This window comes from Canis aureus, chromosome 16, assembly GCF_053574225.1.
Source record: "Canis aureus isolate CA01 chromosome 16, VMU_Caureus_v.1.0, whole genome shotgun sequence".
NCBI lineage: Eukaryota > Metazoa > Chordata > Mammalia > Carnivora > Canidae > Canis > Canis aureus.
This window is the reverse complement of record NC_135626.1, coordinates 35,987,975-36,128,329: the sequence shown is the minus strand read 5'-3', so window position 1 is coordinate 36,128,329 and position 140,355 is coordinate 35,987,975. Positions and strand designations below refer to the sequence as shown.

General features: G+C 45.1%; 5 protein-coding genes, 2 long non-coding RNA genes and 2 other non-coding genes across 16 annotated transcripts in view; 4 read left to right on the top strand and 5 right to left on the bottom strand.

Annotated features, from left to right (window-relative positions):
- Positions 1 to 20,884, top strand: part of CALCOCO2 (calcium binding and coiled-coil domain 2) — a 27,532-nt gene extending 6,648 nt beyond the window's left edge. The window contains exons 2-13 of one of the 4 annotated variants that reach the window (XM_077852889.1): positions 575 to 764; positions 6,557 to 6,659; positions 6,810 to 6,943; positions 7,760 to 7,885; positions 11,256 to 11,344; positions 11,743 to 11,812; positions 12,444 to 12,566; positions 12,819 to 12,905; positions 15,348 to 15,443; positions 17,840 to 17,975; positions 19,257 to 19,285; positions 19,810 to 20,884. In XM_077852889.1, coding sequence (XP_077709015.1) covers positions 585 to 764; positions 6,557 to 6,659; positions 6,810 to 6,943; positions 7,760 to 7,885; positions 11,256 to 11,344; positions 11,743 to 11,812; positions 12,444 to 12,566; positions 12,819 to 12,905; positions 15,348 to 15,443; positions 17,840 to 17,975; positions 19,257 to 19,285; positions 19,810 to 19,986 — 1,350 coding nt within the window. In that variant the 5' untranslated portion in view covers positions 575 to 584 and the 3' untranslated portion in view covers positions 19,987 to 20,884. Of the gene's footprint in view, positions 1 to 574; positions 765 to 6,556; positions 6,660 to 6,809; positions 6,944 to 7,759; positions 7,886 to 11,255; positions 11,345 to 11,742; positions 11,813 to 12,443; positions 12,567 to 12,818; positions 12,906 to 14,123; positions 14,283 to 14,554; positions 14,740 to 15,347; positions 15,444 to 17,839; positions 17,976 to 18,057; positions 18,131 to 19,256; positions 19,286 to 19,809 lie in introns of those variants that run through there. The other 3 variants (XM_077852892.1, XM_077852890.1, XM_077852891.1) reach the window with 3 other exon arrangements.
- A 3,315-nt stretch (positions 20,885 to 24,199) lies between these two features.
- Positions 24,200 to 37,173, bottom strand: LOC144286434 (uncharacterized). The gene is made up of 2 exons (XR_013354495.1): positions 37,042 to 37,173; positions 24,200 to 24,521 (listed from the first exon to the last, which is right to left on the bottom strand). It is a non-coding gene; the product is annotated as an uncharacterized LOC144286434 (long non-coding RNA).
- Positions 37,174 to 65,364: 28,191 nt separating this feature from the next.
- On the top strand, positions 65,365 to 65,561 carry LOC144287359 (U2 spliceosomal RNA). Its single transcript, XR_013355198.1, has one exon. It is a non-coding gene; the product is annotated as a U2 spliceosomal RNA (small nuclear RNA).
- A 1,027-nt stretch (positions 65,562 to 66,588) lies between these two features.
- ATP5MC1 (ATP synthase membrane subunit c locus 1) lies at positions 66,589 to 69,342 on the top strand. 2 transcript variants are annotated; one of them, XM_077852887.1, is made up of 5 exons: positions 66,589 to 66,693; positions 67,257 to 67,304; positions 68,050 to 68,127; positions 68,606 to 68,784; positions 69,125 to 69,342. In XM_077852887.1, the coding sequence occupies exons 2-5, from the start codon at positions 67,266 to 67,268 to the stop codon at positions 69,237 to 69,239; spliced, it is 411 nt and encodes a 136-aa protein (XP_077709013.1). In that variant the 5' UTR covers positions 66,589 to 66,693; positions 67,257 to 67,265; the 3' UTR covers positions 69,240 to 69,342. The 2 variants fall into 2 exon arrangements, with proteins under 2 accessions (XP_077709013.1, XP_077709012.1); XM_077852886.1 differs by having other exon boundaries at positions 66,655 to 66,763.
- A 3,561-nt stretch (positions 69,343 to 72,903) lies between these two features.
- On the bottom strand, positions 72,904 to 77,367 carry LOC144286431 (uncharacterized). Of its 3 annotated transcripts, XR_013354492.1 has the most exons (4): positions 77,194 to 77,367; positions 76,303 to 76,700; positions 75,391 to 75,524; positions 72,904 to 73,697 (listed from the first exon to the last, which is right to left on the bottom strand). It is a non-coding gene; the product is annotated as an uncharacterized LOC144286431 (long non-coding RNA). The 3 variants fall into 3 exon arrangements; XR_013354491.1 differs by lacking the exon at positions 77,194 to 77,367 and having other exon boundaries at positions 72,913 to 73,697; positions 75,385 to 75,524; positions 76,303 to 77,175; XR_013354490.1 differs by lacking the exon at positions 77,194 to 77,367 and having other exon boundaries at positions 72,914 to 73,697; positions 76,303 to 77,175.
- A 109-nt stretch (positions 77,368 to 77,476) lies between these two features.
- UBE2Z (ubiquitin conjugating enzyme E2 Z) lies at positions 77,477 to 93,884 on the top strand. The gene is made up of 7 exons (XM_077852883.1): positions 77,477 to 77,903; positions 79,876 to 79,948; positions 82,528 to 82,715; positions 85,094 to 85,205; positions 87,656 to 87,768; positions 89,052 to 89,142; positions 91,839 to 93,884. The coding sequence occupies exons 1-7, from the start codon at positions 77,587 to 77,589 to the stop codon at positions 92,007 to 92,009; spliced, it is 1,065 nt and encodes a 354-aa protein (XP_077709009.1). The 5' UTR covers positions 77,477 to 77,586; the 3' UTR covers positions 92,010 to 93,884.
- Positions 93,885 to 95,192: 1,308 nt separating this feature from the next.
- On the bottom strand, positions 95,193 to 105,422 carry SNF8 (SNF8 subunit of ESCRT-II). 2 transcript variants are annotated; one of them, XM_077852884.1, is made up of 8 exons: positions 105,266 to 105,422; positions 104,870 to 104,920; positions 101,120 to 101,258; positions 99,380 to 99,484; positions 98,685 to 98,757; positions 97,593 to 97,734; positions 96,410 to 96,484; positions 95,193 to 95,412 (listed from the first exon to the last, which is right to left on the bottom strand). In XM_077852884.1, exons 1-8 carry the CDS (start codon positions 105,317 to 105,319, stop codon positions 95,275 to 95,277), a joined length of 777 nt encoding a protein of 258 aa, XP_077709010.1. In that variant the 5' UTR covers positions 105,320 to 105,422; the 3' UTR covers positions 95,193 to 95,274. The 2 variants fall into 2 exon arrangements, with proteins under 2 accessions (XP_077709010.1, XP_077709011.1); XM_077852885.1 differs by lacking the exon at positions 95,193 to 95,412 and adding an exon at positions 95,510 to 96,044.
- A 6,007-nt stretch (positions 105,423 to 111,429) lies between these two features.
- GIP (gastric inhibitory polypeptide) lies at positions 111,430 to 116,495 on the bottom strand. The gene is made up of 5 exons (XM_077850443.1): positions 116,396 to 116,495; positions 114,132 to 114,278; positions 113,469 to 113,558; positions 112,661 to 112,762; positions 111,430 to 111,548 (listed from the first exon to the last, which is right to left on the bottom strand). Exons 1-5 carry the CDS (start codon positions 116,479 to 116,481, stop codon positions 111,539 to 111,541), a joined length of 435 nt encoding a protein of 144 aa, XP_077706569.1. The 5' UTR covers positions 116,482 to 116,495; the 3' UTR covers positions 111,430 to 111,538.
- Positions 116,496 to 129,615: 13,120 nt separating this feature from the next.
- LOC144287269 (U6 spliceosomal RNA) lies at positions 129,616 to 129,722 on the bottom strand. Its single transcript, XR_013355113.1, has one exon. It is a non-coding gene; the product is annotated as a U6 spliceosomal RNA (small nuclear RNA).
- Positions 129,723 to 140,355: the final 10,633 nt, after the last annotated feature.

Here is a 140,355-nt window from a genome sequence, read left to right as displayed (position 1 = left end):
GTTCGGGTTTCAGAACCCATGCTTGTCATCGGTGCCTGTCAAATAATCTGCTCTCAACCCTACCTTTCTTCTGCACTCACACCCAGCTCCTAGCAGAATGCCTTAATACATACATGCAAAGACTTGATAATTATAAATGTAACTGAATGAAGAAACTGAAATCTAGAGAAATTGATGTTCCAAAAGTCACAGGACTTGTGGGATGAAAAATCTAGACTCTAGGTCATACCATTCCCAGCTCAGGTTATTTTCTTTTAGCCTGCCTTACTTATTTAAGGCATTTAGAAAAAGTGGAACAAACAAGCTATAAACAGAGAATAAAGGTACATGAGGGCGGTGGTGCCTGTGGTGGAGATCAAAGACATTCTTAGAAAGTTCTTAGAGCATAGGAAGCTATGAATACAAAATGGCTCAAAGTGAAACAGAAAGCAAGTGGTATGATCTCAGTCCTTGTCAGGCCTTTGCTTTTCCTGACTTGCCTCCAATGGAATGTTCCCTGGGTGAGAGCCCAGAAATCTCCCAACATTTCAGACAACACTGTCTGAGCTTTATTTTATCCTGTATCTCATAACAGGACGCCCACCATGGATGAGACAGTAGAAGATCCCCCCACGTCAGCTGTCTTGCTGGATCATTGTCATTTCTCTCAGGTCATCTTTAACAGTGTGGAGAAGTTCTATGTCCCTGGAGGGGATGTCACATGCTATTACACGCTCACCCAGCATTTCATTCCCCGTCGAAAGGATTGGATTGGCATCTTTAGAGTAAGTGGTTATTTTAGTACCAAGTGACTAGAAACTAGAGGTTATCTGAGTGTGTGACTGTGTAATATAAGCATTTTGTGTCTTATATCTGGCCTTTTAAATTTTTTTTAAGATTTTACCTATTGAGAGAGAGAGAGTAGGATGTGGCATGCGGGGGGAGGATAGAGGGATAAGCAGACTCCCTGTTGAGTGAGGAGTCCAGTGCAGGGCTCAGTCCCAGGACTGTGAGATTATGACCTGAGCTGAAGTCAGACACTTAACCAACTGAGCCACCCAGGTGCCCTCCTCTCCCCCCCCCACCCCCTTTTTTGGCCAAATTTTTAAAAAAAATTTTTTTTAAGATTTTTACTTATTTGTTTGACAGAGAGCATGAGCAGGGGGAGCAGTGGACAGAGAGGGAGAAATAGGCTCTCTGCTGCACAGGGAGCCTGATACAGGGCTCGATCCCAGGACCTTGGGATCATGACCTTAGCTGAAGGCAGACACTTAACCAACTGAGCCACCCAGGTGCCCCTTGCCAATTTTAAAATCCTAAACTAAACTCCCGTTCACACACCAGCATGTGCTATGGGACTCAAGTTTTTTTTATTTTTATTTATTTATTTTTTATTTATGATAGTCACACAGGGAGAGAGAGGGAGGCAGAGACACAGGCAGAGGGAGAAGCAGGCTCCATGCACCGGGAGCCCGACGTGGGATTTGATCCCGGGTCTCCAGGATCACGCCCTGGGCCAAAGGCAGGCGCCAAACCTCTGCGCCACCCAGGGATCCCAGGGACTCAAGTTTTAATTTCAGTTGCAAGCCAATATGGCAAATCCTATAGCCCTCCAAGTTTTATTATGCTTTCAAAGACCAAATGTAAATATTTTAAATTTATCTTATTTTGAAATATTCATCTGTGAGTTGGTGAGTGGCTCCTTAGGTAATTTCTGTGACCTTAAACGTTACTTTCTTACTTAGAAGAGTGTTCAATTTGTTCAATATGAGTATTACATACCTAAAAGGGATGTTGAGAAGTTACCTGGTTTGACACCGTGCGTCCAAGAGGTTTGTTCCTGAATAAGTATGATTTGCTTCTTTGTAAAGATTTCCAGGCATAGAAATTTTCTGAGGTCCCTAATACCCTTCCAGTTAAAGTACAGAAATAGTACTTTTTTTTTTATTATAATCAACTTATTCTCTACCTTCCATTCTCCCCCCATCTGTGTGTCTCTCTCTCCCATCACACACACACACACACACACACACACACACACACACACACACCATAATGACAGATATTCCTATTATATCCAGAGACAGGAAATAAAGGTCAAATATAAGTAATTTACACTGCTGAATTCCAACGTAAGTGACCTTTGTTTTGACACTTCAGTATGTCATATGCTTATTTGCCAATGTTGTTTATCCTGAAATCAGACATCATTCTTGACTGCACTGTGAAGGAGCTGATGCTTATTCACAATCCTCATAGAGTTACTTTTCCTTAATTGTTTGGAATTCCAAGCTAAATGATGGGGCCATGGAAGCTGGCATTTAGAGGCAGGGTAGTAGACAACCAGAGAGACACTGGCAAGTATCAGGATACCTCCTGAGACTGCAGATACTGAATCATTAGACTAAAGAATGTCCTGACACAGAAAACTGACATACCGAGTGTTTCCTATTTTGGAAAAGAGAATTCCTCCCCATGTGTAGCAAAGCTGTCCAGTAGAACTTTCTACTATGGAGCTGTACCTTCACTGTCCAGTACAGTGGCCTCTAGCCACATGTAGTTATTGAGCACTTAAAACGTAGCTAATGAATTAACTAAAATTAACTTAAATTTAAATGTTCTCATGTGGCTCATGGCTGTCATTCTGGACAGTGCAGATATGGATTATTTTAAAAGAGGACAATTAGAAAATTGTTTATTTGCCTTTGAAATGGAATCTGTAACTTTTTTTTTTTTTTTTTTTTTTTTTTTGCAACACAGTTATAGTTCTGTTTAGCCTAGACTGTTTGTATTCTCCAAGGATGCAGCAACTTCCAGTGAGGACTTGACATAAACCAAATGAAAATATTATGATTTTTACTAACAAATGTTTAAAAACATTTTTGAAAACTGCATCTATATTTGGAATGCTTCATGCATCTCAGAGGTATGACCATGACTCCATAAAGAAAACCATTAATACAAAAAATGGCCTCTCATGTTCATTGTCCATAAAGCTATTATTGATTTGAACAGCTACCCAGCCTGAAAGAAAGTTTTAAGAATAATGAAGAGAATACAAACTTTTTGAGAACATATGATGTGGAAGGTTTTTGATTAGGTTTTATGCATGCTTGCATACATGAGTATGTGTGTTTTCTAACTGAGCCTCACAGCATAGCAGCACCCTCAGGGAGTGTTATCTCTTGTGCACAGATGAATAAAATGAATTACTCAAGATGGTGACTTTCCCAAGGTCTCCCAGTGAGTAAATGGTGAACATTTGTTTGATTCCTTTTTTTTTTTAATTTTTTATTTATTTATGATAGTCACAGAGAGAGAGAGGCAGAGACAAAGGCAGAGGGAGAAGCAGGCTCCATGCACCGGGAGCCCGACGTGGGATTCGATCCTGGCTCTCCAGGATCACGCCCTGGGCCAAAGGCAGGCGCTAAACCACTGCACCACCCAGAGATCCCTATTTGATTCCTAAACCTCTTCTTTTTTTCCTACTCTGCTGAATTCATATGAACAACAGATGGTAAATTAGAGAATTAAGAGTTGATTATAAAATGTTGTCTTTCGTATCTCCCTTGGAAAGCTCACCTGGTATTCTTATAGAATAGTCTCTCTCTTTCTCTTTTTTAAAAGATTTTATTGGGGATCCCTGGGTGGCACAGTGGTTTGGCGCCTGCCTTTGGCCCAGGGCGCGGTCCTGGAGACCCGGGATCGAATCCCACGTCAGGCTCCCAGTGCATGGAGCCTGCTTCTCCCTCTGCCTGTGTCTCTGCCTCTCTCTCTCTCTCTGTGTGACTATCATAAATAAATAAAAATTAAAAAAAAATAAAAGATTTTATTTATTTTAGAGAGAGAGCATGCATGAGGAGGGGCAGAGGGAGAGAGAGAATCTCAAGCAGACCACATGCGGAGCACAGAGCCCAATGCAGGGCCTGATCCCACAACCCTGCAGTCATGACTGCAGGGTTATCAAGAGTTGGATGATATACTGAGCCACCCAGGCACCCTTCTATTTAATTTTAAGTAAACTCCACATCATACATGGGGCTCATACTCATAACCCTGAGATCAAGAGTTGTATGTTCAGGGTGCCTGACTGGCTTAGTCAGTGGAGCTGAGCAACCCTTAATCTTGGGGTTGTGAGTTGAAGCCCCACATTGAGTGTAGAGATCACTTTAAAAATTTTTTCTGGAGCGCCTGGGTGGCTCAGTTGGTTAACTGTCTGCCTTCGGCTCAGGTAATGATCCCAGGGTCTTGAGATCAAGCCCTGCATCTGGCTCCCTCCTCAGAGGGGAGCTTGTTTCTCCCTCTGCTCCCGCTCCCCCTGCTTGTTCTCACACACTCACTCTGTCAAATAAATAACTCTTTAATTTTTTTTCTCTTTTTTTTTAAAATAAAAGTCTCGGGTAGCCCCCGTGGCACAGCCGTTTAGCGCCGCCTGCAGCCCAGGATGTGATCCTGGAGACCCCAGATCGAGTCCCACGTCAGGCTCCCTCCATGGAGCCTGCTTCTCCCTCTGCCTGTGTCTCTGCCTCTCTCTCTCTGTCTCTCATGAATAAATAAATAAAATCTTTTTTAAAAAATTAATTAATTAAAAGTCTCATGCTTCACCAGCTGAGCCATTTGCAGTGCAATCTCAACCATATTTCTCAGCTCCTCACCAGTCCTGATACTGATCCTTCCTGACACCAAGCAGGCACTTATGAACTGTTTTTGAATGTGCTATATGCTTCATCTTCTCAATATAGCAAAAGCTACGAGCAATGATAGAGCCTAAAGTAAGTGGGACTTGGCTTTCCTGCCTTTAGTGCTTAGTCCTATGCTCTATGTTCTCCCTTACCTGGGTATTTAAATATTTCCAAGGACTCAGAGGACCGTCATGCCATGAGAGGCACACTGGGACTAGGACTACTCAGGTGGAGGAGCCAAGCCAGAAATTGCAGGTGGTTAGAAGTTTCCTTGTTCCAAGACTGCAGTAATTCTTAGGCCTTCTCAAATGATATTTTGGTCACAATGCATTAAGAAACTCCAGGATGTGAATGAAGACTCCATAAAATTCCTGCTTCCTGTACCACCGCAGGCCATGGTGGCTCTGAGATGCTTACAGCAATGGGGTGTGTATTAATGAGACACTAAAACATGCCCTGGTATGTTCTGATGAGCTTTCAGTGTAGCCTTTTCAACCCTGCACTGATTCCTTCATATATAAAAGTGGAATTTATTTTTAGTTCTTTTTCTTCCCACTGGGCTCAGGCAGGGTCAAAATATGGCAATAAATGTAATTTCACTTCTCATTTGCTGAGTGTTCTCCCCTTGAAGACACAGTGGCTCCCTTTCTATTCTCTGGTGTGCCCTTATCTTCCAGATATGACTTGAGCCATCTTTTACCCCTCTTCACATTTACTGAGAATATTTTCCACTTAGCCAGCTTTCTGCTCTGAGGCATATTTTACGGTGTACTTATATCATGACTTATTGCATTCAATACCTAGAAGAGGCCTCTATGACTACCAGATTGTTGTCAGTATCTTTGTCACCAAAAAGCCTTTATTAAGCATGAATTAAGAAAAACACTGAAGAGGGACGCCTGGGTGGCTCAGCGGTTGAGCATCTGCCGAGCATGATCGGCCAGGATCTGGGATCGAGTTCCACATCCGGCTCCTTGCACAGAGCCTGCTTCTCCCTCTACCTGTGTCTCTACCTCTACCTCTATCTCTCTCTCTCTCTCTGTGTGTCTCCTGAATAAATAAATAAAATATAAATAAATAAAAATAAATAAAATCTTAAAAAAAAAAACACTGAAGAAAATTCTAACTGGACTCTGTTATCTGGGACCTACCTCATAATCTAAGAACGCTTTTGCCCCTCCACTCCCATATGCACATGATTCAAAAACTGTATTTTGGGGGCCACCTTGGTGGCTCAGTCAGTTAAGCATCTGCCTTCAGTGCAAGTCATAATCCCACAGTCTGGGATTGAGCCCCATGTTGGGCTCTCTGCTCAGCAGGGAGCCTGCTTCTCCCTCTGCCTGCCACTCCCCCTGCTTGTGCTTGGTATCTCTCTCTCTCTCTCTCTCTCTCTCTCTCGTCAAATAAACAAAATCTTAAGAACCGCATTTTTTAAATGTACTAGTATAACTAGGTTGGTGGGTGACAAGACTGGCCTGGACACGGGAGAAGACTGATCAATGGAGACGGCAAGTCAGAAGGACTTTGTGATTAAGAAGTTCTAAAAACACTGTTGGGAGAAGGTAGCAGGATCAAGATTCACACCCCCAGAACTGTCTTAACTATTTTCCCCAGTCACTCACCATTCTCTGTCCGATGTAATGATAGAATTTTTAGAACTCTTGTCTCAGGTGTCGAGTCCGTTTTCATTTCCTTCTAAGACAGGTATTCTGCACTGTATGTGTGTGTGCCAATATCTAGTTGTATCAGGCCTCCTAGCACATATCATAATGGACTCATTCTGTGGTATTTTCAACACAAATAAAAAGTGAGTGCATTTTAAGAAGACCTTGCACAAATAAGGAGTTTCCTCTGAGCACTTTAAGATGCTGAATGAGAGTCTTCTGTCATTGCAGGTGGGATGGAAGACAACCCGTGAGTATTACACCTTCATGTGGGTCACTTTGCCTGTTGATCTAAACAGCAACTCAGCCAAACAGCAGGAAGTCCAGTTCAAAGGTGAGAAAAATACTGGATCAAAGGTGTTGAAGACAGCAACCAAGACTAATTCCCTTGAGTTTAAGCTTTCTGAGGCAAATAAAAGACTTCCAGATTTTTAGTTTTCTTAACAGACCTTATTTTGGATTAAAAATCATGTTGTGTTTTCAGCTTATTACCTCCCCAAGGATGATGAGTATTACCAGTTCTGCTATGTGGATCAGGATGGTGTAGTTCGGGGAGCAAGTATCCCTTTCCAGTTCCGTCCAGAAAATGAGGAGGATATCCTGGTTGTTACCACTCAGGTCTGTAAACATCTCCCCTCAATCCTTTCCTGCCATTAAGAGGAGTAATTTCAGGATAGGGTGGAATTTCTGTCAATAGGCCTTTATCAGATGTCTTAACAGATACTACTGGGAGAAATGCATACAGTACCCACTCAAACCTACTCAGAAATGGCTTAGGAACATTGAAAGGAATCACAACAATAAGTGATTTATCCTTTCTCTAAAGCTGCTGTAACTCAGTTGGCATTCAGTTATTCCCCTAACTTTTCCTTTTACTTAATTTTGGTCATCTGCACATCTTACCACAATTTACAAGCTCCTTTGAGGAGGGATGCACCAAATATGCTTTGTAGCTCTCAGTTCTGACCCAGAGCCTGGCATACATGAATATTAGTTTCCTTTAATTACTCAGTTACTTCACAGGACACCTTTCCATTTAGCCCTGTGGTAGGCAGTGAAGAATACATTAAATCACTTACTGTCTTTGGCCTCTAGGAGCTGAGTCCATTAGGAGAGACAAACAGTACTAAGTGTTTGCAAGAAAAATCTACATTCTTCTGTCATTCCCCCTTTTAATTCTTTGTGGCCTTAATTTTGTCTTTCTTTCTTGGTAATGACAGGCTCAGTGTTGCAATCATACAGATATACCTACATTATCCCCTCCCCTTCGTACTGAAGAGGTGCTCCCATTCTGGGTACATGGATGTCACCATATGGGTGGGAATCCACCAGACCCTCAGCATCCTGGCCTATGGGAATGTTCTGCTAGAGGGACTTGATTATCTATCGAGCTATAAAGGGTCAAATATGAATTTATGGGATGCTCTTTCATAGGGTGAGGTGGAAGAAATTGAACAGCACAATAAGGAGCTTTGCAAAGAAAACCAGGAGCTGAAGGACAGCTGTGTCAGCCTCCAGAAGCAGAATTCAGACATGCAGGCTGAGCTCCACAAGAAGGAGGTATGACTGCTAGTTAAATGTGAACCTGAAAACACACACACAAACCAAAAAAATGAACCTGGAGTACTGAGGTCAGATCTGGATGGTGTCTCTTTTGCTTGTGATCTTACTCCCTTATACTGATATCTTTGAATAGGCACAGTGTTAATAGTTTTTATATAGATTACCTTATTTAAACTTTAGAGTAGGTACTATTATTACCCTGGTTTTATAGATGAGTAACCGGGAGGCCTAAAAGAGTACATAATCTCTTCAGCTAATCCGTCATGGAGCCAGGATTCAAACCCAGGCAGTCTGAACACTTCTTCCTCGTTCCTATGTAGACTGTAAATTATTCTCTTTGATTAGCTGGAATGTGGACATCAAGAGAGTAAAGAGTATTACAGCAAGGTTGCAGATTATCCAAACTCTCTGCTACTTCTCTTTTGAAACATCTTTCCAATCAGCAGGTGGTAAATTAGAGTTGATAAGGAGCTAAAGAGGAGAGTCTTCTCTAAAGACTATAAAATGATTACACTGAGGTCATACCTTAGAAGTTCCAGAACACACAGACCTCAGCAGTCACCATCTTTAGAGCTCTTAATCTACAGGTGAGCACACTGGGGCCCAGAGGAAAGAGGAAGGCATCAGTTTAGTGATCACACTGGGTTAAGACTCACTTCTCTTGACTCCCAGACAGACCATTCTTTATACTTTGCTGTCACACAAATGCCTGTGATGTCCTCAGCCCTGGGCTGGTAAAGAAGTGTGGGTGACAGGTCCAGGCTGCAGATCTGTCTTATTCCAGGCAGTGAGATAACAAACAGAGATGGCAGAGGTATAACTCACAATCTGTCAGAAACCAGTGTCTGCCTAGGAGCCCTACAGCTCACCTGCCAGGTGCTAGCCAAAGAATCAGAGGGTCTGGCTTCTTGGATTAGCTCTCCTGCCGACTTGCTTCCAGTTGTAAGGATAACACAAGCCAGTATTTGTTCAACATCTACTATGTGCACTGTAAATTAGGCACTATAATTAAGCAGATCACTTCCCTTAATCCTTACAACCACCCAGCAGCTCAAGAGATATTAAGGTGATTTGCTCCATGTCACAATCAGTTCATGACTTTGAAAGGAGCTTAGATTTGAGCTCATATTTTTTTTATGTTAAAACTCATGTTTTTTAGGAATTAAAATATAAAACTTAATAAAAATGAGAGGAAAAACTCGTACTTTACAGCCAGGACCTTATAATGGTTAAAAACCCCATATTTGGAGTTACACAGACTGGTTCTCCCACTTATTATTTGATGAGGCAGGAGAAATTTCTTAACATTTCTGAGTTTCAGTTTCCCTGTCGGGATTGATAATACTTGTATTCTGAAAGAGAAACTAATAACAGCCATGTTCATAACAGCAGCTTTCACAACAGCCAAAGGGTGGAGGCAGCCCAGGTGTCCAGTGACAGATACATGGATAGACATGGTTTAGCCTGTAGATAACAATGGAGTATTAATTCAGCTTTAAAAAGGAAAGAAATTCTGACACATGCTACAACATGGATAAACATCAAGGACATTAAGCTGAATAAAATGTGTCAGACACAGAGAAACATCATGTGATTCCACTTGTATAAGGTCCTTGGAGTAGTCAACATCATAGAGACAGAGTAGAATGGTGGTGGCGGGGAGCAGAAGGGCAGGTGGGGGGAACAGGGAGTGTTTTCATGGTATAGAGCTTCAGTTATGCACCATGAAAATAGTTCTGGTTTTATAACAGTGTGAATGTACTTAATGCCAGTGAACTCTAGGCTTAAAAATGATTAAGATGGAAAATTTTATGTGCCTTTTCCTACAATTTTTAAAAATTATTTTTAAAAAGATTATGAGGGGCACCTGGGTGGCTCAATGATTGAGCATCTGCCTTTGGCTCAGGTCATGATCCTGGGATCGAGTCCCACATTGGGCTTCCCACAGGGAGCCTGCTTCTCCCTCTGCCTATGTCTCTGCCTCTCTCTGTGTCCCTCTCATGAATAAATAAGATCTTTTTTTTTTTTTTTTAAACAGTGGGTTTATTTATTTTTTAAATTTTTATTTATTTATGATAGTCACACAGAGAGAGAGAGAGGCAGAGACACAGGCAGAGGGAGAAGCAGGCTCCATGCACCGGGAGCCCGATGTGGGACTCGATCCCGGGTCTCCAGGATCGCGCCCTGGGCCAAAGGCAGGCACCAAACCGCTGCGCCACCCAGGGATCCCTGAATAAGATCTTAAAAATAAAAAGATTATGAATTTATAAACCTTGAAGCTAAAAAAGAGGGAGTTGTTATTGATGCACAAGGTTAGCTGCAGAACAAAGTTGGGAAAGAAAAATGTGTAGGCTCAGTATGGGGCCGCTAGCCACATATGGCTTTTGAGCACTTGAAACATGGCATCTTGTGATATGCTGTAAGCATAAAGGATGTATCGGATTTTGAAGACTTAATAAAAAAATTAAAATATTCCCCTTATTTATACTTTGAAACAATATTTCAGATATATTGGGTTAAATGTACTATTAGTAAAATGAAGTGTATCTGTTTCTTTTTACTTTTTTATTTTCATTTTTTATTATTTATTTATTTATTTTTAGAATATTTTATTTATATATTCATGAGAGACACAGAGAGAGGCACAGGCACAGGCAGAGCTAAAGAGAGTCTCGCAGGGAGCCTGATGTGGGACTCCATCCCAGGTCTCTAGGATTAGGCCCTGGGCTGAAGGTGGTGCTAAACTGCTGAGCTACCCAGGCTGTCCTCTTTTTACTTTTTAAATGTGGCTCCTAAACTTGAATTGTGTATGTGGCATTCATGAATCTATTGGACAGCACTTTTCAAAGAGAATAGTCGCTTTATTTCATTCTCTGCTGTGTCTGCAGTACAGGGCACTCCTTAAGTATTTGTTTAATGACACATTTTTTTTTAAAGATTTTTTTTTTAATTCATTCATGAAAGAGAGATTGAGAGAAGAGAGGCAGGCAGAGACACAGGCAGAGGGAGAAGCAGCCTCCATGCCAGGAGCCTGACGTGGGACTGGATCTCGGGTCTCCAGGATCATGCCCTGAGCCAAAGGCAGGCACTAAACCACTGAGCCACCCCGGGATCCCCTAATGACAAATTTTTTAATGGATGAATATAAGCTCCGGTGGAAGAGAAATTAAGATGAGTACATTTTGTGGAAAGAACAAATTAAGAACATTTCAATATGGAAACCCCTTTACTTGGATATTTCATTCACTGTTGTGACATGTAATAAGTACCTGACAGGTAGTAAGTGCCCAGTAAATATTTATTGGCTGCCTGAGATACTAACGGTTGTCTCAGAAATGGTCTATTCCTTTGACGTCTTGATCTGCAGGAGGACCTAGAAACTTTAAAGAGCACCAATAAGAAATTGGAACAGCAAGTGAAGGCACAGAAGGACTGCTGGGAGACAGAGCTGCTTCAGTGAGTATGATTCTTGGAAGGGAGGATCTACTATGTTACAGACCCACTTGGGCAGGGTCAAATTAGATCTCCAGAATTCTTTAGCAAAGAGTCTTCCTATTATGGCAGTGATAGGTGTGATTCTAGGTTGGAGAATTAGTATCTGAATGGTAAAGCAAAGTAACCTGAGTTTAAGTATTAATGTGAAGTGTTGCATACGTGCAGTTTGAGGTCAGGAAGCCAAAATAGTATTGAAGAAGAGTGGATTCTGAACTCATTCCGTACCCATAGGGTCAAGGCCAAATGGATTCTGAACTAATTCCAAGCCGTAGGGCCAAGGCAGCCTTCAGTCGTTGAAGGCCTGGGGGATCTGATCTGGAATGCGTGTATTTTTCACATAGTTTTCTTTACCTCCACAGACTGAAAGAACAAAATCAGAAGATGGCCACAGAAAATGAGAAGCTGGGAGTCCGAGTGGAGCAGCTCCAGGTAGGTAATGCCAGACCTTTCCCAAAGTGTACTATCTTCCCCTGGCTGTCACCCTGTGGTGGCCCAGGGAGAGAAAGATCCATTTCACTGTGGTGAGTACCTAACTGTGCCTTTCAAAGTGGCAAACTAAAGTTGCAGGGGGTTTTCTACTCTTGACCACCCCCCTACCCCGTTGACCACCCCCCCACAAGGAACTGAATACTTTCTTCAATTCATATATTCCATGAGTTCTTAAGATGGAGGACTGTCAGCTCTACCAGTGCTTTTCAAACTTTTTTTTTTTTTTTTTTTTTTTATAGCTACAACATCTTTTCAAGCACTCTTTCTCAAAAGCCTAGAATGGAAAAAAAAAAAAAAAAACTCTAGAATGTAAAGCAGGTAACAGCTGAATCACTCTTGGTTTTCGGAAGCTGTGCCTTAAAGAGTGGTTTCTTGGATTTTCCTTAGTTGAGTTCTTAGACCCTCAGGGTGTGAGGGAGAGCTGAGAAGTGAAGATGTTCCAGGGATGTCCAACACTTGGGAGTTGCCGAGGAGTACACATTTCTCTGTGTTAGTGTACGTTAAGCAGTATTGTTCCTGTTCAATTTTCTTTTTTTTTATATCTTGGTTACATTCACTATTTTTGGTTTAGGCCCAGCTTTCAACTCAAGAGAAAGAAATAGAGAAGCTTGTTCAGGGCAGTCAAGATAAGACAGAGCAATTGGAGCATCTGAAAAAGGAAAAGAGCCAACTCCTTCTCACTTTAACTCAACAGGTAGAGTCACAGGTGGAACCAACATTTTTTAGACATTTGCAAGAAAACATACATTGTTCTTTCTTTACTCTGTCATATACCTGGCTGTCACTGGCTGTGGGAAAGGTCTCAGAGGAGGTCATCTGAGATGAGGGATCTCATGGCTCTTCTCAGAAACAAGAGAAGACTTGCTTCTCTCTCTCTGCCTCCTGCTTGCTCACTAGCTCAGCCTTTGTTTGCCCAGCAGTGGTACTGACATCTGTTTTTGTGCAGAGGGAGCACCAGAAGAAGCTGGAGCAGACGGTAGAGGAAATGAAGCAGGAAGAAACAACTGCCATGAAGAAACAACAAGAGTTAACGGCACGTCTGTCTTTGGATGGCTTTATGGGAGGGAATCTATAGGAAGGAAGGGACAGGGACTATTTTCAGGTGACAGGATAAAAAAAGACAGGAGAATAGTGTTTACCTCTGGACATCTTGTTCTTGACCAGAAGGATAGAGAATTTGTCATTTACGAAACGTTTAGGAGAGGTGGCCGTTTCCACGTGTGATCAGTGGTAAGGGGATATCGAAAGTACTTTATAACAGGTTGTCATCAGTAGGGCCTTGGGCCAGGAGTCACCCAGAGTCACCCCTACCCCCTTCTTATCATGGCAGACAAATGAACAATTATAAAGTCAAGTTCTACAGTTAGAAAATACTGCAGTAGTCAAAATTTTTGTTATAATTAATATTAGCATTTATCATCCTAAATTATTCTGAGCTATAGTAATATAGTAATGAAAGCCTAATTGATAATTTTCTATAATAGATTGTTGGAAAAGAGGCCTCATGGTGGTAATAGGTACCAGGAAGCTTCATTTTCTGAATTGATAGAAGGGTATGAGAAACCGTGGTGTCAGGAAGATATCTAGCTGTTGGGATTATAAATCCCATCGTGTATGCAGTATTATTCATTCACTCAGCCATTATTCAATCAACTAGGGAGTACCTACCATACATAAGATACTAGATATTTTAGCATGATAAACAGGAGAACAAAGTTAAGAAATCGGCCGCTCACAGGTTAAGTTTAGCCCAAAGAAATGTTTTATTTGGCCTAGGTGGTGTTTTTTCAAAAATTGAATCCATTACCAACAACTACAAATAGGAACATTCCCCATTTTTTTTTTTAAATGTGTATTTCTAGCTTCTTGAAAACGTAGAGCCTCTGGCAGCATGGAGCCCGTGTTCCTGCACAGCAGCGATGCCTGGGCTGGGTGGCTGCTGCATCCTTTAGATAGGCCGCATGCTCTTACTCACCTATAGCCTTCACTGTTCTGTTGCCTTCAACTCCTTCATTCAGCCACATTACTGGCACAGCCCCAGCCGCCACAGTGGAGTTTGTGACCTCTGATGTAGCAAAGGCATCACTATTTTAAGTAATCTGTCACCATTCGAAGGTTTGAACCTCCTTGTGGCAGGTATGGGTTTCCTTGGTTATTGTGGAATATATTTCAAGACCCGGGGGCTCAATTCTTTATTCCTCACATCCCCAAAGGGCCCCTACCTATGAGGACTATGTGTCTTATACCTTAGGGGCCTAGGAACAAGAAAACAGCAGTGGAGGAGCAGTTAGTACAAGAGGTGGAGCGCCTAAAAGCAAAGGTAGAGGCCGGGAAAGCCTGTTTCTTAGAGAAGTACAAAGAGTGTCAACGACTCCACAGACAGATCAGGCAACTCAGGGCTGCTGCACTGGTAGGTGACAGAGTCCAGGGGCCCAGGAAGCGTGGGGTGTGAAGGCCTGTGGTTCTTAGACCAAGCCCGGAGGACTGTCCACAGTTTTTAAGGAGAAACATTTCTCTTTCTGCTAAAAAGAGGAGGGATGGAGTGTGTGGCCAGAAACCAATCTGGGGATTCCCAGAAATAGAGGCCCCCATCCAGCCAGGGGTCTCAGGGAAGGTTTTTGTAACCATTGGGCAGGTTTCTGTGCAGACTCAGATAGTCCTTTCTTATTTCTGCCTTTTGAGGAAGTGAAGCAGGACCAGAAGAGCCAGCAAGAGCCAATGGGGATGGGGAGCCAGGAGCCTGCAGTCACTGTCATCGGGTAGCCTCTCTGGCGTTACTACCTCAGGGTCGGCTAGAAGCGCACAGCAGTTTGGGCACCAGCGTTCAAATAAAAAAATCTTGGAAAAAACCACAACTAGTAGGATTAGCTTAAGTGTTTTTGTGAGGTATGTGCATATGTACGTCTGTAGGTAGGAGATGGGAAGCACGGAAGCATGCCTACCAGTTTGGGGTTTATGAAATTAGATCAGCCCGGGTTCCTTGTCTCAGATAAATGCCTTCCAGGGTTCCTTCTTCCTCAGTGTCACTGGAGTCCAGATGCCTGTCCTTCCCGGGAGGGAGTCACACAGACCTATGTACCTCACACCACATCAAGTGAGACATTACTCAAGACAAAAATGCTTGTTTCCATGGTTGGGTGCAGTTAAACAGAGTTCCATTTACTCCTAATTGAGAAGTCAGTCTTAGGGCTTTTCCCAAGCTTATTACTTTTCCACTCTTTGGTCACTTATACTACCAGCTAAACCAGAAGAAATAGGCATCTCGATGCCAGGCCTTCAGGCATTTTATTAAATCACTTCTTTGTAAGCCAGCATCGTCTCCACTGTGCCTTCTCTGCACCCCAGCTCCCTTCTCCCCTACTTCAGTCCCACCACTTTGGGAAACCAGATCCTCTACAATCCCCTTGTTTTACCCCACCTTGGACCCAGATTATAGTATGTGATCCTAATCCTAATTGTTTTTTGTTATTGACAGGATGAGAACTCTGGCCTGTCTAAAACACTGAGTGAGAACAAGATTATGTGTAGCACTCTGCAAAGAGAAAAAGAGAGATTGGAAAAAGAAAATGATGTAAGTGTGTACAAGAGGGTAGAAACCCCAAGGTGTTTTGTTTTGTTAAAGATTTATTTATTTGAAAGAGAGCACATGGTAGGTGCAGAGGGGAGAAGGAGAGAGAGAATCTCAAGCAGACTCCCTGCTGAGCATAGAGGCTGACTTGGGGCCCAATCTCATGACCCTAAAATCATGAGCTGAAATCAAGAGTTGGCCACTGGGGTGCCTGGGTGGCTCAGTCAGTTGAGTGTCTGCCCTTGGCTCGGGTCATGGTCCCAGGGTCCTGGGATTGAGCTCCACATTGGGTTCCCGGCTTGGCTGGGAACCTGCTTCTCCGTCTCCCTCTGCCTGCCACTCCCTTCTTGTGCTCTCTCTCTTCCTTTGTTAAAAAAAATGGATAAAATTTTTAAAGAAAAAAAAGAGTTGGCCACTTAACTGACTGAGCCACCTGGGGGCCCCTAGAAACCTCAAGGTTTTAAGGAGAAGAATCAGGGTGACCCAGAGATGTGATAAAAACTTCACACCTATTGTAGCTATTGTCTTTGGAGAAAAATATCCTACATCATTTTTAGGCTGAGGGGACCCCTTTCCTTCAGCACAACTCTTTCCTTTTCTTCTACCAAACCAGGGCAGTAGTGACGGTCTGTGCCAGTGTTGGACCCATGGCAGGCCCCTAATAAAATGCTCTGCATTCATTTACTCATTCATTCATTCATTCATTCATCCAATCAATATTTATTTTCTGCTGTAGATTAAACACAAGCTATTATTGGTTGATCAAGGATGATGGCAGCTGGGAGATCCCTGGGTGGCGCAGCAGTTTGGCGCCTGCCTTTGGCCCAGGGCGCGATCCTGGAGGCCCGGGATCGAGTCCCACATCGGGCTCCCGGTGCATGGAGCCTGCTTCTCCCTCTGCCTGTGTCTGTGCCTCTCTCTCTCTCTCTCTCTCTCTCTCTGTGACTATCATAAATAAATAAAAATTAAAAAAAAAAAAAAAAAAGGATGATGGCAGCAAATAAGCTGCACTTGGGGGCACCTGGCTGACTCAGTCGGAGGAGCATGTGACTCTTGATCCTCAGGGTTGTGGGTTCAAGCCCCATACTGGATATAGAGATTATTAAAAACAATAAATAAAAACTTAAAAAAAAAAGCTGTAGTTAAAGGTACTTTCGTGCTCTTGCATCAGAGTTAGATATCCATGCCCTCTGGCTTCTGCTCCTAGATCTACACCCCTCCATGGTTCTCCATCTTTCCCCTCTCTATAACCGTGCTGGGCCAGGCTTCTAAATGATCATCACTAGGTTTGTCATTTATGCCAGTGCCTTTCAGCATCATAGGAATCTTAGTCTATTTGCGGTCCTGTCATCCTCACCCTCTTGATTTAGATATATATATAGGTTGACTTTGAAATCTCTGTTTCCTGGTATAGTTTGATGGGGCAGTGGGAGGGAAGGAGGGGAAGGATACACATAATTTGCAACAGGAAGGAAAAGATCTGATATTTGAAAGTTTTAAGAGCTATATAATAAAGCCCTCTTAAGATGTTAAGGGGCGGTTTACTCATTTTTTTCTCTAAGAACTTTTTTTTTTCTAAGAATAAATGCTGTATGTCCTCCTTGCTTGTTTTCTTTCAAATCTCTCATTCCTTCCCTGTCTTCCTCTTTCTCTCTCCTTCCTTCCTTCCTTCCTTCCTTCCTTCCCTCCCTCCCTCCCTCCCTCCCTCTCTGTTGGTATATGTATTTGAAAGGATAAAACATGAAGAAGGGAAAATTAGATGAATATTCATATTGTGTAAGAAAATTGTTCTAGGAAGGGAACTAAAAGAAGCGTTTTGCTCTCACCCAGGGGTGCCTGGGTGACTCCATTGGTTAAGCGTCTGCCTTCCACTCAGGTCATGATCCTGGGGTCCTGGGATTGAGCCCCACATCAGGCTCCTTGCTCATCGGGGAGTCTGCTTCTTCTCCCTCTGCCTCTCCCCCTGCTTGTGCACATGTGCGCGCGCTCTCTCTCTCTCTCAAATATATGAATCTTAAAAAAAAAAACAAAAAAACAAAAAACCTTTTTGCTCTCAATAATGTATAACAGCTTCAACTTTAATATAGCTCCTGCCACCCTCTTATATGCACACAACTTTTGTACCCACCTTCAGTTGATTTGTATTTAGAGACTTAGAAGTCTTTTTTACATTAGTCTAAACAATTCAGTATGCATTTAAATTCAGGCATTGGGAACTGAGATCTTCAGAGTATTGAGGCTGCTGTTTTTTCCCCTTTAGAAGAATAACAATTTATCACTTCCTGGGATTCTCCAGTGCGACATTGTTCATTGAGAACTACCTGTAATGGGCATCCCCTGGCTTGTGTGGCCATTCTTTGTTGTCTTTTAACATGTCTCTATAAATGTTCTCTTCCTAGCTTTTGAAGAGGGAGAACAGCAGATTGCTGAGTTACATGGGTCTGGATTTTGACTCTTTGCCGTATCAAGCACCTACTTCAGATCAAGCTGGTGCAGGACAAAACCCAGGACTTGTCTATGGAAACCCATATTCTGGTAAGACAACTGCCATTTGAGCTAGAAGGCCCTTGCCTGCAGCCATCTCCCTGACTAAATTTTTTTTTTTTTTTGGTCCGAGATGTTAATTAAGACCAGTCTCATTGTTAAGACTTGCTGGGCAGAAGCTGAAGACCCAATAGAAAGATTGCCAGGCTAGAAGTGTTAATTGAGAAATAAATCTGAATCTAGAAGACGCAAATCAGATCATTCGCCTAGAGGCAGCAGACACAAATTGAGTCCCGTGGCTATATTCCAAATATATAAATCAGAGAAATGTCTCTATGCAGAAGATATACACATACAAAGCTAAGGAAGCTAATTAAGGTTTGGAAATGGAAGCATAAGAGATGGGTATGCCACCCAGGAATGGGCAGTTGTGGCAGCCATTCTGATGGCCTGACCAAGGGTAGCAGCAGCATGCCCCACAGAGACCCCGGGGTGGTTTGGAGGTCAGGAACAGGGATGAAAACCAGTCTTGTTACTTAAAGGCAGGGTGTCAGATTGTCCTTGCCAGGGACAAGGGAATAGGGAACTTTTTTCTTTTCTCCAAAAGTGATAGAAGACCTCGTTTCCTTTTCTTGACAGTTAAAGCAGTTGTGTTCTCTTAAAAGTCACAATCAAAAAAAAAAAGTCCCAATCAAATCTTTACAACAGGCAGGGTTACACATTTTCTCTTTCTTTTTTTTTTTTTTTTTTTTAATTTATTTTTTATTTTTTTATGATAGTCACACAGAGAGAGAGAGAGAGAGAGAGAGAGAGGTAGAGACACAAGTAGAGGGAGAAGCAGGCCCCATGCACCGGGAGCCTGACGTGGGATTCGATCCCCGGTCTCCAGGATCACGCCCTGGGCCAAAGGCAGGCGCTAAACCTCTGTGCCACCCAGGGATCCCCCATTTTCTCTTTCAAAATATTTTTAAGATACCTATTTGCATGGCTTTAGTCTTAAAATCTATTCTCAAATTGCTTTCTTATTAAATCATGACATTTTATTAAAATCTGATATTCCTTATGCTGAAAAGAGGAGGTATTTTTTTCCTAATTATATAGCATAAACGTGTGTATCAAAAATGCCACTTCATTATTTTTTCCTCTTTTCCCTTTATCACTGACCTAGATCCCCTCTATCAGCAGTTAATGGTACATAGGAGAAAGAATGAGTCAGATGCAGTGGGGAGAAAGGGAATGAAGGGAGTTACAGAAACCAGCTGCTAGATGACAGCTGGAGAATCCAGGGATGGTATTTCTTTCACTGAAGGGAATCTTTTTTATGATCCTCAGGTATCCAGGAAAGTTCAGCCCCAAGCCTGGTAAGTATGTGAATCATGAGATTGCCCACAACAAATCCTTGAGAAATGCCCCTTCCTGCTCCAGTTCATGAGAGAACCATAGGGAAACTGGTTCATTTTGAGAACTCCAGAAGTCACCTGGATCAGTTGGGTCAAAACCCCCAGCTGAGTGAGCCTGTTGTGGTGGGGAGGAGAAAGCACGGTTCACCCATCAAGTTTCCGCTGCAGATTTCCACCTGTGAGCGGAGTTTGGTACCAGAACAAGGGAGGAGATGTGAAGTAGGCAGCCAGCCCGAGACGATATGTCCAGCGCCCCTCTGGGCTGGACGTTCTCGGAGTGCTTTAACATAGTAGGTCCTTTTAATCCTGAGGTAGGAAAGCCTCAGTCAGTATCTCCAAATATGAATTTGCTCATTCATCCTCTGATTCTTGGGCACCTGCTGTGTACCAAGCATCCTGCTCCGTGCTGAGGATATACTAGGACCGAGACCTGGCCCCTGCCGCTTAGGGCTTACACCGGTGCTGACTGCTGCTCTTCTCCCCAGCGCACCATGAAGAGATGCCCCACCTGCAAATCAGACTTGGCTGACGACATTTTTGGTCCCACCTTGGAGCAGCAGCACATGGAGGCTCTTTGTTTGAATTGTCCAATTTGTGACAAGACCTTCCCAGCAAGAGAGAAGCAGATCTTTGAAGACCATGTGTTTTGCCACACTCTCTGAGTGTCCCAGCCTCGGGTCTATACCGTACTCGGGTTTTCATAGAGTAGAACCTATAGCTTCTACTTAGGAGTTATTACCCATGATCCTGCCTAACATGAAATTATTAGGGATTTAACTCAGTCCTGCTGCCGTAAGGATGGAGTCCCGTCAATTATCTGAAGAATAGTGGTGAGCGTTTACTTCCATCCTTGTGAGTTACTACCTTTTAGATCACACAACTAGCTGGGTCATCCTCATCTCTGGTGCCCAGTCTTCTGAGGGCCTCCGGTGTAAGGGCCCTGGGCTGGAACTGAGCGGGCCCTTCATTCACAACAGGCTTGACTTGAGTACGAAGTGATTCCTTTTTTGAGTTGGCCCAGTGCCCATCAAGGTCAGCCCTTGAGTATATTTGCAGTCAGCTCTCAGTCCTAACCTTGTGGCTGGTGATTGAGCAGAGATTGAGAATTTCTTCCTCCACCTCCTCCTCCTCCACCTCCGTGTCCTCAGGTCTCTTTCTCCCACTGATTGAATTAAAGTAGCCAAAAAGGGCACCACAGACAACTCCAACATCCAATTGCAATACCAAAGGTTTCTCATCTTGATTTCTCAGCTCCCAACAGAAACATCTTATTCCTGAACCATGGACACAAAATATTATTTCAGTCACAGAAAGCCTTCTTTGTCTCTGGATACCTCTGGCATTTTCTACTCTTTGATCTTTCCTATTCACATAATCTTTATTGTAACTCCTTTCCTAATTATTAGTAGGACTTGTTAGAAACTGTCTGGGTCTGCCTCTTTCTGAGCAGGTGAGTTTGAATATGGATAAGTCAGAATAATGAGAACTATTGTTAACCTCTTTAATACTAAAAATAAACTTGTCCTCTATTTCGGGGACTTTGGTCATTTAAGTTGGTAATTTGACTTTCTGGTCTTTTGTTTTAAGCTTCTGTGTAAAGGGTACCAACAGGCTTGTGGAAATCGGAGAGCCTACCAATCGGTTTCACTTGTCTTAGCTAGTCAACAAGAGTGTCCTGGAACTTACCTTGAGATGGAGAGGAAGGCGACAGAGCATTAGTTTGAGCAATCTGGACCCTTGGCTTCTTGCTCTAACTTTCCTTATGCTTTTGAAAGGGGGCAGAGTGGATTGTGGCACCCTTCATGAACTAGGTTTGGTTCTTCCATCCAGATAAGAAAGCAATTCCATTTTCTTCCCTCTCACCCTCCCACACCCACCTCCTGCTCCCAAGGAACTGAACAAATGGAAATGACTCTCAAGCAGTCAACCAGCTGGTCACCATAGAGACTTTTACAAACACCTCTGTGGGGCAGCCCGGTGGCTCAGCGGTTTAGCACCACCTTAGGTCCAGGGCGTGATCCTGGACCTGGGATCGAGTCCCATGTTGGGCTCCCTGCGTGGAGCCTGCTTCTCCCTCTGCCTGTGTCTCTGCCTCTCTCTCTCTCTCTCTCTCTCATAAATAAAATCTTTAAAAAAACAAAAACCCACAAAAACTTCTGAATGATGTAAAACATGATGTCATGAATAAGGTTGAGTCAAACTTCCTTCTGAGGTTCTCCCTGATGTGATGAGAGTTAGTTATGCCCTAGACTAACTGTATTGTCCTGGTCACTGCTCCTTGTCTTTATTTCAGTCCTTTGATAAAATGAAACTATACGCCGCCTCCTCCTGTATCACCATTTCAAGGAGATGTCTCTTGGACCCCAGTTTTTTTTTGCCCCTTAAGAATCAAATGTGATGGGACGCCTGGGTGGCTCAGCAGTTGTCTGCCTTTGGCTCAGGGTGTGATCCTGGAGTCTCAAGATCAAATCCCATATCAGGGTCCCTGCAGGAAGCCTACTTCTCCTGCCTATGTCTCTGCTATCTCTGTGTCTCTCATGAATAAATAAAATCTAAAAAATAATAATAATAAAGGGATGCCTGGATGGCTCAGTGGTTGAGCATCTACCTTCAGCTCAGGGTGTGATCCCGGGATCTGGGATCAAGTCCCACATCGGGCTCCTTGCAGGGAGCCCGCTTCTCCCTTTGCCTCTGTCTCTGTCTCTTACAAATAAGTAAATAAAATATTTTTAAAAATAATCTTTAAAAAAAGACAGATGCGACATTAAGGCTAACTGTAGCACAGACGTGTAATGAAGAGATAGTACCACCATTTTCCTGGCAGATCCTCTTCCTTTCTGCAGAATTTCTGCTGCTCCCCAATTCGTTCTGGTGAAGAAGTTCAGTTTCATTTATTTTGTACTAGTCAGCTCTTAATTAAGCACATGAATGGAGAAGAGCAGTGGTGCACATAATCCAAATCAGTGAATACCATTTTCTGGTGAATTACCCACCCCCTTTGCCCCTGTTACCCTGAGGGTTACCATGATTATCAACAGCAGCAGGAGCCCTTCACCGGCTTGGTAAAAAACCAATGTGTTAATGATCCTTTTTGCTGGATGTAAAACAAAGCATCTTTAACCACTGTTCATTATCCCCAGCTGCTCTTACCAAGGCTTTGAAGGGGAAATTCTGCTCCAGGCAGCTCCTACTGAAAGGAAACAATCATTCTTATATAATCCATTTCTCACCCCAGCCTTTCCCCTCTAACCTCCTTGTACCCACACGTTAGGGCTATAAAATACCTGCAAAAAGGAGCAGGAAGTTATGGGAGCAAACTATTTATGTCTAAATTGGATTTTAGAATCTTTGTACTTATTATGGCAACAAGTTTTCCTTCCTAATTCACTTCTGGTCTAATATTAAAATGGTTGCATTACTTAGCACACTTAAGTGATGGGTGGTGGGGAAAAGTCACCTGGCACACGTGTGTGTGTGAGAGAGTGGTGAGAGAGAGCGAATTAAAATCAGTAAAGTGAGGGATTCCTGGGTGGCTCAGCGGTTGAGTGCTTGCCTTCGGCCCAGGGCGTGATCCTGGAGACCCAGGATCAAATCCTACGTCGGGCTCACTGCATGGAGCCTGCTTCTCCCTCTGCCTATGTCTCTGCCTCTCTCTCTCTCTCATGAATAAATAAAATCAGTAAAGTGGAAAAAAAAAAGTGAGTTGGCAAAGTATTACGTAAACCTGCCCCCCCCCCCCCCCCCCCCCGCCGCTCCGAACACCTGTGGCTTCAGCCCTTTTCCCTGGTCTTGCTAAAAAACAGGATGAAATGAAACTGCCTTGATGTTTAAATATCTTTCCCCTATGATTTTGGTGATTTTCTGCAGTGGCAGTGGATTGCACAGAGCTAAGCTCTAACCTGGTCTCCTAGCAACAAATGGTAATGAGATGACAGGCCCTGGGCTGAGAGATGGCAGGCCGTCACCTAGGAAAAAAGCAAAATGGTTTATACATGGGGATCTGACCCAGAGACACTCAACTAATTGCCCTAAGGTGTAACCAACAACGAGCCACAGACTCTGGAGAAGTTACGCAAGCCCCAGCACTCTCACTTGCTCTCCTGTAAATATAAATATAATGTCTCTACATGCATGTAGGGTTTCATGTGACTGTGTTCCTACATCCCATGTCTACTCTCAGTAATCTCTGTAGCAGGCAGCTATGAACTCCCATCTTTATAGATGAATAAGTTGAAACATGGAGAAATAACTTGCCCTAAAAGTAGAAACCCAAATTCCCATCAGTTGAGGAATGGGTAAATAAAATATGGTATATCTAGAGGATAAGAGATTATTTGCCAAGAAAAGGGATTGAGGGGTGTCTGCCAGTCAATGGAGCATGTGATTCTTGATCTTGGGGTTGTGACTTTGAGACCCACACTGAGCGTAGAGATTACTTAAGAATTTTTTTTTTTTTTTTAAAGGAGAGGCACCAGGGTGGCTCAATTGGTTAAGCATCCAACTCTGATCTTAGTGTTGTGAGTTCAAGCCCCATTTTGGGCTCCCTGCTGGGCATGGAGCCTACTTAACAAAAAAGGAATTGAGTACTAATATGTCACAACATGGAAGGACCTTGAAAACATGCTAAGCGGAAGAAGCCCATCACAAAAGACCAGATAGTATATGATTCCATTTATATGAAACATCCAAGATAGGCAAATCTGTAGAAACAAAATAGAGGAGTGTTTTCCTAAGGCTGAGGGTTGGGGGAAATTGGAGAGTCAAAGTTCGTGGGTATGGAGTGTCTCTTGAGGATAAAGAAAATGTTCTAAAATTTATCATGGAGATGGTTGCACGACTCAATATACTACAAGCTATTTATTTTTTTTATTACACACTTTAAATGAATGAATTGTACGCTATATGAATCCTATCTCAAGTTGTATTTTTAAAAGGTTAAAAAACTTGCTAAGGTCATCCATTGACTCACAGCAGTGTCTTACATACAGACACAGAGCTGCGTCCACATATTGAACTTGGTTAGCATATACTTTAGTACAACCCACTGGCAGCCACAACAGCGTTGGATTCTCCCCCTATCGGGCTGGAAGCAGGCAGCAGCTTCAGATGTGATGGAATCGAGACAAACAGGGTCGGGGCAATTATTAGTAGTTCACCATTTGGCCAGCAGCATTAGTGGTCTCCGGGAATATCTATTCTGTAGAGATAAATGTACCCAATAAAGTTAGGGGAGAGAGTCACCAGCCACAAATTTCAGATAATCATATTAAGGTATCCAGCCTGCTCTGCCTAATGTTATTATTTTCTCCCTGTGGAAAGAAAGAATACGACACTCTGGGGACTCCCGTCTATTGTTTACTCAGTCAATCAACATTTATTGAGCACCCACAGTGTGCAGAACTAGCCTGGGCCAGGAATTTAAAAAATAGAAAAGTTCTTCCCTAGAGGTATCTACAAGATTAATGAAGACATTCTCTCTGCCCTCAGGGAACTCTTAAACTGCTGGGGGAGAGAGTCTCAGGCTTCAGGGGACTCCTAATCTGATGGGGAAAAGAGCCACCCACAAAAGCAATCTGAAGATACAAAGATAAGGAAAGTCTTCTCATAGACTGAGGACACAAGGGCTGTGGGACCCAGGTGTTAACAAAGGTGTGATAAGGGCACCTGGGTGACTCAGTGGTGGAGTGTCTGCCTTCTGCTCAGGTCATGATCCCAACCCGGGATCTGGGGATGAATCCCGCACCTGGCTCCCTGCATGGAGCCTGCCTCTCCCTCTGCCTGTGTCTCTGCCTCTCTCTGTGTGTCTCTCATGAATAAATAAATAAAATCTTTGAAAAAAAAAAAAAAGGTGTGATAAAAGCCCAAGTCAATGATGCCTTACAAGACTGCTTTTGAAGAGGTTGAGGGAGAGAAATGGCAGGCAAAAATGGGATTGTATTGAGGGTCTCTACCAAGGGAGAGGGAGCAGGGGCCCAGAATGCAAATAACTTTTAAGCAGAAGTACTAGAATATAAAAAGAGGGGACTGAGAGTCCCATTCCAGGGGCCTCTGTGCTGTCCCCACTGAAGCCTTCCCTCTTGCTTTCGTGGTTAAAACAAAGCCACAGTTCAGAAGGAGAACTACACACACACTGTACCGACGTATTTGCTTGGCTTCTGTATTGTCCTAGTGACATAAAAAATGTAACCATTAGGGGAAAGTGAGTGAAGTGGACAGGAGACATCTTTCTACCATCTCTGCAACTTTCTGTGAATGCAAAATTAAAAGGTTTTTTTTTTTCTTTTAAGAAAGGAAAAGAAACCAGTTTCTGTCCTGAAAGACTATAATCTAGGTGAATCACATCTAATACACTCATTTGAGCACAAGGGATAGGAGTGAGGGTGGGGAAGCATGGTGGTTATCAGGATGTAAGAGCGTCTGGGATCCCCAGGCTTCAGGACTCCCAGCATTCAGGCCTGGAGCTCTGGGTGGCGCAGAAACATCCCTTGTGCTGTGTCCTCCTGCTGCTTTGCGTCTGATTCCGTGCTTCTCTTTCCTGCTATAGGCCTACTCTGCCTCCTGGACCATGTGATGTAAAATGGTTGCTGCCTATTGCTCTGGGTTTTTTGTTTTTTGTTTTAAGAGTTCATTCATTTACTCATTAGAGACACAGAGAGGCAGAGACATAGGCAGAGGGAAAAGCAGGCTCCCTGCGAGGAGCCTGATGGGGGACTGGATCACAGGACCTGAGCCAAAGGCAGAAACTCAATCACTGAGCCACCCAGGTGCCCCCAGTAGCTCTGGGTTTTGTTTTTGTTTTTTAAGATTTTATTTATTCATAGAGACACAGAGAGAGAGAGAGACAGGATCACACCCCGGGCTGCAGGTGGTGCGAAACCACTGTGCCACTGGGGCTGCCCTAGCTCTGGGTTTTTAAGCTACTGTTTTAAAAAAATAGATTTGAATGAATAGGAATCTTAGTTCACTTCAAGATTCTCTGAGGGAGGAGCTCAGTTTCCCCACTATGGTGAACCAGTGCTCACTCCTTGTTCATCTGTGACAGAAGGAGTGGGTACGGGATCCCTGGGTGGCGCAGCGGTTTGGCGCCTGCTTTTGGCCCAGGGCGTGATCCTGGAGACCCGGGATCGAATCCCACGTCGGGCTCCCGGTGCATGGAGCCTGCTTCTCCCTCTGCCTGTGTCTCTGCCTCTCTCTCTCTCTCTCTCTCTCTCTCTCTCTCTCTCTGTGTGACTATCATAAATATATAAAAATTAAAAAAAAAGGAGTGGGTACAGTACCCCCGCCGAACCCCACCATCATGGCTACTCTAACTCACTGTGAGGATGGGGAGAGAAAGAATAGGTGTGAGCCGAGCATATAACAATTGTAACAATGTGTAATATGCTGAGGGTGGGAAGGCGCGATTTGAATCAAATAGTGAAAGATGAGAGTCCCATAGGTGGAAGAAAATTGGGGAGGGATGCAGTAAAAAGACACAGGATGGAGGGATGCTTGCCTGGGTGGCCCATTTGGTTAAGCATCCAACTCTTGGTTTCAGCTCAGGTCGTGATCTCAGGATCGTGAGATCAAGTCCCACGTTGGTCTCTAAACCCAGTGCACACTTCGCTTGGATTCTCCCTCTCCCTCTGCCCTTCCCCCCCTCACTCTCTCTCAAATAATAAATATTTTAAAAAGAAAAAGACACATGATGGAATATTAGCAATAAAAAGGAAGAAACCAGATCCATGCAGTAACTTGACTGAAGTCTCCAGGGAATTATGCTAAATTTGCAAAAGTCACCCATTGACTCACAGAAGAATGTCTCACATACAGAAACAGAGCTGGGTCCACATTATTGAACTTGGTTATTTATACAGGAGGCCGTGGGAGAAATGTTTCAGCAAAGGGCTGGGTTGGGGCTGAAAGTCATTGTTGACATAGGGTGGAGAAGAGGGACAGGATAAGTTGAGGACATGGGGATCCCTGGGTGGCGCAGCGGTTTGGCGCCTGCCTTTGGCCCAGGGCGCAATCCTGGAGACCTGGGATCGAATCCCACATCGGGATCCTGGTGCATGGAGCCTGCTTCTCCCTCTGCCTATGTCTCTGCCTCTCTCTCTCTCTCTCTCTGTGACTATCATAAGGGTAAGTTGAGGACAGACTCTGAATAAGATCAACTTAAGGGGTTGGCCAGCCATCCAAGAAGGGAAGAAGAGCCAGGAGAGAAGCAACTGAAAGTCAAGTAAGAAAACAGCTTCAGGAAAGGGGTTCAATCCGTAGTGTCAAATATTAGGAAGGTAGGGCTGGAAAGAAACCTTTGATTTTCAGAATTGAACAGACATGCAGGGGACATCTGAGTGGTTCAGTTGGGTAAGCATCTGCCTTCAGCTCAGGTCATGATCCCAGGGTTCTGGGATGAGCCCCGAATTGGGCTCCCTGCTAGCTGAGAGCCTGCTTCTCCCTCCCCCTCTGTTGCTCCCCCTGCTTTTGTTCTCTCTCTCTCTCTCTCTCTGTCAAAATCTTTTTTTGAAAAAAAAAAAAAAAATCTTTGGGGAGCCCCAGTGGCGCAGCGGTTTAGTGCTGCCTGCAGCCCGGGGCGTGATCCTGGGGACCCTGGATCGAGTCCCACGTCGGGCTCTCTGTATGATGCCTGCTTCTCCTTCTGCCTGTGTCTCTGCCTCTCTCTCTATATGAATAAATAAATAAAATCTTTTTTTAAAAATCTTTTTTTTTGGTATTATATTCTTTTAGTTTATTCTTTTTTAAAAATTTTTGTATATTTTTTTTACTGGGGTTCAATTCGCCAACATAAAAAGACATGCAAATGCACCTACTTTCTCCCTTTTTCCAAACCAATACATACTCATTAAAGAACACTTGAAATGCATGAAGTGGAGAGAAAAAAGTCGAGTATAGTTCTAGCAAGCAAACACAATCACTACCAACATTTCCATGGGGGTGGGGGGAGGTTCGCGCTTAAAACAAAGACCAGTTTCTTTAGATGCGTAGGTACAGGTAAGGTGCCTGCCTTGATTCCCAGCCTGAGCCTCTTTCTCCAAGTCCTCCCTGAGGGGCTGAGGCTCCCCTGGGGAAGCCTGTGGGAGTATGGCCCTGCGGCCCTGGGGTGCTTTCCTGCCCCTCCGCCCACGGAAGCTGCTGCACCCATTTGGCCTGCACAAACACCAGGCGCTCTTCCCTGTGTCAATATTTCACATCCTTTGTCACCCATCTTCAACATCTGCTCCCTGAGAGGTTGTCCTCTGCCTTAACACCTCCGACCAGCTCAGGGTCTGTGCCCCCAAAAAGAGATTCTCTACAAAGACCCCAGTACTCATCATTATCATATTATTTAAATCCAACACATATTGAGTGTTTACTGTAAGTCAGTGCTGTTGTTACCACTTTCTACAGAGGAGGGAACCAAGGCTTGGTGAGGTTGAGGAAGGTGGTGGGGCCGCAGCAGGCAGGGTGCAGCAGGGTTTACGTTTGTTAACACTACTGTTTGGGGAAACAGCCAATCCCATTGTGGGAGAGTGGGAGGGGTGGGTGTGGAGCAGAGCCTGACTTCCTCTCACCCAGCCATTCTGTCCTCTGCAATTAAATTCATAGTCCAGGAAAGTCCCTGCAAGTGACAATGACCCTGAAACTTTCCTGAAGATAAGAATTGCTTAGCCTCATCACTTGCCACCCCATCCAGTAACCCTTTCTTTGCCAGCCTACTTTCAAGTCAGGACAAATCCTCTTTTTTTTTTTTTCTAAGATTTTATTTCTTTATTTGATAGAGCACAAGTAGGGGGAGTGGCAGGCAGAGGGAGAGTGAGAGAGAAGCAAACTCCTCACTGAGCAGGGAGCTCGATTCGGGACTCGATCCCAGAACCCTGAGATCATGACTTGAGCTGAAGACAGAGGCTTAAGTCTAAGCCACCCAGGCTCCCCAGGACAAATCCTTCTAAAGCCGCCCAGGGCAGCCCCGGTGGCACAGCGGTTTAGCGCCGCCTGCAGCCCAGGGTGTGATCCTGGAGACCTGGGATCGAGTCCCACGTGGGGCTCCCTGCGTGGAGCCTGTTTCTCCCTCTGCCTGTGTCTCTGCCTCTCTCTCTCTCTCTATGTCTCTCATGAATAAATAAATAAAATCTTAAAAAAATAAATAAATAAAGCCACCCAGATCCAGGTCCATCCCCATCATCGCCACCATGGGGACTCATCCCTGCCACCCCACGCAGCACCCCCTCTCCCACAACTCAGCCTCCCCACTCAGCTGGAGAGAAACAATGGTCACGGTCACTGTTAAGCAGTAAGGAGACTTAAGGCAGGATCTCGGGAGTACTTGTAAAACAGAAATGGACCCGGGTCCAGAAACTGCTATAAATGGGCATCTTGGCAATGCAGGCCCTCATCTCCTGCTTGTAAACCCCGGGGCACAGCCAAACAGAGCATTTGTTTATCAACTGCCATGGATTCAGGAAGCCAAACAGCCACGCCCATCACCATCCCGGGCAAGTCCTCCAGTCTCCTGCCTCCAGAAATGACCACCCCTGAGATAAAACTCGCCCTTGGGAAGAACCCAGCAGCTTTTACAATTTGCTCTGGGCTTCACACCCTTTGTTGTGGCGAAATTCTTCCTGTAGCCAACTTCAGTCTCTGTTAATATAACTTGAGCAATCGGATTGGTTGTTTTGTTTTTGTTGTTCCCCATCAACTATATAATATCTACTTTTTAAAAATTTTTTTTTAAGATTTTATTTATTTATTCTTGAGAGACGCAGAGAGAGAGGCAGTGACACAGGCAGAGGGAGAAGCAGGCTCCATGCAGGGAGCCCAACGGGGAACTCGATCCTGGGTCTCCAGGATCACGCCCCAGGCCAAAGGTGGCGCTAAACCGCTGAGCCACCGGGGCTGCCCATATTGGGTCATTTTAATCCCCATAACAAGCCATTAATCATTAATGTATGAACAATTAGTGATTAAAGATATCATTAATATACCCATTTTACAGATGGCACATCAAGGCAGAGAGAGGTTCAGTAAATTGCCTACAGTCGTACAGTAACAGAATTGGGATCTGAGTTCAGACAGTCCACAACATTAGACTGCATGTGCTTAGTTATTAATGCTCTGTGTCTCCCTACAGTTTTCATCCCCATAAACCTGCCATTATTCTCCTTTGAGCCAGGAAACCTACAACTGGTACCAAAGAACTTGAATAGAGGGACGCCTGTGTAGCTCAGTGGTTGAGCATCTACCTTTGGCTCAGGTCATGATCCTTGGGTCCTGGGATTGAGTCTCTCACCGGGCTCCACCTGCAGGTAGCCTGCTTCCCCCTCTGCCTACGTCTCTGCCTCTCTCTGTGTGCCTCTCATGAATAAGTAAATAAAATCTTTAAAAAAAATAACTTGAATAGATGTATTAGGGGCCAGAGCCAAGGACAGTTTCCTTCCCACTGCTTAATTCCATCTCTGACCATGTCCACACCAGCCATCTCCCCTGTACGGTCCTGTCTTGCCCTCCATCCTTCTTAACAGAGTGGTCCCTGACTCTCCCTGGAGGACTATGCTAGACATTCAGGAAAGCTCCAGCAGGCAGACCAGCAGCCCCAGACACAAGGGAAAAAGGAGCCCCTATTTCAGACCAGACCTTGTGTTCAGGATGGAATGGCCATACACAAAGGAGCCCCTGTTTCAAAGTGGCTGTATTTGCTAATTTAAAAAAAAAACAAAAACACTTTGACAAAACACACTGTGAGGGAGGCGTTATTTGCTCAGTAACTGGGAACTCAGCATTGAATTCCTTCTGAGAAAATAGCAGAGGAAAACATCACATGTCCCCTGTGCTTGAGGAATCCTTCCTTTTATTTTTTTAAGATTTTATTTATTTACTCATGAGAGACACAGAGAGAGGCAGAGACATAGGCAGAGGGAGAAGCAGGCTCCCAGTGGGGAGCCCAATGAGGGACTCAATCCCAGGACCCTGGGATCATGACTGAGCCAAAGGCAGATGCTCAACTACTGAGCCACTCAGGTACTCCAGGGGGTGTCCTTCCTTATCCCAGCTCCCTCATATACCTCACAAACCCCTACATCTCTGCACTACTGGGTCTGTCACTGGCCCCAAGATTTGACAACCCCACACCTTGGGTCCCCATAGAGTAGGCAGGCTAGTAGAGTATCGTGGTCAAGAGGCCAAACCCTGGATCCGGACCACTTGGCAACACCTTAGGCAAATCACTTACTCTTGCTTGGCCTCAGTGTCTCCATTTGGCAATGATAATTATAGTCTCTGCTTCAGCTAGGTGAGTTAAAACATGTAAAGGATTTAGAACAGCATCTGACACGTTGATTATAAGCCCTTGATTAATGTTCCACTCTGCCACTTAAAAGAATAGCCCCATGAAATTGAGTAGGCCTCTTTGAGAGAGAGTATGAGGTAGTGATCAAGAACACTGGTTTGGGATGCCTGCGTAGTTCAGTGGTTGAGCGTCTGCCTTCGGCTCAGGTCGTGATCCCGGGGTTCTGGGATCAAGCCCCACATCAGGTGCCCGCAAGGATCCTGCTTCTCCATCTGCCTATGTTTCTGCCTCTCTATGTGTGTCTCTCATGAATAAATGTTTAAAATCTTTGAAACAACAACACTGGTTTGAGGTCAGACAGCCTTGCCCTTGAATCCTGACTTTCAACAGCCTCCTTAAGCTCTCTGAACTTAAGTTTCCCTGTCTGGAACATGATCCTCATAACATCTACCTCTCATTAGTGCCTTTGAGAGGATTAAATGAGACGTGTATCAGGGACTTAGCGCAGGCTCTGGTTGGAAGGGAGCACTCAACAAGCGGCTCTTGTGACCATAACTAACTCTCTGATCTTCAGTGCCTTCCTGTGTCAAATGGAAACAGTAATAGTGCAAGAATTAGGTAAGGCCTGGAGGACCAGCCCTGGGGTTGCCTTTTCCCTCTCTCCTGCTCTTTTAGGATGCTCCACCTGCTGCCTGTGGGATGCTGACTCACCTGTCAAGGCACACTCAAAATGCTGCCTCTTCCCTGAAGCCTCCCTTGGGTGGTTCAGACTTAAATTCAGACTCAGTTGTAATCTTTTTTTTTTTTTTTTTAGATTTTATTTATTTATTCACGAGAGACACAGAGAAAGGCAGAGACAGGGATCCCTGGGTGGCGCAGCGGTTTGGTGCCTGCCTTTGGCCCAGGGCACGATCCTGGAGACCCGGGATCGGATCCCACGTCGGGCTCCCGGTGCATGGAGCCTGCTTCTCCCTCTGCCTGTGTCTCTGCCTCTCTCTCTCTCTCTCTCTCTCTCTCTGTGTGACTATCATAAATAAAAAAAATAAAATAAAAATAAAATAAAAAAAGAAAGGCAGAGACACAGGCAGAGGGAGAAGCAGGCTCCCGGATCCCAAGACCCCAGGAGCACGACCTGAGCCAAAGGCAGATGCTCAACCACTGAGCCACCCCAGTGCCCCTCACTCGGTTGTATTCTTTCCTTCTGTTCATGTCACCCCGTGAAGTCCCAGGGGACAGCATCTCTTCCGATCCCGCAGCTCCCCAGTGTAGGAAGTAAATAAATATTCCCCTCTTCCATTCTATCTCAAGATCACGAAAACATGGTTGAGGGCAGCCTTTGCTATTGACCCTTATTTCACTGGGTTTGGCTCCCGAGAGCCCTCAGCAGGAAGAGGGCGCCCTGAACCTGCAGCCTTGGACCCAGCCATTCTGTGCCTGAGCTCAAGAGCAGCACCCAGAGCCCTCTGGCGGGGAGTCTGGGCTTCTACAGAACACTCCTTTGGGTTTACTCCCTCCCAGGGCCTTTCCAAAGGCATCGAGGGCCCTTGACACTTTAGGAGTGCCCGCATCATGTCAAAAATATCAAGATGCACTCACATCCCCCATGAAATGTGATTTGTTTTTTTATGATAGTCACACAGAGAGAGAGAGAGAGAGAGGCAGAGACCCAGGCAGAGCCCAACGTGGGACTCCATCCCAGGTCTCCAGGATCGAGCCCTGGGCCAAAGGCAGGCGCCAAACTGCAGCGCCACCCAGGGATCCCTGAAATGTGATTTATATACAAACTATGTACAAGTGGAGTTGCAGTTGATTGGTTGTTTTGTTTTGTAGCCATTTACTTAAATGTTTATGTTTCCATTTTGCAATCTTTTTTCATTTTGCAACCAGTAACGTTTCAACCTGTCCCTACATGGGTTCCAGAGCTTGTCAGCTCCGGAGCCCATTGGACCACACGCACACTACCTATCTGTCCACTCACCCATCTATCTATCTACAGATTTCTCCCCAGTATCCAAAAAGTGGAGGGATCCTGTGAAATCTTATGTAAGCCAAAACTGCACAAAGTGAAGAAACAATTACCATTAATTCATATGGAAAATTAGTTCAGGCCTTTCTGTTACCTTAGGACAGTTCTCATGAATGAATGCACAAAATAAATGAAGATAAAGCTCATATTAAAAAAAAAAAAAAAAAACCTGGGCAGCCCGGGGGCCCAGCGGTTTAGCGCTGCCTTCAGCCCAAGGTTTGATCCTGGAGACCCGAGATCGAGTCCCACATTGGGCTTCCAGTATGGAACCTGCTTCTCCCTCTGCCTGTGTCTCTGCCTCTCTCTCTCTCTCTCTCTCTCTCTCTGTGCGTCTCATAAATAAATAAATAAAATCTTTAAAAAAAAAAAGCTTACGGACAGTGCAGAGCTGTGGACAATTGGTGCTGAGATGCTGAGTGTGGTTGGGAGGGACAAGAGGGAGTCTGTGGCTGGAGGGGCCACTCTGGTGCTGGGGGTACTTGCTGCCTCAGCAACCATTCTGCTCACTGCAAAACTAACACTGAGCAAGGGCTATTTTCACTCTTTTCATAAAAGCGAACGTCCTCTTTGGATTTCTATGTCTATGGAGCTGTCAAAGATGGAAAGGAAGCAACTGGGCAGAGGCCAGAGCAGCGGCGTGTGGTGTGACTGCCCTCTAGGGGTTGCGCCAGGAAGGTGCAGGTGGGGAGGCCCCTGCCCATCAGGTCACCAGGCCACCACTCCCTGGCACCCACCTGTGCACCCACCTGTACGAGGCACCATGCACATTCTCTGGGAACAAAGGGTAACATAAACAGGAATAAAACTTAGCCATGTCCTCCAGAAGGTCACCATCTCGTTAGTGGCAAACATATAACACATGATTATAGCTCCGTGCAAAGACTGCCCTGATTAGCTGTGTGAACCAAGTTCTATGGGAGATCAGGGGTATGAGAATAAGTCTGGAACAATAGGGGAAGGCATCCAGGAGACGTGACATATAACTTGGGCCTGAAAGGATGAGTAAGAGATGGCCAGGAAGCACTGGGAAGGAAAGGCATTCTGGGCAGGGGAGTCTCATGAGCAAAGGTAATACTCTGTAGAGGGGCAGGCTTGTTGGGGGCCACTGAGAGGTGTGGTGTGGCCAGAGCATGCACAGTATGAAACAGTGCAAGACTTATCTAGAGAGGCAGGCAGGGCAGATGGGGAGAAAACTCCCATTTGAAAAACAAAATTGTAGGGGGCACCTGGGTGGCTTAGTCAGTTAGGCATCTCCTTTCTGCTCAGGTCATCCCAGGATCCTAGGATCGGACCCCAAGTCAAGTTCCCTGCTCAGCAGGGATTCTGCTTCTCCCTCTGCCTCTGCAGCTCCCCTTTCTCATGCTCATTCTGTCTCTCTCAAATAAATAAATAAATAAATAAAATTTTAAATTTATTCACTCATGAGAGACACATATACAGAGAGAGAGAGAGAGGCAGAGACACAGGCAGAGGGAGAAGCAGGCTCCATGCAGGGAACCCGATGCAGAACTCGATCCTGGGACTCAATCTTGGGACTCCAGGATTTTGCCCTGGGCCAAAGGCAGGGGCCTAACTGCTGAGCCACCCAGGGAACCCCAATAAAATATTTTTTAAAAAGAAAAAGGAAAAAAAAAAGAAAAGAAAAGAAAAAGAAAAATGTGATGCTTCTGGCCAAACAGGAGGGAGGCCTGACCCAGCCAAGCAGAGAGTCCCAGCAACAAGGGGAATTAAACATACCCAGGACCATGACATCAGATACTGAGACACAGCAGCTGTCTCTCAAAGTGACACAGTTGAAAACATTAGTGCTGAGCCAATGGAAGGGGGGAGGCATGTGGGAGTGGAAGATGGGACAAAGCAGCAGAGGACCCAGGGGAGCTTCCAGAGCCCCTCTATCCCCTGGGTACATCCCACATGAAATGTCACTTTTTTAAATTTTTATTTATTTATGATAGTCACACAGAGAGAGAGAGAGAGGCAGAGACACAGGCAGAGGGAGAAGCAGGCTCCATGCACCGGGAGCCCGATGTGGGATTCGATTCCGGGTCTCCAAGATCGCGTCCTGGGCCAAAAGCAGGCGCCAAACCGCTGCGCCACCCAGGGATCCCCGAAATGTCATTTTTTAAAGATTTTATTTATTTATTCGTGAGAGACACAGAGAAGGAGAGAGAGGCCGAGAGAGAAGCAGGCTCCCTGCAGGGAGCCCGATGTGGGACTCGATCCCAGGACCCCAGGATCACACCCTGAGCTGAAGGTGGCACTAAATCGCTGAGCCACCCGGGCTGCCCTGAAATGTCATTTATGTATAAACTACATATAAGTGGACTGGTAGGTGATTGGCCTCACCACCCACTTGCTGCGAGACTTTGAACAGTCCCTAAATGATGCAGAGCCAGTTTCCTCATCCCTAAAAGAGGAATAGAATAATAATACCCATACTAGGGGTATCATATATGATAATAATAACACATATTGGGTTTGAGGATTAGAGGAGATGAAAGCATAGAACGGATGTCCCTAACTCGGTCCCTGGCCTATGGTAGAAGCTCGGTAAATGATGGCAAGTTGCCACAATTCCATTCTCTTGTCTTCTGCATTAACTCCCACTCCTCAGTTGTGGCTCTCCCCACTACCCCCATGCCTCCCCAGTCTCTCTCTATACCTCTCTCATCTGAGCTCCAGACCTTCACACCCAACTGCCCATGAGACACCTGCACCCAAAGGTCCTAAGGGAGCCTAAATCCAATCGCCACCCCCACCCCAAAGGAACTTTTCTGGCCACCCTAGCACATTCTCTCTGACTTGACTAATGGCACCACCAACCACTTGGGATCAGAAGGCCGAGCTAGACTTCTCTCCCCTTCTCAGTGATTATTTGGTTCCCAAATTTCCAAACACCCCTAGAACTTGCTGTCTGCTTCCACGTCTTAGGTCTTATATTGTCCTCCTCATTTCTCCTCTGCTCCACTTCCCCTCTGGCCTCCACGGGGCTACCTAAGGATGCTCTAAATCACGGGGCTGCTCCCGGCCTGCTGAAATCTCTTCATGGCACACCAACGTGTTCCAGACTAAGGCCAAACCCCCCAGCCTCATACATGAGGGGGTGAGGTTTGGGCTCTTTCAAGGATTGAGGACCTGAGCCACACTGAAGTTACTTACATAATGAGGGTTTAAGATGGGGCCGCATGGGGGAAGGCAGGAGGAGAGGAGTCTCAGCCACCAAACAACCATACGACTTGGTGGCCGGGAGGTGACCAAATGGTCCATAGGGCTACAGTGCCACTGTGGGAAAGCAGCCTTTTACTGGAAAACATTCCCGTTTCCACAAAAAAGTGTATGAGCATCATATGGCTGAAAGTTGAAAAATAGATTTACATGTTAGAGGAAAGAAAGTTCTGGTCCCAGAGAGCAAAAAATATCTCAACATACCTAAATATGATCCAGAAGTGGAATAAAATAGTGACTAAGTATTGCTCACAGCCAGACGGTCCTGGCTCCATCATATTATTGTCTGAGAGATTCCAAATAAATTAATTGACTGTTCTCTGCCCCAGTTTCCTTTCTATAATAATAGCATACTACCCATTCCATACATTATGGGGCAGACTAAATGCTTTACATGTGCCAAGTGTTTAGAATGGAATGTCTGGGATCCCTGGGTGGCGCAGCGGTTTGGCGCCTGCCTTTGGCCCAGGGCGCGATCCTGGAGACCCAGGATCGAATCCCACATCGGGCTCCTGGTGCATGGAGCCTGCTTCTCCCTCTGCCTGTGTCTCTGCCTCTCTCTCTCTCTGTGTGACTATCATAAATAAATAAAAATTAAAAAAAAAATTTTAGAATGGAATGTCTGTGTAGTAACCACTCAATAAATGTTCTCCACTGTGAGTCATCAAGGCAGGATGAATTCATCAGCTCGGTCATCTCATTTGGAAGCAGAGAGGACTAATGACCCCCTAAAGTGTTCTGCGTTACCCATACTCCCTTTCTTCCTGTTAGTTTCTACCCTTAAGCCTTAGCAGGATAAGTGGTAGCCCCACAGGAGACCAGATTTCATTACCGTCCTTGCAGCTAGATGTCCTGGCCAGCAGGAGGTGAGCAGTGGTGAGGTGTTCAGTCTCTGGATCCCATCCTTAGAAGAAGAAAAGTTGCTGGCTCTTCACCTTTCCTCTCCGTACTGATTGAGAAGTGGTCCAGACTGGGCAATGGAAGCCACACGTTGAGGGTGGCAGGGACTCTCTGGAAGCCCTGGGCTGTTCCTTCTTACCACTGCTGCGAAAGAAAAGATCTCTGACCTAAGTCACTGTGCATTGGGGCCCCTTTGTTACAGCAATGTAGTGTCTACCTTTAAAGAATACAGCATCTTGGGATCCCTGGGTGGCGCAGCGGTTTGGCACCTGCCTTTGGCCCAGGGCGCGATCCTGGAGACCCGGGATCGAATCCTATGTCGGGCTCCCTGCATGGAGCCTGCTTCTCCCTCTGCGTGTGTCTCTGCCTCTCTGTCTCTCTCTGTGTGACTATCATGAATAAATAAATAAATAAAATCTTAAAAAAAAAAGAATACAGCATCTTTTTCTACAATAATCCTTCCCTGTTTAAAAAAAAAAAAAAAAAGGTGGGCAAAAGCATGAAGTGATAGTTTACCTACACACAAAGAAAGATCTGCAAACGGCCTGTAAAGATAGGAAAATATGGTCAATTCGCTCCTTGAGAACTGCAAATTTAAACCCATGCTGTAATTCTATCTCATTTATCAGGCTGGCAGAGAAATTCAAAGGTTTGACCACGGAGCCTGCTGGTGAGGCTCTGTGGGAAATAGGTCCTCTCATGCTCTGCTGGTGTGACATAATGAAAAATATCTATTCGGTCTCTGCCACAGGTTCTTAACACTGAAACACTGAAGCTCCTAAAACTCTGGGAATTTCCTGAGCAGACAGGTGAAAGGGGGCATCTTTTGTTATTTCAACCCTACCTGAGCTCATGCTAAAGAGGTGGCTCTTGGAGGTTGGGGCTAAGTTGTCTGAAGAAGGCACCGGATCAGAGGGTTAGAACTTTCAATCCCATGTCCCACCCCTACCTCTGGGGAGAGCAGAGTCTGGGGATGAAATTAATCACCAATGGCCAGTGATTTCACTCATCGTGCCTAGGTAATGGAACCTGCATTAAAACCCTAAACAAAGGGTTTTAGGTGCATATTGAGGTGCTGGGTGCACCTGGAGAGGGCCTGGAAGCTCTGCCCCTCTTCCCACATGCTTTGCCCTGCGCATCTCCTCCCTCTGACTGTTCCTGTGTTGTATCCTTCATAATAAGTCAGTACCAGTAAGAGATGTATTTCCCTGCGTTCCCTGAGCCATTCTAGGAAATTATCAAACCTGAGGACCAATCATCCCCAATTTATAGCTGGTCAGTCAGAAGTATAGGAGACCTGGAATTGCGATTGGTGTCTGTAGTTGGGGCCAGTTTTGTGGGACCGAGCCCTTTACCTGCGGGGTCTGCCCTAACTGGGGAGTTAGTGTCAGAACGGAATTGAATTGTAGGACATCCGGTGGGTGTATAGAGACTTGGAGAATTGGTCATTGTGGGGCAAAAGTCTGGCACATCTGGGGACAAATGTGAAGAGAGGTAACAGTTTTCCTTTAGCTGTTAGAAGTCCAAAATTAGGTGACCCCTATGGAGGAGGAATCAGTGATCTCTAACGAGATAGGCATTTATGCATTTTTTTAAAGATTTTATTTATTTATTCATGAAAGACACACAGAGAGAGAAAGGCAGAGAGGCAGGCTCCCCGCAAAGAGCCCAACGTGGGACTTGATCCTGGGTCTCCAGGATTACACCCTAGGCTGAAGGCGGCGCTAAACTGCTAAGCCACCTGGGCTACCCTTTTCTTTTCTTTTTTCTTTTTTCTTTTTTTTTAAGATTTGGCATTTATGCTTTGACCTGACAGTCCCGCTTCTAGAATTCACCCTGACTACAACCCTCCAACAATATGTGGAGAAAAAAAACCCAACAACATATTAACAAGGTTTTTCAGCATTATTTATAGTAGCAAAGGTTGTTTTGTGTGGGTTTTTTTTTTTAAGATTTTATTTATTTATTCATGAGAGACACACAGAGAGAGGCATAGACACAGGCAGAGGGAGAAGCAGGCTCCATGCAGGGAGCCCAATGTGGGACTCAATTCCAGGATTCCAGGATCACGCCCTGAGCCAAAGGCAGATGCTCAACCACTGAGCCACCCAGGCGTCCCTATAGTAGCTAAGTTTTAGAGACAACTTAAATGCCCAAACATCAGAGACTGGCTAAACAAATCACAGTACGTCCATACATGGTGTCCTACACGCAGCTATAACAAAAGAAACAGGATGTTTGCTCTGAACTGGTTTACAGTAACAGCCAGGATATATTGTTCAGTGAGAAAAGCGAAGCACAAAAGACTGTGTATGTGTAGAAGGCTTCCATTTGGGTAAGAGAAATAATCTCCGCCACAAATGGGAACAAGGGAGCAGAGCCTTCTACACGGGGAGTGCCAAAGGAGCAGACCCGCTATCTAGATGCAGCCTGGAGGTAAAGGGCTTCTGGGAGGCCGGGCTTGACCTTGTAGAGACACATAATGAAAAGCCAATGGAGAGGAGGGTGGAATTAGCAGCAGCTGCAAAGAAAATAAAACAACCGGGCAGCCCCGGTAGCCCAGAGGTTTAGCGCCTGCCTTCGGCCCAGGGCGTGATCCTGGGGACCGGGATCAAGTCCCGTGTCGGGCTCCCTGTGTGGAGCCTGCTTCTTCCTCTGCCTGTGGCTCTGCCTCTCTCTATCTGTGTCTCTCATGAATAAATAAATAAAATCTTTAAAAAAAAAAAAAAAAGAAAGAAAGAAAACAACCAAAGAAATGAGACTATTAACTCCAGGCAAAACAAAAAATTGCATAAAAAAAGAAATGTCATCATAATATACTCGGTAGCTCAGCTGGGAGTCACAGTTAATTTGCCATAAAATGGAAACATTGGAGTGTCTGGCTGGCCCAGTCAGTGGAGCATGTGACTCTTGATCTTGGAATTGTGAGTTCGAGCCCCACATTGGGTTATATAGATGGTTTAAAAATTTTAAAACATTAAGTAAATATAAATATATTAATATTAAATAAAAATAAATGTTAAGGGGCACCTGGATGGCTCAGTGGTTGAGCATCTGCCTTCAGCTCAGGGCTTGATCCCAAGGTGCTGCGGTCAAGTCCCACATTGGGTTCTCTGCATGGAGCCTGCTTCTCCCTCTGCCTGTGTCTCTGCCTTTCTCTCTCTGTGTCTCTCATGAATAAATAAATAAAGTCTTTAAAAATAAATAAATATGTTTAATAAAAAATAAAGAAATAAAACGTTAACATTAAGCCAAATACTAATAAAAAATGATGATACACAGAATATGAGAATATGCATAAAAGCTACTAGACGGTCCAGGAGATTGGAAAATCCACCTCTGTTCTCACTCTGTCAGACCACATTCTATCCCTCTGACTTCAGCAAGGTCAGCACAGAAGAAAATCTGACTGGCAATTATCTGATCATATTGGGAGATGCTCAAGCTTTTAAGACACAACAAGAGACTTAACTTGGGCTCCCCCAGAGGCCGACACTGAGTCCTCAAGAACTCTTGAGGACAGATGATGCTACTGGGTGTCGATCTCAGGAAGCATGGGCAAGGAGGGGAGTGGGGAAGTGACGGAAGGAAGCCAACGTAGGGTCTGTGAATGGTCGTATGACTGCTGGGGACAGCTGGGGCTCAATCCTGCATAGAATCAGGCAGCCCGGGTGGCCCAGCGGTTTAGCGTCGCCTTCAGCCCAGGGCGTGATCCTGGACACCCGTGATCCAGTCCCACGTCGGGCTCCCTGCATGGAGCCTGCTTCTCCCTCTGCCTGTGTCTCTGCCTCTCTGTGTGTCTCTCATGAATAAACAAATAAAATCTTAAAAAAAAAAAATACTCTCCTTTCAAAGGCTTAGGATGGCAAGCCCCTTGCCTTGTATGGTAAGATCAGAACATGTAAGATGAAATTACTGCCTGTTTATTCCATGCACTATTGATCTTTTGAGCTCCTTCATTTACTGTTTCCCACTGTGTGTTTCATGAAAGGAAGACAGGCCCACCATTTTACAGTGGTCTTCTGTTGAGATTACCTAGAAGGCCTCAGCTCACCCTCCACCCTAGATTTCTAGATGGATTAACTATTAATCACCCCCTTGTGGTGTCAACTTTGCCTGAAGACTCTAGGCTGCCAGGCAAGAACAGCAGTTGCAGGCGTAAATCCAGGCAACAACACCCACAGCAAGTAAAGGGGTCATTTGGGTGCTTGGTGGCTCAGTTGGTTAAGCGTCTGCCTTTGGCTCAGGTCATGATTCCAGGGTCCTGGGATCAAGCCCCACATCAGGCTCCCTGCTCAGTGGGGAGTCAGCTTCTCCCTTTCCCTCTGCCCCTCCTCAGGCATGTTCTCTTTCTCTTTCTCACATATGCTCTCTCTCTCACATATGCTTGCTCTCTCTCAAATAAATAAATAAAATCTTTTTAAAAAGAAAAGAAAAGTGATCATTTATCCATTTTGTGTCTCTTTCTCGGGAACCCCTAGCAGAATTTCTCTATAATCATTGGCCAAACTTGGGTTCCATGTAGAGGGACCGACCATCCTGCTTTGCCTGGGACTAAGAGGTTTTCTGAGGTGTGGGACTTACAGGCTAAAACAAAGACAGTCCCAGGAATACCAAGCTGGCTGGTCACCCTAGTCCCATCCTGTAGTGGATGCCATTGGTGTTGCACTCAAATCCCCTTTGCTGGGATATGGATTTTGCTGAGGGTGGATTGCTCATGACTCACAGCTATCTCTAACTCCAAAGTCTTGCGTTCAGCTGAACCAAAGCCACCTTGCTATGGAGCTTCCACCACCACCACCACCACCACCACCACCACCACCACCACTACCACTGCGCCTCCTCCGGGGAGCCTGTAGCTAGTGATAACTGACGGGGAGAGGAAGGAGGTACAATGGGTTGGCCCCTGGTCCCAAGATGGGAGCGACTATGTGGCGCATTTCACACCCCAGAGCTCCCCATGTGCTCAGACTGAAACTAATCTCCAAATGCGACCACATCCTCGCTTCCCTTTACCCAGTTTCCTCATTTCCTGAGGGTAATCAGCCCTGCCTCAGGCTCTGCTCTAGTGAACCCAATACTTGCCCGTTGCTACACCAGTCCACAAGGGAAGTGGAACTGCCGTGATTCACTTCAGGTTCTGCCCCAGCCTTGGAATGAAGTCCCCTTCTGACACACATGACACCGTGGAGAAGGAACACCTGGTCCAAACAGGTAGACAATTAAGAAGGAAGGAGATGAAGACATGCTTATTGGTAAACCCATCAAACCCAAAAAAAGAGCCTCTCACAAATAACTTTTGAGGGAAGGAAAGAAGTAATTTTGTCACATCTGGGCTACCCATTGTATAAGGAGAAGAATTTGGGGTTTTATGAAAGTTAAGGCCCCTGTGAAATAATAAATCCTTCCAAGAGTTTAATAAATTGCCTTGGAGTCTGTTCCTTGTAACCAGGCAGTCCTAGATGACACAGAAATGAGAATCCAGAGGAGGGTTCACAGAAACAACCCTGGGAGGAACTGTGGACTTGGGTGAGTGGGGGGATGGGTGCAAGGACAGGGAACCACAAAAAGGGAAGTGGCGGTCCTTGCCATGTGGTAGGGACGTGATTGCTTAAGTGCTTCCCTGATTTATTCTGTGTTCTGTTCATGTGTCCTCTGTGACTGAGGCTTTGGCAAACAGGGTGCGTGGGTCATTGCTGTGGGCTGCGGTAGGGTGCTGCCAAAGACAATCTGTTACCCAGCAATGACCTCGTTGACAAAAGATGGTAAAACCCAGGGTAGCCTAGCTTTGACTGTTGCAGGCCAGATCAAAAATTAGCCTTGAGGAGCATCTTCTGACTGGTTCAGTGGGAGGAGTGTGTGACTCTTGATCTCTGGGTCCTGAGTTCAAGCCCCACAGTGGGTGTAGAGATTACTAAGAATAAATGAGTAAACATAAGAAAAAGAATTGGCCTTCTCCATACCCAAGAATGAAGAGCATTGATTAGAAAACTTTAAGATCTTAGCTGTGGGAATGAGGGTATTGATGGATCCACTCACCACAAATGTATTAAGCACCTATTCTGGGCCAGATACTGTTCTAAGCACTGTGAAAAAACAAAATCACCCAAGTAAATTGGAAGATCGAATCGGCTTTATGAAACGATTCACAATTGTGGCAGCATCCCATCTAGCCAGGAGAGGGCTGCTTCAAGGAGTTGTACAAAATGGAAGGTTTTTATAGGAAGGAGGATGGGGGAGAAACGTATAAACAAAAGAAAAGAAAAGATTGTTCTAGGCAAGGTCACTTTGCTTTAGCGGGAAGGGCAGAGGGTCCTATGCAGATTACCTCATTTTCCTTTGGGGGATGGAGATGGCCTATGCACACCTGACCTCGTTGGTGCTTATCAGAAAATTCCTGACTGACCTTTCTGGAGGGGAGGTTGAAGCTGCAATTAGATTAAGTATGAACGCCTGGTTTGGTGACTTGGCCTGGCGCAAGTGACGCGGTTCTAGGCCTGTTGGTTTTCCTCTGAACCACAGAGTGAACAAAACAGGCAAAGATCTGTGCCCTTGAGGAGCTTAAACTCTAGGAAGGTGAAAGATGATACACAGTCAATATAACAAACAATTGCATTTGTTATAGTCTGAATAAAACGGTATGTTAGAAGGTGCTAAGGGGCACGGACGGGGGCGGGCAGTCAGTCAGTTGAGCAGCCCACTATGGATTTTAGCTCAGGTCATGATCTCAGGGTCCCTGGGTTTGGGCTCTGTGCTCAGCAGGTGGCAGAGAGGGCAGGTGTCCTGCTTAGAATCCTTTCTCCCTCTGCTCCAACCCCTGGCTGTCTCTCAAATAAATAAATAAATAAATAAATAAATAAATAAATAAATAATTTGTAAAGGTGCTAAGTACTATAAAGGAAATACTTGAAAAAACTAGAGGAGTTTGGGGAGAGTGGGGGGGTGGTTGCCATTTTAAATAGGCATATCAGGGCAAGATTCATCAAAAAGGCAAGCTATGAACAAAGATAGGAAAAAACAAAAACAAGGAGTGAGTTCCATGGACATAAAAGGGAAGAGCAAGAAGAAGCCTGGGTGTTCAAGCAACAGGAGGGGAGCTCTGGGGATGAGGCTTAGGAGCAGTCAGGCAGACATGGGGGGCCATGCGGGATGGGATTTAAAGACTTTAGCTTTCGTTCTGAAAGAAATGGGAAGCCATTGCAGGATTCTGAGCACAGAGTGACCTAAAGTATGTATATCTTTAAAGGATCTCTGGCTGCCAGTGGGAGGAGGATAGATGATAAAGATGCAAGGAAAGCAGAGCAAGTGTTAGGCATTCTCTACAGGGATCCAAATGAGAAACTGTAGGAGGCTGGGGCCAGAATAGTAGCCCTGGAGGTGTAGAGAAGTGGCCAGTCCCTGATGTAGTCTGGAGGCAGAACTAGCATGGTTTCTTGGGACTAGATGTAGGGTGTCAGAGAAACCAGCTTTGTTTAAAAAACAGAAACAGAGACGCCTGGATGGCTCAGTGGGTTGAGTGTCTGCCTTTGGATGGGGCCCTGATCCCGGGATCCTGGATTGAGTCCCGCATCGGGTTCCTTGCGGGGAGCCTGCTTCTGTCTCTGCCTCTCTCTCTGTGTGTGTCTCTCATGAATAAATAAAATCTTTTAAAAATAAATAAATAAAAAACAGAAACAAAACCCCTAAAATCAAACTTCAGGTCTCTCCAAAGTATCTTCCATTGAGCCCCCTCTGCTGGACAGATGTGAAATTGCCTCCCTTTTAAAAGACCTTGGAGAGGGGATCCCTGGGTGGCGCAGCGGTTAAGCGCCTGCCTTTGGCCCAGGACGCGATCCTGGAGACCCGGGATCGAATCCCACATCAGGCTCTCGGTGCATGGAGCCTGCTTCTCCCTCTGCCTATGTCTCTGCCTCTCTCTTTCTCTCTGTGACTATCATAAATAATAATAAAAAAAATTTAAAAAAAAAAAAAAAAAAAAAAAGACCTTGGAGAGCTGTGGAATGCAGAAGTGCAGGGTTAAGTAACCTTCCAGGCAGATTAGTCGAGAAATGCTCATATTAGACACTTCCACTCCCCATTACTCACCATTCATACCCTGAAGCTAAGACCCTTAACTGAAGAGGAATTGGTATACATGAGCAGAGCACCCCACGCAAGCCAGGTTCTGACTCTTTCCCAGGCCTGAGAATAATTAAAGGAAGATAAGATTTCCGGTTTGGGGGTGCCTGGGTGGCTCAGTCGGTGAAGCATCTGCCTTCAGCTTATGTCATGATCCTAGGACCTTGGAATCGAGCCCCACATAGGGCTCCCAGCTCAGCAAAGAATCTGCTTCTCCCTCTCCCTCTCCCTCTGCCACACACTCTCTCTCTCAAATAAATAAATAAAATCTTAAAAATATATATTTATGGTTTGGGCTTTATAGCAGAGACTCCCAAATAAATAAAATGCTCAGGCCAGCAAGGTTTCATGGGAATTGTAGCACCAAAATATATATATATATATATATAATGCTGGCAAGCAGAGGCCTGAGATTTTTTCTTAAACCAATGTTGCTGGAAGACTCTGTCCCAAACCACATAAAAAGGGCACCAGTAATAGTAGAAAATGAATGGCACAATTCTCACAACTCCCTGTAGGACACCCTGCCCACTGATCTTCTCTGGGACAGTCTTGAGGGATGCTGGTTATATAAGAACAGTCGCCCAAGCAGATAGATCATAGGGACCAAGGAATTCACTCCACTGCCCAGAGAGTTAGCTATGTGATGGCACCCATGAGATATGCTGGTTCTCATTTACCTATATGGACTTGTTCAGAAAGATACAGCACAGCCTCCAGACCAATGTACTCCAGCCAAGTACTGTGCTTTCATAGAGCCTTCCCACTAAATCCTTTATTCTTAAGGGTAGCTATTATGATTGTCCTTTTTCTTTTCTTTTTTCTTTTCCACTAATGTATATGAGTAATGATTAATGGTAGATACTTCTAATCAGAACTAAAATTGGAATTTTGTATGGTCAGTAATACATAGAGAAATGTACCTTATAATCGATGCTAATGTGAGCATAGATGTTTAGGAATATTTCGGGTCAGGAAAAATTCAGTAAAATTAGATGAATTTTGATAGTTGCACAACAATGTGAATGCGTTTAAAGATTTTATTTTATTTTATTTTATTTTATTTTATTTTATTTTATTTTAGGCAGAGAGTGTGTAAGAGAGTACAAGCAGGGAAAGTGGCAGGCAGAGGAAAAGGGAGAAGCAGACTCCCTGCTGAGCAGGGAGCTGACGTGGGACTCAATCCCAGGACCCTGAGATCATGACCTAAGCGGAAGGCAGATGCTTAATCGACTGAGCCACCCAGGTGTCCCAATATGAATGAATGTATGTATGTATTTATTTATTGATTCATTTATTTTTAAGAATTTATGTATTTATTTATTCGTGAGAGGCACAGAGAGTGACAGGCGGAGAGATAGGCAGAGGGAGAAGCAGGCTCCCCCTCAGGGAGCCTGATGTGGGACTGGATCTCTGAACTCCAGGATCATACCCTGAGCTGAAAGCAGAGCTTAACCGCTGAGCCATCCAGGTGTCCCCCAATATGAATGTATTTAATGCCTCCAAATTGTACATTTAAAAATAAATGTACAATTAGTTAAGCATCCAACTCTTGATTTCAGCTCAGGTCATGATCTCAGGGTCCTGGGATTCAGCCCCAAATCGGGCTCCCTGCTCAGTGGGGAGTCGGCTTGTCTCCCTCTCTCTCTTAAATAAGTAAATAAATCTTTTTAAAAATGGCTAAGATGGAGGTGCATCTGGGAAGTGTAGTTGGTTAAGCATCTAGCACTTGGTATTGACTCAGATCATGATATCAGGGTCGTGAGATTAAGTTCCATATCAGGCTCCACCCTCAGTGTGGAGTCTGCTTAAAGTTTTCTCTCCCACAACCTCTCCTCCCGCTCACACACTCTCTCTCAAATAAATTTAAAACAAACAAACAAACAAACAAACAAACGGCTAAGGGGCACTTGAGTGGCTCAGCAGTTGAGCGGCTGCCTTCAGTTCAGGGCATGATCTCAGGGTCAGGGATTGAGTCCCACATCCAGCTCCTTGCAGGGAGCCTGCTTCTCCCTCTGCCTATGTCTCTGCCTCTCTCTTTGTCTTTCATGAATAAATAAATTAAATCTCAAAAAAACTTTTTTAAATGATTAAGATGAAGGAGGGGAGTGGATTTTTTAAATGGCTAGATGGTAAGTTTTGTTTGTTTTGTTTTTAAGATGGTAAGCTTTATGTTGCATGGATTGCAATGCAATACAAATTTTTCAAAAAAATAAATGAATGTGTCTTCATCAGCAACATGCTGGGAGTTGCAAAATTGATTTAGACGTAGATTGTATCATGTGACATTTTTTAAATCATGAGAGAGGGAGGAATTGAGCCAGAACTTGGAAGAAGTTTGTGCAAAGATAATGACTGAACAGAGGTGTAAGTTGTGGATAAACTGAAACACAGTAAACCCAGTTTCAAAAGGACTTGGCACTACACCTAGACAAATGAACCAAGTGTCCATGCATCTGCCCTGATGTTTGCACCATCTGAGAGTTTTGCTCAAGGAAGGAAGCCTGTGTGAGTGTCAGGGAGCCAGAATTCCTGTCGCCTCATGGGTCCTTCTAAGTGGGCTAAGAATCACATTGACATGAGACAGATTAACAGGAGAAAATCAAGTTTAATAGTGTATGAGTGGGGAATCCACACAGACATGGAACTTCCAAAGACGATCAGGCAAAATGAGGTCTATATGTCATTCCACACTAAGGAGAAGAGGTTGGAGTCTGGGGCTTCAGAGGGAAGGAATGCAATTCACAGGAGGGTGGAAGAGGTTCCCTGCCATACAGATGGGTTACGCAGATAATATTCCTCAGATAATAAGCTAATAACCCTTATTCTGGAAGGATCCTCCAGTTTAGATTCTTCTTTGCAGTTAAAGGAGGTGCGAAAGTCTCTCTTGAGCTCATAGGGTCTCCATTGCCTTCAGAATAATCTTCATGCCAAAGTGGCCATCTTGGGGTGGCCCACCCTTGGCCCCTACATGAGCATAGTGTGGGGCAGGTAGACATTATACTTATTGTTTACTCCATAGATGACAGAGTGATATAGAGTCATACTGAAGTGAGATTGAGCCTGAACTACAAGACAAGACAGTAGTAGATTATGTACTTGGTGGGGGATCCCTGGGTGGCTCAGTGATTTGGCACCGGCCTTTGGCCCAGGGCGTGATCATGGAGACATGGGATTGAGTCCCACATGGGGCTCCCTGCATGGAGCCTGCTTCTTTCTCTGCCTGTGTCTGTACCTCTCTCTCTGTGTGTGTCTCTCATGAATAAGTAAATACATTTTTTTAAAAAAGATTATGTACTTGGAAAATAGTTACCTCATCGTGTTGCCTCTGGAAACTAGCTGGATGTGGATGATTTTAACTTTGGGAAGATGAGTTGTAGTTATCGAGCTTAGCGGGCTCATCTTGGGCTGTATTAGGAGAAAAGTGTGTGTGTGTGTGTGTGTGTGTGTGTGTGTGTGTGTGTGTGTTTGCACAAATGTGCATGCATGTACCAGACAACATGGCCTACAATATAGTAGAGACCTTTTGGGGTGTCTGCTTGGTTATGAGTCTTCACTTAACCTTTTCCAAATACTATCCTCAATTCTTGGTATGACTCTAAGTCACATTTGAAAGGGTTTTGTGTGTGTGTTTTTTTAATGTCTAATCACATAGATTTTAATGTCTTGGTTTCTTATTTAATTGCATTGTGGTCTGAGAATGTGGTCTGTGTGATATTGACTCTTTGATATTTATTTATTTATTTTTTTAATTTTTATTTATTTATGGTAGTCACAGAGAGAGAGAGAGAGAGGCAGAGACATAGGCAGAGGGAGAAGCAGGCTCCGTGCACCGGGAGCCCGATGTGGGATTCGATCCCGGGTCTCCAGGATCGCGCCCTGGGCCAAAGGCAGGCGCCAAACCGCTGCGCCACCCAGGGATCCCTCTTTGATATTTATTGAAGCTTATTTTGTGGCTCAGTAAGTGGTCAATTTTTATAAGTGTTCCATGTGTGCTTTTTCTTTTTTAAAATATTTTATTTATTTATTCATGAGAGACAGAGAGAGAGAGGCAGAGACAGGCAGAGGGAGAAGCAGGCTCCCTGCAGGGAGCCCAATGTGGGAATCAATCCCTGGACTGGGATCATGCTCTGAGCCAAAGGCAGACACTCAACTGCTGAGCCACAAAGGCATCTCCCATGTGTGCTTGAAAAGAATGCATACTCTCTAATTACGGAATGCAGAGTTCTGTGTAAGTTAAATAAATGAAGGTAGTTAATTGTGCTGTTCAAATCTTCTATACCATAGTTAATTATTGGCCTGCTAGATCTGTCTGTTACAAACAGAGATGTGTTAAGTCTCCCACCATGCTGATGAATTTCTGGATTTCTCCTTATAATTCTGTCAGTGTTCACATCACATGCATACTATTAGATGCATACAGTTCAGAATTACTACAGTCTCTTTATGAATTGAACCCTTTATTGATGTTTATATGATCCTCTTGTCTGTAGTAGTGCTTTTTGCTTTTAAGGATATCGTGCCCAATATTAATACAGTCACCTAAGGCCAGCTCCTCTTGGCCACTTAAGAGCATTTCTTTGGGGGATCCCTGGGTGGCGCAGCGGTTTGGCGCCTGCCTTTGGCCCAGGGCGCGATCCTGGAGACCCGGGATCGAATCCCACATCGGGCTCTCGGTGCATGGAGCCTGCTTCTCCCTCTGCCTGTGTCTCTGCCTCTCTCGCTCTCTCTCTCTCTCTCTCTCTCTGTGACTATCATAAATAAATAAAAATTAAAAAAAAAAAAAAAGAGCATTTCTTTGGACGTCCTCCCCTTTCTCTCCTTTATCATCAGTTTTTTGCATATCTGTTGGTGCATTCCAATCAGCATAAAGTCATGCTATTTTTCTTTTTTTTTTTTTAAGATTTTCTTTATTTATTCATGAGAGACACAGAGAGAGGCAGAGACATAGGCAGAGGGTGAAGCAGGCTCCCCACGGGGACCCCGATGTAGGATTCAATCCCAGGATTCAATCCCAGGATCATGCCCTGAGCTGAAGGTGGACAGACGCTCAACCACTGAGCTACCCATGTGCCCTCACTCTTCCCTTTTCCAGGAAAATTCCTCAAAAGAAAGATATTTAGTCCTCTCTCCCCATTCCTCTCTTTTTCTCATTTTCAGTCTTTTCAGTATTTTATATTCAGTATTATGTTTTTAAAGAACCTGCTATTATTCCAAAAGACATCCACAAGCATTACAGAAAATGAGAAAATGTAGGGAAGCAAAAATAATAAAATGGAAACATCATATTCTAACCACACTGAGAGTACCAATGTTAATAATTTGGTACTCCAGTAATACCTGGATCTTTTAGATATATATTTTTTAATGTATGGGTTTTTTTAATCAATGTGAGATCATGTTGATACTATCTAATAACCTCTTTTTTATCAATCATCTCTTTCCAAATTAAATTTTCCTCTCATTTAATACTTAAGCCATAATAAAAATTTCCCAATTATCCCCATCTAAAAGGTATTTAGGTATTTTAGATGCCTTTCATAACTGCTTGTTGAAGGCATTAGCCCAGATGTCCTAACTCCTGGATTTGTCTAGTTGCTCCCTTGTGGTATTGTTTAGCTTGTTCCTCCTATCACCTGGATTTCTTATAGACTGAAAATTAGGTGTTTGGGACACCTGAGTGGCTCAGTCGGCTGAAAATCCAACTCTCAGTTTCGGCTGAGGTCATGATCTCAGGGTCATGGGATTGAGCCCCACATCAGGCTCTGCCCTAGGCTCGGAGTCTGCTGGAGGTTATCTCTCTCTCCCTCTCCTTCCCCCTCTGCTCTTCCTCCTCCTGGCTTGTGCTTTCTCTCCCTAAAATAAATAAATAAAATCTTTAAAAAGAAAAGACCTGGGGATCTCTGGGTGGCTCAGCAGTTTAGCGCCTGCCTTCAGCCCAGGGCGTGATCCTGGAGACCTGGAATCAAGTCCCACATCAGGCTTCCTGCATGGAGCCTGCTTCTCCCTCTGCCTGTCTCTGCCTCTCTCTCTCTGTCTTTCATGAATAAATAAATAAAATCTTTTTTAAAAAGTAAAGACTTCATGGTTTCAAGGTAAATAACTTTGAGTGGATATATGATGAATGATATATACTTCATACAGCATTTCATCTCTCACAATATCTTGGTTTTTTTTTTATTGGTGTTCAATTTACCAACATACAGAATAACCTCCAGTGCCCGTCACCCAGTCACCCCCACCCCCCGCCATCCTCCCCTTCTACCACCCCTAGTTCGTTTCCCAGAGTTAGGAGTCTTTACGTTATGTCTCCCTTTCTGATATTTCCCACACATTTCTTCTCCCTTCCCTTATATTCCCTTTCACTATTATTTATATTCCCCAAATGAATGAGAACATATAATGTTTGTCCTTCTCCGACTGACTTACTTCACTCAGCATAATACCCTCCAGTTCCATCCACGTTGAAGCAAATGGTGGGTATTTGTCATTTCTAATAGCTGAGTAATATTCCATTGTATACATAAACCACATCTTCTTTATCCATTCATCTTTCGATGGACACCGAGGCTCCTTCCACAGTTTGGCTATCGTGGCCATTGCTGCTAGAAACATCGGGGTGCAGGTGTCCCGGCATTTCATTGCATCTGTATCTTTGGGGTAAATCCCCAACAGTGCAATTGCTGGGTCGTAGGGCAGGTCTATTTTTAACTGTTTGAGGAACCTCCACACAGTTTTCCAGAGTGGCTGCACCAGTTCACATTCCCACCAACAGTGTAAGAGGGTTCCCTTTTCTCCGCATCCTCTCCAACATTTGTTGTTTCCTGCCTTGTTAATTTGCCCCATTCTCACTGGTGTGAGGTGGTATCTCATTGTGGTTTTGATTTGTATTTCCCTGATGGCAAGTGATGCAGAGCATTTTCTCATATGCATGTTGGCCATGTCTATGTCTCCCTCTGTGAGATTTCTGTTCATGTCTTTTGCCCATTTCATGATTGGATTGTTTGTTTCTTTGGTGTTGAGTTTAATAAGTTCTTTATAGATCTTGGAAACTAGCCCTTTATCTGATATGTCATTTGCAAATATCTTCTCCCATTCTGTAGGTTGTCTTTGAGTTTTGTTGACTGTATCCTTTGCTGTGCAAAAGCTTCTTATCTTGATGAAGTCCCAATAGTTCATTTTTGCTTTTGTTTCTTTTGCCTTCGTGGATGTATCTTGCAAGAAGTTACTGTGGCCGAGTTCAAAAAGGGTGTTGCCTGTGTTCTTCTCTAGGATTTTGATGGAATCTTGTCTCACATTTAGATCTTTCATCCATTTTGAGTTTATCTTTGTGTATGGTGAAAGAGAATGGTCTAGATCTATACCCTCAAAACTATAGAACACTTCTGAAAGAAATTGAGGAAGACACAAAGAGATGGAAAAATATTCCATGCTCATGGATTGGCAGAATTAATATTGTGAAAATGTCAATGTTACCCAGGGCAATATACACGTTTAATGCAATCCCTATCAAAATACCATGGACTTTCTTCAGAGAGTTAGAACAAATTATTTTAAGATTTGTGTGGAATCATAAAAGACCCCGAATAGCCAGGGGAATTTTAAAAAAGAAAACCATATCTGGGGGCATCACAATGCCAGATTTCAGGTTGTACTACAAAGCTGTTGTCATCAAGACAGTGTGGTACTGGCACAAAAACAGACACATAGATCAATGGAACAGAATAGAGAACCCAGAAGTGGACCCTGAACTTTATGGTCAACTAATATTCGATAAAGGAGAAAAGACTATCCACTGGAAGAAAGACAGTCTCTTCAATAAATGGTGCTGGGAAAGTTGGACATCCACATGCAGAAGAATGAAACTAGACCTCTCACAATATCTTGTGACACCGATTGTGATAGCGCTATTGGACACTGGTTCAGGGTGAGGACAGCCTAATCCTTCCATTGTAAATTACATTTCCCTCTTGTGCCTAGAAAGTACCCGTATGCTATTACTTCAGTACTATGTGAATATTCGGTTCCCTAGCTGCTTGTTCTCCTGATAGTTTCATACCAATTAATAATCCTTGTAGGAGTCAATAATTTCAGAGGGAGGACTCCTGGGTGGCTCGGCGGTTGAGCGTCTGCCTTTAGCTCAGGGCAGGATCCTGGAGTTCTGGGATCGAGTCCCACATCGGGCTCCCTGCATGGAGCCTGCTTCTCCCTCTGCCTGTGTCTCTGCCTCTCTCTCTCTGGGTCTCTCATGATTAATAAATAAAGTCTTAAAAAATAATAATAATTTCAGAGGGTTTGCAAAATGGTGGTGTTCAAATTCTAGATTATTCAGTAAAGGTTTTTTTTTTGTTGTTGTTGTTTTGTTTTTTAGGATTTTACTTATTCATGAGAGACACAGAGAGAGGCAGAGACACCCGGGCTCCATAGAGGCAACCCCACGTGGGACTCGATCCCAGATCTCCAGGATCAAGCCCTGGCTGAAGGTGGCACCAAACCGCTGAGCCACCAGGACTGCCCAAGTCTTTCTTTGTCAATTGATCTACTACTTGATTATCCTAAAATACATTTCCTACTAGAAAGACCAGATAAATGCTTATTTTTCTTTAATTACCATTTTTATTTACTTTTAAAAGATTTTATTTATTTATTTATTCATGAGAGACACAGAACGAGCCAGAGACACAGGCAGAGGGAGAAGCAGGCTCCCTGCAGGGAGCCCAATGAAGGACTCCAACCCAAGATCCCAGGATCACGAAGTGCGTGAAAGGCAGCCACTCAACTGCTGAGCCACCCAGGCGTCCCCCCCAATTACCATTTTTTTTTAATTTTTATTTATTTATGATAGTCACAGAGAGAGAGAGGCGCAGAGACACAGGCAGAGGGAGAAGCAGGCTCCATGCACCTGGAGCCCGACGTGGGATTCGATCCCGGGTCTCCAGGATCGCGCCCTGGGCCAAAGGCAGGGGCCAAACCGCTGCGCCACCCAGGGATCCCCCAATTACCATTTTTAAAGTAAGTTTTAGTTGAACAGCCAGATGAAATGGTGAAAGTCAAATGAAGAGTGTTTTAAGGAGAGAGTGATCAACTAGATGAGATTTAGACTTGACTTCTCAATGTACAAGCTTAGATCATTATTAATTTCACAAGAGGAATTTTGTGGATACCTGGGTATGAAAGCTGATTGGAGTGGGTTTAGTCATTTGTCACCGTTTTACCTTAATTATCCTCCTACTTCACTAGCCATTCCTTCTCAGCCTTCTTTGCTAGTTCTCATTTCCCCAATCTCACAATATTGGAGTGGCCAAAGCTCCCTCCTTGAATTTCTCTATCTATACTCATTCTTTTTTTTAACCTTGAACCAAAAAGTATGTGTTTTTTTTTCTGAATCTGTATGCTATTTATTTATTTGTAAATTTAATTTTTTTTAGTATAGTTGACACACAATGTTGCACTAACTTCAGGTGTACAACATAGTGATTCAACATCTCTACATTATGCTGTTCACCCAAAAGGTACATTTTTATTGTTAATTTATATATTTTATCTTTCAAAGTAAATGTGTAATATATATTATTTTGTACAACGTAGACAATGCAAAGAAGTAAAAAATAGATTAATTAAAGCATCTGTTACTTTATAACCTAAAAACCCAGAGGAAACCATGATGTATTTTTCAGATTTTTCTGTTTCTCTCTGTGTGTCTAAGAGTCATGATATGCCATTAAAATATTTACACATTACTTGGATATATTTTTCTCCATGTTGTTGTGTATATGTGTGTTGCATATATGTGTGATATACATGTATACATTTTAATTGTAGTAAAATATACATAATGAATGTACCATTGTAACCATTTTTAAGTGTACAAATTAGTGGAATTAAGTACATTTACATGGTTAGGCAGCCTAAAAAAATATTTTTGACTCTCAAAGAGTTTTCATAATTCACATGACATATAATTCACCCATTTGAAATTTATAATTCCAGGATTTTTAATATATTCAGAGTCGTGCAATCAGCACCACAGTCAAGTCTAGACATTTTCATCACTTTAAACAGAAGCCCCATACCCCTTAGCATCACTCCCACTTCCCCCTCAGCCCCTGGCAACTGATAATCTACTTTTCATCTCTATAGATTTGCCTATTCTGGAAAAATTCCATATAAATAGAATTTACACAATATGAAACTTTTTGTATCTGGCTCCTGTCACTAAGCATAATGTTTCCAAGGTTTCTCCAGGTTGTAAAATTTATTAATATTCATTCCTTTTTATGATCAAACACTATTCCATGTTATGGATATGCCACATTTTGTTAATTCTTTTATTGGTTGATGGAAATTTGTATTATTTCCAGTTTATGGCTATTATAAGTACAGCTGCTATGAACATTTATGTACAAGTTTTTTATGGACATACATTTCCCTTTCTCTTTCATTTCTGGGTATATACCTAAAATGGAAATGCTAAGTCATATGGTAATTCTATGTTTAACATTTGGAGAAACTGCCAAACTATTTTCCAAAGTGGCTGCAGCATTTTATATTCCTAGGAGCAGTGAGTGAATGAGTGTTCTGATTTCTCCATGTCTTCACCAGCACTGGTTATTATTTGTCTTTTTGAATATAGCCATCCTAGTGGGTATGAAGTGGTATCTCATTGCAGGTTTTTTTTCATTGCAGTTTTGATTTGCATTTTCCCAAAAGCTAATAACTGATTATCTTTTCATGTGGTTATTGGCCATTTGTATATGTATTTTTTAAAGATTTTATTTGTTTACTTGAGAGAGAGAGAGTGTGAGAGAGAAAGCATGAGTAGGGGAAGGAGCAGAGAGAAAGGGAAAGGAAGAAGCAGACTCCCTGATGAGCAGGGCTGACACAGGGTTGGATCCCAGGATCCTGAGATCATGACCTGAGCCAAAGGCAGATGCTTAACTGACTGAGTCACCCCATTTGTATGTTTTTGAAGGGGAAATGTCTCTTCAGATCTTTTGCCTATTTTTATTTTTTTTAAGATTTTATTTATTTATTCATGAGAGAGAGAGAGAGGCAGACACAGGCAGAGGGAGAAGCAGGCTCCATGCAGGGAGCTCGATGTGGGACTCGATCCCGGGTCTCCAGGATCAGGCCCTGGGCCAAAGGCGGCACTAAACCGCCGAGCCACCCAAGCTGCCCCTTTTGCCTATTTTTAAATTGGATTTGTCTTGTTTTGTTTTGTTTTTACTGAGTTATAAGACCTCTTCATATATTTTAGACTCAAGTCCCTTACTAAATATATGATTTGCAAAAATTTTCTTGTATTATGTGGGTTGTCCTCTCACTATCTTGATGGTATTCTTTGAAACACAAAAGGTTTTAATTACATCCAATTTATCTTTTTCCTTTTGTTACTTGTGCTTTTGGTGTCATATCTAAAGAAATATAGCCTAATCTAAGACCAGAAAGATTTATACCTATTTTTCTTCTAAGAGTATTATTGTTTCAGCTCTTATATTTAGATCTGTCATGCATTTTGAACTAATTTTTGTACCTGGTGTGAGGTAGGAGGCCAGCTTTATCCTTCTGCATGTGGATATCCAGTTAACCCAGTACCATTTGTTGACACCAGTATCCTTTCCTCCATTGAGCTCTCTTAGAAAATGAGTTGTCCTGTTGAAAACAAGTTAACTGTAAATGTAAGGATTTATTTCTGGACTCTTACTTCTTTTACATTGATCTGTCATCTGTCCTCATGCTAGTACCATACTCTCCTGAGTACTGTAGTTTGTAGTAAGTCTTGAAATTGGGAAGTATGAGTCCTCCAACTTTGTCCTTCCTTTTCAAGATTGTTTTTGCTGTTACAGGTGCCTTGAATTTTCTTTTGAATTTTAGCGTTAGCTCTTCAATTTCTGCAAAGAAGCCAGCTGAGATTTTGATAGGGATTGTATTGAATCCCCATAGCAAAAATTCCCTCCTGTTCCAGTTTATTGAATAATTTTATCATGAGAGTATGTTGCATTTTGTCAGTGCTTTTTCTATATTTATAGGGTTGGTCATGGGGTTTTTGCTCTTTATTATATTAATATGCTGTATTGTATTAGTTGTTTTTGCATGTTAAACTGACCCTGCATTCCTGGGACAAATCCCATTCAGTAATGGCATATAATCCTTTTTCTTTGTTGCTGGATTTGGTTTGTTAGTATATTCTTGAGAGCCCTTGTATCCATATTCATAAAAGATACTTGGCCTGTAGTTTTCTTGTGATCTTATTACCTGGTTTTGGTAGCAGGGTACTACAGGTTTCATAGAATGAGTTGGGAAGTGCTGCCTCCCATGCTTTTCTATTTTTTTAAGAGTTTATAAAGGATCGATGTCAGTTCTTCATTAAATGTTTTGTAGAATTCTCTGGACCTGGGCTTTTATTTTTGGGAGTTTATTCTGTTACTAATTCAGTGTCTTTATTTGTTATAGATTTGTTGAGATTTTTTATTTCTCCTTTTTTAAAAGTTTTTCTTTCTTTATTTAAGTAATCTTAACATCCAGTGTAACACTTGAACTCACAACCCCAAGATCAAGAGTTTCATGTTCTTCCGACTGAGTCAGCCAGATGCCCCGAGATTTTCTATTTCTTCTTTTTTTTTTTTTTCTATTTCTTCTTAAGTCAGTTTCAACAGTGTGTGTCTTTCTAGAAATTTGTCCATGTCATCTGAATTATCTAATTTGTTGGAATATAATTATTCATAGTATTCTCTTATAATCCATTTTATTTCTATAAGGTCCATGGTGATATTTCGTCTTCCACTCCTAATTTTAGTAATTTGAATCTTCTGGTTTTTTAAGATTTTTTTAATTGTTTAATTTTATTTTTTTACTTTTTTTTTTAATTTTTATTATTTATGATAGTCACACAGAGAGAGAGAGAGAGAGGCAGAGACACAGGCAGAGAGAGAAGCAGGCTCCATGCACTGGGAGCCCGATGTGGGATTCGATCCCGGTCTCCAGGATCGCGCCCTGGGCCAAAGGCAGGCGCCAAACCGCTGCGCCACCCAGGGATCCCTTAATTTTATTTTTAAATTTATTCATGAGAGACACACAGAGAGAGGCAGAGACACAGGCAGACGGAGAAGCAGGCTCCATACAGGGAGCCTGATGTGGGACTCGATCCTGGGACTCCAGGATCACGCTCTGGGCTGAAAGCAGACACTAAACCACTGAGCCACCCAGGCACCCCTGAATCTTCTGGTTTTTTTGGTTAGTCTACCTAAAGGTTTGTCAATATAGTTCATCTTGTCAGAGAATCAACCTTTATTGTTTTTGTTGATTTTTCTACTATCTATTTTCTATTTCACTTCCTTTCTTTTTCTTTTTTTTTAAGATTTTTAATTTATTTATTCATAGAGACATAGCTAGAGAGAGAGGCAAAGACACAGGCAGATGGAGAAGCAGGCTCCATGCAAGGAGCCCGATGTGGGACTCGATCCCGGGTCTCCAAGATCACGCCCTGGGCTGCAGGCGGTGCTAAACCGCTGCGCCACCGGGGTTGCCCTATTTCACTTATTTTCATGTTATCTTTATTATTTCCTTTCTTCTTGCTCTGGGTTTGATTTTCTCTTTTTCAGGTTTTTAAGGTGGAAGAGTGGGTTATTGATTTGAGATCATCCCCTTTTTTTAAAGTTTTTATTTATTTATTCAAGAGATACACACAGAGAGAGGCAAGACATAGGCAGAGGGAGAAGCAGGCTCCCTGCAGGGATCCTGGTGCAGAAATCAATCCCAGGTCCCCAGGATCATGGCCTGAGCCAGAAGCTCAACCACTGAGCTACCCAGTTGCCCCATCCCTTTCTTTTAATATAAGTATTAACAGCTATAATTTTACCCCTAAGAACAGATTTAGCTGCATCCTATGAAGTTTGGTACTTATGTTTTCATTTTCCCTTATCTTAAAGTATTTTCTAATTTCCCTCGTTTCTTCTCTGACCTACTGGTTTTCTAGGAGCATATCATTTAATTTCCACATACTTGTGAATTTTTTCTTTTGTGTCAAATAGATATTTCTAGTATGTCATCTTAATTCTCCTGTGGGTTTTTTGCTGTATGTTTTGAGTTATTACTTAATGGCTGCTGTGGGGATTACAATTAGCAGCTTAACGTAAAAAATCTACTTTGAACTAACACTAACTTAATTTCAAAAGTATACAAAAACTTAGGATGCCTGGGTGGCTCAGCAGTTGAGCGTCTGCCTTTGGCCCAGGGTGTGATCCCGGGATTGAGTCCTGCATCAGGCTCCTTGTGGGGAGCCTGATTCTCCCTTTGCCTGTGTCTCTGCCTCTCTCTCTCTCTGTGTCCCTCATGAATAAATGAATAAAATCTTTCTTAAAAAGTATACAAAAACTCGGGATCCCTGGGTGGCGCAGCGGTTTGGCGCCTGCCTTTGGCCCAGGGTGCAATCCTGGAGACCCGGGATCGAATCCCACGTCGGGCTCCCGGTGCATGGAGCCTGCTTCTCCCTCTGCCTGTGTCTCTGCCTCTCTCTCTCTATCTGTGTGTCACTATCATAAATAAATAAAAATTTATAAAAAAAAAAAAGTATACAAAAACTTTACTTCAATGTAGCTTAATTCCTCCACTCTCCTTCGTACTATTATTATTGTACAAATTACATCTTTAGAAATTATAAACCCCATTAACACAGCTTTGCAATAATCTCTTTATGTAATTTTCTTTTCTTTTATTTATTTATTTATTTATTTATTTTTTATTTTTTTTTATTTATGATAGTTACAGAGAGAGAGAGGCAGAGACACAGGCAGAGGGAGAAGCAGGCTCCATGCACCGGGAGCCCGACATGGGATTCGATCCCGGGTCTCCAGGATCGCGCCCTGGGCCAAAGGCAGGCGCCAAACCGCTGCGCCACCCAGGGATCCCTGTAATTTTCTTTTAAATGAGATAGAAGAGAGATAAGTTACAAACAAAAACACATTATATTGTCTTTTATATTTACCTGTGTTTCCATTTGTTAGTACTCTATTTCTTCATGTGGATTTGAGTTACTCACTAGTGTTCTATCATTTCTTCCTGAAAGGCTCCCTTTAATATTTCTTGTAGGGAAGTTCTGCTAGTAATTAATTTCTACTATAGTTTTTGAAGGATAGTTTTACTAGATATAGAATTCTTGGCTGATAGTCCTTTTCTTTCAGCACTTTGAATATGCCATCCCATTGTCTTCTGGACTCCATAATCTCCATAGTTTCTGGTGAAAAATTAGCATAAATCCTACTGAGGATACTTTGTCCATGATGAGCTGTTATTCTCTTGCTGCTTTCAAGATTCTCTCTTTCTCTAGGTCTTTTCACAGTTTGGCTATGATATGTCTACATGTGATGCACTCTTTCTTTTTTTTTTTTTTTTTTCTTTTTTTGATGCACTATTTCTTTGATGGTCTCATCCAATCTCAGAATAAATACTGACTATTTACTGATTTTATATACATATTTCAAGCCTAGATTTCTCTGGGGCCCCAGACGCATATATTCAAAAGTCTACTTGTCATCTTCACTTGAATGTCTAACAGTTACCTTAAACTTAATATGGCAAAAGTAAATCCTAATCCCACTTTCAAAAACAAAAACAAAACCATGGGCAGCCCGGGTGGCTCAGTGGTTTAGCACCGCCTTCAGCCCAGGGCCTGATCCTGGACACCCCGGATTGAGTCCCGTGACCGGCTTCCTGCATGGAGCCTTCTTCTCCCTTTGCCTGTGACTCTGTGTGTGTGTGCGTGTGTGTGTGTGTGTCTCATGAATAAATAAGTAAAATATTTTTTAAAAAGTCTGCTCTAATCACAGTCAAGACTCATCCTGGAAAATCTATCATCCCAGCTGTTCAGGCTAGAAACCAGTCTTTAACTCTTCTCATTCTCTCATCCTCATCATCCATTAACAGGCTCTACATCACCTTTACCGTTATTTTTTTTTTTTAAGATTTTATTTATTTATTCATGAGAGACACAGAAAGAGGCTGAGACACAGGCGGAGGGAGAAGCAGGCTCCATGCAGGGAGCCCGATTTGGGACTTGATCCAGGGTCCCCAGGATCACGCCCTGGGCCAAAGGCAGGTGCTAAACCCCTGAGCCACCCAGGGATTCCCCCACCTTTACCTTTAAAATAAAACCAAAATCTGATTATTCCTTATACTTCCACTGCTACCATCTCAGTCCAAGTCACATTATCTCTTATCTAGGTTATTACAATAACCTTCAATTGGTGTCCCTGCTTGTCCCCTTGCCTCCCTACTTCCACCCAAATATTCTATTATCAGAGCTATCCTTTTATTTATTTTTTAAAGGCTTTTCTGAGTTTTTTTTTTAAGATTTTATTTATTTATTCTATAGAGACGCAGAGAGAGAGAGAGAGGCAGAGACACAGGCAGAGGGAGAAGCAGGCACCATGCAGAGAGCCTGACATGGAACTCGATCCAGGATCTCCAGGATCATACCCTGGGCTGCAGGCGGCACTAAACCGGTGTGCCACCGGGCCTGCCCCAGAGCTATCCTTTTAAAACATAAATCAGGCTGTGTCACTCTTCTGCTCAAATGGGTCACCATTTCACTCAGAGTAAAAGCCAAAATTCTGGGGTGCCTGGGTGGTTCAGCAGTTGAGCATCTGCCTTTGGCTCAAGACATGATCCTGGGGTCCAGGATCGAGTGCCACATCGGGCTCCTGCAGGGAGCCTACTTCTCCCTCTGCCTATGTCTCTGCCTCTCTGTCTCTCATGAATAAATAAATAAAATCTTTGAAGAAAAATTTTTAAAAAGCCAAAATTCTTATAAGATCAACATTTCAGAGGCCTCCTCTCCCACCCCAGCTTCCACCAGCCTTCTCTCTCTGACTTCATCTCCCATGACTCTCCCTCTTGCTCCTTCCTCACTATTCCTAGAACGTGTGTGTGTATGTGTTTTAAAGATTTTATTTATTTACTCATGAGAGACAGAGAGAGAGAGAGAGGCAGAGACACAGGCAGAGGGAGTGGGAGAGAAGCAGGCTCCACACAGGGAGCCTGACGTAGGACTCGATCCCGGTCTCCAGGATCACACCTTGGGCCAAAGGCGGCGCCAAACTGCTGGGCCACCAGGACCACCCACTTTATTTGAAAATTTCAATCCTAACTCCCTTTCTTATACAGGCCCCAAACCCTTCTGTCCTCATGAAGGATTAAAACTCAAGCCTCTTAATTCCTGCAACTCACTCTCCTTTCTTGATCCCACCATATTCCCAGCCATGGCTGCTTCAGTTTAATATTACATGTTTACTGCTCTGGTTTTATGTTCTTCCTTTGTTTCAGGTCCCTAAGGACTTTCCTTACTTTCTTGTGAGCCCAGTTACACATTTAAAAGCTAGCATTTATCACCATGAGTCATCTCTCCCCTTCCCCCCCAAAAATCCCTCCTTTTATATTTGTTACTATTGCTGTCCCAGAATATATCATCACCAGCTGGGTCATTTAGTAGAGGGGGTGGTTTTTTTTTCGGACTGTGGAAAATTGGTAATTTAATATAATAGAGATCACATTTTCTTTTAGCTGTCAAAACAAGGCCATGCATTTTTAAATATATTTGTTTTATTTTATCTTTAGGTAGCATCTTTAGGTGTTGTGGCAGGAGGATTTTCAGAATATTTAATTTAGCCATATTGCCAGAAATGGAAGCACAGCAGTCACATTTGCGCTGTGTCCTGGCCATGGCTGACTGGTCTAAGATTGGATACACCAACTCTCCTGTGTTTTTATACATGTTGTTCACTCTGCCTGGAATAGCCTCATCCATTCTCACCCTCTCCCCTGACATATCTAGTTAACTTATATTTATCCTCAAAACTTAGCCCAGAAAAAAAATTTTTTTTCAAAAAGGCCTTCCTTGGTTCTCTCCATATGAAGTCAGTCTCCCCCTTCTTTGTATTTTGTAAGTCGTTTCCTTGTGGTGCTCATTAAGATGATTAGTTTCCATTATTTGTCTGCATAATTATTTTCCTGCTAGTGTGAAGTTTGTCTGGAGTGGAAACTGGTATTATTCATCTGTGGTCAAAAATGTTTGTTGAATTCTTAGTGAGGAACTGGGCTTGAGGGAAAGGGAAATCTTGTGGTAAGACTCTAGGTAGAAGAGGAGAGTTTTGGAGAGTCTGAAACGCCTTTGGAAAGGGGAATCAGACTCCTGGTTTATCACTCGCAAGTTTGCTCTTTGCCACTTTCATCAGTAGCATTTCTGCCTACACAGCAATCTTCTAGGAGTTCCCACAGCTTTTTGGCCTCCAAGATAGCTTATCTAACCCCAAGATGTCAGTTCCAGATTTGGGTTTCCCACTGCCTTTCACTTCACACACTCACTCCTGGTTTACTAGTACTTTTTATTTCAATAATTAAAAGACCACCTCCGCATATACTATCTCATTTACTCCTTATAATAATCCTGTTGAAAAAGGAATATCTCCCATTTATAGATGGAGACTGAGTCTTAAATATTAAGAACCTTGCCCCAAATCACACAGTATTAAGTGGCAGTGCCAGGATTTGAAACCTGCTAGTTTGGCTCCAAAATTCACATTGTAAACATGACATTGAACTGCATGATTTCTAGTATGTCACAGGATAAACTTAACAACTTTGAGTGTATGCTAGGAATAGAGCTATGTGACAAGTCTGTGTGAAAAAAAATACACATAGAGATAATCCCCATGAAAATATAACTTTTCTTAGAGTAGGAACAAAAAGAGAGCATTCACCAACTACCAATCTATGCATTGCATTTATTTTATTTTTATAAGACATATATTTCTATAAGGCAAATAGTATTAACTCTGTTTTACATGTCCCTTGCTTTTAGGAGGCCCAAGAACCTCCTTAGCCGTTAGGTTAAGAGCTTCACCTTGGACCCAGATAGATTTGGGTTCAAATACTGACTCTACCTTTTAACCAAATATGTCAAACTGAAGAAAGGTGTTCTGTGAAATGAAATAATCTGTAAAGTGGGGATAATAATACCTACTTACAGGGTTGTTATAAAGATTAAATCATCTAAGAGTTGAAGGAGCTTAACACGGTGCTTGCATACGGTGTTTGGCATACGGTGAGGCCTCAATCAATGGTAGTTTATAACACTAAAGCCAAGAGAGATTTGGTAATCTCAGAAATATCTATATCCAGTTATATGGTAGAGCCATGATAGGAACTCAAGTCTGTGTTATCTCAAAACTCCACACTCCTTCCCTTACACCATGTTGGCAGTCTCTCTTACATCTAGATCTTAAAATATTTTTCTAAGAGTCCAGAGGTCTAACTTTCCAGATTGGTATAATTTTAAATATTTTTCTATTATATAGACTCATAGAAATATAAATCACCCTTACTACTCTATCCAGAATTAACTATTATTTTATTTTCTCCCAATCCACATTGTTTTCTGGAAAGGTTTCCTAACTCATGCTTTCGCCAACAATAGTATATAGGACAGTGCCTGGCTCGCATGAATAAAAAGAATTGATTGCTTCTCCCCCTTTTGACTAAGATCAAGTGTAGTATGTTATTAGTTTAATATGTGATACGTCCTGTAACCTAGGACTATCTATCTATCTATCTATCTATCTATCTATCTATCTATATATATATATAAAGATTTTATTTGTTCATGAGAGACACAGAGAAGCAGAGACACAGGCAGAGGGAGAAGCAGACGCCCTGCGGGGAGCCCAACGTGGGACTCGATCCGGAGACCCCAGGATGACGACCTGGGCCAAGGGCAGACACTCAACCACTGAGCCACCCAGGCGCCCCCTAGGACAATATATTAAACGGATTTTTGTAACTAGGAGCTTCCAGAACGGGAGCTTGCTTCGTCCACTTCAGGCATAGACCTGATATTGCAGTAATTCCAGGAACGGTGCACCCCCTCGGACGAATAAAGGTTGTCCAAAAGAAAGGGGGAGGGGGGAGAAAAAGAAACAAAAAATTCTGCTCTTTGATAAATGCCAAGTGATGCGCTTAAGCTTCTATTTCTTTGATGAGCTAAGTTACATATTCTTTAATTTCTATTTTTCTTTAGCGGACTGCCTATTCCTATCCTTTGCTCGTTTTTCTATAGGAGTATTATTTTACCCTTAGTTGGTTTTTTTTACAATAAAAAAAAAAAAAAAATCTGGCTGGTAGTCCAGGGCTGCTGAGCTCTGCCCGAGGCCAACAAGGCGCTCGCCCACTAGCGAACTTTCCAGGCCAGCAGGCGGCCTTTATTCTCCAAGGCGGAAGCAAGGGTTCCACGAATCAGGAGAGCGCGAATTGCTGCAAAGGCGTTGGCTCTCCCGGCCTCAGGAGGAACGTCTCGCGGGATCTCAGCCCTCCTTGGGGCCTCTGACCCGACTACAAATCCCGTCATCCAACGTGCCTGAAGGCCCAAGCGCCCGAATGAAGGCGCAGGTCCAAGGTCATGTGTCTGTCTGCGTAAGGCGTCCGGTCATCTCTCCCACGCCTTTTTTTTTTTTTTTTTTTTTTTTCTGCAGCTTCCACCTTGGCCGCCATTTTGTGCGGGAGGTTCTGGAACCTCTGAGCCCCGCCGACTCTATGGTTGAGCATTTCAGGGATCGACCAATCCGAAGCCAGATGTCGGAGGAAAACCCCGCCTTCGCCCGCAGGGAGGCGGGAACTGCCACGAAGCTCCTGTGGAGAGAGAGGAAGAAGCTGCCGAAAGCCAGTAAGAAAGGAGGACTTGAGGACGTTAACCAATGAGGATGCGGGAGGATTGCAGCCAATGAGAGTGGGGGGATCCCGGGACACGTGGGTGGGGAGCGGAGCGCTGAGACCTAGAGCTAAAGCCGGGAGGTGAGTCAGTCACCTTGAGCCGGGCAAGCGCCGTGGTCGGATTAGGGGCCGCGGGGCTGTGGGAGTGCAGGTGACTTGGGGCCGGAAGCCAGCGATCGGCAGGGGTGTGGGCTGGGCCGTGTGGGGGGCATTTGCCCCCAGGGCCGGGAGAAGCGCTAGGTGCCTATATCCTTAACAATTATTGTTAATTACCAAGTAATGAGCGATTAGCTGTCCCCACCGAGGCGGGCCGAGGACAGCTGTGTAAAATGGGCAGCACTCTGCCCGGCACCGACCCAGTATCTGCCTCCTAAAGCCTTCCCGGGAGACCATTCTCTTTAGCAACATTTCCTTCCTGGGGTTTGGGCCTCCTTCCTCTGCTGGAGATCTACGTGACCTTCCTTTGCAGACCCCTTTCGCGCTGTTCCTCTGACCTCTAATGCCCTCCTCAGCTGGGGCACGGTGCAAGGAAGAACGTGGTCCCGGGAGGGCGGGCGGGGTGAAGGGGACGCCCGAAGGTCGCCACTAAGCAAACGACTAGGCTGTGGATGAATCTTTTTTTTTTTTTTTTTTTCCCTCTGCAGACTGAGAAAATGCAGACCACCGGGGCATTACTCATTCCTCCGGCTCTGGTAAGCTGCGGCTCCGGGGTGATCTGTAGTGCCAGGTGTGGGACCTGTCGATGTTTAATGAATGAACTGAGAGGAACCTGGCATCCAGAGGATGTTGGCTCTTTGGGGAGGCTGTAGTGATGCAGCTAGCCCCCGGTTTATTTAGACCTGTAAACCAGCCTTTCTTGGCTTTGGAATGCGGTCAGATCTGGAGATGATCTTTACCCCCAGTCTGGCTTGGCGGTAGGTAGCAAGGCAGCCTACCTAAGCAGTCCTGCTCAACCTTGACTAGTAGTCTCCAGATGATTCCCAAGTTCAGCCATGTTTGGGAACCACTGCATCAGGTTGACATATTTCAAGGAAGCCAGGTTACAGGGGGGGCTCTACTTAGATGGTTGTTGGAGGAACCTCACCAGGCTTACTGGCCCTGTCCATTCAGGGTGTGTAACAGTGAGTACACTCCACCAAAAGATTTCCCCTTTCTGATTCTTTTGGTGATCTGGGTACAGACCCTTCCTGTACCTCCTTTCGTATTAGCATGGGTTCTTGTTCCATTCTGGGATACTGATAAGGGCTGTGCCCATAAAAATGAACTTTGGTACCTGGTTTTTAATGGGAAAGTTGCCACTGCTAACTACACCTGGGTCTTAGGACAGCTGTCTTCTGGGCAGGCCTAGCTGGTAGAAACAGGAATGCATTAATTGACCTTGAAATACTTTGAGCTTTTTTTCTTGATACGGAGGAACATGTCTTTCTGATTTGACAGATCCGCTGCTGTACCAGGGATCTTATCAGGCCTTTGTCTGCCTCCTTCTTGAGTAGGCCAGAGATCCCATCTAAACAGGTAAAGGAATATGGGCCCTCTTCTAAATTTCCGCAGGGGCACCTGGTTGGCTCAATCGGTAGAGCATGCGACTCTTGATCACAGAGTTGTAGGTTGTACACTCCACAGTGGGTGTAGACAGTACTTACAAATAAAATCTTAAAAATTAATTAATTTCCCCAGCAAGGGATTCTTCAAGATAGTGGCCCAGGTGGGAGGACAGTTACAGAATCTGTAGTGCTTTAACAGTGCTAAGTACCCCAAGGTGAGAGTTGTAGGTGAGAAGTTTGCAAAAGTGAAGTTTCCCTAACCCGTAAAATTTCCCTGGTCCTGTCCGAAAATAGGCCCTAAGACTAATTCCCAGCATGCTCTGCAGTCTGAGCATTTTATACCTGTCCGGCAATTTGCCAAGTTTCAGCCTGGGTGGGTCACGTGAGGGGATGGAATTAGCCACCTGTCCTATGCCTTACCACCTCTCTTTCCCTACTTGCCTCTCTAGCCATCCTACAGCAGCTCCCCACTCCAGGTGGCCCGACGGGAGTTCCAGACCAGTGTTGTCTCCCGGGACATTGACACAGCAGCCAAGTTTATTGGCGCTGGGGCTGCCACAGTTGGTGTGGCTGGTTCAGGGGCTGGTATTGGGACAGTGTTTGGCAGCTTGATCATTGGCTATGCCAGGTAAGTTTGGGGGGTGGCCTAGAGCATCCCCTACCACAAATTTCACCCCATCAGGGAGAAGCCTCAGCAGGAGCTCCCACTAGCTTAGGATTGACTTCATTAATCTTTTGTTTTCTCCAATGATCTCTGGATCAGAATTTAAATATTTCCAACCTGGCCCACTTCTCCCATGTTGGTACTCTGCTCACCTGTCCAAATCCCCAGGATATATGCAGGCTAGGCCCTCTCCCAGTTTCAGCATCCCCACCCCGGGCATTGACCTAACCTACCTGTGTCTTCCACCACCCGTGCCCTTACCCCTTCCTTTCCCCTGCCTGGCATCGATCTCTGTCCCTGGCAGGAACCCGTCTCTCAAGCAGCAGCTCTTCTCCTATGCCATTCTGGGCTTTGCCCTGTCTGAGGCCATGGGGCTCTTCTGTTTGATGGTCGCCTTCCTCATCCTCTTCGCCATGTGAGGCTCCGTGAGGGTCACCTACCCGTCCCTGCTGCTTCGACTTCAGGCCATGCCTGGTGCTGGAGTGTGTTAAGCTTTACCATTAAACACAACGTTTCTCTAAACCCATATGCCTTCGCCTCTGTCCTTTGCCCTTGCAGAGGGCCTTGATGGAACGGGGGGGAGGGGGGGGACAAGGGAATGGGAATAGGTCAGCCGTTGGTGGTTTGGAACTCCTGAGCTGAGAAGTGGCACTGCCATGACCTGAGAACATGGAGGGTTCCCTTTATTTCCCAGAGGGAGCATGGATTTGTGTAAGTAATAATAATTGGTGCTTTTTTCCCTTCAAATTTAATATAATGAGATAAAACATTCTTAAGGGGCTTAATTTGCACCAAGCTCTGTTTTACATTTGTTACTTCAACAACTTTATGAATGAAGAGTACAGTGGTTTATACCAATTTGCAAATGAAGAGACCAAGGCTTAGGGCAGCGAAATAACTCATCCAACATCACAGAGCTGGGAAGTGGAAGAATTGGGGATTCCACCTCAGGCTAGCCTAACCCATTAACTGCTGTGCTGTCCCATCTGTTTTCATGATGGCACCTCAAATAAGGTGGCACAAATAGGAAAACAGTCCCAAAGAAGTGATGTAGCCAGTTGGACTTAGAGGTGGGCCCCCATCGGCCTGCATTTGACCCACTTGCAAGTTTCACTTTCATCCTTAGATGAAAGAATGAAAGACTCTTAAGAGTGTCTAAATGGCCTAGAATAAAGCAGATATGGTATAGTTCCTGTTCTTGGAGAATTTACAATCTTAGCCTTGCTAGGGATAAAGAATGAGGGTTTTTTGGTTGAACCAACTAATAAATTGCTTAGAGAGCCTCATGCAACATCTTCCTTGTGATCTCAGTCTGTGCCCGGCAGGCTTCCCCAGCTTGGCTAACGTGGGACTAATAACCCAGGGAAGAGAGTGCTAGGCTGATATATCCAGTCACTGCTCCTCAGAGCCCTTGCACGAGGAAACCGTGACAAAATGAACATGGAAGTGCTGGTTAACACAATCTGTCTCAAACTGGATGGTTTCAAAAGGAGTAAAAGTGGGATCCATTTTGTGAAAACTTTACCTCAACTAACTTCAAGACTTTTGTGAAATAGCGAAACCAAGAATATTCCCATCCAGGTAAAAGACAGCTAGCAAAGAGGGTTAAAACATGAAAAAAAAAAAGTGAGTTAATAAGAATGGGTTGAATTTATCTGTAACATAAGGGCAGGGATGCCTAGTGGCTCAGTGGTTGAGCATCTCCCTTTGGCTCAGGGAGAGTCTCCGGATCGAGTCCTGCATCAGTCTCCCTGCATGGAGCCTGCTTCTCCCTCTGCCTGTGTCTCTGCCTCTCTGTGTCTCTCATGAATAAATAAATAAAATCTTTTAAAAAAATAAAATAAGGGCAATCTGCAAGTATTTAGGAACTAAGCATCCTAGTAGTCTTGGTGAAGGCAGAGAAATCCAAGATCCTGCCCTTAAGGAGTTTGGGGCATTAAGAGTGGAGACCTTGAACTATATCACACACTGAATATGTGGGTCCAGAAACCATGTGCTGTAGATGAGGAACAGCAAGGACACTACTGTGGTTATAACCTCAGCTAACATTTGAGCACTTGTGGGTCAGGCACAGTGCTAAGCACTTTCTGTGGATAGTTTCTGACCTCTCTATGATGAGATAGGTCATTTTATAGTCCAGGCAAAAGAGGCTCAGAGAGGTAAGGCAACCTTTGAAGGTCACACAGCTGATCAGTAAAGCTAGAATTCAAACTTTAGAATCTATGTTCTTATCACTCTGCTGACTCACCTATGTTTCACACAAGTTCACTGACATGCCCAATTATCACACAGCAGGCCAACGATTCCAGCCCCAAGTCCATCTGACATTCAACAGTCATGGTCTCAACACAGGAGTTTTCAACCTTGGCACATTTGGGGCCAGCTATCCATTGTGGTAGGTTGTCCTGTGCATTGTATGGTGTTGACAGCATCCCTGGCCCCTCTACACACTAGATGCTGGTAGCCACCTCCTTTTACCCATAAGTATGACAACCAATTGCTGAGTCCCGATACTGACAGATGTCTCCTGGCTGGAGGCACAAAAAAAAAAAAAAAAAAAATCACTTCCAGTTTAGAACTACTGGTCTACCATAATCTGTTGGGGTTTTTTTTGTTGTTAGCCTCTTTACCTTAAGTAACTCTCAAGGTTGTGCACGGTGAATCAACCAGTGATAGAACCCAAAGCAGAGCCCAGGAATCTTAGGGGCAAAGAGAAAGAATGGAACTCAGGTTGAACTGGAAGCTGAGGTATCTGCAAGGCAGCAGTGGATTAACCGGTAATGTTACGAAAACGATGTAGTAACCCTTCAGGATGTCAGGCTGGCATCCTTGCCAGGCCACTATCCTCTAATGCTAAGTCAAGGAGCAGTCCCCAGGGAAGGTGATTCCCTTTACTTTCTGTGAAGTTCCAGGAATCTAGTTTTTGCTAAGGGGCTGGCAAGAATTTCCATGATCATGAGCTCCAAATAGCCTTCGAATTGCTGAACTTCTAAATCCAAATCAGCAAGGTTGGGAATATAGTTGGGCCGGTGGAACCCTAGAGAGTTGAGAGAGAATGCTTCCCCACACCAAACAGGGCTAGTTAGTCCATGACCATGGAGATTCTTTAGGTTCTGTGATCCATGGGTGGATGGAACCATTTTGCCTAGTGCAAAATACTTGTGAGTAGATACAGAGGTGTATTTTTTCGAGAGTATCCATTGTTTTCATACATTCTCAGAGGTAGTGACCAAAAACAATTAGTAAGGCTCTTTAAGAGTTCAGTGTGGTAGCAAAGAGCATAGTCAGAGGGGAATGCAAGCACTATCCCTGCCACTTGAATTCATGAGACTTGAATTCCTCATCTCTAAAATGGGGATGAGAACAATTCCTGGGGCAGCCCCGGTGGCACAGCAGTTTGGTGCCACCTGCAGCCTGGGGTGTGACCCTGGGGACCCGGGATCAAGTCCCACATCCGGTTCCCTGCATGGAGCCTGCTTCTCCCTCTGCCTGTGTCTCTGCCTCTCTCTCTCTCTCTGTGTGTGTGTGTGTGTGTGTGTCTCTATGAATAAATAAATAAAATCTTAAAAAAAAAAAAAAGAACAATTCCTGGTGGTTGGGACAACAAAGTGAGATGATAATAGGGCAGCCCGGGTGGCTCAGCGGTTTAGTGCTGCCTTCAGCCCAGGGTCTGATCCTGGAGACCCGGGATTGAGTCCCATGTCGAGCTCCCTGCATGGAGCCTGCTTCTCCCTCTGCCTGTTTCTCTCATGAATAAATAAAATCTTAAAAAAAAAAAAAAGGAATGTATTCAGAGAGATGTAATAACACGTATTGCTAAATTCTTTAAGGGGGTACCTGGCTGGCTCAATTGGAAGAGCATGCAACTTGATCTCCGGATTGTGAGTTCAGCTCCACATTGGGCGTAGAGATAACTTTAAAAAATTAAATCTTTTTTTTTCTTTTTTAAAAATATATCTAATATAGGTATTATTACTTTAATCAGAAGTCTCGAACCCTCAGTCCGAGTTCTGATTTTTCCTTTTAGTTCAGAATTTATGACCTGGATGGGAACTCATCATCTCTTCCTGGCATTGAGCCCAGAACAAAAGGTTGGACCCTGTAGGGGAAGGACAGCTTCTAAGGGACACAGAACTTTGGGGAAGGGGAGAAAGATCTTCATGATCTCTTTATTTATTTGTTTTTAGAATTTCTTTATTTATTTGGCAGAGAGAGCACAAGTAGGGGGAGCAGCAAGCAAAGGGAGAGGGAGAAGCAAACTCCCCCCTGGGCAGGGAGCCCCATGTGAGCTTGATCCCGAGACCCTGGGACCATGGCCTGAGCCGAAGACAAAAGTTTCACCGACTGAGCCACCCAGGCACCCCATAATTTCTCTTTTTAGAGAGAGTTGAGGCATAGTAGTCACCTGCACTTTAAGGCACTTGCTGGCCTCTGTCCTTGGGGGAGGATACTTGCCTTGTTGCTGTGAGCAAGGTGCTACCAAACTTTGTTGCACCCAGAGATGGCTCAAAGCAGGCAGTCCAGTGCTGTGTGGGAGAGAGAGGCTTGGATCCAAATTCCTGTAGGAAGATGGCTTAGTTCTGTCATCCATCCCCAGAGGATATGGGAGAGGCTCCAGAAGGCATACTCTTGCCCTCTAGCCAAGCTGCCAGAAAAGCAGCCAGGTGTTGCCTTGAAAAAGTCAGTAAACACTGGGCTAAGTAATGCCAGCTTCTAACATTCTGCTGCTAGCCTCTCCCTGGCCCTTCCTCTTCCTTGGCTCAGAGGCTTCCTGGAGTTCCTTTGGGAGGTGGTGAGCTGGTCCTTTAAGCAGCTGCTATGCTCTATAGCCCTTCGGGCCTTGACTTGCAAATTCTTCGCACAGGCTTGGCTGAGCCCTTTGGAAAGAAAAATAAACATATGCGTTTGGGTGGCTCAGTCAGTTAGGCATCTCAGGTTGTGATCTCTGGGTCCTGAGATCCAGCCCAGCTCAGCAGGGAGCCCGCTTCTCTCTCTGCCCCTCCCTCCCTGCTCATGTTCTCTCTCTTTCAAGTAAATAAATAAAGTCTTTTTTTTTTTTTTTTTTTTTTTTTTAAGGCATATCTGAGGAGGAGGAGGAGGAGCTGAAATTCTAGAGATCCATAGCCAGGGGAAGGGCAGCTGGTTACCATGGCCTCATTTCTGTTCTGTTCACCCTGTCTGCAGCACTCAATGAATGGTCAGTTCCTCGAGATGCAAGATAGGTGCTCCATGTTTTCTGCCCTAGAGTATGTCACATGTAGTAGCTAGACAGGTAAGTAACCAAACCAGTAAAATAAAAAGTAGTATGTGCTACAATGAAGGTATGAATTACTCCAGAGGATGGAATAATTTTAAATGACTAATTAATAGTAGTAGTAATAATAATAATAATAATAATAATAATACGCCTGGAGGTGCTAAGGTTTGGCAGAGAAAGTAGTATTTCAGCCTGCCTTGAAGATGAGTAAGAGTTAATAATTATTGAGAATTTACTTTGGCCAGGTATTGTGCACATTCATTATTACATTATCTCTCTCTTTTTTTTTTTTAAAGATTCATTTATTTACCCTAAAGAGAGACAGTGTACATGGGCAAGGGAAGGAGCAGAGGGAGGGAGAGAATGCTCAAGCAGACTCCCTGCTGAGTGCCAAGCTCTACACAGGGCTCAGTCCGAGGACCCCAAGATCAGACCTGAGCTGGCTGCTTAACAAATTGAGCCACCCAGGTTCCCCACATTATCTCTTCTTTAAAACTACTATCATTTTACCAATATTACTGATGAGGAACAGAGCCTCAGAGTTCCAATAACTAGGACTCCTGCCTGTATAGTAGAGAGAAAGACTAGTCTAGTTAGAGAAAGTATGAGCAAAGGCCTGGAGGAGATATGGGCAAATGGGATGTCAATTATTTGGACAGTGCTTGCCACTCTACGAAACACTTGTGTTGTTGTCACAGGAGGATTAAGGTTTCTCTTAATCCTCAGAGAAACCCCAGAGATAAGAATTATCACCGTTCTATGGATAGAGAAATAAGCTCAAAGAGGATATTTGCAGAGTGGTACTGATCAAAAGCTGGAACCTCTTTCTCCTGGATCCAAGGTAACTGTTTTCTGTCCATTGAAAACAATAATCCAGTAGTAAGGAGAGGAACACATTGAGGAATCTTCTCCCCTCATGGGCCATCTTTGGGCCTCTGCAGTCTGGAGCCATAGAGGAGCCATGGAGTCATGTTTTCTTTGTGTGAGGTTATCAGTGAGCTTACTTTTGACCATCTTACTAAATAAATAATATCTAAACAAAATTCCAGTATTCTTTAAAAATGAATGGGATCCCTGGGTGGCGCAGTGGTTTGGCGCCTGCCTTTGGCCCAGGGCGCGATCCTGGAGACCCGGGATCGAATCCCACATCGGGCTCCCTGCATGGAGCCTGCTTCTCCCTCTGTCTGTGTCTCTGCGCCTCTCTCTCTCTCTCTCTGTGACTATCATAAATAAATAAAAATTTTAAAAAATGAATAAAACCTAGTATTAATAGACAATAGATGCGTAGTACAATATTTAAAAAGTACGTGTACAGGGCAGCCCCGGTGGCGGAGCGGTTTAGCGCCGCCTGCAGCCACGGGGTGTGATCCTGGAGACCGTGGATCGAGTCCCACGTCAGGCTCTCTGCGTGGAGCCTGCTTCTCCCTCTGCCTTTGTCTCTGTGTCTCTGTGAATAAATAAATTATTTTTAAAAAAATTTTTAAAAAGGCACGTGTACATACACACACCCTTTGGCCCACCTTGTCAGTGATTGAACTATCCAGAGGAAACCACTGTTACCAGTTTTTTGTATATCCCTTCACAGATATTCTGTACCCTTACTATCATAGAATGGTAAAATGCTAAACCAACAGGGGCAGCTGGGTGGCTCAGTGGTTAAGCAGCTGCCTTTGGCTCAGGTAGTGATCCCTGAGTCCTGGAATGGAGTCCCACATTGGGCTCCTCTCAGGGAGCCTGCTCCCCCTCTGCCTATGTCTGCCTCTCTCTCATGAATAAATAAAACCCTAAAAAAAGAAAAAACAAAGAAAACACTTTACCAACAAAACATGAAATCTGTATAAAACATTGCGTTGAGTCATTTTGCTTCAAGTTAAGTACCTAAGCTGCACCAAGCCCTCTGCTGGATTCAGACAATACCTGCTCAAGAGCCCCCGAAGTGCATGTGTGTTGTGTGTGTGTGTGTGTGTGTGTGTGTGTGTGTGTGTGTTGTGGGATAGGGGTTGGAAGCAATAGGGAACAAAGGACCACATTTAATAAATCCAGTAAATGTGGGAGAGCTCCAAGCTGTGATACTATCACATAGTAGTTAGAACGTTTTCTCTGGAGTTAGATTTGGCTCACATCCCCGAATCTGTTGCTTGCTCTCAGTGTGACCCAGGATAAGTGATGGAACCTCTGTAAGCCTGTTTTTCCATCTGTCAGAATACACTAATAATAGTACTTACTTCCTAGGGTTGTTGGAAGGAATACATAAGACAAAGTATACAAAGTGCTTGGCACATGCTAAGCACTCAATAAATGTCAGCTGAAGAAACAAATTTTTAGCCTCAGCAAGTGTTGGTGATTACCCTTATTGGAAAAATCAGGAAGCAGTGAAAGCTGGACTTTTCTCCTAAAAAACAATTTTGATGGCAAAAAGTGTAATACCGAGTGAGGCTATTTGCTTGGCTCGGTAGGACTATTCATAAATGTATCCAAATGAGGATGAATATTCATACAATCTGCTGTCGAAGCATCAATGTTTGGTTACTGGGTGCTGCCCCAGACCTTACTGGGGTGTTCCTCTCAATTCTGAAACACATCTGGCCAAGAGTTTCCGGACATGATTATGAGCCTGTTTCTGCTAGGGAGAAAAAGGAAAAGTCTTTTTTAGAAGGCAGTTTTTCTTAGTCCATAGAAATCCCTGGAAAGCCCTTAAGGAATCCTCCCAGGATTTAAACTCACAGCCCCTTGATTCCTGTATATTCAAGGGCTTGTGGGAAGAAAAAAAGGCTGAGCTTGGAGTCAGGAGGCCTGATTTTCTTCCTTTTACCAAGCTGCTCGAGGTCTGTTTCATTATCCCTATGGCAACGCCTAGCAACAGAGCCTGGCATCTAGTAGCCCCTCCATAAATGTAAATCAACTCTGAAATGAGGTGGTTTTCCACTCGCAGGTTGGGATTCCTTCCCCTGGTCCTGCTGCAGGCAGGGGGCAATGGCAGTCTGCCCTCGGTGGGTGACGCTGCGGGGAGCGAGGATAAATTACGGAGGTTTCCAGAGAGGAAAGAGCCCTGAGCAAGTTGCCCCCTCTATTAAGAGCCTCCCCTAAGGAAGCTCGATCCCCCATTCCGGACCCACCGACGCGACTGGGGGGGGGGGGTCATCTACGACCCTTCCTTCCTCTCCTTGCCACACTGGAAAATAAAACGCTGCCGGGCGCTGAGCTCTCGGCCGCCCCGGGGCGTCCCGGCACGCTTCACAGGCTCCCCACCCCCCCACCACCCCCGCACCGCGGGGGCCCGCGCAGGCCCAGTTCCCACCCCCTCTCGCCCTGGAGGACCGTGGGTGGACGCTCTTGCAGAACGCCTCTCGCTGGTCGGGCGGGGGTGGGCGGAGCCAGCGCCGCCCGGGCTGTGGAAGCGGAGGGTGGGGACACTCTGGCCCGGCTCTCGGTGGTGCGGGAGCGGGAGGGAGCAGCGGCCGCTCTGGTCGGCGGACGTGCTGCCGAGCAGTCCCGGAAGCGAAGCAGCGATGGCGGAGAGTCCAACTGAGGAGGCGGCGACGGCGACGGCGGGCGCCGGGGCGGCGGGCCCCGGGGCGAGCGGCGTCGCCGGTGTTGTTGGCGTTAGCGGCAGCGGGTTCGGGCCGCCTTTCCTGCCGGATGTGTGGGCGGCGGCGGCGGCGGCGGGCGGGGCCGGGGGGCCGGGGAGCGGCCTGGCTCCGCTGCCCGGGCTCCCGCCCTCGGCCGCTGCCCACGGGGCCGCGCTGCTTAGCCACTGGGACCCCACACTCAGCTCCGACTGGGACGGCGAACGAACCGCGCCGCAGTGTCTACTTCGGATCAAGCGGTGAGCCGGGGTTTTTCCTCCCCCAGCCCCGAGCTCCGGGGCTCGACCTTCCCCGCCCCCCCTTTTCCCACTACACCCCCCACCTCGCCCGCTGCCTCGCGCCTCCCTCGCGGCGGCCCAGCTCCAAGGCCCACGTCTTGCCAGCCCAAAGCGTCGCGATCCCAGTCCCCTCTCCCCCCCGCCCGCAGCTCCACACGCACCAAACCCCTCCTCGCTTGCCCAGGTCCGACCCCGCCCCTCGGCTACCTCCCGGGAGCCCTCCCGTCTCCGTGCCGGACACCCTCCCCCACACCTCCCGCCCGAAACCCGACCCTTTCGCGCTTCAGCAACACCCCCTCCCGCCTTCCGCGCCGCCTCTCTTCCCCCCTTCCCCACTCCAGCCTTGCTAGATGCTGCCCGGAGGCCCCACCCATTGGCCCCCCCTCCCCGCGTCGTCTCCTCCCGAGCCCCGTTTGTAACACACGTAGAGAGAGAGCTTGCCTTCCGTGGCTTCAGAGTCGAGGCCAACGTTTCTTTTGATTCCCCATCTCCGCAAGCCGTCTCCCCAAATCTGGATCGCTTCCCTTACATACCCGCAATCTCCCCTTGAACCACTTCTCCAGAACCCCAAAGCTATCCACTCTCACACCTGTTCCAGCAATGCAGGCTTTTTCCCCCACCCAGCCTCACTCTGGCTTGTATTATCCCACTCAAGACTTTCTTGTATTTTTTTCCTCTCGCTCATCTGGTTTAGTTTTCTGTAGCAAATATACCTAATTCAAATACAGGAACAAAGACCCAAGTCCTTTCTGTGCTTATTTCTTGGGTGACTGATCTTAGATCCTATCATTTAATAGATAATGTTTCTGCAAAAATGCTTAGCGTAGTACTTAACTGCATAGGAAAAGAGTAATGCTTTTGAGCCGCTATTCAGCCTGAAACCTGTTTCCTGATGACCAGTCTCTGCCTCTCCTCATTCCTGCCCCCCCCTCATTGCAGCCATCCTCAACTAGGTGATCTCACCCACACACACACACACACACACACACACACACGCTGCAAGTCCCTTCAGATGTCTCTACCTACCTTTCAAGGTTGTAATAAAAATTAAGCAGCACATTGTGTGTAAAGTACCTGGCCCAGTGCCTGACACAGATGCCAGCTCCATCAGGGTCACCACCTCTAACTTCAGAACCTCAGCACTCCCTTCTACTCCTGTTCTCCATCCACTTCAGTCTGCCAATCCTTATTTCTACCTTTGAGTTCTGCCAATACTTCTTTCTTCTGCTCTCCCACTTGTTTGCAGTTTATGTCCCTATGTGCCCTGCCGAGTCTTTTCCCACCTAGAATGTCCTTTAGACCCTAACTCACAACTGATGGATTCTGTGGTAGCCACTACATGTCATTTTTCAGATGTGGGACTCTCAGCAATTGCGGAGGGTACCTTCTCCAGTCTGAAGCGATCTCTACACTGTCGGTGTTTTGGGCAAGAAGACCATTATTGCTTTTTGCTAGCTCACTTGCTTTGTGTATTCCTCTGACCAATAATGGCTCACTGTATGGTTTATGGGATTCATTTTTTTAGTGGAGTTGATTATGTCTTCCCAGTTACTGAACAGTCTTCATTTAGCATTCAGTTGTAGTACCTGGGAATTTCGGAGGTGGGGAGTGAATGAATTGCCCTGTGGGAGGAAGAGAGTAAATGGGATGTGGCTTTTCCAGGGTGACATCTGATGCCACTGGGATCTCTGATTTTTCCCCCCTCCTCCTGAGGAAACAATGCCCTTTTGATAGTAATTTGCTCTCTGCTTGCCTGACAAGTACTCAGCTGAGATTTCTCAGCCAACAAGACAGTGCAGACGTTTGTGGTACCAAGCACCACTTTCTCAAGCCCTGGCCTCATTGAGGTGTAACAACTGTCCTGCTCAAGGGATTCCCCTTTTTTCCTCTCTCTCCCTCACTCCCTTCCCTACCTCCTCTTGATGTTATACAGGGATATCATGTCCATTTATAAGGAGCCTCCTCCAGGAATGTTCGTTGTACCAGATACTGTTGACATGACTAAGGTATGTAACTTGGAGGGGGTTGGGGACTATTGGGAAATTGGGTCCAGAAAGATTATTCAGCTCACATTTCTGATTACGTAAATGAATAAATTAAGATCCCAAGAGAGTAAGTGGCTTGCCCAAGGTCACACAGTGAGGTGGAGCAGAGCCTTGAACAGGTGTCTTTTATTCAGGTGCCAGTAGGTCTGGTTGGCTTGGAAAATCCCTGTTTATGCCTCTTGTCCCAGATTAACTATTATTAGGGCCACTCATTCACTCTCAAAAATGCTCCACTTGGGATGTTAGGTTATATAGTCATCTTATTCATTTTTCTACTCAATTCTTCCCCTACCCTGTCACTCTGGACTCAAGTATGGTGCTCTAAGTCTGATGCAGAGAAGGTTGGGCATGAGGCAAACCTGAGTGAATAGAGTTTATACTCAAAGGACCTTGTTCAGACTTCTTGTCCTAACTGGTTGTTTTGGGGTTTTTTTTCTTAACTTTTTTTTTTTTTTTTTTTTACTTATTCATGAGAGACACAGAGAGTGAGAGAGAGAGGCAGAAACACAGGCAGAGGGAGAAGCAGGCTCCATGCAGGGAGCCCGACGTGGGACCCAATCCCAGGTCCCCAGGATCACGCCCTGGGCCAAAGGCAGGCGCTAAACCACTGAGCCACTCAGGGATCCCCTAACTGGTTGTTTTTGTGGGGTTTTTTTGTTTTGTTTTAAGATTTTATTTATTTATTCATGAGGGACACAGAGAGAGAGGCAGAGACATAGGCGGAGGGAGAAGCAGGCTCCGTACAGGGAGCCCGATGTGGGACTCAATCCCAGAACCCCAGGATCATGTCCCGAGCCAAAGGCAGAGGCTCAACCACTGAGCCACCCAGGCATCCCTAACTGGTTGCTTTTTTTGTTTGTTTGTTTTGTTTTAAAGATTTATTTATTTATTTATTCATTCAGAGAGAGAGAGACAGGCAGAGACACAGGCAAAGGGAGAAGTGGGCTCCATGCAGGGAGCCTGATGAGGGACTCGATCCCAGGTCTCCAGGATCACGCCCCGGACTGCAGGCGGCGCCAAACCGCTGCGCCACCGGGGCTGCCCAACTGGTTGCTTTTGAATGTCCTTTCTACTCCAAAGACCATTCTTGTCTTGTCCTCCATACACAAACACAGAGAAGGCTGAAATTCCCCTGGCATAGATGCCTAGGCCTCTCTGTCATTGAGCGCTCTACCCTCAGAAGTGAATTTTTCACTTAAACTAATGTTGGGAAGAAATCAAGATTTCCTAAATCTAATATTGTTTAAATGAAAACTCTTCCATGGTTTCAGATTTCTTACGGTAAAAGTTCTGACTTTGTAGTGTAGATATGTGTATTTTGTTTTGAATAAGTTTCCCTTAAATTAATTTTTTTCTTTTTTTTTTTTTTTTTGTGGTTAGAAATATTTTTCCTGGGACATCTTGTCCAGTCAAGTATCAGTGTTAATATGCTAGTCCCTAGGGTCCCAGAATTGATGTCCTGTTGATGCCATTTGAACTTGCTATTCCAAATGCCTGAGGGCTGAAAGATATTCCTGGGTGCCACCAAGGGCAGAGTAGGGACTGAAGCATTGGATTGCTGGTCCTTTTTCGTCTTGCTGCTTAAATTCTGAGCAGACTTAAGTGGCTAGCAGCCTTTGTAGGAGAAGAAATATAACGGGGTCAGTTCAAGTTCTCTTCCTTTCAGGAGGGGAAAGCTTGTTCAGTGATCCTGGTTGGAGGACAAAAGTTGAGTGTTCTAAGTGCTGCCGATTTTTTTTCTTTTTAAGTTAACCAACAGTGTTGGGAAGATTTCTGGTGATGGTCTAAGGGCTCCAAATGGACCCTGAGTTTTCCCCGTTTTTTGTTTTTTGTTTTTTTTTTGGTATCTTTGACACAGCTGACTGCTGCCTGAGCTACATCCTCCCACAGTAGGCTTGCTTCTTTGTGGAGGCAACAGAGACCCTAGGCCTCCATCACAACCCTCAGCTCTGCACTGTAAACTGGCACTGTGGCCGCCAATCCCTTTGCTCTTTTCCGTTCATCTTACTCCCCTTTGTGCCTCCTAAATGGAGGGTGGGGTTGCCTCAGACACATGATTAACCTAGGCAAATCCAAACAGACATGCTCAGTAAAAGTATATATTAGATTCTTAAAACTAAACGGGCTAGGATAATATTTTACAGTTGCATATTTTAGTTGGTGCAGTGGTGTTCCATGTATATTTGTTACATGTAACACTGATCAGGGAAGTCTTAAAAAAAAAAAAAAAAACCTATGCTGTCACAGGGAGTTTTAAGGGACATTCAGGGTGATTTTTGACTACATTCAGTTTTCATCTTGGGCTCTAACTTTAGAAGTTAACCACTGAGTAAGATGCCATTCCACCGTAATGGGATTTCTTAAAATTCCAAACATATTTATTAGTATGAGTGAGTACAGGCTGTTCATTCCGCATGGTGAGGATATGGAATGATATACTAGATGAAGGTCCTGCTGCTGGTGTGGGTAGCAAGTGGAAGCCAGGAGGGGTTGGGATGGGACATCACCTCACAATTTTGAGATGGGGTTTTATTTTGCAGATTCATGCATTGATCACAGGCCCATTTGACACTCCTTATGAAGGGGGTTTCTTCCTGTTCGTGTTTCGGTGTCCGCCCGACTATCCCATCCACCCACCTCGGGTCAAACTGATGACAACGGGCAATAACACAGTGAGGTTTAACCCCAACTTCTACCGCAATGGGAAAGTCTGCTTGAGTATTCTAGGGTAAGAGGAGACTTCTAAGTGGCCAAGTTGGTTGTTAGCAAATAATTACTCTAGGCCAGCCTTTATCAACCGGGGTTCTTCATCTGAACCACAGAACCCAGAAAATGATTGGAGTGACTGTTTCCTCAATTTTCCCCAGGATGGTACGTGATTAGTATCATTCTAAGTGCAAAAGAGAGAAGTTCATGTATGACCTACAATGGATGCCTTAGTGAAGTGGTTCTCCCTGACCAGCAACAGCACTTGGAGAGCTTGTAGCCCTACAGATTCTGAGGGTCCACCCTAGACGTACTGTATCAGAAACTCTAGGGGAGGGCCTAGCAATCTGTGTTTTACAAGCTCTCCCGGTGATTTCTGGCGTACTTCAGCTTGAGAACCACTCCCTTAGGGCATCAGGGCTTCATTCTCTCCTGAACAGGTTGAGAAAGGCTGCAGATCTGTGCCATTTAAGATTGTGGGTGTCTTGTTTCTGAGTCTCTCAATGAGTGGCTTTGGAGGCGGCGGTGGTGATGAAGATGATCATGATATTTTAACAACTGAATGAAAAACGTCTAAGGTTGGAAATCACATCAGATAAGAAATCCAAGTTTCAAGTACATTTTGTTTCTGGGTGCTACGGAGATTTTGCTTCATGCGGTTCTCACTCGCTCCCTTTTAACTGCCTTTGGGGGCTAAAAATTCAGAATGGAAACAGTGTCTTCTGGATTGGCGGTGTTTGTGTGGTCTGAGTTTCCCTGGGGCAGAGGACAAGTGCAGGTTGAAGTTGGGAGAGTTGCCAGAACTGGTGATACCTTTTTCTTTCCTGTCCAGCATATTTCCAGGTGTGTGTGGGGAAAGGCAGCTGACCCAAACTGGAGACAGGAGTTATTTTATTTATTTATATTTTTAATCTCTCAGACCCAGGGACATGTTCTGTGGTGGTGGCAGTGAGGAAGTCCTTCAAAGGAGGTTGTCCTTAAAGCGGTCCTTTATGTTGTTAGGGTTTTTATCTGGTAGGATAGTGGTAGACATAGCCCACAGTGGTGAGGATATTCACTTGTTGTTTCTACATGACATTTGTTTGTGATAGCATTTTTGTACTAGGTTCTCCATTGGGCCAGTATAAAACGATTTTGAGCAAACATCAGCTCACAGTAGAACCAGGGAAAGTAAGACGGCGGGGTAGGAGTAGCAGAAGTGTTTTGGGTGGAAAATAAGCTACCCTGAAATTGAACATTAACCACAAGAACTCACAGGATAGAAAATTCCCATGTGTTCCTAGTTGACTCTTCCATCAGCCTCAGTCCTTTCCTTCCTACTTAGAAAAAAAGATTGGGGCTGCCTGACAAAAGAAATGTAATGAAAATTTACATTGTTGGCTTGACTCCCGGAGTATGTGGAGTCTTAGCACAGGACCTGGCGTTCCTGGAGGAGCAGAGCTGAGGGGAGCAGGCTGAGAGGTTCTGAAGAGCAAGCCTTGGTGGTGAAGGTGGTGATGGTGATGATGAGCTTGCTGTGCCACACTACTTAACTGGGCTTTCCTCGAGTTAATAGGAAGAGGGAATGGGCCAGTTAACTTGAGCAAGCCAGTCATAGCTTAGGTTGTGTTCCACTTCCAGATCAGGTGCCTCCTCTTCAGTTAATTGAGCTAAAAAGAAATGTCATGAATGTCCAAGCTGCCCTCCCTCTGCCTACTACTCGATCAGGTATATGGAAGAGAGGAGCAATTTTGGTGCTTCTCTTTTATTCAGGATGGTTTCCATATGTTATTTCAGACCCTTCGCAGTCTAGAAGTGCCCCTAACTCCCCTCCCTGTCCTCTGGCAGAGTTCCATGGTCTTCAGAGAGCCTGACATTCTTCAGGGGCTGGCTACAGAGCAGGACCCTGGTCATCAAACCCCACCCACTGCCCCTGACCAGGTGCCTTCCGGCCACCCCCCTATGCACCACCCCCTCCGTGCCTCTGTGCTGAGCTTCTCTCCCCTCACCCCTTCACCACCCCTAAATAAGCCAGCTCCAAGATCCACAGAGCTTAACACTTAGATTGCCTTTGGTGTTTTCTTACCTTATTTATTCCATTTTGATGAATAGAACCTTCCCTGGCTACTGTTTCTTTCCTAGGCCCAATGAAAATCCCTTCAAAGTTTTCTTGCTTGCTTTACCCTCTTTCCTTTTGTCCCACTTGATAAGAGGATTAGGCAGTTGACTGATTTCTGGTCAATGAGGGTGAGAGACAGGCTGGGAAATTCCAGAGCATTAATAGTGAAAGAGAAACGTTGACTCACTGACTTACTGAGCGGGTGCTGCCAGGGCCCAGGGTGCTGGTGCACTAGTCTTTCTGTGGTGGCCTCCACCATCACTCTCGGCCTCACCCTCTTCCCTCCCTCTGCTGTTTTGCAGTACGTGGACTGGCCCCGCCTGGAGCCCAGCCCAGAGCATCTCTTCTGTGCTCATCTCCATCCAATCCCTAATGACTGAGAACCCCTATCACAATGAACCTGGCTTTGAGCAGGTAAGGCCAGAGGGGCCAGCTGGGGAGTAGAAGATGGGGTTTGAAGAGATCTGAGAGGTCTGCTTAAAGGTCCCATTTGTTTGCTTGCTTGTTTGTTTAATGTCACCATAGGAGAAAAAAGGAGTTGGTGTGTGTTCCTTAAAAATGATTTTTTTTCCTTGTAAGTTACAATAACAATGTCCAGTTATTTCCATTTGACTTGTGTTATCTACAAGGTGGGAATCAGTAGAGTCATCTGGACACTAATTCTAAGCCTGCTTTGGGGGCTGTTGCAACTGGTGGGTTTTGTATATGTCCATCCTCCAGTATCCCTTTAAGGTACTCCCTGTAGTGACTACTGCTCAGCTAGGTGTTTACAAAGTTCTGAAGAGCCAAAGGAGCTAGTCATCAGCTAGGGGAAGAATATTTTAGTCAATGCTGCCAAAGAGAAGGGAGAGGAGAGTTGCATTTTCCAGGGGTGTGCTATATGCCAGCCGCTGTCAAATTTTTATATATGATAACTATATGTGTGTGTGTATGTGTGTGTGGAATATATAATATTCCATTTAAGCTTTACACTAATTTGAGGTAGGGGCAGCTGGCAGGCTCAGCTGGAAGAGCCTGCATCTCTTGATCTCAGGGTTGGGAGTTGAAACCCCATGCTGGGTGTGGAGATTACTGTACTAACTTGGGGTAAATGTTATCCCCATTTTCAGATGAGGTGATGGTGACATGGAGAGGTTAGTTCACTTTCACAAAGATACATAGATCATGGTAGAACCCAATATTGGCCTAGGAGCCCAGAGTTCTTCCATCCTTTCAAAATGCCTGCCAAGATTACTTGGGAAAGAATTCCAGTGATCATCCCCAAAGATGATAATTCTGTCTAGGTGGTTAAAACAGTTTAATTTTCGCACTATTTGAAATAATGATGCCATTCCTGGTTCATTTATCGACCGGAACAGCAGGGAATACCCTTTAAGTATGAACAACAAAAGTTATTCCCAAAACCACCTTTCCAAACAAATAGTGTATTTGATTTTAGGATTAGGTAGAAATGGAAAAGGAACTCATTTGCTAACCAAAGAGCTGATTTTAGGGTCTTTCCTTTGGGAATTTAAGAGATGGGACATTGATTCTTAGTACTCCCAAACATTATTGGTTCACAGCCCCTGGTGTCTAGGTGGCTTTTTCACAGCTCCCCAGGCAGACGGAAGTGCCTGGCTGTTCTGTTTCTTAAGCAGTTAGGTCCAAGGGGAGGAGGGCGGGGAGTGGGGGTGAGTGGGTGACGGGCACTGAGGGGGACACTTGACAGGATGAGCACTGGGTGTTATTCTGTATGTTGGTAAATTGAACACCAATAAAAAATTAATTTATTAAAAAAAAAAAAGCAGTTAGGTCCAGACAGCTTCTTTCTTAAATAACTAAAATGGTTTAATGACAGGAAGGGTACACTTGTTGGATACCACACAACTTTGAAGATCTTGGAATCCAATTGGATCCACCACCCTCATTACTCTTCCCTACTGTTTATGTATGCTGCTTGCTATTTACCAGAGTAGTGATTGACAGTCCAGCTTCACAAAGATAATGTGTCATTGAAAGGAATATCATGCAGTCTAATGTCAGAACTGACCCACTGAGCTCAAGTTAGTGGTTCTCACAGTGTTTGACAGGTGGTGAATACTGTGGTTTTCCTCAAAAAGTTTAAATCCCCAGCACCCCTGTGATCTCGCTGTGGTGCATTTTGGAAACCATGGTGGTAAACTGAGGGTATGTTATCTCTTTCCTGCTCATGATGTATTTCAGTCAGGGCCCAAGGTTCTGGTTGCTGGGTTGGTGATGAGGAGGAACATTGAAGAGTAAAGGAGGAGTTAAGAGATTGGAAGACTGTACCCCCTTCCATTTATACCCACACATTCATAATGGCTTTCTCAGCGTTGGAGTCTTCTTTTGGAAACTTCAAGTTTTACTTCCAATAGAGTCATAGTAGTTGATTTGAGTAATGATGGAACCCTGCAGAATAAAAGGGAGTTGGCTGGGAAGCATCCAGATATTTATAGGGTTTTTTACTGAGACTCCTATTGACATGTTTATGTTTTTGTCCCACCACCATTCTTAACATTGGGTTCTTTCCCATAGAATCTTTACTTCGGAGGCCTCTCATTTCAGCCTTAGGAAAATTTGATGTGTCTAGTTGGCTGCTTACAGGTTAAGTGACCTCTAACAGAGGATGGGTATTGGCATGCATGGGGGGAGGTTGATGATCTCAAAAATAAAAACTGAGTTGGGAAAAAAAAAAAAAAAAAAAAAAAAAACTTGAGTTGGATCTTCATGGATCTGCCATATAGTTGGAAAGGTACCCTTGTTTGCTTGGGTCACATACACCATATTAATCCTGAAGCCTCCTCCTATTTACTTTTTCTTTGCCTAAATTTTGTTTTGGACACCCAATGTCCTTTACATTACAGGAGAGACATCCAGGAGACAGCAAAAATTACAATGAATGTATCCGGCATGAGACCATCAGAGTGGCGGTCTGTGACATGATGGAAGGAAAGTGTCCCTGCCCTGAGCCCTTACGGTATGTGTGTGCCAAGAGCGCCCACTTGGCACTGGGTATTACTGTTGAAGATTTAGCTGGTTCATACCATTGAGAACCTTTGAGTCAAAATCCACTGTTGGGCACCAGAGATCAGAAAACGAAAGCTGTGTGGTTCATGCTTTTTTAAAGAGTGGTGGCGGGCAGCCCCGGTGGCGCAGCGGTTTGTCGCCGCCTACAGCCTGGGGTGTGATCCTGGAGACCCGGGATCGAGTCCCACATCGGGCTCCCTGTGTGGAGCCTGCTTCTCCCTCTGTCTGTGTCTCTGCCCCTCTCTCTGTGTCTATGAATAAATAAATAAAATCTTTAAAAATAATAATAAATAAAGAGTGGTGGCTGAGGGTCACTTGGAAGTTCAGAGAGCTGTTTGATTCTAGGAGAGTGCCAAGCCTAATGGGAAAGACATAGTCCACACCCTTAGGGAGACTCCAATTTGATGAGCGCCTGGACCTGTTGAAGATCCTTACTGTTCTACAGCCAAATGAGGTGTAGAGCCCTTCACAACAAATCTATTTCTCAGTGTTTGAGTTTATTTGTAACTGTTAAAAGTAGATGAACAAAGTCACAGTTATCAAAACAACCTTTTGGAAGAATTTTGAGTAAGGTTTGGGATTAGGGATGGCCTATGAAAAACAAATGAGATAGAGTCACAAGTTGTGAAGTTGGGATTTAAATGGTCAGTATTAATGGTTATCCTTGTTTGTTTGTTTGTGTGTTTGTTTATTTATTTCATGAGACAGAGACACAGAGGGAGAAGCAGGCTTCACTCAAGGAGCCTGATCTGGGACTCGATCCCGGGACTCCAGGATCACGCCTTGGGCAGAAGGCAGGTGTTCAACCGCTGAGCCACCCAGGCATCCCGGTTATCCTCCTTTAATAATACCTAAGGAATACGAGAAACCACCTTCGGTCATCATCTATTCCTTTTTCCATTTTCCATTGAAAGATCTTTGTGAGGGGTGTACCTGGGTGACCCAGTCGGTTAAGTGTCCAACTCTTGGTTTTAGCTCAGGTCATGAGATCAAGCCCCATGTTGAGTTTCACACTGAGCATAGAGTCTACTTGAGATTCTCCTTCTGCCCCTCCTTGTTTTGCTCCCTCTCTCTCTAAAATAAATAAATCTTTAAAGAAAAGAAAGAAAGGTCTTTGTAGGATATCACATCCGGGCTTGGGAGCTCTATTTGATTTGGCAGTAAGTTAGATGGTAAAGGGATGATCCCGTGCACACTGTGTCTCTAACTTCAGCTTCTCTGCTTGTTCTCCAGAGGCGTGATGGAGAAGTCCTTTCTGGAGTATTACGACTTCTATGAGGTGGCCTGCAAAGATCGCCTACACCTTCAAGGCCAGACTATGCAGGTAATGCAGCCCCTGCCACTAAGGCCAAAGGCTCTGCAGCAGACCATGTAAAATCCCCCACAAGGATAGCCTCTGCATCTCTTAAGAGAATTCAGAGCCAAAGGGATCTTGGTTCATCTGAGTCTCTATAGCCCAGAGAGGAGACAAATGTGTCTCATTCTTGTGGAGTTGCTTCTGTCTTGGCATAAACTAGATGTTCATAAGTAGAGTCTGAACCATCCTTTGTAGCTCAGAAGGCCTGCCCTTCTTAGTAGTCTTTTCAAACCAAGAACATTCAGCCCTCTCTGAATCTTAGTGATTATAATGGTGAGTTCTCTACTGGAGTTCTGTCCCTAGCTCAGAAGGGTACTCGGAGAACAAGGCCCAGGAAAACACTGGGTATGTGGTGTTATATGTTGAAAGATTGCTGTTACAAATGACAGTAAGTGGTTGTTTACTCTCTGCCTCAACCGGAGAAATGTGTATCCACTTCCAATAGGAATACAGGATTGATGCTTGTTTTAAAGAGGAGATTCTAAAAAAAATAAATAAATAAAGGGATTCTTGGGGGGAGCCTGGCTGGCTCAGTCACTAGAGCATTTGACTCTTGATCTCAGGGTTGTGAGTCTGAGTCCCACCTTGGGCCTGGAACCTATTTAAAAAAATAAGAGGAGATTCTTATTAAACCAAATTGTAAATGGGCTCAAATATAAAAAAATGTGGTTGTTAAGAGAGTGAGACTCCTCCTGTCCCTAAGGACTAGTTCTTATGTTTTTTTGGCTCATTTACTCATGGTCTTGCTTAGAATTGTATGGACTTGGATGAGTGACTGAGGCCTCTTGAGGTTCTCTCCATTTCTTGCTGAGATGCTTTGCCCACCCAGGCTCCCCCAGCAGCATTTACTGCAGTAGCAGTAAATGTGTTCTGTCCTCAGCTGCTGCTTAGAAATAGTAGTTTCCCTGTCCTTCCTTCAAGGACTTCCCCACCCATCTGCCACATGAAAACTCAAAGGGCAAGGGCGCCTGGCTGGCTCTGTCAGAAGGGCATGTGACTGTTGATCTTGGGGTTGGAAGTTTGAGCCCCACGTTGCATGTAGAGATGACTTTAAAAAAACAAAACATGGGATGCCTGGGTGGCTCAGCAGTTGAGCATCTGCCTTTGGCTCAGGGCATGATCCTGGGATCCGGGATCGAGTCCCACATCAGGCTCCCTGCATGGAGCCTGCTTCTCCCTCTGCCTGTGTCTCTACCTCTCTCTCTCTCTCTCTCTCTCTCTGCCTCTCATGAATAAATAAAATCTTTAAAAACAAGACAAGGGATCCCTGGGTGGTGCAGCGGTTTGGCGCCTGCCTTTGGCCCAGGGCACGATCTTGGAAACCCGGGATCGAATCCCACGTCGGGTTCCCTGCATGGAGCCTGCTTCTCCCTCTGCCTGTGTCTCTGCCTCTCTCTCTCTCTCCAACTATCATAAATAAATAAAATTTAAAAAAATAAATAAATAAAAAATAAAAACAAAACAAAACCTCAAAGAGCAAGGCCCTTTCAGGGTTAACTTGCTCCTGACCCCTTTTGCAGAGTATATCATATGTGATGCCTGCCATGGTTCGTTCCCCATCAGGAATTCTCATTCCTGCTATTCAAAAGCATTTCCCAATATTCACTCTGTGGAGGAAAAATAACTCATGATCAGAGAAGGAAAGGGAAGAGTGAACAGCATCTGGGGAGGAGGGACGTGGGTAGAAATGGAGCCAAGGATGAAGAAAGGAAGATTTGAAAAAGTAAGTTTGGAGTTCAGCCTTTGGGGAGTGTAACTTTTGGAAGTGAAAAGTGTGGGCTGTAATCACAATGACTGTGACTTGTGTACACTGGTCCCTAATCATGAGGGTGATATGTGGGCAGAAGTGTGGAAATAGTTAAATGTGGAAGAAGCAGAATGTGAGAGGGAAAAATGGTGTACCTTTTTGTGACTCTCAAGGAAAGATGTCTCCACTTGTCTAAACCCTGCCACATGCTACTTTTGTTGCCATATTCTCTGTACAGCATTTTAAGTTCTTTTGTTTATCTCCTCTACTCCAACCCTAGTTGTTTTTGAGACTTTCAGAACAGTTAACCCTTTACTACAAAATGTCTGGAAATCTTTGATCTAGAATAACAAGGACTAGGATCAAGGCTGGGTGGCCCTGGAGCGATGCCTAGAAACCTGACAGGATGGTAGTGACTGATCTCTCTGAAAGAGTGTATGGGTGCTTATCTAGTTCTGAAAGTCAGAACTCCTGAGTACTAGACCCGCCCATGATGTTGGAAAGACAAATTACCCTTTTGGATAGAGGGAAAGCAGAATAATATTTCCCTTGTATGTCTTTTAGGAAGTTAATTGAAAACACAGACATACTTAATGATTATAGTTCTGGTCTTGAATTTCTGTTTCTTACCTATGTCGTCTTCCCCGTGACCCCCTTCTCCACATTGGCTCACTTTCAGGGAACACCAGCACATTTTAATGTTGGCCCAAGCCAGATCTATCTGGGGTGGTAAACGTGCCATAATATTCCTCGTCAGAGGGTATGCGATCTGCGGTCAGGGACTGTAATGCCATAGCCTCTTCTAGTCTCGTGCCTGGGAAGTTGAGCGAGTCCAGCACGGGCCCAAAGCTGCACTGTCTAGGATGAGCTGCCCAGATGAGAATCTTCCATCCCGCTTGTCTCCTTTCCCCCACAGGACCCTTTCGGAGAGAAGCGTGGCCACTTTGACTACCAGTCCCTCTTGATGCGTCTGGGACTGATTCGTCAGAAAGTGCTGGAGAGGCTCCATAATGAGAACGCCGAAATGGACTCTGATAGCAGTTCGTCTGGGACAGAGACAGACCTGCATGGGAGCCTGAGGGTTTAGACCCTGCTCCCCTCTCCCCTCCCCCCACTCAAGAGTCCCAGCCAAGTCCCTCCCCCCCACCCCAGGGACGGAGAGGCACTGTGTATCTCCCTCCAAACGTGACGTCATCCCGCAAGATGGCAAGAACCAAGCCAGCTCGGATCCCAGGGCGCAGGAGTGGGGAGGCTCTTCCGCTCTGACCTCCCCGGCTCTCCAGCCCCCAGGGCTGTTCATCCCGTAGCAGGGGCCACGGTACCTATGCAGGAGCACCTCCAGGGCGAGGGCCTCTGGCAAAAACAAAACAACCGACACACCTCTGCACAGGGCCAGCTCCTTAGGGACAGGTGGGGGATAGAAGCCGGAAGTCCAGGAGGGAGTGTGCCCGAATGCTTTATGGGGATATCTGGAAGGGAGCTCTGGGTGGGGGGCTGTCTGTGACACTTAAGCAGTCTGGGTGGTTGTCTGTCTGCAGTCTTGAAGCAGGGCTTCCCGATGCCCTTTTTTCTCCCTGCCTCCTCTGCCCTTACTTCCCGTGGGCCAGCATAATTTTGTTTTTCCTAATTTATAGTCACTGTTCTAGACAGACCAAAGAGAAGGAACAGTGGTGGAGTCTAGGCTGCTGATCAGTAAGCTTTACCTAGCACCTGAGCACCTTTCTCCTCTGCCCCCCACCCCCCATTCCCTCGCCCATTTCCAGATTTAAGACAGAAGGTAAATGTGACCAGGACTGAACCGAGGTCTTGGTAAAGCCTGCACAGGCAGCACGAGAAGCTGATTTTGTTCCCGCAATCACTGATTTGAAAAGTTCCCAACACAGCCAGCCGCTGTGTGTGGGGAATGAGAGCCACTATGTAGAATAGTCTCAGATTTTCGTAAATCCTAGCCACGATGAGGGGGTTCCCCTGGGGGCGGGGTGCAGTGGGGAGACCAACGCTAGCCCTGTTGTGTTCTGTTTGGCTGTCCTTGTGTATTTTTACCCCAGCCTCCAGTGCCCCCCCCCCTTCACTTCAGTGCCCAGGAACGCGTGGGGAGCAAGGGTCGCCAAGGGCAGAGGGACTGGGGCTGGGACTCTGGGCTCTTCCTGCCTCCCTTCCTTCCCCCACCCCCCCTGCTGCTCTGTCACCGGCTCCCATGGGCATTCGCCTGGCTGTGTTGCTTCTCTGTATCTAGCTGCAGTGGTCCTTTAGTGGGCTGGCTCAGAAAAATGTGCTTTAGGCGCCCCATTGTACTGGGCACCAAGGAAATCCAGCCTTCCCCTTTTTGGTGTGTTCTCCCCCATACTTTCCAGATTCTTACTGTTATGGCTCCCAGTGGGGTGTTGGTGATCCATGTGACGCAGGGCCTCGGTCAGTATCCAGCCACGTGTAAGGGAGAGGATAACCATACCTGCCCTGCCTGCTGCTGGGGAGCCCTCTGCCCAGGGGCCGGGGGACTTCCCTGGGGGAGCTTGGGACGGGTTGAACGCAGAGGAAAATGTTCTACTTGGGAGGGCAGGAAGCAAAGAAACTGGACAGGAAGTGGGCTTGGGGAGCGGAAGTTTATCTCGGATACTTAAAACTGGGTCTCTTAATAGGGAGATTTCAGAAAGGGACCCTGCTTCCAATTTCCCTCTTCCACTCCCAGAGCTCGTACAGGGCTTAGAAGAATGCCCTTGGTCTGTTGGTCCAGTGGTCGTCTGTCATCCATTTAAGTGTTCCCACTTTCAAGTGACAATCCTCTCCTTGGCCCTGCCGTGGGCAGAGCATGTCTGGCACACCAGCCTGACTTTTATGCCCTAATCTTGAGTTGAGGAAATATATGCACAGGAGTCAAGAGATGTCTTTATATCTGACTGTACATAAATGAAGTTTTTTTTTTTTTCTTTTTGGTGCAATAAAGTTTGTTTTGGCAGAAGGAGGAAGCGCCTATGGGTGTGGGAGGGTTTGTGTAAAGGGAGAATGGGATCCTCTCAACAACCACACCTCTCGCCCAAGTCAAACTTGTCAGAGAAAGTGCTCAATGCTTTGTCTAGAAGCTGAAAACTAGTTACATGACTTGGGTGGAAGCAGGGCTGCTGGTGACGAGTTCCCCACCAACCAGAAGTAGAAGAGCCTCTTTTGAGACCACCTCTGGCAGTCAAGGACAGGAGTGCCATCTTGGCCTCAGTTGCTTCCAAAGGGATCCTTCTGCAGAGACTGGGAAGTGAGCGTGTCCTAGGAAGACCAGCAGATGTAGATTGTTGCTCTGGGTAAGGAAAGGGTGTCTTAGGTTCTGGGTAATCCACAGTGAACTGGGTTTTCAGATTTCTGGCACTAAAGCAGCCCTTAGGAATTCAGGACTCAGAGGATGGAGACAGCTTCATACAGCTAGCTCATCCATCACTCCCTTCCCTAGTTGCTCAAGAATTTTTGCTGCCTGGCACAGAGGCTTGTCCTCTTGGCTGACCATGTGTAGAGTGTCCTGCCAGCCTAGGCCATGTGAAGCCACGATACAGGCACGTAAGGGCCCTGGCACCAGTGAACATGGGCTCTGGCTCTTAGCTTTGCTTTGTAAGCTGGTGGCCCTGGGGAATGATTATGTCAGTTCCTCGCCTGAGATGTAAGGAGACCTTACTGAGCCTCTGAGAGTGGCTGTGAGGGGATTAGGTGTTCATAAAATGGCACAGGGTAGCTGTTCAGTAAATGATGCCCTTCCCACCACTAAGGCTAGAGGAACCTGGTGATCAGCACAGGAGGGAAAGCAAAGATGAAACTCGATGACTTGTGGCCGCTGTTGGTTGATGGTCCTAGGTTCCGTTGTTTCTAACACCTGTTTCCTTCACACTCAGCCAGGTCCATCAGAACCCAGAAGGTCTAGAGCAAGCCAGAAGGACTGAGCGAGTGGCTCTTACTGGTCCTTTAGGGTCTGCTTGTCTGAGATAAACCTTTTTATAAGGACAAGGTTTGAATTAATGGGCTATAACTTAAGTCCCAGGGCTACAGAGACGAAACTGTCTAGCCAGGAAACCGACTGCCTTCATTCTAGACGCAGCTCTACCATGAACTTGCAGATGACCCACGCAGGTCATTTCATACGTGCTTGCTGTACTCTGTTACTCAGGTTATCCTTACTGGATAAATGAAGTTTTCTCCAGTAAAGATGCAACGTGAAGGCACTTTAAAATAAAATTATGGGTGAAGAGTATTGAGGGAAGAAAAAACTTGGAACTTTCTTTAAAAAAAAAAATAACAAAGTTATTCAGGTTTTATTCAGCAGCAGCTCCTCCCTCCCCCTGCCTGCTGCTGGGGCCCATTCCACACTCCCAGAGTCAAGGGAGGGCTTCTCTGGCCTCCTCAGCCGTAATCTCCTGGGAGTAGAGGTCAGTGAAGAGAGCTGGCAGCCAGTAGTGGGCCTCCCCTGGGGCCTGCAGGTCCAGCCAGGCCAGCCCTTCCTTTAGCAGGTGTTCCTGGAGGGAAGAGTCATTTATGAAAATGGAGTTCCTGTAGGGTGGATAAATGACCCCCAAACTGCTATTCTGGCTTCAGTGGGGTTTTCACACTGAATCTACATGAGTGCCTTCACATATTTATTTACACAACTATCCTGGAATCCCTGGTTCTGTTTGACCCTGACCTTTGCCTGTGATGTGAAAAATGCCACCAATCAATCTGTGCTGCTGGGAAAGAGGGTAAAGACAAGTAGAGTGGGACGTTGTAGAAAGAATGGAGAGCTACGGAAAGGTCCACCCTATGGCCCTAAGCAAATCCTTGATCCCTTTTGCCTGAAGCAAAATAGGAGACCACTGTTCTAATTACGGTTCTGTTTGGTTAACTTCAGTTAACTTGCGGGTAAACCTTCATGGAGAAGTTAATGGAAGGACTGTATTACTTTAGAATGGACTCAAAATTCCTACAGCTGGAATTAGGCTCAAGATGGGCTGGTTGTGCCCAATAGCATTAAACAGATGTTTGTGTTACCCCGCTTTCCAGAAGAAGTCTGTAGTTTAATTGCCTGGATAAAAAAGAAGGTATTAAAAGCCAGGGTTACACTTGCCTGCTACTCCTTCTTCACACCAGCCTTTCATTAGTTCCAAGAAACCTGTATATATAAAACGCTAACTATATAATACAGTATAATAGTATATACTTATGGATATGTAATTAAGTAGGTAACAGTTCCCTTCACTCTGTATTAACAGTGTTACTTCCAATATGAACCATATGAACCCTCTGACCGGGCTCTACAGGTCGGAGGAGACAGCAGGTATTGGTGACTGGCCTACAGCAGAGTGAGAAGTCTGCCCCTGAGTGCCACCTTCAGAGGGATGCGGGGGTTGCTTCTGAGTGGTGACCGCAGCTTTCAAGGCAAGGGGCCAGCACAGCAAGGCTGCAGTTTCTGCTGATGTGCTATCTATCCACCCATCTGGGGCCCATCTCTTCTGGGCCACTCCAAAATTCACATACCAGCACTTGCCGGGCTCGCTCGGTCTCCCATTTAAGACTGGCTTTGATGTCACTGACAGTCACGTAGCCGTTTTTCTGAAGGAAAGAGGAACAGGGAGTCAGCTGACAGATTTTCCTAAGAACCCAGCATCTGCCCAACAATACCTGATTTACCCAGATCGGGGGGGGGGGGGGGGGGGGGAACTGCCCATGGGTGAAGCCTAAGAGAGCACAGACAAAATGTTTAGGAGTCTCAGCAAAGGGAGCAAGAGAAGCAACTTTCAGGGTGACAGGTTGGGGGAAGAGTGATTTATGAAAATGGAGGTCCTGTAGGAGTGGATAAATGACCCCCAAACCTATTTTGACCTCAGTGGGGTTCAGTTTTAAAAAGTAGGGTCCCTGGTATTAAAATATTAGACTTTCGGGATCCCTGGGTGGCGCAGCGGTTTGGTGCCTGCCTTTGGCCCAGGGCGTGATCCTGGAGACCCAGGATCGAATCCCACATCAGGCTCCCGGTGCATGGAGCCTGCTTCTCCCTCTGCCTGTGTCTCTGCCTCTCTCTCTGTGACTATCATAAATAAATAAAAATTAAAAAAAAAAAAAAATATTAGACTTTCTCAGAAAACTTCACGTATGGTAAAAGTTCAAGATAATTAACTGACCAGAAGAAATGGCAACAGTTCCCTGCCTCACCTTACCCATTCCCCAAGAAGAGAAGCTCCTTGCTTAGTTTTGTTCTACATTATAGAGAATTAGGAAAACTTAACATGTCTTCCCTAAATCCAGGAACAGACTCGGGGTGGGGGTGGGGTGGGGTATACTTACGGAATGGGAATGCCAAACCAGATTAAACACTGTTTTGAAGAATCCATTCATAAAGTAGTAGTAAGACCTCAATTAATCTGTCTACCCAAGAAAATACAGCTCACTGTCTGCATCTCTGTCTCCTCCACTAGACTGTAAGCTCCCTGAGAGCAGGATTTCTGGTGCCCCTCGTTCTACCCCCACAGCCTGGCCCGGTGCTCTGCACTGTAGCTGCTCAATAAATGTCTTCTAAACAAGCACAGCTCTGAGTAGTGCGTCACCTAGACAGGCTCAGCAGAAGACCTGTTCGACGGGGAGGAGGTCAGAGCTGCTTCCGAAGTCCCTCCTCACGACAATCCTGACTGTCGCCCCACCCCCGGCCAGAAAGGCACACCAGTACCTCCGCCAGCTGCAGCACCACTGTGTGATCCATGTTGAGCTCAGCTGGAACAGACTGAATGAGGTAGGTGCCACCCACGGGGATGATGCCAAAGCCAGTACCAAGCGCCTTCAGCTTCTTGATGGCTCTGATCAGGTCATCTCTGAAGTGAGGAAAAGCGGCTTCAGGACCTCTGGCAGACCACACCTAGCCACCCTGCAGTCTCGGCTCTGCCCCAGCCAGGACACCCTGACAGAAGACTAAAAGGCTGCGTAACAGTCAGTGCCGTCCGTAAGAAGGTGGGGCCAGGGGGCACCAGGCAGTGCTTGGACAAGCAAGGGAGAAAGTACAGGTATGGGGCTCTCCGCTCAGCAAACCACGCTAACCCCGAACAGAGGTCAAAAATATGCCCATGGGAGCCCATCAGGAAATGTAAATGAATGAGCTGAACGCAGGAGACAAAGGGAGCTGCATGAACAGTGGCAAAACAGAAAAGGTTTCTCAAAAAAAAAAAAAAAGAAAGAAAAGGTTTCTCCATTTTACAGAGGGCAACCCAGCTGATTACTGCCATTTGGAAAGTCAGGCCCAGTCAGGTCCGGTTAACAACTCAAATTAGGGAAAAAGAAAGTCCACAAAATGTGTAGACGATATACCCAGCTCACATACTGACAGCCTTTTCTCTTTTTTTTTTTTTTCCACCTTTTCTCAAATTGAGGTCACACAGAGAAGCTGGTGAACCAGATCAACTAACACCTCACCTTCTGAGCCCAACTGTTCCCCAGCCTTCCTCAGCACGTGTGCTAGTCTCCAACCTAAGATAATCTCAAGATTAAGCCCCAAGTATGTTACAAAATAGTAATACACATGAAAAAAAAATGCTCAGAAGAAAATACACCAAAATGTTAACAGCTGTAATCTCTTAGTTGAGAAATAATGGGTGGTTTTTTGTTCTTTATCTCTCTGTATTTTCAGTTTTCTAAAAAATATGTTTTCTGATGATAAAGAATAAAAATCATTCCTAAAGTAGCCTAGACACGTGAGCAGTAAGGAGAAGACGTCCATCTGATTTTTAAAGACCTTTCTATACTCCAGGGATTGGGAGGCAAGACCTACTGGCTGACGTCCTGTGCGAATTTGCCCCTTCCTTTTAACACCTGTTGATGTAGCTCCTCCAGAGTTATCAGACCTACAGGAGCGGGGAGGAAGGCAGATGGAGGATTACCTTTATGGCTAAGCCAAACAAAACAAAATTATAAAAACAGAGGCAGCATCATCTCTGGAAAACTATAAACACTCCCTTAACATTGAGGCTGTATCTGTTTACAGCCAATGATTTGTAACTGTTTTTTTTTTTTTTTCATTCTTAACTTCAACATAGTGCTTATTAAGATGACACCGCTGGATGACGATTTTTAGGTCACGTTTTGGGGGGGCATAGAAATGTGGCATCACTCCACCTTGGAGCTGCAGGACAGACCTAATGATAAAATCATAACCCAGATGCATAGTGTATCAGGGGAAAAGGTCTATTTCTTCTCTATTATTTTCTGTAATAACCAGGAGCTAAGACCGTCCTGAGTGAAGATCTCTAGAGAATAGAGACAATCATTCAAGTAACTCCATTCACACCTGGCTATGGAGACCTGCCAGAGATTGAACCACATGAAGCCGCTAAGGTGCTTCTGTAGACCTAACAGCTTCTCCAGATCTTATCAGCCTGCAGATCACAGGATGGACAAGATCACCTTTCAAGGGTTTCTCCCTCTGAGAAGTTCAAAGCCTCATCTGCAGGACTTAGCCAGCCTCACCTCCATTCCGGTGCTTCAGAGCCAGGCACACTTCGATAATCTGGACACCCAGCTCGTAATAGAAATCTCCCACGCCTAGCATCTCAGACCAAAATCCTTTTCCAGCTGAAAGACAGAAAAACAAAAGCTAAGTTATATATTAGTTTTTATGGTTTCTTATCTTTCAAAGCTAGATTAAAACATCTATCCTATGGGAAGTCTTCCCTGCCTAACCAAGCCCTTGTGCACCATTTACTAATCAGGATCCTCAAGATGGTTGAACTCTTGGAAATTCCTCCTAGGAAGCAGGCTTGGATGGCTATAAAGGGTGGGTAATCTAATTTTTTTTTTTTTTTTAATTCATGAGAGAGAAAGAGAGAGAGAGAGAGAGGCAGAGACACAGGCAGAGGGAGAAGCAGGCTTCATGCAGGGAGCCCAATGTGGGACTCGATCCTGGGTCTCCAGGATCACACCCTGGGCTGAAGGCGGCGCTAAACTCCTGAGCCACCCGGGCTGCCCAAGGGTAATGTAAAAGGCATTTCTATTTGGCTCATTCTGGCTCAAAATACTATAAAAATGAATTTTCCTTTCCTGAATTATACAGTGAAATATAATGGGACATACGGTCTAACAAGGCTGAGAGGAAGAATATGCAGACCTGGCATTCAAAAATCCATTAAAGAGAACAGTTTATCAAGTAAAAAACAATACAGGTTAGAATGTAGTTATTATAGCATAATCGGACATGTTAAAAAAAAAAGTTTATAAATATGATGAGGGTGTCCAGAAAGATTATCTTACACTGTTAATAGTTATTTCTGCAACTATGGGAGAGAGTCAAATGTCTTGTACTTTCTCTTTTTCTCCTTTGTTGACTGACCCCATGATTACATGCTGCTTTCATTAAAAATATCTTGGGGTGAAAAAAAAAAAAAATATCTTGGGGTGTCTGGGTGGCTCACTTGGTTGGGCATCTGCCTTCTGCTCCAGTCATGATCCCAGGGTCCTGGAGTCGGGCCCCACATCGGGCTCTTGGGGGGGGTCTGCTTCTGCCCCTGCCCCTCCCCTCCATTCATGCTCTCTCTAATAAATAAAATCTAAAAAAAAAAAAAAATTAAATATCTTTTTAATAAAGGGAAAAAATAGGGCAGCCCGGGTGGCTCAGCGGTTTAGCGCTGCCTTCGGCCCAGGGCATGATCCTGAAGACCCGAGATCGAGTCCTGCATCGGGCTCCTTGCATGGAGCCTGCTTCTCTCTCTGCCTCTCTCTCCCTCTCTGTGTCTCTCATGAATAAATAAATAAAATCTTTAATAAAGGAAAAAAATAGCTATGAAGAAACTCTACTGTAGGTCACTCAAGAAAGGGTCACGTGGGATCCCTGGGTGGCGCAGTGGTTTGGCGCCTGCCTTTGGCCCAGGGCGCGATCCTGGAGACCCGGGATCGAATCCCACATCGGGCTCCCGGTGCATGGAGCCTGCTTCTCCCTCTGCCTGTGTCTCTGCCTCTCACTCTCTCTCTCTGTGTGACTATCATAAATAAATAAAAAAATTTAAAAAGAAAATTAAAGAGAGGGTCACGTATGCTGGCCACTAGCCTACACACTGGCATCCCCAGTGTCCCTGTCAAACTGCTAGGCACTCATTGCAGGCCCTTCTCAGAGGGCCTTCTGGAAGATGCCCTACCTCAGTCGTCACACCTAGATGAGTTGCTGTCCCTCAGGCACCCTAGAAAAACACAACAGCCCCGCGGACAACTCCTTACAGGCCAGAGGATCCACCCCAATGGTGGCACACATGTCCTGGAACTGCACTCGGAACTCCGGATTCTTCCGGATCTCCTGCTTGTGCTTGCTGGCAAATTCCTCCAGGTTGGTCTTGAACATGTCCAACTGCTTCGACATCTGTAAGATGGACCAGGAGGAGGTTACGGGGCAGCCCCACCAAGGGATCATCAGATGGCAAAAATAAGATCCCAATCCACTGGCAGGGAAAAGGCTGAAACAACCTATCTCCTCCAGGCCTACCATTAGGCTATTTCTCGTTCCGTTTTGTTTTTTTAAATATTTATTTATCAGTTTGAGAGAGAGAGAGAGTGAGAACACTCCTGCGTGCTCCTACAACGTGGGGGAGAGCCAAAGGGAGAGATCTTCAAGCAAACTCTCCACTGAGTGCAGAGCCCAACTGGGAGCCTGATGAGCTCATGGCCTGAGCCAAAACCAAGAGTCGGACACCCAACCAAGGCACCCAGGCACCCCTACTGTTCCCTCTCTTTTTATCCCTAACTTTCCTTCGTGGTTCCGTTGTTGGCTGGGTTGGGATGCCATGTTTCCTCAATTCTAAAACACACATTTTTGGGGGCACCTGGCTGGTTCAGTTGGTGGTAGAGCATGCAACTCTTGATCTCGGAGTCTTGAGTTTGAGCCCCATGTTGGGAGTAAAGATTACTTAAAAATAAAATCTTTAGGGATGCCTGGGTGGCTCAGTGGTTGGGAGTCTGCCTTTGGCTCAGGGCGTGATCCCCGGATCCAGGATCGAGTCCCGCATTGGGCTTCTTGCAGGGAGTCTGCTTCTCCCTCTGCCTCTCTCTGTATGTCTCTCGTGAATAAAAATAAAATCTTTAAATAAATAAATAAATAAAATAAAATCTTTGGGGGCACCTGGCTGGCTCAACAGGTTAAGTGTCCTATTCTTGGTTTCAGCTCAGGTCATGATCTCAAGGTTGTGACATCAAGCCCCGCAACCGGCTCTGCGCTCAGTGGGGAGTCGGCTTGCCCTCTCCCTCTGTCCCTCCCCTGGCTTACACAGACACACACACACATTCTCTCTCAAATAAATAAACAAATCTTTAAAAAACTAAAAATAAAATCTTTGGGAAGCTTGGGTAGCATGCAGTTAAGCACCCACTCTTGGGATCCCTGGGTGGCGCAGCGGTTTGGCGCCTGCCTTTGGCCCAGGGCGCGATCCTGGAGACCCGGGATCGAATCCCATGTCGGGCTCCTGGTGCATGGAGCCTGCTTCTCCCTCTGCCTGTGTCTCTGCCTCTCTCTCTCTCTCTCTCTGTGACTATCATAAATAAATAAAAATTTAAAAAATTAAAAAAAAAAAAAAAAAAAGCACCCACTCTTGGTTTCAGCTCAGATAGTGATCTCAATGTCCTGAGATCAAGCCCCACCTCAGGCTCTGCACTCACCTTGTCTCTCCCCCTCCCTCTGCCCCTTCCCACCCACACTTTGTCTCACTCTCTAAAATAAATAAAACTTTAAAAAATAAAATCTTTTAAAAATAAAAATAAAAGAGGCACCTCAGTGGCTCAGTTGGTTAGGAGTCTGCCTTCAGCTCACTTCATGATCCCAGAATTCAGGGATGAAGCCCCAAATCGGGCTCCCTGCTCAATGGGGAGTCTGCTTCTCTCTCTGCCCCTCCCCCTGCTCCTTCTCTCTCTCTCAAATAAATAAATCTTTTTTTTTTTTTTTTTAATTTATGATAGTCACAGAGAGAGAGAGAGAGAAAGGCAAAGACACAGGCAGAGGGAGAAGCAGGCTCCATGCACCGGGAGCCCGACGTGGGATTCGATCCCGGGTCTCCAGGATCGCGCCCTGGGCCAAAGGCAGGCGCCAAACCACTGCGCCACCCAGGGATCCCAATAATTTTTTTTTTTTTTTTTTTTTTTTTTTTTATGATAGCCACACAGAGAGAGAGAGAGAGAGAGAGAGAGAGAGGCAGAGAGACACAGGCAGAGAGAGAAGCAGGCTCCATGCACCGGGAGCCCGACGTGGGATTCGATCCGGGGTCTCCAGGATCGCGCCCTGAGCCAAAGGCAGGCGCCAAACCGCTGCACCACCCAGGGATCCCAATAAATCTTAAATATATATATAATATGCATCCTGACTTTCAAACAGGAACATATAAGGGAAAAAAGTAAGTAAAAATAAAAAAATAAAACACATTTTTCCCCTACATGTTCCTGTTCGAAAGTCAGGATGCATCTAACAACCAGAATGCACATCTAATGTGGTACTTTTTTTTTTCTTTTTCCCAGAGAAACTTAGTAGAAGGAATGTGCGCCACAGAATCCATTTTGACTTGGGACACCTGAGTGGCTCAGTGGTTAAGCGTCTGCCTTTGGCTCAGGGTGCGATCCTGGAGTCCTGGGATCGAGTCCCACATCAGGTTCCCTGCAGGGAGCCTGCTTCTCCCTTTGCATGTGTCTCTGACTCTCTGTGTCTCTCATGAATAAATAAATAAAATCTTTAAAAAAAAAAAAAAGGATTCCATTTTGACTTAAAAATGAGGGAATGCAGCATTCAGAAAGAAATCTTCAGCTACTAAGAGAAAGGCTACCTAGGAGAAAAAAGGCTGGCTGGCATGAATTAGGGGTCTTGAGTTGACTGTGTTGACTTTCAGTCATGGACCTTCTTGGGAATCAACTCCAAATAAAAAATCCCAAAGGGAGAGGTGGCTCTACCAGATTTTTTCCAAAGCTAAATACAAATGGTTTGGGGCTTTTCGGACTTATTTGTAGTATTCTTCCTCTTTCCCGAATTAACAAAACCTGTGTTCTACCCACCATGGGTAACCACTCCTGGCCCAGCGTCTCCTCATTTGCTACATATTATGAACTTATATCATTTCCAGTTGATTTCTGTATGTCATCTCCCCCCCCATGAGGGGGAGCTTTTGTTTCTTTTTTTTTTAAGTAAATAAGTATTTACTTAATAGTAATACTAACTCTTAGAGAAGGAGAAAGAGAAAGTGGGAGTGCACAAGTGGGAGGGCCACAGGCAGGAGAGAATCTCCAGCAGACTCCTGCTGAGCGAGGAGATTACAACCTAAGCTGAAACCAAGACTTGGACACTTAACCAGCTAAGCCACCCAGTCGCCCCAGTGGGAGCTTTTGAGTAGCACAGACTGTGTCTACTATCTTTCCTTAGTAAAGGATCCATTCCCTTGCTTAACTCTTTCCTCCTCTTCTTTACCACTCACAATAACTGAGTAAACTCAGGACACGGACAGAAAAGCAAACTGCAGGCACCGCACCCCATCCCTGACACATCCTTCTGGTAGCACCTAGATGTGACAGTGACGGGTGGCACAGAGTAAGCAGTATTTTCACGTTATTCTTAGGCACTTCAAGTGAAAGCCCCCAAAGACCTAAATCAAACAGCTCTACCACCTACTACTCATGTAACTTGGATAAACCACCTTGAACGTCCTCAATTCTAAACCGGGAAGACGACAGTTCCCTCCGGATAGGACCATCAGGATGAATGAACATGACAGTGTATGTAAAGACAATGGACGCGTGCCTGGGGCGATGGACGCATGTAATGACTCAAAGATGCGAGCTATCACTGTTACTAGCAAGTTCCGTAAAAGATCTGAGCAGCCCAGAGATCGAGATGTGCCAAATACCTCTTCTTAGTTCAATCCAAACAATCTAGTTTACGTGAAAGGTGTTCTCTCCAGCCTCGTCGGGTCTCCCTTCCTGCCTGGAGCCCTCCAACCGACTCACCTGGGCCAGCTGGTCCTCAGCCAAGACAGTTCCTCGCTCCTTATACTTGGCCTGTCAGACAAAGAGACCAGCGTGAGGTGAGAGTGGGCGCTGGGGGGCTCCCACTCGCACTGCCTCGGATGAAGGATGAAAAGAGGGTCTCTCTTAAATGGTTTTTGTTAGGGAGAGGGATGAGGATCTAAAAGAGACGGCCCGTCTGTAGTCCCATCGGGGAACGCGGGAGTAGAGCGCTGGGGGATCTGGGGATGCTGACACTGCAATCCACCGGAAGCCGAAGACGCTCAGTTCCCCGGGACCCGCGGAGCCTGTGTCAGATTCTGATGGGGGGCGATCTGAGGGTACAGAGCTCGGCTCCGAGACTTTGCGTGTCTCTCGGGTCGGCCTTCTGCCCCTCACCTCGGCAAGCTTCTTCTTGGCGATGGCGCCAGCTCCCACCCCGCGGCGATGCATCCCCGCCCTGGGCCGGGGGCCGCCCCGCTGCCGGACCCCGGGTCTCCGCGTCCCGGGATCCGCCGCCGGCTCCCAACGCGGAAGCGCGCGGGTCGCGCGTCATCTCCGCGCGCCGGAAGCTGCGCGCCGACTTCCTGCCGCGGGGCAGCGCGGTCCCCGCCTTCCTCCGGTGGCGGGTCGGGAGAAGCCCCGCGAAGCCCCGCGAAGCCCCGCGAAGCCCGCTCTGTGTCTGCGGCGAGCTCCCCGTCCACGTGGGCGCCCGCATCCTCGCGTGTTAGCGCGGCTGCCCCCCCCCCCCGCCGCCGCTCAGCTCTGGCTCCCAGCCGGCGCTCGCGGCCGCTTGCTACCGACCAGGCGCTGACACGGCCCCGAAGCTTCCAAACGGAGCGTGAAACAACGCACCTGCTCTTGTGGAACCTACCTGTTGGAGTCACACGCGGAGATTCTGGCTAGGGCAGACCGTACAGGTTCCTGCACCCTGGAATTCAGATAGCCTGGCTCCGTAGCTCAGATCCACTGCGTGCACGGTCCAGTAACTTCAGGCAAAGTCCTGAATCTCTAGTGTTCTAGTGTCCACAGTTGGTATAGAGTAATACCTACTCGTGAGGTTGTTGTGAGGATGAAGAGAGGAAACCTGTAACGAAGCCTTTAGTGCAATGCCTGACATATAAGTAGACCTCAGCTGTGACTCTTACCAGATTTGGGGTGGCATCAGTCCTGTGTTCAGAAAGCTCCACGGGTGCTTTCTATAGCGTTGAACCTAACAAAGGAGCTAGTGAGGGGTTCTTAAGTCAGGGAAGAAGATCAAATTCTTGTTTTGGAAAAATTAGTGACCAGAGCGCCTGGGTGGCTCAGTTGGTTGGGTGTCTGCCTTTGGCTCAGGTCATGATCCTGATGCCCTGGGATAGAGCCCTGCATGGGGTTCCTATCTGGTGGGGATTCTGCTTCTCTGCTGCTCCCCTTGCTTGTGCTTGGGGAAAAAAAAAAAAAAAAAGTGAATGACAACCTAGACTTAAGTCAATCATAACAATCTGGTCAGCCCGGGTGGCTCAGCGGTTTAGCGTGGCCTTCAGCCCAGGATGTGATCCTGGAGTCCCAGGATCGAGTCCCACGTCAGGCTCCCTGCTTGGAGCCTGCTTCTCCCTCTGCCTGTGTCTCTGCCTCTGTGTGTGTGTGTGTCTCATGAATAAATAAAATCTTAATAAATAATAATAACAATCCAGCCTAGAAACAATGCAAACTGAATCTAAGTGGCCATGAGAGAGAATGGGACAGATTGGGGAGATATTTGGAAAGTGAATGTTAAAACTGATAAGATAGGGACAGACTTGGTAGGAAAAAATGCTCTGTTTTCTGTCTCGGGCAACAGGTGGTACCCTTCAGAGAACGGGGGGTGGAGGAACGGGGCGTGACACCAGAGGATGAAGCTGGGAAAATAAAATTTTTTTAATATTTTATTTATTCATGAGAGACACAGAGAGGCAGAGACATAGGCAGAAGGAGAAGCAGCTCCCTGCGGAGAACCCAATGTAGGACAAGAATCCAGGACCCCAGGATCACAACTTGAGGCAGATACTCAACCGCTGAGCCACCCAGGCGCCCCTGAGGAAATAATTAAGAGTGATTTTGAACATGTTGGAAATTGAAGTCTCTGTGACATCACGAGAGAGATGACCAATAGTCGTTTGGATGTATTTGTATAAAGGTCTACAGAAAGAGCTGGGCACAGAGAGCTACAGATCCAGAATCATCAGCAAGGTGAAATCACGAATGTGAATAATGTTACCAGAGATTTCAAGTAAAAGGATTAGAAGATGATCTGAGCAGAGATTGGTGACAGGATACTTAAGCCACCATTTTGGAACTTGAGGGATTATAGAGCCATAACCTGGGTCCCCGGACCTGAGGATTTTTCATGGAGCAGAGCTGTCACACCACCCTTGAGCTACCTGCCTCTGGATACTTACAAAAAAGGGAAGTAGGGGCACCTGTGTGGTGGCTCAGTGGTTGAGTGGCTGCCTTTGGCTCAGGTCGTGATCCTGGGGTCCCAGGATCCAGTCCTGCATTGGGCTCCCTGAGGGAGTCTGCTTCTCCCTCTGCCTGTGTCTCTGCCTCTCTCTGTGTGTCTCTCATGAATAAATAAATAAAATCTTTAGAAAAAAAGGGAAATAATATTTTATCTTACCAAAACCACCATTACTTCATGTTTCTTATTTGAAGCAAAATCTAATGTTAGTGGATGCAAGGACCAAGGCTAAAACCATCATTCAGTTTTTTGTAGTCTTACTTCAGACTACCCCCAAACACACCCTTAGACACTGAGTTGAGACAGTTTAAGTACCCCTAGAGGCCAGCCCCGGGTGGCTCAGCAGTTTAGCGCCACCTTCAGCCCAGGGCCTGATCCTGGAGACATGGGATCGAGCCCCACGTCACGCTCCCTGCATGGAGCCTGCTTCTCCCTCTGCCTGTGTCTCTGCTTCTCTCTTTCTGTGACTCTTATGAATAAATAAATAAAATCTTAAAAAAAAAATCCCCTTAAGAACAAACATCCCGGACAGCCCAGGTGGCTCAGCAGTTTAGTGCTGCCTTCAGCCCAGGGTGTGATCCTGGAGACCCGGGATCGAGTCCCATGTTGGGCTCCCTGCATGGAGCCTGCTTCTCCCTTTGCCTGTGTCTCTCCCTCTGTATGTGTGTGTGTGTCTTATGAATAAATAAATAAAATCTTAAAAAAAAAACTTTCCCAGATACAGATTTGCTTCTCCAGTACATACTAGCCTTTTCAGACACCCTCTCCTAAAACACTGACCTTCAATATACCCACCCACAGCTTTCTGCAAAAAAAACAACTAGCCCCTTCTATACACGTTTACCTCATATTCTTACTACACCACTCCCTAACACAAAAATTTGGTCCCTTCCTGACTCACTGACATAGACACACACACACCTGCCTCACTTCTCTTTGACTCACACTGTATGACCCGTCAAGATACATGCACTGATCTCTCACACTCATGCTTCAAATTTAACTATCCATACCCTCAAATGCACACACACTCTCCTAGGTGCGAACACTGGCCCGAGACACACCTAATTACCACACTCCAGTGGACATGCTCATTCCCTTGTTCAGACACATGTATTCTCTTTCAGAATTTTAGGGAAAGTATGTTGACCAGTAATGTGCTGGTAAATGTTTAACAACCACCTCTCCAGGCTGGGAAGGAAGAGCTCTGATTTATAGCATTTGTCGATTTCCATGGTGTACTCTGGCCCTAGCCAATTTCAAGCTAACAGTGATTTTACAACCTCACAAAATTCCCGACAATTTAGCAATGACTTTCAGAAGCACTCAGCTTCAGTATATTCTGAATGCAGACCATCACACAGGCCGTCACTTGCTTTAAGTGACTCACTGGCCTTAGCCTCGGGGTGGCTAGAAGCACGGGACTTTAATTCTCTACCTCATGGAGGCAGTGTCGTGCATGGTTAACTGCTAGTATGTTATTATCTTAAAGAGTTGTGATGAGACTTTAAATGATGTTTATCAAGAGCTAAGCACAATGCCTGGCCCATAAGACAACACTGCAAATTTATTAAGTCACCCTTTCTGATCCACTGACCCCCAGAGACACCCAAAACTCTAGAAAGGAAAATCCAACTTCTCCCCAAGACAACCAGTTCTACCATAGAAAATCACCAAACTTTATCTTCTGAGCAAAGGCGTGTTCTAAACTGTGTGGCACACTCTCTAAACTCCTTGAGTTTAGAGGAGAGGAAACCTACAATGTCAGAGCTGGAAGAGATCGCAGGCTGGCAGCCCTCAGGCAAATTCAGTTCTCAAAAGCGTTTTGTTTGGTCAGCAGAAAGCATGTCTCTTCCATTTTCACAGTCCCCATCCTTCCCATTGTCTTACACCCTCCCCACTTTGCTCAATTATGTCACTAGGGCCCAGCCCTTCAGCCAATCTGGCTTGCCACTCCCTGATTTAAAACTAATACCCTTGTGTTTTTAAACTGAGCTTTAGGTGGGTACATGATAGCAAAAGTTAAACTTTTATTGACCATTTACTTTGTGCCAGGCATTATCTTAATTAAGACTTACTTCAACCCTATGAGCTGGGTACTTTGGAATCTTTTCCCAGAATGCAAACAGGCTGAGAGAGGAACTAACTTGCTAAGTCACAGACCTAGTGTTTTTGAGTCTGAATCTAGGTGTGTTTGACTCTTGTCTACTGAAATATGACTAGATCAAGGGGAGAGAGGACATTCCAGGCAAGATAGCTCAAGTGAAGAGGGAAGAGAAACAGCCCTGCCTTCCGTGGATACCAAGCACTGGGAGAAGGCAGCGGACTGGAGGTGGGATGGGGGAGGGGCACTTTGAACACTGGAAGATAAAGCGATTGACTTTTGGACAAACTGAGTTGGCCCCTTACCCTTCACGCCCACTCCCCATCACCCTTAACTGGTCTTCCTTTTTCCCTGTCACCCTGTTCTTCTTATATAAAATCCTCACTAGTGATGGTTTGGGAATGCAAATAGCTCTTCAAACCTGCCCCTGCTCTGAGGATAAAATCCAAAAGCTTTTTTGTTTTTTAATTTGAGAGAGAAAGCATGAAAGAGACAGATCACAAGCAAGGGGGAGAGGCTGAGGGAGAAACAGGCTCCCTGCTGAGCAAGGAGCCCATGTATGTGGGACTCAATCTCAGGCCCCCGGGATTACCACCTGAGCCAAAGGCAGATGCTTTTTTTTTTTTTTTTTTAAGAAAAAAGAAAGATTTTATTTTATTCATTCATGAGAGACACAGAGAGGGAGAAAGAGACAGAGGCAGAGAAGTGGGCTCCATGCAGGGAGCCTGATGTGAGACTCGATCCCAGGACTCCAGGATCATGCTCTGGGCCAAAGGCAGCCACTGAGCCACCCAGGGGTCCCCCAAAGGCAGATGCTTAACTGACTGAACCACCTACGTGCCCAAAATTCAAAATTTTTAACATGACCTTTAAGATCCTGCCTCTTGGGATGCCTGGGTGGCTCAGCAGTTGGGTGGCTGCCTTCGGCTCAGTGATCCCAGGATCTGGGATCAAGTTCCGCATTGGGCTTCCTGCAGGGAGTCTGCTTCTCCCTCTGCCTGCGTCTCTGCCTCTCTCTCTCTCTCATGAATGAATAAATCTTTTTTTAAAAAAAGACCCTACCTCTGCACACCTATCCAGCCCTTGTTTGTGCTCATCTCCCCATTGCTGGTTTCACTTTGTAAGAATAACACTGAGGCAGTATTTATTTATTTTTTTTTAATTTTTTTATTTATTTATGATAGTCACAGAGAGAGAGAGAGAGAGGCAGAGATACAGGCAGAGAGAGAAGCAGGCTCCATGCACCGAGAGCCCGATGTGGGATTCGATCCCGGGTCTCCAGGATCGCGCCCTGGGCCAAAGGCAGGCGCCAAACCACTGCGCCACCCAGGGATCCGAGGCAGTATTTATTAAGGCTCCCCTTGTCCTTTGGCCATCTTATCCCTGCCATCTCACTCAACTTGGATGTCCCTTTCTCAAAGAGGCCCTCTAGACTCCCCACTAGATAAGGCTGCTCTGTTCTCATAGCACTCTAGTCTTTCTTCACATAGCTTAGCATGTTATGTGATTTTTTTTTAAGATGGAGAGGGGTGGGGGTGGGAGGCAGAGGGAGAGGAAGAATCTTCAGCAAGTTCCACACCCAGTGCAGAGCCAGAGGCAGGGATAGATCTCACCACCCTGAGATCTTGACCTGAGCTGAAATCCAGAGTCTGAGGCATAACTCACAGAGCCGCCCAGGGGCCCCAGAATGTTACATGATTATTAATGTGTGTGTGTTTAAGAGCAAGTCTGTTTCCATCACAGGACTATAAGTTCCTCAGGAACAGGGACTGAGCCCATTTCCTTGATTGCCATATTCTCAGTGATTAGCACAGTCCCTTCCTGTGTTACCTTTCCCATAAGTGTTTGTAGAATTAATAGACGAATTATAGATGCGGGTCGGAGCTGTATCTCCTTATTGGGTGGCAGGCACGTATGCACAGACATCGGCAGTGCTCAAGTAGACACTTGGGTAAGTTTTGACAATGGACACAAGGATTTGTTTCAGCTTAAACTTTATTGGTTTGGCTTCTCTTGGGTACCCTGGAGCAGAGCTGAGTCCTGAGTAAGTGAAGGGCAGAGTCCAGGCGAGAGCTGGGTTTGGTCTGAGTCACTGAAATCTGGGAGAGTAGAGAGAGGAGGGGAAGTGGTTGGGGAGGAAGGTCATAATCCACTCAGAGTCAGCAAAGTAAGTTCATCCTGGTGCCCAGCCATGGTTCAGCTGCTCATACCTGCCAATTACCTTTTTTTTTTTAAGATTTTATTTATTTATTCATGAGAGACACACACACAGAGAGAGAGAGAGAGAGAGGCAGAGACACAGGCAGAAGGAGAAGCAGGCTCCATACAGGGAGCCTGACCTGGGACTCGACCCCGGGTCTCCAGGATCACACCCTGGGCTGAAGGCGGCGCTAAACTGCTGGGCCACCGGGGCTGCCCCAATTACCTTTTTAATTATAAGTAATCAAAATAATTCCAAAAAGCACCCACTTTCCTATGGAGAATTTCTCATACTCTCCCTTCCATTGTTCTGGTCACGTTCCTCTTTCCCTTCCTGCCCTCTACAGGAAGCCACCCCTGATCTATTCCCTTGATCCCTCCCTAGCTCGCCAGCATCCAAGTCTGAAATATTTTCGTTTCCAAGCCTCGGTGTCTGCATCTTGAACCAGTGTTCTATCTCACCCTTTAGGTAAATGGACCTCTTCATGGTATTAGCCATCCCTTTCTTCTGGGACATGATAGATTACAGGACTTCCTAGCTGGTGAGATGGATTCTAGGACCACTGAGACCAACAATGGCTACAGAGAGGGACAACATGCCTCCAGCTCCGGGGGTTCCACCACTGGGAAGGGGCCATGGGATAAGGGTACAGAGAGAGAGCTGAGAATAAAATGGTCAGCTTAGCTCAGGTGGGCAGGGCAGGTGAGCGCAGCCTCTCACCTGGACAGAGTAGAAACCAAAGTGCAAGAAGTAATGACAGCTGCCAACATTACTGAACTCTTCCTCCTCCCATATTACTCTCGGCACTTTCCTCGTATTATCATATTTTAACCTGACAACAATCCCATGAAGTGGTCTGAATAAGCCTTGTTTTCATGAAAACGCTGAGGTTCAGAGAGACTTATGAGTTTGCTAGCATGTGCTGGAGTGCCGATCTGAACCCATGTCGGGCCTCAAAGCTCAAGCATATGACCACGACTCAAGATGCCCAAAGCCACTGAACAGCCCCACCTGAGCCTGCAGACTTCCATCTGATCCACCATCCAGGCCAGCAGCTCTCGAATCAGTAAATCCTTCAGCAAATCTTCATCACCCGGGTTCTTGGGTAGGGAGCTGCCAAGGAGAAAGCCTCAGGCAGGCTGTTTGAGCTGGGGCCCCACCCGGAGTGAGTAAATACAGGGCCTGGGACTCCAAGGGGCAGCTGGGGTGGGGGGAGGGAGTCAACACAGCTGCCTCTCCTTATCTCAGCTTTCAAAGCTCCACCCTGATCTATGGGCCTGGGGAGTAGCGGCTCCTCAGTACAGGCAAAGCCCAACAATTCAGGTGGAAGATATCCCACCCCACCCAGCTCTGCAAGTATCCCCGAATGCATCCCCAAACCCGAGAGACGACTTCGGGAACAATTCACTTTTTAGAATGATCCACAGATTTCTCAGCTTCCTCAGGGGATGGGGGTGAGGGTGGGGGGTAACTGATGTCAAGGGACTGGTCTTGAGAGGGTCCCTGCTCCTCAAACAGCCTTCCTGAAGTCCTTCGGGGAGAAGTGGGGAAGCCAGTCCCCGAAGTCTCTTTCACCACCCCTCTCCGTGACTCTGATTCCACACACTGAGTCATCGATCTTAGGGACTCTGACCCCAACTCCCTCCTAGAACCCCAGCCCCTATTCCTCCTAGGGTTCTCCCTTAAGCTCCAGCCAGGCTTCCAGGAGTTCCATGAAGAGTGGAAGGGGATGCTTGTCTGGGGCCTGGCCCTGCTCTGGGGTCTAGGGGAGGGAAGGATGAGGCCCTGCCCCCACCCCTTCCCCAATGGGCTGACTCACCCCTGCTGCTCTCTCGACTCCTCCTTCCTGTTAGATTGATGGGCCAGCTCTAGGGCCCCGGCTTCCCTCTGGGTGATGTTGTGTTTCCAACTGGTCAGGTAAACAGGAGGGAGTGGGTAGGGCTGGGGAGACTCAGATGTGCTCCAGTCTTTTGGGGCCTTTACCCAAGTTGCATAGTGTACCTCTTTCTCTGTTCAACCACCACCCCCCCCTGCTTGTCCCCAGCTGCCACAGAACAGCTTTCCAGCATCTACCATGCTGACGAACAGCAAGGACAAGGTAAGAGACTTGGCAAAAGAGAGGAAGAAGGGCAAAGTCCAAAGTGGCCACCACCAAATGGTCACTGTCAGCAGCTCAGCTCTCTCTGCCTACAACCCCAGCCCCGTGGAGATCCTCTGGGAGCCCCTACATCTTCAATGATCCCTCTCCTTAGAGGAAGGATTAGAAAGAAAGGGTTGGAAGAAGAAAAGGATTGGAAAGCTTAGTCCCACCCCAGACTGGGCCAGTGCCCGAGCCCCAGTCAGGACCATGGTGTTGCCCAGCTCCCCATCAGTACCTAAGCCAAAGTTACCACCCAGAATCACAGGCCCGCGTGGCATCTAGTCTAAACGAAGGAAGGTATGGCCAGCCGGTGCAGAGGAGGGAGTGTGGGCATTAACTCACTCATTCTTCTTCCCCTTCTGGGCCAGCAGCCAGTTCACAAAGTCTTGTTGGCGGATCTTGTCCATGGCGATACTGTAGTCACTGATGAAAGTCCCCTCGGCGTACCTGGGGCCTCGAGGTCGGGAGCCACTGACCTTAGTGTGGAATCTGAGGAGCAGGGAGGAGAGAGAGGGAGAAACCAGGCTCTACACGAAGGGAACCACAATGCGGGGGCAGGTGATTGTTATTGACCAGAGGCAGGTGTTTGAAAACAGCCACCTCCCACCACCCCCATTTCTTGGGAGTCAGATTTTTGTGGGATTTTTTGTTTTATGGGTTTTGTTTTGTTTTTAAAGATTTTACTTATTTATTCATGAGAGACACACACACAGAGAGAGAGAGAGGCAGAGACATAAGCAGAGGGAGAAGCAGGCTCCATGCAAGGAGCCGGATGTGGGACTCGATCCCAGGTCTCCAGTACCATGCCCTGGGCCGAAGGTGGCACTAAACCACTGAGCCACTCGGGCTGCCTGTCTTATGGGTTTGTTTGTTTTTTTTAAGATTTTTATTTATTCATGAGAGACACACAGAGAGAGGCAGAGACATAGACAGAGGGAGAAGCAGGCTCCCTGTGGGCAACCTGATACCAGACTCTGATCCCAGAGCCCCAGGATCACAACCTGAGCCAAAGACAGATGCTCAACTGCTGAACCACCCAGGTGCCCCTTGGGAGTCAGTTTTATGGAGGCAGCCCCTTGTCTATGCATCAAGCCCCTCGGGCTTTATCCTCAGCTCAAGAGCCCACTTTCTGCATCCTCAGTTTGTGTGACTCTGGGTTCTGGACAAACAGGGATCAGGGGTTCCCTTCATCCCAAAGGATGGGTTCCCTTCATCCCAAAGGATCTCACTTTCCTCCTTTACTCCTCCTGCCTTGGCTCACCCCGATTCAAGTCTTTATTCCCAGTCAGTATGAACAATAGGAGCTCTTCCATAAGGGCACTCACTGTATGCCAGGTCCTCTCTCAGCCCTTTACTGCATAGACTCCTTTGATCTTCGAAACACCCCTATGAGGTCAACACTATTTCTATGCCCTTTTTGTGAATGAGGAAACCAAGGTACAGAGAGATTAATCTAGCACTCCATGAAGGTGGGGGTCTGGGCCCAGATCTAAGTTTGCAACATATATATATATATATATATATATATATATAGTTCCCTGTATGGAACCTGCTTCTCCCTCTGCCTGTGTCTCTGCCTCTGTGTCTCTCATGAATAAATAAAATCTTTAAAAAAAAAAATAAAGAGGGGAATCCCTGGGTGGCTCAGTGGTTTAGTGCCTGCCCTTGGCCAAGGGTGTGATCCTGGAGTCCTGGGATCAAGTCCCACATCAGGCTCCCTGCATGGAGCCTGCTTCTCCCTCTGTTCTCTGCCTCTCTCTGTGTGTGTGTGTGTGTGTGTGTGTCTCTCATGAATAAATAAATAAAATCTTTAAAAAATTAAAAAAAATAAAAAAATAAAGATTTTAAGAGAAGGGGAGTGAGCACAAGCAGGGGAGGAGCAGAAGGAGAGAGAAGCAGGCTCCCTGCAGAACACGGAGCCAATGATGTGGGGCTGGATCCCAGGACCCTGGGATCATGACCTGAGCCTAAGGCAGATGCTTAACCGACTGAGCCATCCAGGCACCCCTAAGTTTGCAAATTCTATGTGATGTTGACTTGTACCTGACAGCCGTGCCTCACATCTACATGACTGGATTTAGAGGGCATAGGACTAGTCCTTGCATCTGACAAGGCCCAGCTGTTTACCCAGACAAGTATCTCTTGGTCCTCCAGAGAACAAACAGAGCCCCCTCCCCCATTTGCTCATGACATTCTGCTCCCCACCGCCCCCCCCCCAAGTGTCCCTGAGAGTCTGCCACTGGCCTGGGTGGCTCTTTGCTTTCCTTGGGAGCCTGTGTGTTCCCTGAGGCATTCTGCACACGTGAATGATGAATGGTTAAGGCTTTCATCAGGAAGGGAGACCCTGTTGTACACTTCAGACACTTAACCCCGGAGAAGTCCTTCCAGAGATCTAACCACAGTTTGTCCTGTGGCAACAGTAGCTCAAAATAAACCCTCTGGATTCTGTCCTTACTCCATACACAGACTGCCGGCGGGGTTCTCCCTCCCGCTTCTTTCCTCTTGGCTTGGGGTTCCTCCCCTTCCCACCTCCCCCCTGAACGCCAGAAGCAGCTCATCCTCCCCAGCCTCCTTCCCTGTGCCCAACCCCTCCCCTGCACCCCTACCTAGAGTGACCGGCTGCCTTCTCTCCCATCACCACCACCAGGAGCAGGGTCGCCAGCAGGAGACTGAAGATCTTCATGGCCACCATCTTCCAAGGGTGATTTCCTGAGCCAGGAGAGAAAAGGGATGAGGATGAGGGAAGCACTGTGCCCAGGCACAGCCTTCAGGCCGCCCAGGTACTGCTGATGCCTCAGAGCCTCTGTGGCTTCTGCCGGCGGGGGGCACTGAGCTCCGGGGGTCAGGGCTTTTCTCAGAGGCTAGAACAACACTTGGGGGGCTGCCGGGGGGGCTGGGTGTTGGAGTCAGATACTAGAAGGGTCACGGAGCCTGGCCAGGAGGAGGACCTGCTTTTTGTTGTGAAGTCTGAGTTGGGGAGGGCAGGGGGGAGAGGTCCAGGCAGAAGAGAGCAGCTAAGACCCCTGACAGCCCCCTTCCTGGCTCCAGTGGCTGGACGTCAAAGGCATGTGGCCTGGCGAGACTCCCCATACAGCCCCCCAAAGTCCATACCAGCCCTGCTTCCAGCTGTGGGATTGGCTGTCACCTAAACCATCACAGCTCTCTCGCCCCAAGTGAAAGGCACAGGTAGGACCATTCCATCCTCTCCTCCCCGGGGTTCACTATCTCTGTGCAGGGAAGCTCTTCTTGGGGTCCTGCTGCAGGAAGATGAGGTCTGGTGGCCCAAATAGCTCTAGGTCTAACTTTGGTTTTCAGAGCTGGGAGGAAGTTTCCTTACTTACTGCTCTTCACCCCTACAGAAGACCCCCTGGATGAAATGGGACCAGGCCTCATTCATCCTCCTGCCTTTGTCACTAGGTGTTACAGGAATCCTGAGAGCCGCCTTCTTATTTCTTAGAATGTGAGATGCAAGGATGCCAAGCATCTCTGGGTGCCAAGACCCACTACCTCTCCAGTATCCCCTCCACCCATCCCCTGTCCCAGCCGCTCTCTCACCTGGCTTCCTTTCCAGATCTTCCAGAAGGACAGGGCAGGGGTTTCTTCCTCCTACCTTCCGGTCCTTTGGAGCCTGTCTCAAGAAAGTCTGCTGTAACTCCTTTATATCCAGGCATCACACACCTGCTGATTAGCCTAAAAGCGTCTTATCTCAAGAAATTAAGTCCACAGCTCCCGCCACATTAAGTCCATTTTACGCGTAATAAAGTTGCCCTTTCCACTTGAACTGTGCTAATCGATGATTAACATTTGGGTATCTCCAGTTCCCTGCGGGGGTAGGCCGCCTTAAGTGTCCTCTTTCTTCTCCCCCCTCCTCCCTTCTGGGCACAGGGCCCTGTATTCTTCTAGCCTCACTTCCTTTCCAGGTGTCCCCAGTTGGAAAGGGGGCCCTGGGTGAGGGCAGACTTGGGTCGGGTGGCACTAGCTGGGGAAGGACCCCTCCCATAGGCAACAGGCTACCCTGGGGTCCGAGAGAGTGGGGCACAGTTGTTTGAACCCCAGCTCTGGATAGTGGCACACAGCTTTGTCAGTGAGGCCATGTCCCTATTGTGAAATCTAGGGGGGTATCCCAGCTGGCCAGGGAAAAGGTTGGAGAGTAAGAGGGTTGAGGGACCGCGAAGGATGGAAGTTTCCTGGGGGAGCTGGGAACTGAGGACTTGCAGTCAAGCTGCCCTCCTGTGTTAGGGCAGGATAGAGTTGGGGAGGGACCCCAGGGTGGCTCAGCAGTTGGGTGTCTGCCTTTGGCTCAGGGCCTGATCCCCGTCAGGGATCAAGTCCCACATCAGGCTTTCTGCAAGGGGCCTGCTTCTCTCTCTGTCTTTCATGAATAAATAAATAAATAAAATCTTAAAAAGAAAAAAAGAATGGAGTGGGGAAAGTGGTCCACTTACCCCTTGGGAACTTGAAGGAAAGTGGGCAGCTACAATTCTATCTGTAAAGGTTTATGAGACCCAGTGGGACCTGTCTCTGCTATCAGACTGGGGGGCCCTGAGGTCATGCTGTGCCTGTTCGACTGGAGGGCTCTCCGGCGCAGGGGCTTTGTTTCCCTGATCAGACTGGGGGGTCTGTACCAGGAGTGTGAACCAGGAGCCATCTCTTCCCCATCCTACAGAAGGTTCCTGAGGCTAAGGGCCATGCCTGCCCCTCAGACTGGAGACCCCTCGAGGTGCTGCCTCTGCCTTTCTCCAAGGACTGAGTATATGCCTCTGCCCTCATGGCTCAGTCTAGAAGGGGCAGGGCAGACACTGCATTTTTGGCAGACCCCCCAGGTCCTCCTTCCCAGGCTATTCCTACTCCACTCACCATCCCAGGCTATTCCTACTCCACTCACCATAGCACTTTGAACCATCAACAACCCAGCTTATGCTCTGCTTATTAGCTCCAGGGTCTAATAAAGGCCACTTTCCTTTCCAGGTAAACTGTGGCCAGGAAGCAGCTCCAGCATGAAATTAAGTGCTTGTGTGGGATGAGAGTTAACTGGACTGGGGCGGGGTGGAGGACAATTCAACTCTGCTTCCTAGAAACCTTGCCCACCCATTTTTCACTATCTAGAAAAACTTCTCTCCGGGCAAGCTCTCCAAATTCCATCTCCCAGCTATCAATGGGCAGTGATTAGACATCGATTCAGATTTGGCCTCCAAATGGGATGTGGGGTTGCTTGTGCTCCTGCTTCCTGTTGAGCAACAGTTAATGGGCTCAGAAGAGTCTGTATGTCAAAACCTGGGCACCTCCACCTGGAGGCACAAGGTATCCAAGGAGGGTGGACTTCATTCCCTGGGACCTCGTAAGTCTGATGCCAAAACAGAGTCAAAGAGGATTCTGGGATGGGTCCCTGCACTGCAGCTCTGAGTGTCTGCCTGGTGCTCTGGGGATTTGTTTTGGGGGTGGGCTGCTCTGAAGGCCACTTGTGCTTCAAATTCTCACCCCACCCCCTCTTGGAGGGAACCTCTCTGCAGCCCACCCCCCAACCTGTTTCCCTTTGATCTTTGGCTCTCATGCTGTGCAGTGGACAGACTAAGGAGAATGTAGCCTGAGCCCTGGTGGAGGAAGGAATGTGGGGAGGGTCAGGGGAGGAGATCAGAGAAGATGCCAGATGCCCAGAGGAGCTCACAGCCCTCACCCCCTAGAGCATGTTGGGAGGCTGGGGAAAAGGTAGCCTTCTTTTTCAAAAATTTTTGAAAAAAAATTTGTTTTAAATTTTATTTTTCATGAGAGAGAGAGAGAGGCAGAGACACAGGCAAAGGGAGAAGCAGGCACCATGCTGGGAGCCCGATGTGGGACTTGATTCTGGGTCCCCAGGATCATGCCCTGGGCCGAAGGCAGATGCTCAACCACTGAGCCACCCAGGTGCCCCTATTTATTTATTTTTTTAAGATTTTATTTATTTACTCATGAGAGACACAGAGATACAGGCAGAGGGAGAAACAGGCTCCATGCAGGGAGCCCGATGTGGGACTCCATCCCGGATCCCCAGGATCACGCCCCGGGCCAAAGGTGGCTCTAAACTGCTGAGCCACCCGGGCTGCCCTATTTTTTTTACTTTTTAAAAAGATTTTTTTATTTATTTGAGAGACAGGAAGACCATGCATAAGTGGATGGAAGGGCAGAGAGAGAAGCAGACTCTCCACTGAGCAGGGAACCCAACATGGGGCTGTCTTGGGACCTTGGGACCACAACCCAAGCTGTAGACAGATATTTAACCAACTGAGATACCCAAGTGCCCCCAAAAGATGGCCTTCTGAAGTTTCTGGGAAGGGGCTTTCTTCGGAAGGGGCTGCTGGATTTGATCAAGAGAGTTCAATGAGGGCTCCCTGGGTAGCTCAGTTAGGAGAGTGTGTGACTCTGGATCTTGGGGTTGTGAGTTCAAGATTCACTTGGGTGTGGAGGCTACTTAAAAAAAATTTTTTTTTTTTTTAAAGGAACCTTTGGGGGCAACCGGGGTGGCTCAGCGGTTTAGCGCCACCTTCAGCCCAGGGTCCGTCCGATCCTGGGACCTGAGATCAAGTCCCACATTGGGCTTCCTGCATGGAGCCTGCTTCTCCCTCTGCCTGTGTCTCCGCCTCTCTCTCTGATGTGTCTCTCATGAATAGATAGATAAAATCTTAAAAAAAAAAAAGAAAAGAAAAAGAAAGGAACATTTGGGACGCCTGGGTGGCTCAGTGTTTGAGCGCCTGCCTTCAGCCCAGGGCGTGATCCTGGAGTCCCAGGATCGAGTCCCACATCAGGCTTTCTGCGTGGAGCCTGCTTCTCCCTCTGCCTGTGTATGTCTCTCTCTCTTGCTGTGTCTCTCATGAATAAATAAATAAATAAAAATATTTAAAAATAATAAAATAAAAATTAACATAAGTAAAGATAGCTAAATCCACTGGCAACTCTACCAGCCCGGCCACCACACATGGGGAGAAGTGGCCCTAGTGTGCCGCCTGCAGCACGGTGCAGGGGTGGGGTCTGGGAGTGGGGGGCTCTGACCCTCAGTCCACTGGGGAGCTGTTCCAGGATGTGAGGGGTCACAGGGGCCGGGAAAGCAAGAGGAAGCCCAGATACCAAGGCTGGGGGCGAGGGGCAGACAGGTGGAGAGAGTGGGGGTGCGAGAGGTGCCTAGGACTCCTGGAAGCCAGGGAATCAGCGCAGGAAGGGACGATGGTGATATTGTGAGAGAACCCAGGGTCCTGCTTCCCAGACCCTCCCAACCTCTGGATCCAGACACCAGGAGGAGAACTGGAATGGCAGAGGAGCCTTGGGGGCTTGCTGGCTCTTCCAGCTCCCGGTGGTGACTCACTGTTCCCGCCACAGCCGGAGGGCCACCGCAGACATTCCAGACCCAGCTCCACCGCCAGGCCAGGGTGACTCAGAGGGCTGGCTGCAGCCTCCCTGCCAACGACTCTGCTCCAGAAGTTCGCTTGGCCTTCAAGCTCCCCGGCTGACTCAGAAGGCAGACATCCCCTCTCCGAGCTCTCCTACGCCAGGTGGCAGGTTTATGCTTCTCCTCCTGCAGAGGATACAAAGGGACAAACTCTGCTGAGTCATCGGGTCTGTCCTGATTCCTAGAAGGGCCACTTCCAGCTTTCCTCCCCAGTCACATCACAAACCCAGTGGTGGTCCCAAACATTTTTGCCCAAGTCAGCCCCTGTACCACCCAGGCCAAGATAGATACTTTTCAGGGGGATCTTCAGAGAAAGACTTAGTCAATAAGATTGCAGTAACTTTGTACGGTGACAGATGGTCGCTGCATTTATGGTGGTGAGCATTTTGTAAGTATAGAATTGTCAAATCACCATGCTATATACCCCCAAGGAATATGATATGTCAACTAACATTTTAAAATAAAATAAAACTCTCCACTCACAACACGGAAGATACTACCTAAAACCTCTCTTGGCCATCTGTTATAAGGAATCAGTTTGGAAGTCCCCTCTCAGGTCTAACTCCAATCCCTCTTGCTGTTTTCACAGGCTGTTTTTGGTCGGCTTTTGTCAAGAAAAGAGCTCAGCCCTTAGTAATTGCGACCTAATCCACGGGAGAAGAACTGTGGGGCAGTGTTAGAACTGGGAGAGGTGACCACAAGGCTCTCACTTCCAGAGAGGGAAAGAACTGGTGGTACATTTAGGGTGAAAGGCCAAAGGGCCAGGCCTCCCAGGGAAAGCAGCATTCCTAACTCCTTCTCTGTCCCAGGTGGGAGCACCTCCCAGGAGAAGGAGGTGAGGGGTGAGAAGAGAAAGCTTCCCCTTTTCTCTGCATGCAGACAGCTTCCAGGTCCCCAGTGAAGCCTAGCCCATTCCTGTGATAGGTATGGGGATGTCCTTCTGCAACCTCCACAGCCACACCCTTTTTAAAATAGATTAGGGAGGGGACGCCTGGGTGGCTCTGCAGTTTAGCCTCTGCCTTTGGCTCAGGGCGTGATCCCGGAGTCCCTGGATCGAGTCCCACATCAGACTCCCTGCATGGAGCCTGCTTCTTCCTCTGCCTGTGTTTCTGCCTCTTTCTCTCTGTCTCTCTGTGTGTCTCTATGAATAAATAAATAAAATCTTTAAAAATAGATAGATAGGGCAGCCCGGGTGGCGCAGAGGTTTAGCACTGCCTGCAGCCCAGGGTGTGATCCTGGAGACCCTGGATGGAGTCCCACGTCGGGCTCTCTGCATGGAGCCTGTTTCTCTCTCTGCCTCTCTCTCTCTCTCTCTCTCTCTCTCTGTGTTTCTATGAATAAATAAATAAAATCTTAATAAAAATAGATGATAGATAGATAGATAGATAGATTAGGGAGTAGCCTGTGGGGTGGAGAGGGTGTAGGAGGAGGATTCCAGCCCCAGCTCCACCTGCCCACCACTCCCAGGTAAGCTTTGGATTTGGACAAAGCCCTTATCCACTCTGAGCTTTTAGTTTGCACATCTCTGAATCGGAGATAAGAAAACCGAATCTCGGGATCCCTGGGTGGCGCAGCGGTTTGGCGCCTGCCTTTGGCCCAGGGCGTGATCCTGGAGACCCGGGATCGAATCCCACGTCAGGCTCCCGGTGCATGGAGCCTGCTTCTCCCTCTGCCTATGTCTCTGCCTCTCTCTCTCTCTCCCTGTGTGACTATCATAAATAAATAAAAAAAAAATTAAAAAAAAAAAAAAAAAAAAAAAAAAAAGAAAACCGAATCTGGCGATGTCTGGTGATGCTTGGTCTCAGGGTGGTGAGTTCAAGCCCCATGTTAGGCAGGGAGACTACTTAAAAGGAAAAAAAATAAATAAATAAATAACCACCTTCACCCCAGGAAAAAAAAACAAACAAACAAACCAGAATTAGTCCCCCCTACCTCATAGGTAAGTGTGACATTGTTTTGTTAACTTGCCAGTGTGGTGTTCTCTGGCATGGTCTCCTCTACTTCACTCTATGGTGAGCATTCAGTAAGATGAAAAATCAAAGCCAGGTTGGGGTGCCTGGGTGGCTCAGTTGGTGAAGTGTCTGCCTTCAGCTCAGATCATGATCCCAGGGTCCCTGGGCCCCTGGGCTCCCTACCCAGTAGAGAGTCTGCTTCTTTTTTTTTTTTTTTTTTTTTTTTTTTATTTATGATAGTCACAGAGAGAGAGAGAGAGGCAGAGACACAGGCAGAGGGAGAAGCAGGCTCCATGCACTGGGAGCCCGACGTGGGATTCGATCCCGGGTCTCCAGGATCGCGCCCTAGGCCGAAGGCAGGCGCCAAACCGCTGCGCCACCCAGGGATCCCGAGAGTCTGCTTCTTTTCCCTCTCTCCCCTACCCCAACTCTTGCTCTCTCTCTCTCTCAAATAAAATCTTTAAGAAAAAAAATTGTTTGGGGAAACAAGCATACTGAGCAGATACATTGTGTTACATCATATCTTGACACATTAGTGATCCTTTGCTGGGTAACTAATTGCTCCAAACTTTACCAGTATAAAGCAACAGAACATTCCCTAACTCACAGTTTCTGAGAATCGGGAACCTGGCGGTGGTTCAGCTGGTGCTTCTAGCTCAGGTCTTCATGAAGTTGAAGTGAGCTGATAGCCGAGTTGCAATCTCAGAAACCTGGGGCTGTAGATCGCCTTGTAGGCTGAAGACTTCAGACCTCTCCACCCTTCTTCCCTCAGAGCAAAGTCATCCACCTAAATTGAAAGTCTAAGTGAAATTTAGAAATGACGTACCATCCCTTCAGCTTTATGCTGTTGGCCACATAGACCAACACTGGCACCATATGGGAGGAACTGCACAAGGCTGTGAACGGAGGGAGGTGGGGGGCTCATTAAGGGCCACCTTAGAGGTTGGCTACCAAATCCATAATCTGCCCTAAAAAAATACTGTCCATTATTATTATTACAGAAGGTATTCGATTTATTTTTTTAGATTTAAAAAAATCTTTAAAATTTTTTTAAAAGATTTTATTTATTTATTCATGAGAGACACACACAGAGAGGTAGAGACATAGAGAAGCAGGCTCCATGCAGGGAGCCCAACATGGGACTCAATCCCAGGACTCCAGGATCACACCCTGAGCCAAAGGCAGATGCTCAGCTGCTGAGCCACCCAGGCATCCTAGAAGGTGCTAGACTTATGAAACATTTCTGCTCATCACCATGAACTCTGGCCATTTAATATCTACTTATATTTATCTCAGTCTGCTTCTCTCTGCAAGAGTGAGAACTGAGATGATTTTGTATGCTGAAGACAGATAAAGCAAGAACTTTGATATTCCACCAAGACCAGCAGAGTACAGATAACAAAATGAATTGTATTCCCAGAGGGTACTTGCTACTTAGGCAGAAAATACTGCATGGGATATACTTATACTAAAAAGTGCTTTTAGGGGTGCCTGGGTGGCTTATTTGGTTAAGTGTCTGACTTCAGCTCAAGTCATGATCTTTGGGTCCTGGGACTGAGTTTCGATATCAGGCTCAGTGCTCAGCAGGAACTCTGCTTCTCCTGCTCCCTCTGCCCCTCCCCCGACTCATTCTCTCTCTCTCTCTCTCTCTCTCTCTCTCAAACAAATACATGAATAAATAAGTCTTTTTATAAAAAATGCTGGGATCCCTGGGTGGAGCAGCGGTTTGGCTCCTGCCTTTGGCCCAGGGCGTGATCCTGGAGACCCGGGATCGAATCCCATGTCAGGCTCCTGGTGCATGGAGCCTGCTTCTCCCTCTGCCTGTGTCTCTGCCTCTCTCTCTCTCTCTCTCTCTCTCTCTCTGTGTGTGTGTGACTGTCATAAATAAATAAAAATTAAAAAAAAATAAAAAATGTTACTTGTTGTTTATCTGAAATTCAAATTTAACTGCACATCTTGTACTGTTATTTGCCAAATCTGGCACCCTGGCCTGGAAAGCTTTTTAAAATCCCCATGGCTTGGGGCACCTGGGTGGTTCAGTGAGTAGAGCATGTGACTCTGGATCTCAGGGTTGTGAGTTTGAGCCTCATGTTGGGTGTGGTGCCTACTTAAAAATAAAATAAAATCCTAGTGCCTCAGAGCCATTCCCAGAGACTCTGATGTCATTAGCCTGAGGCTTTTTTTAAAGCTTTCATTTTAAAGTAATTTAAAACATAGGGAGGGTGCCTGGGTGGCTCAGTCAGTTAAGCCTTTGCATTCAGTTCAGGTCATGATTTCAGGGTCCTGGGATCGAGCCCCATATTGGGCTCCCAGTTTAGAAGGTGGTCTACTTCTCCCACTCCCTCCGGCCCTCCTCCCTGTTTATGTTCTCTCTCAAATCAATCAACCCTTTTTTTTTTTTTTTAGATTTTATTTATTTATTCATGAGAGACACAGAGAGAGAGAGAGGCAGAGACATAGGCAGAGGGAGAAGCAGGCTCCGTGCAGGGAGCCCGATCCCAGGACGCCGGGGATCATGCCCTGAGCTGAAGGCAGACACTCAACTGCTGAGGCACCCAGGTGTCCCTATTCCCCCCTGTTTATCAGATTCAGTCCAGGATCACATATTGCATTTGTCATGTGTCTTATTTTCCTTTAACAGTTTTTCTCTCAGCCTTTGTCTTTCATGATACTGACATTTAAAAGAAAAATTTTTAGGGATCCCTGGGTGGCTCAGTGGTTTAGCACTGCCTTTGGCCCAGGGTGTGACCCTGGAGACCCAAGATCAAGTTCCACATTAGGCTTCCTGCTTGGAGCCTGTTTCTCCCTCTGCCTGTGTCTCTGCCTCTCTTTCTCTCTGTGTCCCATGAATAAATAAATAAAATCTTAAAAAAAAAAAGAAAACATTTTAACTTTATTTATGGATGAGAAATATAGAGAAAGGTAGAGACATAGGCAGAGGGAGAAGCAGGCTCTCCATGGGGAGCCCGATGCAAGACTCCATCCCAGAATCCTGGGATCATGCCCTGAGCCAAGGCAGATGCTCAACCTCTGAGCCTCCCAGGTGCCCCAATACTGACATTTAAAAATATTTTATTTATTTATTTGAGAGAGAGAGTGCACAAGTCAGGGGAAGAGGCAGAGGGAGGGAGAGGGAGAAGCAGACTCCCCGCTGAGCAGGGAGCCTGACCTGGGGCTCAATCCTAGGACCCCGAGATCATGACCTGAGCTGAAGGCAGACATTTAATAGACGGAGCCACCCAGGTGCCCTATGCTAACATTTTTAAGGGTACAGGCAGTTATGCTATTGAATGTTTCTTAATTTGGCTTTGTCTACTTTTTCTTCCATATTAAATTCAAATTATACACGGTGGCCAGAAGACTGTAAAAATTAAAGTGTGGGGCAGCCCTGGTGGCTCAGCAGTTTAGTGCTGCCTTCAGCCCAGGGTGTGATCCTGGAGACCCTGGATCGAGTCCCACGTCAGGCTCCCTGCGTGGAGCCTGCTTCTCCCTCTGCTTGTGTCTCTGCCTCTCTCTCTCTCTCTCTCTCTCTCTCTCTCTGTCTCTCATGAATAAATAAATAAAATCTTTAAAAAAATTAAAGTGTGTCCTTACCAAGTATCGCACTTAGAGGAACGAGAAGTCTACCTGCCCATGGTTTTTTAAAAATATTTTATTTATTTATTCATGAGAGACACACAGAGAGAGGCAGAGACAGAGACAGTGGGAGAAGCAGACTCCTGGCACGAAGCCCAATACGGGACTTGATCCCCAGACCATGGGACCATGCCCTGAGCCAAAAGCAAACGACCAACCGCTGAGCCACCCAGGTGTCCCTGCCTGCCCATGATTAATGATAATTTTGATCACCTAAAGTTTTTTTTTTTTTGATCACCTAAAGTTTTGTTGCATTTTTCCCACTGTATAGTTACTACTTTTCTCATTATAATTAATAAGCAATCTACAGAGAATTTTTATTTTTTCAACTCTTTTTTTAAGGTATATTTATTTCTTTATTCATGAGAGACAGAGAGAGAGAGAGGCAGAGACATAGGCAGAGGGAGAAGCAGGCTCCCTGCAGGGAGCGCAATATAGGACTTGATCCCAGGACCCCAGGATCACGACCTAAGCCAAAGGCAGATGCTCAACCACTGAGCCACCCAGGCGTCCCTTATTTTATTTTATTTTTTTTTAAAGATTTTATTTATTTATTCATGAGAGACACAGAGACAGAGGCAGAGACAGAGGCAGAGGGAGAAGCAGGCTCCCTGCAGGGAGCCCGATGTGGGACTCCATCTCAGGACTCCAGGATCATGACCTGTGCCAAAAGCAGACGCTCAACCTCTGAGCCACCCAGGCTGCCCAAGAGACACTTTAAGACCATGTAGATACCCCCGTCTTCATCAGATTTCCCCCACCCTTGGATTTATTTAACAACTATTATTTTTTAAGATTTTATTTATTTATTTGAGAGATAGGAGAGTGAGGAAGCCTGACTGAGCAGGGGACTGGGGGAAGGGATAGAAGGAGAGGGAGAAGCAGACTCTCAGCTACTCAGGGAGCCCCATGTGCGGTTCCATCTCAGGACCCAGAGATCATGACCTGAGCTGAAGGCAGACACTTAACTGACTGACCACCCAGGCGTCCCTCAACCATTGATTCTTGCTTGAATCCATCTTCATGATGATGATGGAAAATGGTCATTTTTTCAATTCACCACTCCCTCCACGGTATTGGAATTTTTTAAAGCAGCATTATCAGTGTATAACTGACACATAATTAACTGCACATATTTGAAGTGTACAGTTTGATGTCTTAACATATGTCTTCTCCCATGAAACCATCACTACAGTCAAAGTAGTGAACGTTGGGGCACCTGACTGGCTCAGTCAGTAGAGCATGCAGCTCTTGATCTTCTAGTGAGTTTGAGCCCCATGTTCGGCATAGAGTTTACTTAAAAAAATTGGGGCACCTGTGTGGCTCAGTTGGTTGAACGACTGATTCTTTTTTAAATTTAGAAAAAAAAATTAAATATTTTATTTAAATTCAATTTGCCAACGTGTAGTGTAACACCCAGTGCTCATTTCGTCACGTGCCCTCCTTAATGCCTGTCACCCAGTTACCCCATCCCCCCACCCTCCTCTCCTTCTGCAACCCTTTGTTTCTCAGAGTTAGGAGTCTCTCATGATTTGACTTTCTCTTTAATTTTTCCTCACTCAGTTTCCCTTCTTTCTTTTATGGTTCCTTTCACTATTTCTTATATTCCACATATGAGTGAAACCATATGATGATTGTCTTTCTCTGATTGACGTATTTCACTCAGCCTAATACCCTCCAGTTCCATCCACATCGAAGCAAATGGTAGACAGTCATCCTGAGCAACCGATTCTTGATCTCCACTCAGGTCTTGATCTCAGGGTCGAGTTCAAGTTCTGCACCTACTTAAAAAAATTTAAAAAAATAAAATAGTGAAAAAAATAAAGTAGTGAGCATATTTACCATCTCCCCCAATTCTTTTTTAAAATATTTTATTTATTTATTAGAGAGAGAGAGAGAGAGAGAGAGAGAGAGGCAGAAGGAGAAGCAGGCTCCATGCAGAGAGCCCAATGTGGGACTTGATCTCAGGTCTCCAGGATCACACCCTGGGCTGAAGGCGGCGCTAAATCTCTGAGCCACCTACTGGGGCTGCCCTATCTCCCCAAATTTCATGGAGCCCTCTCTCTCTCGGGCTCACATCTTCTAACCACTGACCTGCTTTCTGTCACTAGAGATTAGTTTGTAGTTTCTAAAATTGTATGCAAATGGAATCATATGAATTTTTTTTTGTCTGGCTTCTTTCATTCAGCATACTGATTTTAAGATTCATTTGTAGCATGATCAATAGTCTATTCTTTTTATGCTGAGTAATATGCTTCCATCATATGGATATATTATAATTTGTTTATCCATTTACCTGTTGGCAGACATTTAGGTTGTTTCAAATTTTTGGCTATAACAAATAAAGCTGCTGTGAACATTTGCGGACAAGATGTTTTATGGACATATGCTTTCCTTTTTCTTGCAGAAATACCTACAATTGAGATTATGTTTAACTTTTTTTCTTTTGCTTTTTTTAATCTTTTATTTATTTATTCATGAGAGACAGAGAGAGAGGCAGACACAGGCAGAGGGAGAAGCAGGCTCCCTGCAGAGAGCCTGACGTGGGACTGGATCCTGGGTCTCCAGGATCATGCCCTGAGCTGAAGGTAGGCGCTAAACCACTGAGGCACCCAGGGATTCCTTATGTTTAACTTTTCAAGAAACTGTCAAATTATTTTCTTTTTTGTTTTCTCTTTCTTTTCCAGGGGCTCAATAAAAACTTTTAATTATACCTCAGAGACTTCATACAGTGCAACAGTGAATGGCCGCTGATAATGTTCACAAGAGTCCACTTTATCAAATGTCAACTGCATCAAAAATATGGAACACACACACACAAAAAAATATGGAACACTTCATGAATTTGTGTGTCATCATAATGCAGGGGCCATGCTAATCTTTTCTGTATCATTCCAATTTTAATAGATGCGTGGCCAAAGTGAGCACTGCGAAACCGTTTTCTGAAGTTCTTATAACATTTGACATATGAAATGTCTGTTCAAATTTTTTGCCCATTTTGTGGGGAGGAGGTTGTTTGTGTTCTTGATATTGAGTTTTGAAAGTTCTTTATATATTTTGGATACAAGTCCTTTATGAGATGCATGATTCACAAATATTTTTCTCCCAGTCTGTGGCTCATCTTTTCTTTCTCTAAACAATTATCTTCTAGAGGCAAGAGGGTTTTTTTTTTCCTTTTGGAAATTTTGATAAAACCCAATTTATCAGTTTGGCTTTCTGAATTTTGCTTTTGGTAGCATATCTAAGATATCTTTGCCTAACTCAAGGTCACAAAGGTTTTTTCCTAGAAACCTTATAGCTTTTGGTTTTACAGTTAGATATATGACCTAAATGATTACATCTAAGTATATTGAGTTAATTTTTGTTTCTGGGATGGGATGTGGAAGGAAATCTATTTATATTTGCATATATACCTAATTGTTGCAATACTATTTGTTGAAAAGATTATCCTTTCTCTGTTGAGTTGTCTTTACACCTCTGCATAAAATAAATTGTAATGGGGTGCCTGGATGGCTAAGTTGGTTGAGCGTCTTACTCTTGATTTCGGCTCAGGTCATGATCTCAGAGTCCTGGGATAGAGCCCTGTGTAGGCTCTGTACTCAGCAAGGAGTCTTCCTGAGGATTCTCTCCCTTTACCTCTGTCTTTCCCCACACTCTCTCTAAAATAAAAATAAATGAATCTTAAAAAAAAATTGTAATATATGTGTGGGCTGCACTAGGATTTTTATTTACTTAATTTTTTAATAAAAAATTTAAAAATATTTTATTTTATTATTTTTTAAAATATTTTTACTTTTAAGTAGTCTCTACACCTAACGTGGGGCTTGAAATTACAACTCTGAGATCAAGAGTCACCATTCTCCACTGACTGAGTCAGCCAGGTGCCCCTGAAATGTTTTATTTTATTTTTTTTTTAATTCTTTATTTGAGAAAGAGAGGGAGAGAGAGAGAATGCAGGAGCAGGGGGAGGCACATAGGGAGAGGGAGAAACACACTCCCTGATGAATGTGGAATCTGAGGCAGGGCTCAATCCCAGACCCTGAGTTCATGACCTGAACCGAAACCAAGTCTGATGCGCAATTGACCACGCCACCCAGGTGCCCCTAAAATATTTTATTTTTAAATAAACCTAACATGGGGTTACACCTTACATGGGGTTCCAGCTTACAACCCCAAGATCAGGAGTTGCATGCTCCATGGACCCATTCAGCCAGGTGCTGCATACACTATGGTTTTTATTTTATTTTTTTTAAGATTAAAAAAAAAAGATTTTATTTATTTATTCATGAAGGACACAGAAAGAGAGAGGCAGAAACACAGGCAGAGGGAGAAGCAGGCTCCATGCAGGGAGCCAGATGTGGGACTCAATCCTGCAACCCCGGGATTACACCCTGAGCCAAAGACAGATGCTCAACTGCTGAGCCACCCAGACGTCCCTGCATACACTAGGATTTTTAAATGCTGATATAAGGGCAAGAGCAAGGACCTGAGGTCCAGGACAGTCAGATTGGAATTCTGGTTTTGTTGCCTGTCTATGGCTTAGTTGACCTATAAAATAGAAACCACGAAGCCACCCAGCTCGGATGTTTACCACATTTTACAATATCCTCTCTCTTTTCTTTTCTCTTCAGCTCTCCTCCCAGGCAAAGTGCCGGAACTAGGAAAGCTGGTCCTAAGGAATGTTTCTCAAACCTTAGGCTCCCCAGATCCAGGATCTCAGTAGGAGGGAAAGAAGGTGTACTGGTTACAGTGGTGTCCGTAAACTAGTTCCAGTCAGTTAGGATATCTAATGCAAATCAGACATTTGCTCCAGGCAAGACTGAATGGACAAATTCCAATTCCAAGTCCTTTTACTTTTGGTGGGAATAATACAAAGTCTTCCCTCTTGTGTAGAAGCTCTGCTTTGCCACTCAAAATGAGAAGAATTTACAACTTGGTCAATGGAATTTTTTGATGGGCAACAGTTTTCAAAACATTGGGCTCATGGAAAAATAATAAAGGAGATCTTAGTTGGTGAACATAATGGAAACACCTCGCTTAGAGAAGGGAAACAACATGGATCATTCCCTTAGGTTTCCAGTGTGTTGAAAGGCGTGATCTCACAAGAACCTCCCGGACTGATGAGGCAGAAATGGGCTTCACTCTTAGAGGTTTCCAGTGAATGCACCCGAAAACAAAGATGCTCATGCATGGGAGTTGAAAGGAGCAATATATCTGCAAGATCCAGGACAGGAGGGGCAGGTGGGCATCTGGGACCTGCTTCCTGTTTACCATGCTGGTCCTGAGTTTCAGTACATACCATCTCAGTTTATTATGAATACATGTATAATTAATCAGACCTTTAGCTAAAGTCAAGCCACATCCGTGATTGATCAAGGGCGAGTTGCAGTTAACCCTCAACACTGGTTCCTAATGGAAGGAGATTTCTGGCTGCAACAAAATCTTGGAACAGAAGATGGCCTAAAACTCTTCCCTATTTAGTTTGTAAAGGTATTCTGGGGTGATTCATTTGAATATCCATTCGACATTTTTCTTAAGTTTGTTATAAAAACATAATAATCTAGAAATCTTGAAAAATATAGCCAAGTCAAGAGAGAGAGAGAAATAGGAAAAGAGAAAGAGAGAGAGGGAGGGAGAAACAAAGACAGGAATAGACAGAAATCCACTAATCTCAAAACCAAAGAGTTAGTATTAACAGTGTTTTTCAGACTTTTTATTATTTCCATTAATTTTTGTTATGAACTATTTATATTTAACAAAGAGAATGTAAACTGTTCATGTATAGTTTAAAAGAATAAGAAAACCAACACTTGTGTGGCCACCACTCAGACTGAGAACTAGAACATCCATCTCCAATATCTTTGAAGTGCCCTGTGAACCCCTCACAATCATCCTTATGCTACTTCCCAGAATTAACCATGATCTGGAAATTTTAAAAAATAATTTATTTATTTATTCATGAGAGACACACACAGAGAGAGAGAGAGGCAGAGACACAGGCAGATGGAGAAGCAGGCTCCATGCAGGGAGCCCGACGTGGGACTCGATCCCAGGACTCTGGGATCATGCCCTGGGCAGAAGACAGGTGCGTTCAACTGCGCTGAGCCACCCAGGGGTCCCATACATTTTGGAATCTTTTCTTTTTTCTTTTCTTTTATTTTCTTTTCTTCTTTTCTTTTTTTCTTTTCTTTCTTTTCTTTTTTCTTTCTTCCTCTCTCATTCTTTCATTCATTCTTTCTTTTTTCTTTTTTTTCTGGGAAAAGCTTTATTGTTTCCATTTGGTCCACAGCTTGGGAGAGGGCTCCATTGTGGTTAACAAGCTGCCAAGCAGCTGCAGGGCTCTTCCTTCTCTTTAAACTTCAACCTCTTCTGGATGCATCCCTAAACAACACAATGTTAGTTTTGCATATTCTTGAACTTTTGTAAATGGAACCATAATGCACATATTCTTTAGTCTCTAGGTTTTTGTTTTTGTTTGTTGGTTGGTCAGAATTGTGAAATTCACTCACCTTGATACACAGAGCAGAAGTTCCTTCATTGTGATTGCCACCAAATTTCATTGTATGACTATACCCAGCTTTGCTTAATCCACTCTTCTTGGAGGTGGGCATTTATAGGGTTTCTAAGGTTTGTTATTGTAATGTAAGCAATAGGGCAGGCCGGGTGGCTCAGTGGTTTAGCTCTGCCTTCAGCCCAGGGCCTGATCCTGGAGACCCGGGATTGAGTCCCACATTGGGCATTCTGCATGGAGCCTGCTTCTCCCTCTGCCTGTGTCTCTGCCTCTTTCTCTGTCTCTCATGAATAAATCGATAAAATCTTAAAAAAAAAAGTAATGTAAGCAATGCTGCTATGAATATTCTTGTACACATTTCTAGGTATCCATGTGCAAGAGTTTCTGTAAGGTAATTTCTAGTCCTTAATGTACATATAGCTTTGGTCATTGTGTTTAAGATGGTTCCAACTGCACAGATTTTATGAGTACCAATACTAAATTTTGTGATGTACTTTTTTTTTAACTTCTCCTAAGTTTTTCCTTTTTTGTTTTTGTTTTAAATATTTATTTATTTGAGATATAGTGAGTAAGAGTGTGCATGAATGCAGGAGGGGGAGGGGAAGGGGCAGAAGGAGAGAGAGAAGTAGACTCCCTGCTAAGCAGGGAGCCAGAAGTGGAGCTGGATCCCAGGACCCTGAAATTATGACTTGAGCTGAAGGCAGATGCTTAACCTACTGAGCCATCCAGGCACCCCTTTACTATGATTTTTAAAAACAAAAAAATTTTTTGGCCTTCCAAAATATCTACAATAAAAGACTGAACAGGGGCTCTGTGCACAGAGGGGAGTCTGCTTGGGATTCTCTTTCTCCCTCTCCCTCTGCCCTTCCTGTTTTTCTCTTTCTCCCTCTCAAATAAATGAATAAATCTGTACAAAAGTATACATAAAAATTTTTAAATTTTAACCATTTAAAAAAATATTTATTTATTTTTTCATGAGAGACACACACAGAGAAAGAGAGGCAGAGACACAGGCAGAGGGAGGAGCAGGCTCCTTATAGGAGTCCAATGCAGGACTTGATCCCCGATCCTGGGATCTCAACCTGACCTGAAGGCAGCTGCCCAAATGCAGAGCCACCCAGGCATCCCAATTTTAACCATTTTTAAGTGTGTTAAGATTCATTGGCATTAAGTACATTTACATTGTTGTGCAACCATCCCAGTATCCATCTCCAGAACTTTCTCCTCAAGTTGAAGCTCCATAAACTTCCCACCTCACCCTTTCTTCCCAGTCCCTGGTAACCACTATTTTACTTTCTACCTCTATGAATCTGACTATTCTAAGGTATCTCCTACATATTTATCCTTTGTGTCTAGCTTATTTTACTTAGCGTAATGTTTTCAAGTTTCATCTATGTTGCAGCTGGTATCAGAATTTCCTTCTTTTTTTAAGGCTCAATAAAATGTTTTATATATTGGATTTTTGTTAGGAAAATTGCTCAAAAGTGCAACTTCTAAGTCAAACAATATGAACTTTTAAAGGTTTTTGTTGTCGTAAGTTTGTTCTCCCACACAGCCGTATGGAGCGTATGGAGTGTTTTATTTCACTATATTCTTGCTAGTAATGAGTATTATAAATCAAAAGCAAAAAAAAAGCACTTTGCTATTTTCATGACCTGCTTAAATTTGACTTTAATTTAGCCTGTTATAAAAATTGGTTTGCCTTCTCCTTAGTGTTCATAGCTGTATTGATAGGTAGGTATTCAATAAGCATCTATTATGGGGAACAGCTATACCAGTCATCCTGGGAATCAGTGAGATGGAAGGTTGTCTGGGGGTGACACTTGCTTTGGATGACATACAAAATAATAAATCTTTACGTGGTTAATGGGGTGCTAGCTATATTCCCAGAAATAAGACCCTAAGCGAGCTGTTGGCAGGAAGTGCATGTGGACTATCCCTTGAGATTGTCATCCTGATTGGATGGCATCAAGAGAGATAAGGATAGTAAAGGTTTGTGCCAACTAACTTTGATGGTTGATATTGACTGCCTGAAGCCTTAGGGGAGAAGAACTCCAAGGCTACATAACCAGACAGAAGGGAAAGAGGATGGTTGTGAATGGACATCAGGCACAGGACAGTCACGGGTATGAGACTAGAGAGCTACAAGCCAAAAGATACCCCTTGGTTGCTCTTCTTGATGTAGACCAATCAGCCTTTTGAATGACTGAATTTACCTGTATTTAACCTGATGATTGTGGAGTATAGTATTTACAAAAATAAAAAGGGGAAAGGAAAATGAGAGAGAGAGAGAGAGAGAGAGGGAGGGAGGGAGGGAGGGAGAGAGAAAGGAGAAAAAGAAAAAGCACTACGGGCTGAACACAGCATTTTATTTGATTACACTGACCATGTCTTTCTAGATAGTATCAAAAGATACTTACTATGTATTTTTGGACACCTGTCAGCACTGTGTTGGACTCCTTGGGTGATATATAGGCTTTGCCCTCAAGGATTCGATACACAAAATGCTAATAACAAAATCGGTTATAAGCAACATAAGATGCGGAAAAATGATACAAAGAAGTAAAAGTTTCTAGTGAATGTTAGGACAATAAATGCTGGGAGAACAGAGAGCTCTGTGGTCTGAATCACATAGACATTCACCTTAATAAATGCAACAAGCTTTTCATTTTGGTGTATAAAATAACTCTCACATCTCTGTAGCCTTCCACTTCACCAGAAGTAACAGTTTGAATGATAGCAAGTTAGTGATAGAGGGACAGGAAAAAGGAAAAGGAAAGGAGTGAAGAAAAGTATAGAAAGTTGGTATAGGTATATTGATTAAAAAGAGGAAAGAAATGAGTTGAGGGTCAGAGGACCCAGAGAATAATAAAAAGGGGAAGAGAAGTAACAAAGAAAAAAGAAAAATTAAAAAGAGGGTAAAGGTAAAGGGGGAGGAGGAAAGGAATTGACAGTGTCGGGAGTAGGAAGAAAAATGGAGGAACAAAAGGGGGGGAGAAAGGGGAGGGGCGGTGGGAGGGGCAGGGAGGAAGAGGAAGATAGGAAAGGACATCATGAACCTCATTTCAAAGCAATTTAGAAATAACTCTAGTATTTGTTTCCTACATACTTTGTAAACATATTTTAGGAATGAAAAGAAAATAATAAAAATGGATTCAATAATTTTGCATATAAATGCTTACCAAATGCTTTCAGATTATGTTTAAGAATGGAAGTTAAGTTGTGTAAATAATAATTCTTGAAAAAAATGTGAGAGTGTTTTTGGGAGAGGTAAGTGGACCGAAACTCTTTCTCGATTATTAACCCATGAAAGTCAGAAATCATTTTTAGAATTATATCTTAGTCAAACAACCAAAATAATATTCCATTAGTCTGGGTCCCTTCTCTTTGTAGAACTGGTTTGTTTTACAAAGACAGATGAAATGTTTTTAATGAGCATTTTGGTGATCAGATACTAGTGAAATAGTATGTGCATATGATTTTTAAACTTTAATATAAAAAAATTATAGCAGCATCCCCCTGTAAGCACTATGAAATATTTCAGATAGCTCCTGAAAAAAAAAAAAAAATCCTAACTAGAAACAAGAGTAAAAGTAATTAATCTCATCAGGAATAAAATTTTAAACAAGCAAACAAAAATAATTTGCTTCCTAAACAGAAATATCTTTTAGTTTTAAAAAGCATAGATGTAGCTAAAACTGAATTAACTCCATGCAGTTTGATGTTGTAACTGATGCATTTTGAATTAAAATTATTTACATACTTAGAAACTTTGTGGATGTCAAGTACCAAAATTATCTTATTATTACTATGTTCACTTTAAATAATATTGAGGTATGGATTCTCTTTCTTTTGTTGCTTTTTACCATTTGTTTTATTTTGGAAAACAACATTTCCTTGTCTTTTCTTGAATTATACAATCCTCCCCCAAATAAAGCTGGGACTTATTTTGCATTTTGTGTCAAATAGGGACTAAACAAAATTGTTCATTATCTTTTAACCAAATGACTTTAGAGTGAAAAAAATGCAAAAGGCAATAGTCATGTAGGGTGAGGAATGTTATTGACCATTTCTTGTACATGTGTCAATAGGGCTAGTGTGGTGTAGTTTAATTTACTCATAAACTGAATTTGGAAACATCCATTTTTAAAAAGTTAACAAAATAAACGATTCCCTTCCTTATCTAAAGGTTTCTACATTGCAAACCCGAGCCAAAACAAAACACTGAGCGGTTTTGTCACACAGGCTGTGTGACCCATAGAAAAACAGATGATTGTTCTTAAAGTTCTTTTTTCTCTTTGAGTCTTTTCTATCTCTGGAATAAACACATTTCTTCTTAAGGTCTTAAACATGGAACACTTTTCAATAATAATTTGAAGGAAGAAATCTTCCTTTTTCTGCTCACAATTCCTTTACATTTTATGAGTTATCTTAAACACATAATTATCCTTATTTATTTGACAGGAGAAAATGCTTCATGTGCTTTTAAATTGGGACTAATTTACACTTTTTCAAAGTTTATAGGCATTTAAAAGAACACACCAAGACTTCAAGTTGCAGGAAGAAACAAAATATCCCAAGGCAGTAAGAAGGAAAAAACAAGCAAACAACAGCAAAATAAATAAAACCCAAGCAAACAAAAAACAAATTCCTCCAAGAACTGTGAAGTCTAAGTAGCCCTGTGTCAGTAAATGTGAATTTTTTTCTTTTTCTATATTTCATAGAAACTGTGATTCTGTTTCAAAACTGATTAGGATTTACTAGAAAACAAAATACAAAAAAGTTCTATTTTAATATATTTCCTTCCTAACTGTTTCCCAATTTTTTGTGTCCTCTCTTTTGTAAAATATGCTGAACTTTTAAAATAGAAAGTCATGGATAAATGTAAGATTAGAAAAGAAGTATATATATTCTGGGGATTTATTCAAATGAGCTATTTTAAGAGAGGAAAAAGTTGTATGCCCCCAAATACCTATTCAGCACTACTTACAAAAGTAAAAAAAAAAAAATTTTTTTTTGATGTAACATGTATCTAAAAATAACGATTAATGATTAACTTAAATCTACTGGACAGACTGTTGTATGTTGGTGAAAGATGATAGTTATGAAAATTTTCAGGCAACATGGGAACTACTTCTGGTTGAACAGCAAGTGAAAAATGAAAATATACAAATAAGATAACAAAATCTAAAACTATTACCCATGAACAAATATTGGGAAGAAACATTTAAAAATAAAACTCATATTGTATGACAAGGGAATTGCTGATTTTCTCACTTCATATTTCCATTTTGTTAGAAAAGTTGTTTTCTTTTATTTGTTTTTTTTTTTCCTCTCTCAATTTGTATGTTCACCTTGAAGAAAAATGGATCAGAATTCCATCTTTAAAATGGAGTCAAGTTTCAGGGTTTCTGGATTCAGAGAATTGAATCCTGTAACTAGACCAAAACACTTCTCCAGGAAAAATGAAGAGGAAGGAGGGAGAGGAAGAGGAGAACAAACAAAACAAAACAACAAAAAAATCCCAAAGATAATAAATAGGTGGCATAAAACAATACAAATAAAGATGTGATTAAAGAAAATAATTTCTCCTGCAGCTATATTTTTAATTCTTACAAAGTTTAATTTTGTACTGATGATTAATCTTTCCCAAAGAAGCTGTGTAGGATAAGAAAAAAAAAAAAAAAAAGAGGAAAACAAACACAATGTTTATTAGTTGTCTTCAATAACAAAAGAAAGGGAGAAAGATAGGAAAGGGGAATGAGAAATTGTGGCACTCCAAGTTGGCCCATTCCTATCCCTATCCTGGGAATGTGAGTCTTGACAAGAAATAACCCCACTCTCAGGTTAATTTTAGTGCTGGACTCACTCAGAGGGGGGATGAAGCACCAGTCAACATCATTCAGTGCCCCCAACCCCAGCCTAAAATAGCCAGATCACTGAGGCAAAACTGATTTGGGGGTTAAAAAGATCTGCATCTCACCCCAGCTGTCTCAGCTCTCTTGTGTTCTTGCAGCCTCTGACTATACACAGAAGCTCTTGGTGGGGGTGGGGGGGGGAGGGTTAGAATTCAGTGGAACATCTGATTTTTTAAAAAGAACTAATCAGTTTAAATTTAGTAATAGTTGGTAAATTTTTTATTTTCACAAGTGTCTATTTTCTCCCTTACTGTCATCTTAAAACATCTAAAAGAAACTAATTTCAACTAACATTTAGACTTCTTTTATATTTTTTAAATGGGAAAAAATTCTGAAAGTGAACTGAATTCAGTGATTACTTTTACAATTTTTGTTTCCCTTTGAATCTAGGCTAGGAAAAGGTGGGCTGCATTTCACAGGCGTTTTAGAGGTCTGGATGGAAATTTTTTTGTGGGGTGTAACTTGCTTTTGTTTTAGGAATAAAGAGATAGAGTAGTGGGCATGTTCCCCAGGGAGAAACCCTGAGAGGTGCTTCTATTAATTCTTAAGAGATTTAAATTAAATGAAGGAAACAGCACAAAGTTTGTGGGAACTGCAGTACCCTGCCTAGGACCCTCTCCCTTGTTCCCCAATAAAACAGAAGATTTCAGGAGATTGGGGCTCCTTTTTAGGAAGAGGCCAAGGAATACAACAGCCTTTCTGAGACCATCTTTTAGCCCTTTCAAAAGTCCACACACATCACCAAGAAAAGTCCCCGGGCAACAGACACACATTCTGGCAAGATTTTTTTTTCTTTTTTTTCTCCTGGACTCTGAATTTTCCTCTGAATTCTCTTTGCTCTGCAGTTTGTATTAGCTGTTTTTTTTTCACTTAAAAAAATGTTTACTGAATGCCTACTATGTGGCAGACACCGTTTCCAGCTCGTTGGTTTGTGTGAAAATTATGGTCTAAGAGCTGACTAAATATTGAGAGTCAGAAACGGTGGGGAGGGGGTCGCAGGAGGTGTGGGGGGTGGGATCCAGATGTCGCCCACCTTCTTGCAGAGAAAACATTCTTTTTCTACTCAGCAACTAACAGCTCATAGTATTTTCTGTTGCCCCATGCAAAGAAAAAAAAAAAAAAATCACAAGCC

Bases quoted from the DNA above. Each gene is read 5' to 3' on its own strand.
- UBE2Z (XM_077852883.1), top strand. From the start codon at position 77,587: ATGGCGGAGAGTCCAACTGAGGAGGCGGCGACGGCGACGGCGGGCGCC. The intron at 82,716-85,093 runs GTAAGAGGAGAC...GCTGTTTTGCAG, and splicing joins GTCTGCTTGAGTATTCTAGG to TACGTGGACTGGCCCCGCCT. The intron at 87,769-89,051 runs GTATGTGTGTGC...CTTGTTCTCCAG, and splicing joins CCCTGCCCTGAGCCCTTACG to AGGCGTGATGGAGAAGTCCT.
- GIP (XM_077850443.1), bottom strand. From the start codon at position 116,481: ATGGTGGCCATGAAGATCTTCAGTCTCCTGCTGGCGACCCTGCTCCTG. The intron at 114,279-116,395 runs GTAGGGGTGCAG...CCTGCTCCTCAG, and splicing joins AAGGCAGCCGGTCACTCTAG to ATTCCACACTAAGGTCAGTG. The intron at 113,559-114,131 runs GTGAGTTAATGC...TTACCTGACCAG, and splicing joins CAGAAGGGGAAGAAGAATGA to TTGGAAACACAACATCACCC.
- ATP5MC1 (XM_077852887.1), top strand. From the start codon at position 67,266: ATGCAGACCACCGGGGCATTACTCATTCCTCCGGCTCTG. The intron at 68,128-68,605 runs GTAAAGGAATAT...TTGCCTCTCTAG, and splicing joins CAGAGATCCCATCTAAACAG to CCATCCTACAGCAGCTCCCC. The intron at 68,785-69,124 runs GTAAGTTTGGGG...TGTCCCTGGCAG, and splicing joins TTGATCATTGGCTATGCCAG to GAACCCGTCTCTCAAGCAGC.
- SNF8 (XM_077852884.1), bottom strand. From the start codon at position 105,319: ATGCATCGCCGCGGGGTGGGAGCTGGCGCCATCGCCAAGAAGAAGCTT. The intron at 104,921-105,265 runs GTGAGGGGCAGA...TTTGTCTGACAG, and splicing joins CCAAGAAGAAGCTTGCCGAG to GCCAAGTATAAGGAGCGAGG. The intron at 98,758-99,379 runs GTGAGGCTGGCT...CCGCTCCTGTAG, and splicing joins TCTGAAGCACCGGAATGGAG to GTCTGATAACTCTGGAGGAG.